Source organism: Equus caballus, chromosome 6 (genome assembly GCF_041296265.1).
Source record: "Equus caballus isolate H_3958 breed thoroughbred chromosome 6, TB-T2T, whole genome shotgun sequence".
NCBI classification, from domain to species: domain Eukaryota; kingdom Metazoa; phylum Chordata; class Mammalia; order Perissodactyla; family Equidae; genus Equus; species Equus caballus.
In genome coordinates, this window is record NC_091689.1 from 39,708,718 (window position 1) to 39,852,896 (window position 144,179).

The window sequence follows — 144,179 nt, forward strand, 5'->3', positions numbered from 1 at the left end:
AGCCTATTGATGTGATGGATAACATTAATTAACTTTGGAGTGTTGAACCAGCCTTGCATACTTGTGATAAATCCTACTTGGTCATGGTGTATAATTCTTTTTATGTGTTGTTGATTTCATTTGCTAATTTCTTTTCTTAGGATTGGCAGCTGAGCTAACATCTGTTGCCAATCTTTTTTTTTTCTTCTCCCCAAAGCCCCCCAGTACATAGTTGTACATTCTAGCTGCCTGCAGGTCCTTCTGGTTGTGGTATATGGGACACAGCCCCAGCATGGCTTGATGAACAGTGCCATGTCTGTGCCCAGGATCTGAACCAGTGAAACCCTGGCCCAGTGAAGCGGCGTGCAGGAACTCAACCACTCGTCCATGGGGCCAGCCCTTAATTTTTTTTTTTATATGAGTACAGCATGTGAGATATTTATTATATAGACATACACAAGAGGGAGTATATTGCAACACTGTTTTATATTGGACTTTTTTTTATTGAGGTTATGATAGTTTGCAACACCGTGAAATTTCAGTTGTACGTTATTCTTTGTCAGTCACCATACATATGCACCCCTTCACCCTTTGTGCCCACCCCCAGCCTCCTTCCCCCAGTAACCGCTAAGCTGTTCTCTTTGTGCATGTATTTGTTCGTCTTCCATATTTGAATGGGATCATACAGTGTTTATCTTTCTCTGCCTGGCTCACTTCACTTAACATAAAACCTTCAAGGTCCATCCATGTTGTTGCAAGTGGGATGATTTTGTCTTTTTTTTATGGCTGAGTAGTACTCATTGTCTCTGTACAACACACCTTCTTTATCCAGTCATCAGTTGATGGGCACTTGAGTTGCTTCCACATCTTGGCTGTTGTGAATAATGCTGCAGTGAACATAGGGGTGCATAAGTTTCTTTGAATTGTTGATTTCATGTTCTTTGGATAAATACCCAGTAGTGGGATACTGTGTTATTTCTATTTTTAATGTTTTGAAAAATATTCATACTGTTTTTCCATAGTTGCTGCACCAGTTTGCATTCCCACCAGCAGTGTATGAAGGTTCCCTTTTCTCCACACCCTCTCCAACATTTGTTGTTTTTTGTCTTGGTGATTATAGCCATTCTGACAGGTGTAAGGTGATACTTAGTGTAGTTTTGATTTGCATTCTCCTGATGATTAGTGATGTTGAACATCTTTTCATGTGCCTGTTGGCCATCTGCTTTGGAGAAATGTCTGTTCATATCCTCTGCCCATTTTTTTTATCGGGTTTTTTTTTGTTTTTGAATTATGTGAGTTCGTTATATATTTTGGAGATTAATCACTTGTTGGATATATGGTCAGCCAATATTTTCTCCCAGTTGGTGGGTTGTCTTTTCGTTTTCTTCCTGGCTTCCTTTGCATGCAGAAGCTCTTTAGTCTGATGAAACCCCATATGTTTGTTGTTGTTCTTTCTCTCTAACAACAGTGAATTTGGTAGACCAATTTCCTTAGTATTTCTAGATTGAGATATATGCTTTCGTAGATTATCCTTCGCTAATGTTATCACCCATTAGTTTAGTCAAAACAGCCAAGATAGATGAGTCGATGAATGGCTGTTTTCAATGGTTATCTAGCTTCTGTCCCAGTCAGTAAACACTGTGAGTAATTTCTTTTTGCTACTAAATAGTTGATTTGAAACAGTTACCCAGACATGATAAGTTCTATGAGACTGGGCAATAGTACATTTTCAAACATGGAGTAGAAACATTGGACAGGATGTAAAGAGATCTGGCTTTTAAACAGGTTTTAGTCCTTACTCTTTCTGTCTAGCTTTGTGATCATAGGGCAGTCGCCTGAACCTCTCTGTACCCATTTATTTATTCTAATGTGAGTGCATTGTACTAAATCACCTCAGTGTCCCTTCCAGCACTACTGTTCTATGATGCAAAATATTAAAGATGGATTTACATTTTGAATAGAGATCATTTGTGATATTCAGGTTTGGTGTTAAATTAAATCAGCTGAAATGCAGGATGTTTTGTGGTCAGATTTCTGAAGAAGCTGTGAAATGCTTATGGGGGCCATTATAGCTGCTAATTGTATAATAATATGCATTGAAATATTTTTTAGAGAGGATACACTTGGAACCAATATGTTAATATCAGATGTTGATTTAAATGGGTTCTGCCGAATTATGAACAAGGATGAGATCAACAATGGTAACAGTATACTAATATTATAGAAAGTCAAAGCCCAAGGGACCTTCGATGCCATTTAATCAGCCCCTTCATTTTGACTGCTAAAGAAAACTGGCCCTAAAGAGATGAAGCAATTTACTGAAGGTTATTCCACGGAAATGCCTTCAGGTTTCCCTTTTTGCTGCATATTCCCTATGGATTAGGTTCACTTGGAGATTCAATTACTCCCTGGAGACACGAAAACCCGCAGTTAATCGACCTTGACCACAGTTAATCGGCCTTGGTTGCTTCCTGACATCTGAATTGTTGGGAGAAGGATCCTAATTAGAGACATTTGCCCGGAGGGGCTGATGCAGGTTTTAGCAGTAAGGAGGAGTTCTGATTGACTCCTTTTAATACGTGAAAGTAGAATTTGGGTCGGGAGACAGCAGCAGTAGCCTAGAGATTACTCTTCAGAACTCTTTGTACTTCCTTTCACTCTCAACTTTCCCTGGGCGTAATTAGGGGAAAAAGTACTGATGACTGTCAATCGTAAGATAAATACAAATCAAAATCACAGTGGCATACCACCTCACACCCATTAGGATGTCTACAATCAAAAGAACAAACTGAATGTTGGCAAGGATAGAGAGAAATTGGAACCCTTGTGCACTGCTGTGTAGTGGGAATATAAAATGGTGCAGCTGCTATGGAAAATAGTATGGCAATTCCTCAAAAAATTAAAAGTAGAATTACCATATGATCCAGCAATTCCTCTTCTGGGTACATGTCCAAAAGAATTAGAAGCAGAATCTCAAAGAGATATTTGTACATCTACGTTCATAACAGCATTATTCACAATAGCCAAAAAGTAAAAGTTACAACCCAAGTGTTCATCGGCAGGTGAATGGACAAAGAAACCATGGTATATACATGTAAGGGAATATTACTCCGCTTTAAAATCAAGGAAATTCTGACACAAACTATCACATGGATAAACCTTGAGGACGTTGTGCTGAATGAAATAAGCCAGTCACAAAAGACGACAAATACTGTATGATTGCACTTATAGGAGGCACCTACGGTAGTCAAATTGATAGAGACAGACACAATGGTGGTTGCCAGGGGCTGGGAGAAGCGAGAATTATCTTTTAATGGTTATAGAGTTTCAATTTTGCAAGATGAAAAGAATTCTGGAGGTTGCACAATCATGTGATGAACTTAACACTACTGAACTGTACATTTACAAATGGCAAAGATGGTCAATTTCTGTATATTGTACCAGAGTTCAAAATTAAAACAGATGCTAATGCCTCGGCCCCGACTCCGTGTTGACGTATCCTCGCCGACCCCACTTTGTATTTGGTCATTGTCCTGAAAATGTGAGTATAGCTGGATAGAGTAGGACTCGTGGTGGAAATGTTGAAGCATGATCTTCAGGCTCTTCTGGGTGACAATTTAGGGGCATTCATATAAACCCTGCCTGCAGAATCAGTGATGACTAGTATATTTCTGTTTTTTTTCTTTTCTTTGTGAGGAAGATTCACCCCGAGCTAACATCCCTGGCCAATCCCCCCCTTTTTTTTCTCTGCGTGAGGAAGATTAACCCCGAGCTAGTATCTGTGCTAATCTTCCCCTCCTTTGTACATGGGATGCCTACACAGCATGACTGACGAGTGGAATAGGTCTGCACCTGGGATCCGAACCCGCGAACCCCCCAGGCAGCTGAAGCAGAGCACACAGAACTTTAAGCTACTCAGCCGTGGGGCTGACCCCTGATTAGTATATTCCAGTGAGTGCTTTGTATCCTTTTGTGTGTGTCAGGGAGGGGGAGGGGCAGGCAGCAAAGATTGGCCCTGAGCGAGTCTGTTGCCAATCTTCCTCTGTTTGCTTGAGGAAGATTGGCCCTGAGCTAACATCTGTTGCCAATCTTTCTCTTTTTGCTTGAGGAAGATTGTCACTGAGCTAAAATGTGTGCCAGTCTTCCTCTATTTCACGTGGGATGCTGCCATAGCGTGGCCTGATGAGCGGTGCTAGGTCCACGCCCAGGATCCAAACCTACGAACCCCAGGCTGCCAAAGCAAAGCATGCGAACTTAACCGCTATGCCACCAGGCTGGTCCCCGAGAGTGCTTTGTAAATGATGACTTCCAGCTGGAAAAAAAACTCTCAAGATGTGTTAGCTACCCAATATCCAGACTCAGAAATAATCCATTTGATCTGAGCCTTCCCGTTTATAATGCTTGGCCGTGGCTGTGTGGCCACCAGCTGCAGCTAGACAACTTTGGGTCTGAAGTTCTGTTTATGATCTTCATATAAAATAAGTGAAATGTTTTCTCCCCCTCCAAATACAGCTCAAACATTATAATTTCTGGGAAGCTTTCCTGACCTCCCAGTGTAGGTTATATACCCTTCCTCTCTTCTTTGGTGCATGCTGATCTGTATTATTTTATCGTATGACTGCCCTGTTTCTCTCCTGAACTGCAAGCTCCTTTGGAACAGGGGTATTGTCTTACTCGTCTTTGGCTCACTTTCTAAAATGCCTGCATGTAAGTAAGTACATGCCCAATAAATTTTCACTGATTGAAGAAAGAAAAAAGATGTTTACCCCTGAGTAGCCTGCTGTTTTGTGGTGGAAACAAACATGTAAACAAGTGCAATCCTATGTGCTAGTGGAAAAGTATGTGTTATAGCGTGGGTGCAAAGAAGGGTGTGATCACTTGGGGGGATGGGGGTGGGAGGGAAAGGGGGGGAGAGGCTTCTGTGACAGGAATTGAAATTTTAAAGGATGATGAGTTCACAAGGTAGATTTTTAAAGTCCTGAAACAGCAAAATATTCTTCTCAGTATAGTATTATTACAGTACTTTAAGAAAATCTTGTCAGTCATTTATCTCCTGAGTCACACCCAAAGAGTTACATGGTACTTGAAAATTTCTAAATGAACAAGAACGCACTACTTTAAAAACATTCTTACCACTCTTACCCTCTTCCAGTTTTGAAATTCGTCCAAGGTATGGTTTTAATTACCAATTTCCAAGTTATTAGTAACTCTGAACATGTTTTCTTACTAGTTATCTGCAATTTCATTAGAACCAATTTGGGCCTCCATCTAATTCCAAAGGTCTCCCATGGAATCTTCTTAGAATTAAGGTAGAGAAACCTTAGGGAAACAGAGAGACTAGTAAGGAAGTTTGAGGAGAAAAGGGAAAAAAAGAGGCAGGTTTCCAGGACCAATTCAAGGACCCCTGAAAAGCCAACTACTTCTCTTCTTTTGTTGCTAGGTTTCTCCCTTTTTCCTCCCTTTTTTTCGTGAAGATCAAATTCATTCTCACAAAGCTGACCTCTCCTCACCTCTTTTTATCAAAATTTTCTTCCCTAATCATTCTATTTGGAAAAGCTCAAGCCAGAAGTACAAATACTCTCTAATCCTGATTCCTGGCCCTTTTTCTGGGAACAACATGTGAGGACAGCATGTGGATGTATGTGACCATTTTATCTCACATTCGTATAAAATACCAATGTTTTTCTAATATGCAAAATAAATACTAAAGTACCAGTATTGCCATTTTGCTATGGTAGCATACATATTAAATTGAAGTCCCAAAAGCTTACCAGGAGAAAGGAAGATGAAATTCCCTCATAGTGACTAGCTAGATAGTTCTGTCAAATGTTAATTCAGATTAAGATAGTGTTATGAATAAATGTAATAAAAGATGTGCAAGACATATACTGAAAACTACAGACCGTTGTTGAGAAAAATTAGAGAACACCTAAAATAAAGGATGTATCCTGTTCACAGATTTCAAAATTCAATATTATAAAGCTCTCAATTTTCATATCAATTCCAATAAAAATTCCAGCACATTTTTGTGTTTGAAGATTGAAATGCTTATTTTAAAATTTATATGGCAATGTGAAGGGCCCAAAATAGCCAAGACAAAAAAATGGCAGAGTAAACAGCCCAGAGGGCCCATCCCTCCACAGAAACACTGAAAAAAGTGAGCAAAAACTGTCAGAATCAACTTTGTTGGAACTCTGGAAAATAGTTAAAGGTTTAAAGCAACTAAGTGAATGCTGAATGAAGAAAAAGGCAACTTAAGCGTGGTAGGAGAGCTCTGTGGTGTTTTAGCCTTGCCCCATCCCCCGACTTTGGTGTGGCAGAGTCTTGAAGACAGCAGTCTGTATTCCCAGCATGGGTAACTGGTCACAGAGAGAGCAGAGCAGACCTTGTTCCCAACAAATTGTGTTTGTTTTGACCTGTCTGTAGGTTCCATGAAGGAATGCTGTAAGGAGCTTGTGTTAGTTTCACCTAACTCAGAAATCTCTCAGGGTAGAAAAGCAGCTATGCATGGGGTGTTCCTCAAAAATAAGGAAAGACAAACGAACAAGCTACTGCTGCTTGGGGCACAACATTGCAGTTGTGGCAAACAACGGATATGCCAGAAGTCTGGGAGGAAGAGCTGAGAAGAGATTTACTTTGGGAAGCAAAGTCTTGATATACCCAGAACAGGATGCATGCTCAGAAAAGATATGAGTTCTCTAAGCTTTCACCTCTGGCTGTCATGCTTCCTAGGAGCAGGAAGTGAAGGCTAAGGCAGAGTAGTATACAGACTGGCTAAGTGCTGAAGGAGTGTACCAACACAAAGCAAGCTGCAAAGATCAAGAAAGTATTTTCCTTTTTTGCCTCCAGGTGTTAAAGGAAATCAGTCTCAAATCATTAGATGACCACTAAACTAGTGAAACAGAAACTTCAGTGTTGAGACATGAAAAAGAATACAGTCTTTACAAAGACAGTTTAGAAAATGCACTAAGCAAAAACTACAACCTACAACATGCAGCAAGAACAAACCTTGGGAAAGGAGGAGAATTTGATTTTCAGAGTTAACACATTCTGATGTTGAAAATGTCGTTTTCAACAAAAATTATGAGGGACATAAGGAAATAAGAAAATACGGCCATTCACGGGGGAAAAAAAGAGAAACTATACCTCAGGAAGCCCAGAGATTGGACTTACTAGAAAAAGACTTTACATCAGCTATTTAAAATATGTTCCGAGAGCTAAAGGAAACAATGGCCAAAGAACTAAAGGAAACTAGATGAATAATCTCACCAAACAGAGAATATCAATAAAGAGCTATACCATAACAATAACAACAACAAAATGATAATTATGTGAGGTAAAGAATGTATTAACTAACCTTATTGTGGTAACATTTCACAATATGTGTATATCAAATCATCATGTTGTACACCTTTAACTTACACAATGTTTTATGTCAATTATATCTTAATAAAGCTGGAAAAAATAAAACATTATTCTTGGGGAAAAAACCAAAGAGATAGATATCATAAAAAAGAACTAAATAGAAATTGTTGAGCTGAAAGATACAGTAAGGGAAAAAAAATTACTAAAGGGCTTCCAAAACATATTTGAGCAAGTAGAAGAAAAATAGTGAACATGAAGATAAGTCAATTACAGTTATCCAGTTGGAAAACCTGAAAGAAAAAACAATGAAGAAAACAGAAACTAAGAGAACTGTGGGACACCATCAAGCACACCAATACACACATAATGAGAATCCCAGCAGGAGAGGAGAGAGCGAAAAGGCAGAAAGAATACATCATGAAATAATGGCCGAAAACTTCCCAAATTTAGTGGAAGACATCAATCTAAATGTCTAAGAAGCTTGTCAAACTCCAAGTAAAATAAACACAAAGAGCTCCACATACCAAGACAGACAGAGAATCTTGAAAGGACCGAGAGAGAAGTGATTTGTCATGTACAGAGATCCTCAGTAAGACTAAGAGCCGATTTCTCATTAGAAACCAAGAAGGTCAGAAAGCAGTGGGATGATGTATTTAAAGTGCTGAAAGAAAAAAAATGTCAACCAAGAATTCTAGATCTGGCATAACAGTCCTTCAAAAATGAAGGAAAAGTTAAGACATTCTCAGATAAGCAAAAGCTGAGAGTTTGTTTTCAGTAGATCTTGCCAACAAGAAATGCCAAAGCAAGGCCTTCTTTTACGCTGAAATTAAAGTATACTAGGTGGTATCTCAGAGCCATAAGAAGAAATAAAGAACACTAGTAAATGTAACCACATAGGTAAATATAAAAGCCAGTATTATTGCATTTCCGGTTTGTGACTCCTCTTTATATTCCTATAAGATTTAAAAGAATATGCATGAAATAATTATAATTCTATGTTAATAAGCATACAATGTATAAAGATGTAAGTTTGATGATAATAAGATAAAAGGGAAAGGATGGAGTCATATAGGATCAAAGTTTTTATATCCTATTGAAGTTAAGTTTGCATTAATTCACAGTAGATTGTTATGTTTAAGATGTTTATTGTAGTTCTAGGAAACCCACTATGAAAATAATGTAAAAATACACAGAACAGGAAGTGAGAAGAGAATCAAAATGATACACTCCAAAAAATCAATTAAACACAAAAGTGAGCAGTGATGGAGGAAATGAAGAACAAATTATATATGACATATAGAAAACAAATAGCAAAATAGAAGAAATAAGTCCTTCATAATCACTAATTACTTAAATGTAAATGAGTTAAACTCTCCAATTAGAAGGCAGAGAATGGGGGCTGGCCCCGTGGCCAAGTGGTTAAGTTTGTGCACTCCACTTCAGCAGGCTCGGGTTTCACTGGTTCGAATCCTGGGCATGGACATGGCACTGCTCATCAGGCCATGCTGAGACAACGTCCCACATGCCACAACTAGAAGGACCCACAACTAAAAATACACAACTATGTACCGGGGGGTTTGGGAAGAAAAAGGAAAAATAAAATCTTTAAAGAGACAAAAAAAAAAGACATAGAATGGCAAAATAGATTTAAAAACGTCTGCAATACAACTGAGGGCTGTCTACAAGAGAATCCCTTTAGGTGTGAAGAATCAAATATGTCAAAAATGAAAGAATAGAAAAAGATATTCCATGCAAGTAGCAACCAAAGACAGCTAGGGAAACTGTATTACTATCAGACGAAATAGACTTTAGGTCAAAATTGTTACAAGAGACAAAAAAGGACATTATGTATTGATAAAAGGGTCAATTCATCAAGAGAATATAATAATTATAAACATATATGCACCGAACCATGATGCCCCAACATAGATGAAGCAAATATTCATAGAATTGAAGGTGAAGGGGGAAATAGACAGTTCTATAATAATACCTGAAGAATTCACTACTCTACTTTCAATAATGAATAGAACAGCCAGAAAGAAGATCATGAAGGAAATAGAGGGCCTGAGCAATACCGTAAACCAACTAGAGTCACTTGTATAGAACACTTCACGCAACAAGAGCAAAATTCACATTTTTGTCTTGTGCACATGGAGCATTTGCCAGGTTAGACCATATATAAGGCCGCAAGCAGGAGTCAATAAATTTAAAAAGATTGGAATGTACAAAGTATCTTCTCTGACTACAGTGGAACAAAACCAGAAATCAATAACAGATGGAAATTCGGAAAACTTATAAATATGTATAAATTAAACAGTACACTCTTTTTTTTCCAATTATTTTATTGAGGTCATATTGGTTTATAACATTGAGTAATTTCAGGTGTACATTATTATTTATCAGTTTTTTAATAGACTGCATCGTGCTCACCAACAAGAGTCTATATTTTATCAGTCACCATATGTATGTGCCCCTTTACCCCTTTTGACCACCCTCCCAACCCCTTCCACTCTGGTAACTACTAATCTGTTCTCTTTATCTGTGTGTTTGTTATCTTCCACATATAAGAGAAATAATATAGTGTTTGTCTTTCTCTGTCTCGCTTATTTCACTTAACATAATACCCTCAAGGTCCATCCATGTTGTTGCAAATGGAATGATTTTGTCTTTCTTTAGAGCTGTATTTAGAGTATTCCATTGTATATATAAACCACATCTTCTTTATCCATGCATCAGTTGATGGGCACTTGGGTTGCTTCCACCTCTTGGCTATTGTGAATATTGCTGCAATGAACATAGGGGTGCACAATCTCTTCGAATTGTTGATTTCATGTTCTTTGGACAAAGACCAAGTAGTAGGATAGCTGTATTTTATGATATTTCTATTAATTTTTTTAGAAATCTCTATACTATTTTCCATAGTGGCTGCAACACTTTGCATTCCCACCAGCAGTGTATGAGGGTTCCCTTTTCTCCACATCTTCTCCAACATTTGTTATTTTTTTGTCTTTGTAATTACAGCCATTCTGACAGGTGTGAGGTGATATCTTTGTAGTTTTGATTTGCATTTTCCTGAAAATTAGTGATGCTGAACATCTTTTCATGTGCCTGTTAGCCATCAGTATATCTTCTTTGGAAAAATGTCTGTTCACATCTTCTGCCCACTTTTTGATTAGGTTGTTTGTTTTATTGTTGTTGAGTTGTATGAGTTCTTTATATATTTTGGAAATTAATCCCTTGTCACATATAAAATTAGTAAATATTTTCTCCCAGTTGGTGGGTTGTCTTTTCATTTTGTTCATGGTTCCCTTTGCCTTGCAGAAGCTTTTTAGTCTGATGTAGACCCGTTTGTTTATTTTTTTGTTTCCCTTGCCTGAGGAGACGTGGTATTCAAAAAGATGCTGCTAAGACCGATGTCAAAGAGTGTACTACCTATATTTTCTTGTATAAGTTTTATGGTTTCAGGTCTTTAATTCAAGTCTTTAATCCATTTTGAGTTAATTTTTATGTATGGTGTAAGATAATGGTCTATTTTCATTCTTTTGCATGTGGCTGTCTAGTTTTCCTAACACCATTTATTGAAGAGACTTTCCTTTCTCTATCGTATGTGCTTGGCTCCTTTGTCAAAGATTAGCTGTCCATAGAGTGTGGTTTCCTTTCTGTGCTTTCAGTTCTGTTCCATTGATCCGTGTGTCTGTTTTTGTTCCAGTACCATGCTTTTTGATTACTGTAGCTTTGTAGTATATTTTAAAGTCAGGGATTGTGATGCCTCCAGCTTCGTTCTTTTTTCTCAGGATTCCTTTTGCTATTCGGGGTCTTTTGTTGTTCCATATGAGTTTTAGGATTCTTTATTTTATTTCCATGAAGAATGTCATTGGGATTCTGATTGGGATTGCATTGAATGTGTAGATTGCTTTAGGTAATATGGACCTTTTAACTATGTTTACTGTTCCAATCCATGAGCATGGAATATCTTTCCCTTTCTTTATGTCTTCTTTGACTTCTTTCAATAATGTCTTATACTTTTAAGTGTAGAGGTCTTTCACGTCCTTGGTTAAATTTATTCCTAGATATTTTATTCTTTTTGTTGTGATTGTAAATGGGATCATATTCTTGACCTCACTCTGTTAGTTATTAGAGTATAGAAATGCAACTGATTTTTCTAAGCTGACATTCCATCCTGCAGCTTTTCTGTAGTTGTTGATTATTTCTAATAGTTTTCTGGTAGATTCTTTAGAGTTTTATATATATAGAATCACGTCATCTGCAAACAGTGAGAGTTCTACTTCTTCTCCACTTTGGACCTCTTTTTTCTTTTTCTTGCCTAATTGCACTGGCCAAAACCTCCAGTAGTATAGGAGTGGTGAGAGTGAGCACCCTTGTCTTGTGCCTGTTCTCAGAGGGATGGCTTTCAGTTTTTCACCATTAAGTATGATGTTGGCTGTGGGTTTGTCATATATGGCCTTAATTATCTTGAGATACTTTCCTTCTATACCCATTTTGTTGAGAGTTTTTATCATAAATCGATGTTGGATCTTGTCAAATGCGTTCTCTGCATCTATTGAGATGATCATGTGGGTTTTATTCCTCATTTTGTTAATGTGGTGTATCACATTGATCGACTTGCAGATGTTGTACAGTCCACACATCCCTGGTATAAATCCCACTTGACCGAGGTGTATGATCCTTTTAATGTATTGCTATATTCCGTTTGCCAATATTTTGTTGAGCATGTTTTCGTCTATGTTCATCTGCAACACTGGCCTGTAATTTTCTTTGTTTGTGTTGTCCTTGTCTGGTTTTGGTATTGGGGTGATCTTGGCCTCATAGAATGAGTTCTGAAGCATTTCGTCTTCTTCAATTTTTTGGATAGTTTGAGAAGGATAGGTATTAAATCTTCTTTGAATGTTTGGTAGAATTCTCCAGAGAAGCCATCTGGTCCTGGAGTTTTATTTTTTGGGAGGTTTTTGATTACTGTTTCAATCTCTTTACTTTGGTCTTTTCAGATGCTATATTTCTTCTTGATTCAGTTTTGGGAGGTTGTATGGTTCTAAGAACTTATCCATTTCTTCTAGGTTGTCCAAGTTGTTGTCATATATTTTTTCATAGTATTCTCTTATAATCTTTTGTATTTCTGTGTATCTGTTTTAATTTCTCCTCTTTCACTTTTAATTTTATTTACTTGAACCTTCTCTCTTTTTTCCTTAGTAAGTCTGGCTAAGAGTTTGTCAATTTTGTTTATCTTCTCAAAGAGCCAGCTCTTAGTTCAATTGATTCTTGCTATTGCTTTTTTAGTCTCTATTTTATTTATTTCTGCTGTAATTTTTATTATTTCCCTCCTTGTGATTATTTCAGCTTGGTTTGCTCTTCTTTTTCTAATTCTGTTAGGTGTAGTTTAAGATTACTTATTTGAGACTTTTGGTCTTTGTTGAGGTAGGCCTCTATTGCTGTAAATTTCCCTCTTAGCCCCACTTTTGCTTCATCCCATAAGAGCTGGTATGTTGTGTTTTCATTTTCATTTGTCTCCAGGTATTTTTTGATTTCTCCATTGACCCACTGGTTGTTCAGTAGCATGTTGTTTAGTCTCAACATATTTGTGACTTTCCCATCCTTTTTCTTGTATCTGATTTCTAGTTTCATAGCATTGTGGTCAGGAAAGATCCTTGATATTATTTCAATCTTCTTCAATTTCTTGAGGCTTGCCTTGTTTCCCAACATATGGTCTATCCTTGAGAATGTTCCATGTGCACTTGAGAAGAATGTGTATTCTGCTGTTTTTTGCATAGAATGTTCTCTGTTAAGTCTATCTTGAACAGTATTGCATTTAAGGCTACTGTTTCCTTGTTGACTTTCTGTCTGGATGATCTATCCGTTGATCTAAATGGAGTGTTGAAGTCCACTGCTATTATTGTGTTGCTGTTGATTTCTCCCTTTAGGTCTGTTAATAGTTGCTTTTTCTACTTTGGTGCTCCTGTGTTAGGTACGTATATATTCATAAGCATTATGTCCTCTTGGTGGAATGTCCCTTTTATTATTGTATGCTGCCTGCCCCTCCATGTCTCTCATTGTCTTTTTTATCTTGAAATCTGCTTTGTCTGATACAAGTACGGCAACACCTTCTTTCTCTTGCTTTCCATTTGCTTGGACTATCGTCTTCCATACCTTCACTCTGTCCATGTATTTGTCTTTACAGTTGGGATGTGTTTCCTGGAGGCAGCATATTGTTGGGTTTTGTTTTTTAATCTGTCTAGCTACTCTCTGTCTTTTGATTGGAGAATTCCATATATTTACATTTAGAGTGATTATTGATATATGAGGGCTTAATATTGCCATTCTGTCTCTTGTTTTCTGGTTGCTCTATATTTCTATCATTTCTTTTCCTTTGTATTTCTGACTGCTATTTCAGACTGGTGGTTTTCTGTGACGGTTTTCTCAATTTTCTGCCAGAGTCCCGCCCCGGCCGAGTCCAGGTTCCTGAGGGATGGACGGCGTCGGCGCAATGAGGGGAAAATAAAGGGGATGTGAGACTTGGGTTGGTGTTAGCAAGTCCAACTTTACTGTGCACAAGTGTCGTATTTATATTTTTCAGGATTAGTACAGAAATAGCTCTACAAATATTCTCGGAGAGATAAGGAAGTAAAAAAGGAGCACAAGAATATTTATTAGCATTCTATTCTATAGAGCCTAAGGTTAATGGTAGTCTTCTCCACAATTAACTAGTGTTTATTGTCTCTAAGCTAAAAGAGATAGGTACCTAGACATCTGTTGTAATTCATGGTAAGGTTAAATCAAAGACAGAAGGTCCAGGCCTCCGGACAGGACAGCAGTCCGTCTGGTTACATCCTGGTGGAGCCATCCCTGCCTCCCTCAATCATTTGCGCCATTAGTGTAGATGGTTAATGGGAACAAAAGGTGACTCCAGGGTATCTTATCCCCAGGGCTAATTGCATTCTCAGTGGGCAGTTAAACATCTTTACATTTTCGCGCCCTTTAGGGGGTGAAAGCATTCCTTTGTCTTTTAGATTGTAGAGCTCACAGTCCCTTAAGCACACTGCCAGAAAAAGTATCATTTTGTTAGTAAAGTAAAGGGCTGAAAAGCTAAGCTAAAGTGTATGTCTTCAAGAATGAAAAACAGAAACAAGTATAGACAACCTTGCTAGAAAGCATGCATGTAATTCAGAAAATATCAGGGGTGTCGGCCGGCCATTCTTCACCGAGGGGCATCCCTGCACCCCTCGGCCCTTCTCCTCATCAATTATTTATTATTTATTGCTTTTAGGAGAAAACCTCTATAACATTTTAACAGAAAGCAGGTCAAGAATAATATATAGAAACTTCTTGATCATCCAATTTACCAGCAAACTTAGAAGGACGATGCATATATATATTTAGACAAAGAACTGGAGGGAGAAGGAAACATTCACCAGATGGAGGCCATAAACCTAACTCGACATCTTATCTGGGCAGGATTCCTTTCTGCTTGTCTCGAAAGGGACTGTGTGCTCCTCCATTAATTAACTGAAAAATATCTTGAAAGTTACCGGCAGGTGGTCACATTCTCTTACTATATCTGATTTTCCCAGGAGGTAGTGCCTCCCAAGCAGCCACCCAAAGGAGTGAAAACTGGAGGTTAAGAAAGGAAAAGGAATAAAGGGCAATTAGAAGCAGCACAGGTTTCAGAACTATGTGAGGGGCCGGCCGGTTATTCTTCACCAAGGGGTGACCCTGTACCGCTCAGTGTTAATTGGCTGGACCCTGTCAAACAGCCGATCAAATGATGTAGCCACGGCTCCTGGCAATTTTCTCTTTATTTATGATTTGTGGCTCTGCTCTGGTTTTTTTTTTTTTTTCTTGAGGAAGATTAGCCCTGAGCTAACATCTACTGCCAAGCCTCCTCTTTTTTTTTGCTGAGGAAGACTGGCCCTGAGCTAACATCCGTGCCTATCTTCCTCTGTTTTATATGTGGGATGCCTACCACAGCATGGCTTGACAAGCAGTGAGTAGGTCTGCACCTGGGATCCAAACTGGTGAAACCCGGGCCGATGGAGCAGAACATGTGAACTTAACCACTGCATCACTGGGCCAGCCCAACTCCTCTGGCTTTTTTTTTTAGTGGTTACCATGAGGTTTGTATAAAAGATCTCATAGATGAGATAGTCCATTTTCTGATAGCCTCTTATCTCCATTATTCTAAGCAGGTTCCATCCCTTTCCTTTTCCTCTTCTGAGTTATTGTTCTCACAAATTGTTTTCTGTGTTGTGAGTTTGTGACTAAATTGAAGTGTTTATACTTACTTGTATGCTTTCCTTCCCATTGTCTTTTATGTTATAATTAAGTGTTTACTGACCTATTGTAATATAGAGCTGCAATTTTGTGATTCTATTTACCTCCTTGATCAAGGTTTTGTAAACCTTTGCCTTTTGGTACATGAAATAGGGCTCCCTTCATCATTTCTTGTCAGAGAGGTCTTGTTGAGCTCCCTTGGGTTTTGTGTATCTGGGAAAGGTTTTTATTTCCTCATTATATCTGAAGGATAATTTCACTGGATAGAGTATTCTTGGCTGAAAGTTTTTGTCTTTCAGTATTTTGAATCTATCATTCCATTTTCTCTTAACTTGTAAGTTTTCTGCTGAGAAATCCCCTGAAATCTGATAGGGGTTCCCGTGTAGGTTATTTTCTTCTGTCTTGCTGCCCTTAGTATTTTTTCTTGGTTGTTGACTTTTGCCAGTTTTACTAGTATATTCCTTGGAGGAGGTCTTTTTGCATTGATTTAATTAGGAGATCTATTGGTTTCGTATACTTGTAAATCCAGTTTATTCCCTAGGTTTGGGAAGTTCTCAGGTATTATTTCTTTGAACAAGCCCTCTGCTCCTTTCTCCATCTAGAATATTTGTAATCTTTATGTTGCATTTCCTAATTGTCAGATATTTCTCACAGAATTTCTTCATTTTTTAAAGATCTTAGTTCTCTCTCCTCCTATACCTGAAGCATTTCTATATTTCTAGTCTCTAAATCACTAATTCTGTAATCTATAATGTCAGCTCTATTTTTTATGGTTTCCAGATTATTTTTTATCTCGTTAATTGTGTTCTTCATACCCATAATTTCTGTTTGTTTTGTTTTTAGAGTTTCAATCTTTGTTGAAGCACTTGTTCTGCTCACTGATTTTATTCGTGTGCACGTTTAACTGTCTTTCTGAGTTTTCTTGTAACTCATTGAGCTTCTTTATGATAACTATTTTGAATTGTCTGTTGTTTGAATTGTAAGTTTCTGTGAGTCCAGGATTGGTTTCTGGAGACTTGTCATTTTCCTTCTGCTCTGAAGTGTTACTGTAGTTATTCATGGTGTTTGATGAACTGATCCTTTACTAGCACATTTGTGGTAGTATTGAATGCAGGGAATGCATTGCCTAGAGGGAAAATTATATCTGTAAATGTCTACATTAAAAGAAGAAAGATCTTAAATCAATAACCTAACTTTACAACTTAAGTAATTAGAAAAGAAGAAACTATAGATATAGAAGAAACTAGTTATAGGAGGCATATAGAAGAAGAAATTATACCCAAAGCTAGCAGAAGGAAGGAAATACTAAGGATTAGGTTAGAATGGAGATACACAAAATAAAGAATAGTAAAACGATAGAGAAAATCAACAAAACCAAACATTGGTTTTTGGAAAAGATCAACAAAACTGACAAATGTTTAGTTACACTAGGAAAAAAAAGAGTAGACTCAAATTGCCAAAATCAGAAATGAAAGTGAGGCTATTACTAACATCACAGAAATAAAAAGGTTTATAATGGTATACTGTGAATAATTGTATGCTAAATAATTAGATAACCTAAATGAAATGGACACACACCCTACCATAGCAACCTCAAAAAGAAACAGAAAATCTGAACACACCTAGAAAAAATAAAAAGATTGAGTCAATCAAAACCTTCCAATAAAGAAAAACCCAAGTAGGTAAATTCTACCAAACATTTAATGAAAAATTATCACCAATCCCTCTCAAACGCTTCCAAAAAATAGAAGAGGAGGAAACACTTCCTAACTCATTCCACGAGGCCAGTATTACCCTGATAACAGTCAAAGACATCACATACACAGACAAAACTATAGGCCAATACTCTTTACAAACATAGATGCAAAAATCCTTAACGAGATACCAGCAAAGCAAATGCGGCAGCATATTAAAGGATTATACACCATGACCAAGTGGGATTTATCCCGGGAATGCCTGTGATACAAAAATAAATTAACATAATACATATTAATAAAATGAAGGAAAAAAACCACAGATCGTCTCAATTGGCGAAGAAAAAGCATTTGACAAAATTCAATATTGTTTGGTGATAATGACAGCTCAGAAAACTAGGAATAGACAGGAACTTCCTCAATCGGTAAAGAGAATTTATGAAGAAGATACTACTAAGACTTTAAGGTAGAAAGCTCAGAAAGCTTAATCATCATATTTGAATTTTGGTAGAGTACTTTTTAAAATAATATTGAGCTAAGGTTTATGTTGGCATAATTGATGCTTGGATTCATACTTGCCAGCAGAAAATGGATGGTCCTATTGTTGCTTACCACAATTAGAGTCATTTAACTTTCCCTACCAGCTTTATAATATATGCTCATTGTAGGAAATTTGGAGAAAATGGACAAGTAGAAAGCCAGAAAAACAATCACCCAGACATATCACTTGAAGAAAACTAATCTATATTTTTGGAGGTATCATCCAAACCTTTTTGCTCTAAAGCATTTCTTTAAAATGGACTTTAAAAAATTGCTCAGTATAAAGGCTAAATTTCTGTAACTCCGGGTAATCCTTTAATGACTTGTAGCATTCACATTGTGAGTAATCGCCGACTTTGTTTTCTTCTTCAGAACATCACACATGACAACCTTGATTTTGGTAATTTGAAAAATAAGGCATTACTACAATAACAGCATGTGTTAGTGACATTTACCATTAAAGAATACAATTTTCTTGATATTCCCCAAACTAGACTATTCAGGCTATTTTGGCATAGCTATCTTAAAATTCACTATCTCTTGCTGTTTTTTTTTCTTTCAGTAAGTTCATTGAGGTTCTTACTTCACTTTATTTATAATTAAGATTTCTATTTGGTTCATTTTCAAATACACCTGATTCTTTTTCTTCTACTTTTTAGTAACTCTTTTTGAAAAATCAGAAGATTTGGAGAGTGATGTTAAAAACCTTAATTACTAACTTGCTTAAGTTTAGACTCTTTGAAAAGTATTGCATAATTTATTGAACTCCCACTAGTTTCTAAGAAGGATACATTATTTGCTTTGGAGCTATAAGATTAAGCTTGTTTGGTTTAATTTTTTTATTGCAGTATAATTGACATACACCTTGTTACTTTCAGGAGTACAACATAATGATTTGGTATTTCTGTATCTTGCAAAATGATCACCACAATGTCTAGTTAACATCCATCATCATACATAGTTAGAAATTTTTTTTCTCATGATGGGAACTTTTAAAATTTACTCTCTTAGCAACTTTCAAATGTGCAATACAGTATTATTAACTATAGTTGCCATGCTGTACATTACATCCCCATGACTTATTTATTTTATAACTGGAAGTTTGTACCTGGTTTACTTTTAAAGGTTCTGTTCTCCCTCATAATTTTCGTAATGTGAGTGGAGAGGTGGTTTTAATTTCTTCTGTGTTAAAAAAACTAGACAGACCTAGGAGAAAAGAAATGAATTGTTACTTTATGCTTTTTAATTACATTCATTTTTAATAGGCTTTTTCTTGAGCAGTTTTAGGTTTACAGAGAAGCTGAGTAGAGAGTACAGAGTGTTTTCACACACCCCCTTACCTACCTCAACCCCAAGTTTCCCCTATTATTAATTACTTGCATTAGTGTGGTATATTTGTGGCAATTGATGAACCCATATTGACACGTCGTTATCACCCAGAGTCCATAGTTTACATTAGAGTTCACTCTTGGTGTTGTACATTCTGTGGGTTTGGACAAATGTATAATGACATGTATCCACCATTATAGTATCATACAGAGTAGTTTCACTGCTCTAAAAATCCTCTGTGCTTTGTCTGTTCGACCTCTGGCAACCACTGATCTTTTACAGTCTCTATAGTTTAGTCTCTTCCAGAATATCATTTAGTTGGAATCATATACTATGTATGCTTTTCAGATTGGCTTCTTTCACTTATTAATATGCATTTAAATTTCATCCATGTTTTTTCATGACATGATACCTAATTTCTTTTAGGGCTGAACAATATTCCATTGTCTGGTTCTACCACCATTTATTGATCCATTCACCTACTGAAGGACATCTTGGTTGCTCCCAGTTTTGGCAATTATGAGTAAAGTTGGTATAAACATCTGTGTGCAGGTTTTTATGTAGATGTAAGTTTTCAATTCATTCATTCATTCGTGTTTGCAATTGCAGGATTATATAATAAAGGTATGTTTAGCTTTGTAAGAAACCTTCCAAAATGGTTGTATCATTTTGCATTCCCACCAGCAATGAATGAGAGTTTCTGTTGCCCCACATCCTCATCAGCATTTGGTGTTGTCAGTGTTTTGGATTTTAGCCGTTCTAATAGGTGTGTAGTGGTATCTCATTGTTTGTTTGTTTGTTTGTTTATTTATTGGTGAAGAAGATTGGTCCTGAGCTATCATCTGTTGCCAATCTTCCTCTCTTTGCTTGAGGAAGATTGTCCCTGAACTAAAATTCGTGCTAATCTTCCTCTGTCTTGTATGTGGGATTGCCACTAGAGCATGGCTTGATGAGACATGTGTAGGCTGTGCCTGGAATCTGAACCATGAACCCCAGGCTGCCAAAGCAGAGTACGCAAACTTAACCACTATGCCACCAGACCAGCCCCTCATTGTTCTTTTAATGTGCAATTTCCTGATGACATATGATGATGAGCATTTTTTATAAGTTTATTTGCCATCACTATATCTTCTTTGATGAGGTGTCTGTTCAGTTCTTTTGCCCATTTTTAAGTTGAGTCTTTGTTTTCTTATTGTTGAGTTGTAAGAGTTCTTTGCATATCTTGGATACCAGTCCTTTATTAGATATATTTTGTAAAGATTTTCTCCCAGTCTCTGGCTTACCTTTTCATTCTCTTAACAGTGTCTTTTGCAGAGCAGAAGTTTTTAATTAATAATAAAATCCAAATTATCAATTTTTTCTTTAATAGATCATGCTTTTTGTGTTGCATCTGAGAAGTCATTGCCAAACTCACAATCCCCTAAATTTTCTCCATTTTGCTTATAGGAGTTTATAGTTTTGTATTTTAAATTTAGATCTGTATCCATTTTGAGTTAATTTTTATGAAAAGTGCAAGGTCTGTGTCTAGCTTTGCTTTCTTTGCATGTAAATGTCCAGTTCTTCTAGCAGCATTTGTTGAAAAGACTGTCCTCTCCCCATTGAACTGCCTTTGGTCCTTTGTCAGAGATCAGTTGACTCTGTTTGTGCGGGTTATTTCTGGGCCCTCTATTCTGTTCCACTGATCTATCTGTGCATTCTTCCACTAATACTACACTGCCTTAATATTGAAATTACATCCATTGTTTGAATAGGAAATCCACTCAGATGGTACAAAATATAAGCGGGACGAAGAGTATAGTGAAGTATAGTGAAGCCGCCTCCTGCCCTGTTCCCCCAGCTACCAGATTACTTTCCCAAGGCTGCCACCATTATCAAGCGTAATTTTCATTCTTTCCGAGTTATTTCACTTTTTATCTTATCTTATCCTCTCTCTCCTCTCCCCACTCACCCCTAACACAAATATTAAAATACTATGCACAGTGTTATGTGACTTGCTTTTTTTTTCATTTAACAGTATAACTAGGAAAACATCTCACATATCTGTACATCTAGCCCTGCCTTCTTTAAAAAAGTTTTTATCATGGCACAAAAGCCCGCAAAACATTCCATTTACCACTTGAACCATTTTCAGTGTGCAGTTCGGTAGTGTTAAGTATCTCCACATTGTTGTGCAACAGATCTTTCAAACTGCATAATCTCGCCAAACTGAAACTCTATACCCATTAAACTCTAATGCCCCCTCCCTAACCCTTGTCAACCACTTTTCTACTTTCTGTTTCTATGATTTTGACTATTTTAGATATTTCATAGGAATGGAATCATAAAGCATTTGTCGTTTTGTGACTGGTTTATTTCCCTTAGCATGATATCCTCGAGGTTCGTTCATGTCGTAGCACATGAAAGGATTGCCTTCTTTTTTAAGGCTGCATAATATTCCATTGTGTGTGCATGTATTTATGTATGTATGTATGTATGTATGTATGTATATATGTATGTATGCATATCACATTTTCTTTCTTATATATATGTTCTTTATTTTATTGAGGTCATAATACTTTATAACATTGTGAAATTTCAGTTGTATGTTATTATTTGTGAGTTATCATATATATATGTGCCCTTTACTTCTTTTGTCCACTTCCCAACCCCCTCCTGCTCTGGTAAGCACTAATCTGTTCTCTTTGTCCATATATTTGTTTATCTTCCACATATGAGTGAAATCATTTGGTGTTTTTCTTTCTCTGCCTGGTCTTTAGCTTAACATAATAGCCTCAAACTCCATCCATGTTGTTGCAAATGGGACAGTTTTGTCTTTTTCTATGGCTGAGTAGTATTCCATTGTGTGTGTGTATATATATATATACCACATCTTCTTTATCCATTCGTCAGTCGATGGGCACTTGGGTTGACTTCTGTATCTTGGCTATAGTGAATAAATGCTGCAATGAACATAGGAGTGCATAAGTCTCTTTGAATTGTTGATTTCAAATTATTTGGATAAATACCCAGTAGTGGGACAGCCAGGTCATATGGTATTTCTTTTTTTCTTTTTTTTCTTTTTTTTTAAGATTGGCACCTGGGCTAACAACTGTTGCCAGTCTTTTTTTTTTTTTTTCTGCTTTATCTCCCCAAACCCCCCTGTACACAGTTGTATATCTTAGTTGCAGGTCCCTCTGTTTGTGGGATGTGGGACACCACCTCAACATGGCCTGACGAGCGGCGCCATGTCCACGCCCAGGATCTGAACCCTGGGCCGCCGCAGCGGAGCGCACGAACTTAACCACTCGGCCATGGAGCCGCCCCCCCCCCCTTTTTTTCTTTTTTTAAAGATTGGCGTGTGAGCTAAAATCTGTTGTCAATCTTCCTTTTTTTTTTTAAAGAAAAGATTTTATTTTTCCTTTTTCTCCCAAAGCCCCTCCCCTCGTACATAGTTGTGTATTTTTGGATGTGGGTCCTTCTAGTTGTGACATGTGGGATGCCGCCTCAGCATGGCTTGACAAGCGGTGCCATGTCTGCACCCAGGATTTGAACTGGTGAAACCCCGGGCCACCGAAGCGGAGCACGGGAGCTTAACCACTCGGCCATGGGACTGGCCCCAACCAATCTTCTTCTTTTTTTTTTTCCTTCTTCGTCTCTCTAAAGCCCCCCAGTATATTCTAGTTGTGATCACCTCTGGTTGTGCTATGTGGGATGCCATTTCAGCATGGCCTGATGAGCGGTGGCATGTCCGCACCCAGGATCCAAACCTATGAAACCCTGGGCCACCGAAGCAGAGCACGTGAACCCAACCACTCGGCCACGGGGCCAGCCCCCATATGGTATTTCTATTTTTTACTTTTTTGATAAATCTCCATGCTGCTTTCTATATTAGCTGCACCAGTTTGCATTCCCACCAGCAGTGTAGGAGGGTTCCCTTGTCTCCACATCCTCTCCAACATTTACTGTTTTTTGTCTTGGTAATTATAGCCATTCTAACAGGTGTAAGGTGGTATCTCATTGTAGTTTGGATTTTCATTTCCCTAATAACTAGTTATGTTGAACATCTTTTCATGTGCTTATTGTATATCTTCTTTGGGAAAATGTCTGTTCGTATCCTCTGCCCACTTTTTGATCAGGTTGTTTCTTTTTTGTTCGAGTTGTATGAGTTCTTTATGTATTTTGGAGATTAACCTCTTGTCAGATATATGATTTGCAAATATTATCTCCCAGTTGGTGGGTTGTCTTTCATTTACTTCATGGCTTCCTTTGCCTTGCAGAAGCTTTTTAGTCTGATGTAGGCCCATTTGTTTATTTTTTCTTTTGTTTCCCTTGCCTGAAGAGACATAGTATTTGAAAAGGTCCTTGTAAGACTGATGTCAAAGAGTGCACTACCTATGTTTTCTTCTAGGAGTTTTATGGTTTCACATCTTACATTCAAGACTTCACTCCATTTTGGGTGATTTTTGTGTATGATGAAAGATAATGGTCTGCTTTCATTCTTTTGCATGTGGCTGTCCAGTTTTCCCAACACCATTTATTGAAGAGACTTTCCTTTCTCCATTGTATATTCTTGGCGCCTTTGTCAAAGATTAGCTGTCCATAGATGTGTGGTTTTCATTCTGGGCTTTCAATTCTATTGCATTGATCTGTGTGCCTGTTTTTGTACTAGTACCATGCTGTTTTGATCACTGTAGCTTTGTAGTATATTTTGAAGTCAGGGATTGTGATGCCTCCAGCTTCGTTCATCTTTCTCAGCATTGCTTTAGAAATTTGGGGTCTTTTGTTACCCCATATGAATTTTAGGATTCTTTGTTTTATTTCTGTGAAGAATGTCATTAGGATTCTAACTGGGATTGCATTGAATGTGTAGATTGCTTTAGGTATTATGGGCATTTTAACTATGTTTACTCTTCAGATCCATGAGCATGGAATATCTTTCCCTTTCTTTATGTCATCATCGATTTCTTTCAATGATGTCTTGTAGTTTTCAGTGTATAGATCTTTTACCTCCTTGGTTAAATTTATTCCTAGATATTTTATTCTTTTTGTTGCAATTGTAAATGGGATTGTATTCTTGAGTTCTCTTTCTGTTAGTTCGTTATTAGAGTATAGAAATGCAACTGATTTTTGTAAGTTGATTTTGTACCCTGCAGCTTTGCTGTAGTTCTTGATTAGTTCTAATAGTTTTCCAATGGATTCTTCAGAGTTTTCTGCATATAAAATCATGTCATCTGCAAACAGGGAGAGTTTCTCTTCTTTCTTTCTAATTTGGACAACTTTTTTTTTCTTGCCCAATTGCTCTGGCCAAAACCTCCACTACTATGTTGAATAAGAGTGGCGAGAGTGGGCACCCTTGTCTTGTTCCTGTTCTCAGAGGGATGGCTCTTAGTTTTTCCTTGTTGAGTATGATGTTGGCTGTGGGTTTGTCATATATGGCCTTTATTATGTTGAGGTACTTTCCTTCTATAGCCATTTTATTGTAAAAGGGTGTTGGATCTTGTCAAATGTTTTCTCTGCATCTATTGAGATGATCATATGATTTTTATTCCTCATTTTCTTAATGTGGTGTATCACATTGATTGATTGATTGGTGGATGTTGAACCATCTGTGCATCCCTGGTGTAAATCTCACTTGATCATGGTGTATAATCTTTCTGATGTATTGCTGTATTCGGGTTGCCAATATTTTGTTGAGGTATATCACATTTTCTTTATTCACTCATCTGTAAAAGGACATTTGGATTGTTTCCCCCTTTGGCTATTGTGAATAATGCTACCATTAAACATCAGTATCAAATATCTCTCTGAGACCCTGCTTTCTTTTGTTTTAGGTATGCATCCAGAAGTGGAAATGTTAGACCATATGGTAATCCTATTTTTAACTTTTTGAGGAACCTCCATACTGTTTTCCACAGCAGCCACACCATTTTACATCCCCACCAACAGTGCATAAGTGTTCCCTTTCACCACATCCTCACCAGCATTTATTCCTGTCTTTTTATCATAGCCATTCCAACAGGCATGAGGTAATATCTCATTGTTGTTTTGATTTGAATTTCTCTTATGATTTGTGATGCTGAGCATCTTTTCATAGGTTTGTTGGTCATTTGTATATCTTCTTTGGGGAATTGTCTATTCAAGTCCTTTACCAATTTTTTTAATGGAGTTATTTGTTTTTTGGTGTTAAATTGTACAAGTGCCTTATATATTCTGGATATTAACCCCTTATCAATATATGATTTGCAAGTATTTTCTCCTATTCCGTAGGTTGTCTTTTTTTTTTTTTAAAGATTGGCAACTGAGCTAACAACTGTTGCCAATTTTCTTTTTTTTTCTTCCCAAAGACCCCCACTACATAGTTGCATATTCTAGTTGTGAGTGCCTCTCGTGCTGTGCGGGATGCTACCTCAGCATGGCCTGATGAGCGGTGCCATGTCTGTGCCCAGGATCCGAACTGGCGGAACCCTGGGCTATGGAAGTAGAGCGCACAAACTTAACCACTCAGCCAGGGGGCCGGCCCCAATAGGTTGTCTTTTCATTCTGTTGATAGTTTCCTTTGATGTGCAGAAGTTTTTAAGCTTGATATACAGTCATGCATTGCTTAAAGATGGGGAAGTCTGAGAACTGCATCATGTGGTGGTTTCTGAGTTGTGCAAAGATCATAGAGTGTACTTACACAAACCTAGATGGTATAGCCTACTACACACCTAGGCTGTATGGTATTAATCTTATGGGACCACTGTTGTACATGTGGTCCGTTGTTAACTGAAACGTTATGTGGCACACGACTGTAGTCTCATTTGTCTATTTTACTTTTGTTGCCTGTGCTTTTGGTGTCATATCCAAGAAACCATTGTCAAATCTAATGTCCTGAATCTTTCCCCTATGTGTTCTTCTAGGAATTTTATAGGTTTAGGTCTTTAATCCATTTTGAGGTAATTTTTGTATATGGTGTAAGTTGAGGGTCCAACTTCACTATTTGCAAGTGGATATCCAATTTTCCTCACACCATTTGTTGAACAGACTGTCTTTTCCCCATTGTGTAGTCTTGGCATCCTTGTTGAAAATTATTTGGCCATATATGCAAAGGTTTATTTCTGGGCTTTCTTTTCTGTTCCATTGGTTTATATATCTGTCTTCATGCCAATGCCACATCATCTTGATTACTGTTGCTTTGTAGTATTTTTTGAAACCAAGAAATGTGTAGTCTTCACCTTTGCTCTTCCTTTGTAAGATTGTATTGGCTATTCAGGGTCCCTTGAGCTTCCATGTGAACTTTAGAATTTTTTTTCTATTTCTGCAAATAATGATGTTGGGCCTTTGATAGGGATTTCATTGAATCTGTAGGTCCCTTTGGCTGGTGTGGCCATCTAACAACACTAAGTCTTCCAGTCCGTGAGCACGGCGCGTCTTTCCATTCATTTGTATTTTCTTTTAGGAATAGTTTCTAGATTTCAGTGTACAAATCTTTTGCCTCCTTGGTTCAGTTTATTCCTTAGTATTTTATCCTTGCTGTTGCTATAGTAAATGAGATTTGTTTAAAAATTTTTTTTTGGATTGATCATTGTTAGTGCATGGAAATGCAAATGATTTTTGAAAAATTTTTATATTAAGGTGCTATGTGGTATTCCGTTGTATGCATAGCACACTTCACTTAACCGGTCTCCTATTGAGGAATATCTATGTTATTTACAAAGCTTTGATGTTACAAACAATGCTGCAGTGAATAGTCTTGTGAACATCTCATTTTTCACATATATCTGTTGGATAAATTCCTAGAAGTTAAATTTCTGGATTAAAGGACATACACATTTAAAAATTTCATAGATATTGCTAAAGCGTTATGATTTTGACATAAAATAGTCACAATTTGTGATGGTATTTATTACAAATTATGAGAGCATCTATTTTCTCCTCCGATTTGCTCTTTTAATGGTAATTTACTTTGTCTTTCTTCCAAAGCAGATTCACAAATTACACATTTATGGTCAAGAGTCCAAGAAAGGTTTTATGTTGATTTCTGTGGCCATTTGATGAAAAATATGAAAGAGATATGGGCCAGTGAACTTTTTCTAAAATATAGCTGAAGGAAACTCATTGAGAATCATCTACTAAAAGTGATGTATGTACAATAATCTATCAGTAAAACTTTGTTAGTCATCCTTTATTGGACTTGTCTTTCTTATGATTCACAAATCTTAAAAATTCTGTGATTATCATTTTGTTATTAAGATAGTTCTCTATTTGTGGAATTTGTCATTTAATGCTGTTTAGTGTTAAGGAGTCTTGTCAGCAAGAACTAGTTTAAAAGCCATGTGCTGTCATGTAATGGAGTGGCTCTCCTGTCAAATTTATTGCATTTCCCAAGGAGGAAAATATAACTTCTGCAAATTGTATGTTTAAGTGACAGTTAATGTATGGAAGACAAGAATAAAATCAGTATACCAGATACAGAAGGCTAGTTTGTATATTTGGCAATGGTACTTGAATACTTGACAGAGGACTTGAAATGTGTAAAAGCTTCTCTTGGTTAAAAAGTTGCCTGAGTCTATCAGATTATCAAAGTGTTCCATTCAAGAAAGGCTCATCACTTGCTATTCCAGTAGAAAGCAGCAACCCTGTCACCTAAACACAACAGGAGGTCTTGCAAATTTCAAGAAAAGTAAATGGAATGGACTAAAACATGTATGGCGGAATAAAATTGGAAATAAAATTTGAAGCCATTCGATTTAGAGAACTGATTTGTGACTTGCAGAGATTACCAATCGACAGTTAAATTATAGAACATGAAAGTTGGAGAGGCTTTTAGAGCTCATCCAGCCAAACCTCTGTAATGAGGAGAAAATAGACCTAGATTGGTTGGTCTGTGAGCTAAAGATCACATCAGACTGGGGAAAAGGTCGATGTGTATGTGTATTCCAAGTGGCAGTTTTGGATTTATTCAATATTGAAAGAATTATATGCAGATCTCAAGTTGGTCTTATGTTACACACACACACACACACGCACAGAGGCATACATTGGGGATATTGTGGGTTTGGTTCCAGACCACCACAATAAAGCAAATAGCACAATAAAGCGAGTCACAGGAACTTTTTGGTTTCCCAGGACATATAAAAGTTATGTTGACACTATGCTATAGTCTATTAAGTCTATTAATATGAAGTGGCATTATGTCTGAAAATATATACATGCCTTAATTAAAAATACTTTATCGCTAAAAAATGCTAACCATCATCTGAGCCTTCTGTAAGTCATAATCTTTTTGCTGGTGGAGGGTCTTGCCTCAATGCTGATGGCTGCTGACTGATCAGGGTGGTTATTGCTGAAGGTTGGGGTGGCTGTGGCAACTTCTTAAAATAAGACAACAGTGAAGTTTGCCACATTGATTCTTTCTTTCATGAATGATTTCTCTGCAGCATGTGATGCTGTTTGATAGCATTTTACCCACAGAACTTCTTTCGAAATTGGAATCAATCCTCTCAAACCCTGCTACTGCTTTATCGACTAAGTTTATGTAATATCCTAAATTCTTTGTTGTCATTTCAATAATCTTCACAGCATCTTCTCCAGGAGTAGATTCCATCTCAAAAAACCGCCTTCTTTGCTCATCCATAAGAAGCAACTCCTCATCTGTGAAAGTTTTATCATGAGATTGGAGCAATATAGTCACATCCTCACGTTCCACCTCCAATTCTAGTTCTCTTGCTGTTTCCACCACATCTGCCGTTACTTCCTCCGCTGAAGTCTTTGAACCCCTCAAAGTCATCCATGAGGTTTGGAATCAACTTCTTCTAAACTCCTGTTAATGTTGCTATTTTGACCTGTTCCCATGAATCACAAATATTCTTAGTGGCATCTGGAATGGTGAATCCTTTCCAGAAGGTTTGCAATTTACTTTGCCCTGGTCCATCAGTGGAGTCACTAACTATGGCAGCTATAGCATTACAAAATGTGTTTCTTCAATAATAAGACTTGAAAGTTGAAGTTACTCCTTGGTCCATGGGCTGCAGAATGGATGTTGTGTGAGGAGGCACGAACACAATATTAATCTCGTTGCAATCTCCATCAGAGCTCTTGGGTGACCAGGTGCATTGTCAATAAGCAGTAATATTTTGAAATGAATCTTTTTTTCTGAGCAGTAGGTCTCAATGGTGGGCTTAAAATATTGACTCAACCATGTTGTAAATAGATGTGCTGTCATCCAGGCTTTGTTGTTTGATTTATAGAGCTTAGACAGAGTACCTTTAGCATAATTCTTAAGGGTCCTAGGATTTTCAGAATGGTACATGAGCATTGGCTTTAACTTGAAGTTACCAGGTACATTAGCCCCTAATGAGAGAGTCAGCCTGTCCTTTGAAGCTTTGAAGCAAGGCATTGACTTTTCCTCGCCAGTTATGAAAGTCCTAGATGGCATCTTCTTCTAATATAAGGCTGTTTTGTCTACATTGAATATCTGTTGTTTAGTGTGGCCACCATCATCTTTATCCTGGTTAGATCTTCTGGAGAACTTGCTGCAGCTTCCACGTCAGCACTTGCTGCTTCACCTTGCACTTTCATGTTATGGAGATGGTTTCTTTCCTTGCAACTCATGGACCAACCTCTGCTAGCTTCAAACTTTTCTTCTGCAGCTTGCTCACTTCTCTCAGCCTTCGGAGGATTGAAGAGTTAGGACCTTGCTCCGCATTAGGCTTTGGGTATAGGGGATGTTGTGGCTGGTTTGATCTTCTATCCAGACTACTAAAACTTTCTCCATCTCAGCAATAAGGCTCTTTTGCTTTTTTATTTGCATGTTCGCTGAAGTAGCACTTTTAATTTCCTTCAAGAACTTTTCGTTTGCATTCACAGCTTGGCTAATTGTTTGGCATAAGAGGCCTAGCTTTCAGCCTGTCTTGGCTTTTGATATGTCTTCCTCACTAAGCTTAATCATTTCTAGGTTTTGATTTAAAGTGAGAGACATGCGACTCTTCCTTTCACTTGGAACACCCATAGGCCATTGTAGGGTTATTAATTGGCCTAATTTTAATATTGTGTCTCAGGGAATAGGGAGGCCTGAGGAGCGGGAGAGAGAAGGGAAATTGCTGTCCGAACACACATCTATTCAGTTTGCTGTCTTATGTAGGTGAGGTTCGTGGTGCCCTAAAACAATATAGTAGTAATCTCAAAGACCACTGATCACAGATCATGATAACAAATATAGTAATAATGAAAACATTTGAAATTTTGCGAGAATTTCCAAAATGTGGTGCACAGACATGAAGTAAGCAAATGCTGTTGGAAAAATGGCACCAACAGACTTGCTCAAGGCCACAAACCTTCAATTTGTAAAAAGTGCAATGTGTGAGAAGAGCAATAAAGTGAAGCGCGATAACACGAGGTATGTCTGTGTATGTTTATGTTTTTTTTTTAAAGATTTTCTTTTTCCTTTTTCTCCCCAAAGACTCTGGTACATATTTGTATTATATTCTTCGTTGTGGGTCCTTCCAGTTGTGGCATGTGGGACACCGCCTCAGCGTGGTTTGATGAACATGCCATGTCCGTGCCCAGGACTCCAACCGACGAAACACTGGGCCACCTGCCCCGGAGCGCGGGAACTTAACCACTCGGCCGCGGGTTTATGTTTTTAAGCATTGTGGCATGCTGACTATTATATATAAAACATCTAGGAAAGCAAAGAACTCGATAACCTGGAATATAAGAAAAAATATACAATATGGCTATATAGAGTAGTGATTAAGAGTGCAGTGTCTGGTCTGAATTTCAGTTCCATGACTGTGGGACTTTGTGTCTTGGTTTCCTCATCTGGAAAATGTAGCTAAGAAGCGTTTATCTGCCTCAAAGAGCATAAGGATTACATGAGATAACCCAGATAAAGGCTTAGTATAGTAATATACTAATATTATAGTATTCATATATAGTATTATTCTATAGTAGAATATTATTGTTTTGTCAATAAGTGCAAGAAAAGAAGACGGGTCAAAAAGCACTTTCCGAATAAAGTCAGAATACGTCATTAGCACTTGCAGGTCAATGGGACTGAACTGGACCCCCCACGACACGGTAGAGGGGATCAAACGACGTAGACCGCCTTAGCAGCAGGCCCCCAACGAAGGTGCGTCTCCGCGGCCAATAAGCGCCTGCGCCGCGGCGGAGGGAGCCCGTGGACGACGGGACGCGGCAGAGGGAGGCCGCGCCGCTTCTCCTGCCTGAGCCTCGGCCCCACAGAACGGCGGCGGCGGCGGCGGCGCTTTGTTTCCGCGGCTGCTGCGGCGGTGGCAGCGGCAGCGGCCTTCGAGCTGTGGGGAGGATCCAGCAGCAGCTGCGGGGACGACGACGAGGCCGGTGCATTTCTGTCGTAACCGGGCGCCGGGAGCGCAGAGCGGCGCCCTCCGCTCGCTGAAGCCGACAAGGCATTGAAGAGAAACCGTGACTGCTGAACCCCTGAGGTAACACAAGCCCGTCTCCCGGGTCCCGGCGGGCCGGGCCTCTGCGCCCTCTGCGTCGGGAAGCGCTGGCGTGAGGGCTGAGGCTCGCGCGTTGCTTGGCGGAGAGAGGCATCCTTTTCCCTTTCGGGGAGAAGGCTTTGGCGCTCGACTCAGGCCGGGGTGGGGGTGGCGTGGGGGGCGCTCCCTCAGCCTCCTCGGCCGCCGCGGCTCAGCCGCCCTCCTCTGTTGATTCTCCGGAGCTGGTGGGATTGAGACTCCCAAGCCGGAGGCGGGTTTTGGTATCCCGGTCATTCCTCCTAATCTTGGGGCCTGGAAACTGCGTGGGGCAGCAGTGGGGGTGGGGGGTGGGGAGCGGGGGAGGGGCGGGCGAGCGGGCGGGAGGATGCGAGATCCTGGGACGGCTTCGTGATACCCCGTCCTTGCGGAATGTTTTCTTCGGCAGCCCGTGGGGTCAGTCCGTGTTTTGGGGGTGAGTGGGAGGGCTTGCCTGGAATTTCCATTCTTTCTGTGCGCGGATCCTGAAGGATATCCTTGGGTCTACCTCGAGGCTGGGGATACTAACGCAGGGTTTTCCTCCTGGATGACTGGTGTGCGTTGCTTTTTGTGAAGTCCGGCTTTAGTGGGTGGGAAGGCAGACCTCAAATGTTTCTCCACTTTCTGGGCAAATTTCGAGCAAAAGTAATTCGAGCCTATTTATTTCTTCCACGAGGGATGGGGAGCTGGTTAACGTGGGTTGATGGGAAGTAAGATTTATTGCAAGGGAGGCTGTGCCTGGCAGGCCACCTCTTAGCAATCAAGTGCGTTTGGAGGCTGTTTTTCTCTTGTGCTGCTTATTTTTTCTTTTAAAGATTGTATTTTTCCTTTTTCTCCCAAAGCCCCCCAGTACACAGTTGTGTATTTTCAGTTGTGGGTCCTTCTAGGTGTGACATGTGGGACGCCGTCTCAGCGTGGATCTATGAGCGGTGCCGTGTCCCCGCACCCAGGATTAGGAACCGGCGAAACCCGGGGCCGCGGCAGCAGAGCGTGTGAACTTAACCATTCAGACACAGGGCCAACCCCAAGTACTTCATTCCTTTTTATGACTAATTAATACTCCATTGTATGGATATCCTACATTTGTGTATCCATTCACCAGTCGATGGGCATTTGTTTTTTTTCTCCCTTTTTGCTATTGTGAATAGTGCTACTATGAACATTTATGTACATTTTCTTGTTTGGACATATGTGTTCATATCTCTTGGATATAAACCCAAGAGTGGAATTGCTGAGTCGTAATCATAATTTATGGTAATTCTGTGTTTCACTTACTGAGGAAATGCCGAACTGTTTTCTACAGTGGCACATCTTAACATTCCCATCAGCTGTCTTTGAAAGTTTCAGTTTCTGCAACTCCTTGCCAACGCTTTTCTGGTGTTTTTAAAAAAAATATGGCCATTCTAGTGGGTGTGAAGTGATATCTCATTGTGGTCTATTTTTTTTTTTTTATTTAAGCAAGTTTATTTAGAACCTGTTTAAAAAGACCAAGCAATACTCAGTATAAAAAAACAATTTCAACCAAGATATTTTTAGTATGAGATTATAAACGCTGTAAAATGTGATTAGGGACTGGAGACGAGTAGTGAGAAATAATTCGTACTAATTTTGAATAAAATTTACTATGTACTGTTTATTAAAATAAAAGTTTTGGAGATTCTTTTACATATTTGCGAATGTCTGTGTATTATGGGGAACCCAGCTTTTCTCTCATAGCATAAGGGGAAGTATAGCTTAATGGTAATAAAGACATGGGTTAAAATCTTAATTCAGTTCCATGCTTGCCTTGGAAACTCATTCAATCTCTGAATCTTGATGATTACTTCTACTGAAAATGGGTATTAAAAGTAAAGAAGTAATTGGAAGTGAATATTAAATAAGATAATGTCATGTACATTTTAAGAGTTCAATATTATTATTGATCAGAGTAGATGTTCTAAGGTGGGATGTTGCAATTTCATAAGGTGCTGTCTTAGTAGGAGAGAAGGCCATACAGGAAACAGGGGCTCCCATCTTGTAGGACCTGCAAGAAAACCTTAAGGCTTTGGCTTTGGCTTTGTTTATTTAATTGTAATAAAATTTACAAAACATAAAATGTACCATTTTAACTATTTTTAAACGTACAATTCAGTGGCGTTAAATAATTCACATTGTTTATGGATGCAGCCGTCACCTCCATCCATCTCCAGAACTTTTTCATTATCCCAAACTGAAACTCTGTACCCATTAAACAATGGCTCCCCAATCCCCTCTCCCCCCAAACCTCTGGTAACTACCATTCTATTTTCTGTCTCTGTGAATTTGACTTTTCTAGATACCTCTATATAAGTGGAATCGTGCAATATTTGTCCTTTTGTGTTTGGCTTATTTAACTTAGCATAATGTCCTCAAAGTTCATCCATTTTGTAGCATGTATCAGAACTTAATTCCTTTGTAAGGCTGAATAATATTCCATTAATTGTATGTATATACCATGTTTATCCATCCATCTGTTGATGGACATTTGGTTCGTTTCTATCTTTTGAGTATAGTGTGTAGTGCTGTTGTAAACAGTGGTGTACAGATGTCTGTTCGAGTCCCTGCTTTCAGTTCTTTTGGGTGTACACCTAGAAGTGGAATTCTATCTTTAATGTCTTGAGGAACCAACAAACCGTTCTTTACAGCAGCTGTACTATTTTACATTCCCTGCAATGTATAAGCATTCCAGTTTCTTCACATTCTTGCCAACAATGCTTTTTATTTTATTTTTCTGATAATAGCCAACCTAATGGATGTAAAGTGTTATCTCATTGTGGTTTTGATTTGTATTTCACTAATGATTACTGATGTATAGCATCTTTTCACGTGCTTATTGGCTGTTTATGTGTCTTCTTTAAAGAACTGTCTGTTGAAGTCTTTTGCCCAATTTTAAATTAGGGTGTTTGGTTTTTTTTGTTTAGTTGTAGGAGTCATTTATAAGTTCTGGATATTAATCCCTTATTAGATAGATGATTTGTGAGTATTTTTTCCCTTTCTGTGGGTTGTCTTTTCACTCTCTCGGTTGTGTTCTTTGATGCACAGAAGTCTTCAGTTTTGATGAAGTCCAAGTTATCTATTTTTTCTTTCGTTGTATCTGTATTTGATGCCATCCAAGAAATCTTTGCCAAATCCAAAGTTCTGAAGATTCATCTCTATTTTCTTCTAAGGATTTTATAATTTTAGCTCTCTTATATTTAGGTCTTAATCACACATTTTCAGTTAGTTTTTGTACGTGATGTGAGATAGGAATCCAACTTCAGTCTTCTGCACGTGGATATACAATTCGCCTAGCACCTTTGTTGACGAGACTCTTCTTTGTCCATTCAGTGGTCTTGGCATCCTTGTCCAATATCAGTTGACCCTAGATGTATGGGTTTATTTCTGGGCTGTTCTGTTTTGTTCCATTAGTCTCTATGTCTATCCTTATGCTAGTACCACACTGTTTTAATTACTTTAGTTTTGTAGCAGGTTTTGAAATTGGGAAGTGAGAGTGTTCCAACTCTGTCGTTCTTTTTCAGGATTGGTTTGGCTGTTTGGGATCCCTTGCATTTCCCTATGAATTTTTGAATTGACTTTTCTACTTCTGCAGTAATGGCTGTTGCAATTTTGATAGGGATTACATTGAATCTGTAGGTCACTTGCGGAATATTGCTCTCTTAACAATATTAAATCCTTCAGTCCATGAACACGGGTTGTCATTCTGTTTATTTAGGTCTTGTGTAATTTCTTTAAGCAATGTTTTGTAGTTTTCATTGTTTGAGTTTTGAATCTCTTTGATTAAATTTATTCCTGCATGTTTCATTCTTCTTTTCTGTTTTTTAAAAAAATTTTTTGTTGAGTTAATCATAGGTTACAATCTTGTGAAATTTCAGTTGTATATTATTGTCTGTCAGTCGTGTTGTAAGTGCAACCCTTCACCCTTTGTGCCCACCCCCACCCCCCCCCCCCTTTCCCCTGGTAGCCACTGATCTGTTCTCTTTGTCCACAGGTTTAAATTCCTCATATGAGTGGAGTCATACAGAGATTGTCCTTTTATATCTGGCTTATTTCACTTAACATAATTCCCTCAAGGTCCATCCATGTTGTTGCAAATGGGACGATTTTGTTCTTTTCTACGGCTGAGTAGTATTCCATTGTGTGTGTGTATGTATATATATATATATATATACATACACACACACACACACCACATCTTCTTTATCCAATTATCTGTTGATGGGCACTTAGGTTGCTTCCACATCTTGGCGATTGTAAATAATGCTGCAATAAACATTGGGGTGCATAGGTCTTTTGGAATTGCTGACTTCAAGCTCTCTGGATAGATACCCAGTAGTGGAATAGCTGGATCATATGGTAGTTCTATTTTTAATTTTTTGAGGAATCTCCATACTGTCTTCCATAGTGGCTGCACCAGTTTGCATTCCCACCAGCAGTGTATGAGGGTTCCTTTTTCTCCACAACCTCTCCAACATTTGTTACTATTTGTTTTAGCTATTTTTGCCATTCTAATGGGTGTAAGGTGATATGTTAGTGTAGTTTTGATTTGCATTTCCCTGATGATCAGCGATGATGAACATCTTTTCATGTGCCTATTGGCCATCTGTATATCTTCTTTGGAGAAATGTCTGTTCATGTCTCCTGCCCACTTTTTGATGGGGTTAATTTTTTGTTGTTGAGTTGTGAGAGTTCTTTGTGTATTATGGATATTAAGCCTTTGTCAGATGTATTACTTGCAAATATTTTTTCCCGGTTAGTGGGTTGTTTTTTTGTTTCAATCCTATTTTCCCTTGCCTTGAAGAAGCTCTTTAGTCTGATGAAGTCCCATTTGTTTATTCTTTCTGTTGTTTCCCTTGTCTGAGAAGACATGGTGTCCAAAAAGATCCTTTTAATACTGATGTCAAAGAGTGTACTGCCTACATTTTCTTCTAGAAGTCTTATGGTTTCAGGTCTGAGCTTTAGGTCTTTGATCCATTTTGAGTTTATTTTGGTGAATGGTGAAAAAGAATGGTCAATTTTCTTTCTTTTACATGTGGCTTTCCAGTTTTCCCAGCACCATTTGTTGAAAAAACTTTCTTTTCTCCAATGTAGGCCCTCTGTTCCTTTGTCGAATATTACCTGTCCATAGATGTGTGGTTTTATTTCTGGGCTTTCAATTCTGTTCCATTGATCTGTGTACCTGTTTTTGTACCAGTACCATGCTGTTTGATTGCTGTAGCTTTGTAGTATGTTTTGAAGTCAGGGATTGTGATGCCTCCAGCTGTGTTCTTTTTTTCTCAGGATTGCTTTAGCAATTTGGGGTCTTTTGTTGCCCCATATGAATTTTAGGATTCTTTGTTCTATTTCTGTAAAGAATGTCATTGGGATTCTGATTGGGATGGTGTTGAATCTGTAGATTGCTTTAGGTAGAATGGACATTTTAACTATGTCTATTCTTCCAATCCATGTACGCGGAATGTCTTCCCATCTCTTTATGTCGTCATCCAATTCTTTCAGAAAAGCCTTGTAATTTTCATTGTATAGGTCTTTCACTTCCTTATTTAAATTCACCCCGAGGTATTTTATGCTTTTTGTTGCAATTGTGAATGGTATTGTATTCTTGAGTTCTTTTTCTCTTAGTTCGTTACTACAGTATAGAAATACTACTGATTTATGTAAATTGATTTTATAGTCTGCAACTTTGCTGTAGTTGTTGATTACTTCCAAAAGTTTTCCAATGGATTCTTTGGGGTTTTCTATATATAAGATCATGTCGTCTGCAAACAGCGAGAGTTTCACTTCTTCCCTCCCTATTTGGATTCCTTTTATTCCTTTTTCTTGCCTGATTGCTGTGGCCAGGACCTCCAGTACTATGTTAAATAAAAGTGGTGATAGAGGGCATCCTTGTCTCGTTCCTGCTTTCAGGGGGATGGCGTTCAGTTTTTGCCCATTGAGTATGATGTTGTCTATGGGTTTGTCATATATGGCCTGTATTATGTTGAGGTAGTTTCCTTGTATGCCCATTTTGTTCAGAGTTTTTATCATAAATGGCTGTTGGATCTTGTCAAATGCCTTCTCTGCATCTATTGAGATGATCATGTGGTTTTTATTCCTCAGTTTGTTGATGTGGTGTATCACGTTGATTGATTTGCGGATGTTGAACCATCCCTGTGTCCCTGGTATGAATCCCACCTGATTATGATGTATGATCCTTTTGATGTATTGCTGAATTCGGGTTGCCAAAATTTTGTTGAGAATTTTTGCATCTATGTTCATCAGTGATATTGGCCTGTAGGTCTCTTTTTTCGTGGCGTCCTTGTCAGGTTTTGGTATCAGCGTGATGTTGGCCTCGTAGAATGTGTTAGGAAGTGTTCCATCCTCCCTAATTTTTTAGAATAGCTTGAAAAGGATAGGTATTAAATCCTCTCTGGAAGTTTGGTAGAATTCCCCAGGAAAGCCATCTGGTCCTGGGGTTTTATTCTTTGGGATGTTTTTGATTGCTGTTTCAATCTCTTTCCTTGTGATTGGTCTGTTCAAATTGTCTGCCTCTTCTTGAGTGAGCTTTGGGAGATTGTAGGAGTCCAAGAATTTATCCATTTCCTCTAGGTTATCCATTCTGTTGGCATATAGTTTTTTGTAGTATTCTCTTATAATCCATTGTATTTTTGCGGAGTCTGTTATTTCTCCTCTTTCATTTCTGATTTTGTTTATTTGAGCTTTCTCCCTTTTTTTCTTTGTAAGTCTGGCTAGTGGTTTGTCAATTTTATTTATCTTCTCAAAAAACCAGCTCTTTGTTTCATTGATCCTTTCTACTCCCTTTTTCGTTTGAATAGTATTTATTTCTGCTCTGATTTTTATTATTTCTCTCCTTCTGCTGACTTTGGGCTTCATTTGTTCTTTTTTCTTTAGTTCAGTTAGGTGTGCTTTAAGGTTGCTTATTTGGGATTTTTCTTGTTTGTTAAGATGTGCCTGTATTGCGATGAATTTTCCTCTTAATACAGCTTTTGCTGTATCCCATATGAGTTGGTATGGCATGTTATCATTTTCATTTGCCTCCAGGTATTTTTTTATTTCTTCTTTAATTTTTTCAATGATCCCTTGCTTGTTCAGTAGTGTGTTGTTTAGTCTCCACATCTTTGTGCCTTTCTCAGCTTTTTTCTTGTAATTAATTTCTAGCCTTATAGCGCTATGATCGGAGAAGATGCTTGTTATTATTTCAATTTTTTTAAATTTGTAGAGGCTTGCCTTGTTTCCCAACATATGATCTATCCTTGAGAATGTTCCATGTGCACTTGAGAAGAATGTGTATTCAGTTCTTTCTGGGTGAAGTGATGTATATATGTCTATTAAGTCCAATTGTTTTAGTTTTTCATTTAACTCCAATATTTTCTTGTTGATTTTCTGTCTGGATGATCTGTCCATTGATGTGAGTGGGGTGTTGAGGTCCCCTACTATTATTGTGTTGTTTTTAACATCTTCCTTTAGGTCTGTTAATAGTTGCTTTATGAATCTTGGTGCTCCTGTGTTGGGTGCATAGATATTTATAAGCGTTATTTCTTCTTCATGAAGTGTCCCTTTGATCATTATATATTGTCCCTCTGTGTCTCTCTTTACCTGTCTTATTTTGAAACCCACTTGGTCTGATACAAGAATTGCAACACCTGCCTTTTTTTCCTTGCTATTAGCTTGAAGTATTGTCCTCCACCCCTTCACCCTGAGTCTGTGTTTGTCCTTGGGGCTGAGGTGTGTTTCCTGGAGGCAACAAATTGTTGGATCTTGTTCTTTAATCCATTTTGCCACTCTGTGTCTTTTTATTGGAGAGTTCAATCCGTTTACATTGAGAGTGATTATTGATGCATGTGGACTTAATGCTGTCAATCTGTCGCTCATTATCTTGTTTTCCTGCATTTCTTTTCCTGTGTGCTTTAGACTACCCATTTAATACTGCAGTTTCGCTGGGTTTCTTAGATTTATCCTTGTTTATGATTTGTGACTCTGTTCTGTACTTTTAGTGTCTACCTTGAAGTTTGTATTTAGAATCTCGTGTATAATATAGTCTATTCTCTGGTGGTCTCTTACTTACTTGACCAATACTGATTTAGACCCTTTGCTCTTCCCCTCCTAAATAATTATTTTCATTTTTATTCCAACTCGTCTTATGAATTTGTAGTTAGAGTGATAAGATTGTCCTTGCTTTGGTAGTTTCCTTACCTTTACCTTAATACTATAGTTGAATGTTTGCTATCCTGTTCTGGTTCTATCCATCACTCTCCCTAGTCTGTGGATTGTGTCCCCTTTCTCCCTTTTTTCTTTCTTTCAGGTATGAGAGCCTTCTTGAGGATTTCTTGTAATGGAGGGCTTTTAGTTACAAATTCCCTTAACTTTTGTTTGTCCGGAAAAGATTTAATTTCTCCCTCATATCTGAAGGAAATTCCTGCTGGATAGAGTATTTTTGGCTGAAGATTTTTATCTTTTAAAGCTTTGAACATGTCATTCCATTCTCTCCTAGCTTGTAAGGTTTCTGTAGAGAAATCCACTGACAGTCTGATAGGGGTTCCTTTATAGGTTATTCTCTCTTTTTTTCTTTCTTCCCTGAGTGTTCTTTTCTTATCTTTCCTTTTTGCCAATTTTACTACTATGTGCCTTGCAGTAGGTCTTTTTACATTGACAAATCTAGGAGATCTGAGACTTTCCTCTACACACATTTCTCTGTCAATCCCTAGATTTGGGAAGTTCTCTTGAATAATTTCATTAAGCACACTTTCTGCTCCATTTTCCTTTTCCACATTCTCGGGAATTCCTATGATCCTTATGTTCTTACTCCTCATTGAATCCATTATCTCTTGGAGATTTTCCTCATTTTTTTAAATTCTTAGTTCTCTTTCTTCTTCTGTCTGGAGCCATTCAGTCTGTCTTCAATTATGTTAATTTGCTGTTCTGTGGTGTCGACACTGGCGTTCAGGGAATCCGTTTTATTTGTTTTATCTGGTCCATTGTGTTTTTCATCTCTAGTAATTCTGTTTGATTCTTCTTTATGATTTCAATCTCTTTTGTGAAGTAACTCCAGAACTCGGCTTGTTTCTCTTTCTCTCTACCTCATTGAATTTTTTGATTATAGCTGCTCTGAACTCATTATCAGTTACTTTACCTAATTCCAAGTCCTCAGGACTTAATTCTATGTTTTTATTGTTTTCCTTCTGGTCTGGGGCTTTTATAAATTGCTGGATGGTAGAGGAGTGGTTTTTTCGCATGGTGGTAGAATTCGGTTGCAGTTACAGCCTGTCGTCACTAGATGGGGTCGAGAGCCGCGTGTTATGAGCTCTCCGCCTTGGGGCAAGATGGCTGCGCCCACTGGCTTTGCCGGGAGGGAGGGGCTGTTACTCTCACATGCCGGTCTGGGTTCAGATCAGTTTTGTTCTCTGGTCTCCCAAGGCCCTTGGTTTATGGGGTCCCCACGGACGGAAGCTTTCCCCCCGTCAGCAGGTTTCCACTGAACCAGCAGCAGGAGTCCTGGGTGATCCCGGGTCGTGCGGCCCCTACCCCGCTCCTTCCCTACCCACGCAGCAGCGTTCGCAGACTTTAGGGGAGGGAGCGATGTTCTCTCCTACCGTTCCAGTGCCTCCGAGGCTGTAAGTAGGGTTTATGATCTCCGCCTTCTTGGTTTTGTAGGTCTCTCACGTGCTGGCATTATGTTTATTCTCTGAAATTCAGTTTTTCCAATCCTTTGTTGTATTTTGGAGGGGAGAGAATCCCGGGTCAGCTCACCCCGCCATTTTGCTCCGCCCCTTTTGACATATTCAATTTTCTTAATAGTTATAGGGTTATATTCAGAATATCTGGCGTTTTTTTGAGAAATTGGTCCATTTCAGCTAAGTTGTCAAATTAATGTTTGTAGAATTGTTCATAATATTCCCTTGTTGTCCTTTTGATGTCCACAGGATCTATAGTGGTATTTCCTAATTTTAATTTGTGTCTTCTCTCTTTTTTTTGGTCAGTCTTGCAAGAAGTTTATCAATTTTATTGATTTTTTTCAAAGAGCCAGTTCTTTGTTTCATTGATTTTACTGTTTTTCTATTTCAGTTTAATTGGTTTCTGCTCCTGTCTTTATTTCCTTCTTGGTTTGGGTATATTTTGTACTTCTTTTTCTAGATTCTTGAGGTGGGAGCTTACTGATTGGAAACCTTTTCTCTTTTCTAATGTAAGTGTTTTAGTGCAATAACATTCCCTCTCAGGACTGCTTTAGATGTGTCCCACAAATTTTGATGTCATTATTTATTATTTTTGTGTGTGTGAGGAGGATTGGCCCTGAGCTAACGTCTGTTGCCAATCCTCCTCTTTTTGCTTGAGGAAGACTGTCACTGAGCTAACATCTGTTGCCCGTCCTCCTCTATTTTATGTGGGTTGCTGCCACAGCATGGCTTGATGAATAGTGCTAGGTCTGCACCCAGGATCCAAACCTGTGAACCCTGGGCCACTGAAGCAGAGTACGTGAACTTAACCACTGCACCGCTGGGCCGGCCCCCAATATGTCAGTGTTTTTTTAAATCTCCTTTGAGGTTCCTTCTTTGACCGAAAGATTATTTGGAAGTGTATTGTTTAGTTTCCAAATGTTTGATGATTTTCCTGTTACCTTTCTCTTACTGATATCTAGTTTGGTTTCGTCGTGGTCTGAGAACGTTGATTTTAGTTCTTTGATTCTATTGAGATTTGTTTTATGGCCCAAGGTAGGATCTGTCGTGGTCTATGTTCTGTGGGCACTTAAAAAAAAGTATAACCTGCTGTTGTTTGGTGGACTGTTCTAACAGCTGTCAATTAGATTCTGTTGGTTGATGGTATTGTTGATTGCTCTGGGTCCTTGCTGATTTTCTGTCTAGTTATTCTATGAACTATTGAAAGAGGAATGTTGAAGTCTCCAACTGTAATTGTGGGTTTATTTTTTTTTCCTTCTAGTTCTGTCAGTTTTTCTTCACAGTGCTTTGCAGATCTGTTATTTGGTGCCTATACATTTAGGATTGCTTTGTCTTCTTGATGAATCGAGCATGGTTATTATATAATATTCTTTCTGTCTCTTGTCATTTTCTTTATTTTGAAGTCTACTTTGTTACTAATATAGCAACTCTGCTCTCCTTTAATATTTGCAAGATGTATCTTTACCATTCTTTTACTTTATCATGTCTGTATCATTATGTTTGCAATGAGTTTCTTGTAGACAGTGTATAGTTGGATCATTTTTTTTCATCTACTGTTTCAGTCTCGGTCTTTTAATTGGCATGTTTAGACCATTTACATTTAATATAATTATTGATATATTAGGCTATAATTATTTTTTATTTGCTGTTTGTTCTCTTTGATTTTCATTTCTCTTTCTCCTTGAATTTTTTTTCTTAGGGTTTGATTTTTTTATGATAAATTTTATATTTATCTATAGTGATTTTTTCAGTATAGATTTTTTAGTGATTGCTCAAGGCATTACGTTTTATACATATATATATAGTTTATCACAGCCTACTAGTGGTGTCATTTTACCTGTTCAAGCAAAGGGAGTACCTTTTACGTTCCTTTACCATTCCCCATGTAAGTGTCTTAAATATTTCCTCTACATAATTTAGAATGCACCAGACACTGTTGTAAGTTTTGCTTTAGTCATCAAACATAATTTAGAAAACTCAAGAGAAGGGAAGACTGATGACATGTATTTTTGCTTCCTGTATTCTTGCTTCCTTTATCATGATCCAAGGTTCGTTCTTTTATCATTTTCTTTCTGTTTAGAGAACTTTCTTTAGCCATATTTTTTACGGTAAGTCTGCTAACAGATCCTCTCAGTTTTCCTTTGTCTGAGAATGTCTTGATCTCCCTCTCTTTCCTTAAGGGTATTTTCACTGGGTGTGGAATTCTTGACAGTTCTTTTTCTTTCAGCACCTGAAAAGCATTGTGCCACGTCCCTCTGGCCTCCGTGGTTCCCAATGAGAAATCTGCTTTAATTATATTTGGTTTTCTCTTATCTATAAGCTGTTGTTTTCTCTGGCTACTTTCAAGATTTTATCCTTGTCTTTAGTTTTGATATTTGTTTTTGATATTAATTAAATTTCTGTCTTGGTGTGGATTTCTTTGGAGTTTATCCTTTGGAATTCACTCAGCTTCTTGAATTTATAGGTTGCCACTCTTGACAAATTTGGGGAGTTTTCAGCCATTCTTTCAAGTGCTTTTTCTGCCCTACCCCCATCTCCTTCCAGGACTCTGATGACAGAGTCCCACAAGTTATAGTCTCACAAGTTCCTAAATGCTGTTCTTCTCATATTTATTTATTTTTTTCAGTTTGTTTTCTCTCAGCTGTCTGAGTGGGTAATTTTTTTTTTAAAGATTTTATTTTTTTCCTCTTTCTCCCCAAAGCCCCCCAGTACATAGTTGTATATTCTTCGTTGTGGGTCCTTCTAATTGTGGCATGTGGGACGCTGCCTCAGCGTGGTTTGACGAGCAGTGCCATGTCCGTGCCCGGGATTCGAACCAACGAAACACTGGGCCGCCTGCAGCAGAGCGCGCGAACTTAACCACTTGGCCATGGGGCCAGCCCCTATAATGCAAACATTTTTATTCAATGCAACTACGTTTAAATATAAATTAATTTTAGTTACTAATAATTTTAAGCTCAATTTCTAGTCATTAAGTAGGATTAACATGTAGCTGTTGCTCTGTGGTGGGAGGGAATGTGGAGCAGCTACGTCAGGGGAGAATAGTAATAAAAATTCTTGACCTTCTGTTAGTCTGTAGAGTTTTAGAGTGTCTTCGGTTCGCATGTTTGAGAAAAGAGCCATTAGCCTTTGAAGACCCTGTTAAGAGCTGTGCTAATGTGTGTGGGTGACAGGAAGCTTTCGTCTGTTACACGCATCACTAAATAAGGTTTGGCTGTAAAATCTGACATTCTTGAAGTATTCAGGGTGCTGTTGACAGTTACAGTTTCTGCCACGTTCTTCCCTACACTTCCACGTGTTTCGCTCCAAGACATGGGAAATTAATTTCAGAGTAATGTTCATACGTAAGATGCTATGAGAAAGGTCCTCAATTGTTTTTTTGTTTTTTAAGAACTTATAGGAAGTGGGTGAGAGTCATTGAGGCAGGAGCGGTGGGAAGGGCCAGGGTCCTGGACCAGCCCTAAGGCTCTACCCGGGAGCAGACCCAGCAGGGGTCACCTCCTTCTGCCCTGCAGTCCCCCGGGACCCTGGGAATCAGGAGTGAGCAGAAGCCGGGTGCTCTCTGCGTGTCTCATCCCCACACGCACCTTCTCTTGTTTCCAGCTCAAAAGAGCCTGTGCACCTTCAAGAAGTCCTCGGTTAGGGGTCCTGACCCGGCTCTGGGTGGGTTCTGGCCCCTCCCTGGGCATCTGAACAGAGCAGACGAGGGAGGTGGGGTCTGGGCTTCCCCCCGTCACAGAGGACAATCCCCAGCAGAGACCCGGGTGCTGGGGCAGTCAGGTCCGAGTCAGCAGTGACTCAGATACCACCTCTTTCAGCAAGTGTATCTTTCAAGGATTTTAGAGACCGTTTCCTTTAGATAAAACTGGACACTCCCCTCGCTCTGTCCTCATTTTCTGATATGACTGCCTAAGATTTAAGTTTGTTTTACTGGTTTTTACATCAATTTTATCAGTAATCGAGGCAACATTGTGGGAAGGGCTCAGGTTGGGGCCAGACTAACAGGGGCTTTCAGAACCTTTCAAGAGAGTTTTTTATGTATTTCTTTTTTTTAGAGTTATTTTGTTGGGGTTACAACATTGTGTAACTTCAGGTGTACGTTATTATATTTCAGTTTCTGTATAGATGGCATCGCACTCACCACCAATAGTCTAGCTTTTATCCATCACCATACATATGTGCCCCTTTAGCCTTTTTGCCCACCCCCCACCCCTTCCCCACCCCACCGCCTTCCCCTCTGCTAACCACTCTTCTGTTCTCTTTGTCCACATATGGGTGAAGTCATATGGTGTTTGTCTTCCTCTGTCTGACTTATTTTGCTTAATGTAACACCCCCAAGGTCCATCCGTGTTGTTGAGAATGGGACGATTTTGTCTTTTTTATGGCTGAGTAGTATTCCATTGTACATCTACACCACATCTTCTTTATCCAGTCATGGGTCAATGGGCACTTGGGTTGCTTCCACATCTTGACTATTGTGAATAATGCTGCGATGAACATAGGGGTGCATGGCTCTGTTTGAATTGCTGATTTCAAGTTCTTTGGACAGACACCCTGTAGTGGGATGGCTGGATCATACGGTATTTCTATTTTTAATTTTTTGAGAAATCTCCATACTGTTTTCCATAGTGGCTGCTCCAGTTTGCATTCCCACCAGCAGTGGATGAGGGTTCCCTTTTCTCCACATGCTCTCCAACATTGGTTATTTCTCGTCTTGTTAATTATAGCCATTCTGACGGGTGTAAGGTGATATCTCATTGTAGTTTTGATTTGCATTTCCCTGATGATTAGTGATGATGAGCATCTTTTCATGTGCCTGTTGGCATCTGTATATCTTTGGAGAAATCTCTGTTCAGATCCTCTGCCCATCTTTTGATCAGGTTGGTTTTTTTTTGTAGTTCAGTTTTGGGAGTTCTTTATTTATTTTAGAGATTAACTCCTTGTCAGATATATGATTTGCAAATATTTTCTCCCAGTCAGTGGGTTGTCTTTTCGTTTTGTTCATGGTTTCCTTTGCCTTGCAGAAGCTCTTTAGTCTGATGTAGTCCCATTTGGTTATTGTTTCTTTTGTTTCTCTTGCCTGAAGAGACATGATATTCAAAAGGATGCTGCTAAGAACCGATGTCAGAGAGTGTGCTGCCTCTGTTTTCTTCTAGGAGTTTTGTTGTTTCAGGTCTTACCTTCAAGTCTTTGATCCATTTTGAGTTAATTTATGGCAAAAGATAATGGTCTACTTGCATTCTTTTGCATGTGGCTGTCCAGATTTCCCAGCACCGTTTATTGAAGAGACTCTCCTTTCTCCATGTTCTCAGCTCCTCTGTCAGAGATTATCTGTCCCTAGGTGTGCAGTTTTATTTCTGGGCTGTCAGTTCTATTCCATTGATCTCTTTGTGTGTTTTGTGACAGTACCATGCTGTTTTGATCACGATAGCTTGGTAGTAGGTTTTGAAGTCAGGGATTGTCATGCCTCCAGCTCTCTTCTTTTTTCTCAGGATTGTTTTGACTATTTGGGGCCTTTTGTTCCATGTGAATTTTAAGGTTCTTTGTTCTGTTTCTGTGAAGAATGCCATTGGGATTCTCATTGGGATTGCACTGAATCTGTAGATTGCTTTGGGTAGGATGGACATTTTAACCATGTTTATTCTTCCAATCCATGAGCACGGAATCTCTTTCCATCTCTTTCTGTCACTATCGGTTTCTTTCAACAATGTGTTACGCTATTCAGTGTACAGTCTTTCACCTCCTTGGTTAAATTTATTCGTAGGTATTTTATGCTTTTTGTTGTGATTGTCAATGGGGTTGTATTCTTGAGTTCTCTCTCTGCTAGTTCGTTGTTAGTGTATAGAAGCAGCGCATTCTTGGAAAAGGTCCCAGCAGAGAGAGCTGTAGGGTCTTGTGCTGTGTTGTGAGCATGTGAGGTGCTCGGGGCACGTGATGAGGTCCTCGTGGCCACCCCAGGACCTGGCAGCAGCTCTCCACCTGGGAGAGTGTCAGAATCCCCTGGAGGGCCCTGAGGACAGTTGGATGGATGGATGGAGGGCCATGAGGACAAATGGACAGATGTGAGGGCTTGTTAGGACAGCCCGATGGGAGGGCCCTGAGGATGGCTGGATGGGAAGGCTGTGAAAACAGCTGGCTGAGCCCCTTCCAGAGTTTCAGTTTTGGGGTCTGGGGTGGTGTGTGGGATTTGCACCCCTAACGTGTTCCCGGGGTCTGGTTGGTTCCTCCTGAGGGCAAGTCTGTTCCAGGCCTCCCTTCCAGCTTTCTGTGATTTGTTGATTTTACGGGAATGCAAAGTCAGTGCTCTAAGGGCTGTGAGGTGGTCTGTGTGCCCATGTGTGAGGGCCCTGAGCCCAGCCATGAGCGTGGACCTTCTCCTGGAAGCGGGGGGAGAACTGGGGACGAGGAGCCGCCCTCACGGACTCCAAGCTCCCGTGGTACAAGCCTGGTCGCCGCCCTGTCCTCCCTCTTCGCCTCCCTGGTCTGCTTCCAGCGCTGCGCCTCAGGCTCTGGGAGGAGGGGCCTGAGCCTTTCCTATGACCCGCGTGCTAGTGGTCAGTGCGGCCTCAACGCTCCTGGGAGGAGGAATGAACCCCTGGGTTAGGACAGCTGGGAGGGAGATAGGACGTAGGTGTGCACGATGTGGGGCAGCGGGCAGGAGAGGGAGGGGCGGCCCTGCAAGCTTGGCGGGAGGAAGGTGCGAGGGCGGTGCGGGTGCTTGAGACCTGGGCAGGGGCCACTGGAGCAGCCGCCAGGGAGCACAGGACCGGCCTGGGCCAGCCCGGCTGAGCGGAGTGCAGCTGGGTGCGGGAGGAGGTGGGTGCGGTGGCTCCATCCGGAGGTGGGTGCGGGGCTGCGTCCACAGCTGGGTGAGGGGTCCTCGTGGGGAGGTGGGTGTGGGGGCTGCGTTGGGAGGTGGGTGCGGGGCTGCGTCCACAGATGGGTGCGGAGCGGCGTCCAGAGGTGGGGGCGGGGATGTCGGGGCCTGTTGGGAGTTGGCTGTAGGGGCCCCATCGGGAGGCGATGTTTGAAGGTCCCAGGTCCACCGTGGGGCCATCCTCGTGTCTTGGCATGTGTGCATCATGCATGTTTAAGGCAGTCCTTCCTAACTCTACAGGACATACATGCAGCGTTGAAATTACTGGACACTGTCAATTTACTGTTACAGATAGTTGACTTTGCTTCCCAGAGGCTGTATTTGCATCGGTGTCTCTGCCGTCCCTTAGCCTTCTGCGGGGAGACGCTGGCTGTTGGGGCTCCTCATCAGGTCTGCCGCCACAGGGCTCTGGGGCTTCTCTGAGGCGGATGCCTGGGCCGAGGCACCTGCCTCTCCAGCAGCCACGGACGATGGCTGAACGTTAGCCGCCTGTCCTGCTGTGGAGCACCTGCCTGGTCAGGGAGCTCATCCGGTGCAGGGTGGGCCCCTGTGTCCACGATGTGCAGAGACCCTCAGTGCAGCCCCCGCGGGTTTGGTATTGTCTCCTGGCCGTCGGAAGTTAGGTGGCTGATTTTTGAAGATGGAGTGCTTTCCCGTTTAGGACCCAAAGGACGAGGAAGGCTGCTCTGCTCTCAGGACTCGCCTGCTCCTGTCTGGCGCCCCCCGTTTCCCTGCACAGCCAGTGTCAGCTGTTCCACATCCTTCAGCGACGTCTTCTGCACTGACGAGCGGGTCCGTGCCAGCTGCGTTCCCATCTAAGTGGCAGACTGTGAGGCTCCCCAACTTTCAGGGTTCACTCTGTCTTTCCTTCTTGCCTGGGCGGGTCCATGGGGGGCGCTGCCGCACTTGTCTCCCTGTGAACGGACCTGGGCTTGTTTCCCTTTTCGAGCTGTCTGTTAATCCTGCCGGGGGCCCTCGTGAGTGAGTCTGCGTGAGGACCTGCATTTCCCTTTCTCTCGGGTGGATTCCTGAGGTGGAGGGTCTCTGCATTCCATGCGCTTTTTGGGATCCTCCCGTCCAGCTTTACGTAAAGCCTGCTGAGGTTTCGATAGCCATTGTCTCGACCCGACCCGTTTATCCTTGGAAGCAGCCCTGCTCCTCTAGGCCTCGAGCAGGAGCGACTCGTTTTTGAGTCTGTCGTTTTTCTCAGCAGTGTGTTCTCTTTGCTGGGCAGCCTTCCAGGAGTGTGCTGTTCTGTTCGATGCTACTGTGAATGGAATTGTCGTCTTAGTTCTAGAAGCTCTACTGATTTATCTTTTTAGTCTTGTACCCTGTGAACTTGTTGACCTCGCGTGTTAGTTCTAGTAGTCAGTCAGATATGCACAAGGATTTTCCACATACGGGAATAAAAACTCTCTTACTGCTTCTCTCCCGGTCTGTATGCCTGGAACTTCTTTTTTCTTTTTCTGTTTTTTTGCTGAGGAAGATTGGCCCTGTGCTAACGTCTGTGCCCATCCTCCTCTATTTTCTATCTGGGGTGCATGGCTTGATGAAAAATGCATAGGTCCATACCCAGGATCCAAACCAGTGAAGCCCAGGCTGCTGAAGTGGAACATGCGAACTTAACCACTATGCCACCAGGCCAGCCCCTGTAACTTCTTTTTCTTGCCTGAGCGCTGTGGCTGGGATCGTGGACATGCCGAGAGCAGACAGCCTCCCTGTGTCCCGTCTTGGGTAGAGACCATCTAGTCTTCGTCAAGGATGATATTGGTTATGAGTTTTTCTATAGACGCTCTTCACCAGCTTGAGGAGGTTACCTGATGGTCCTAGGTTGTTGAGAACTCTTAACATGAAAAATCACGTTCCTTCTAATCTTGTGGCCAGTGATGTGGCGTTTTGTGGGTTGGTTTTGGGTGTTAAACCTGCCTCGCTTCCTCGGATAAAACCACTTGATCACAGTTAATAGTCTCTTTCGTGTGCTGCTGGGTTCTGACTGCTGACGTCTTTGTGAGATCTGTGTGTGGTCAGGGGGACATCCGCCTGGTTTCTTGTTTCCATGTCTTTGGCTTTGGGATTGTGGTAGCACTGGCCTCGTGAAATGAGTTGGGAATCATGTCCCCTCCTCTGTTTTCTGCAGGAGTGTGTGCAAGATTGCTATCATTTCCTCCTTAAAGTGCCTTATGAAGTTTAGCCCGGGCGGCAATTCTGGTCTCCATCCCTCCGTTTTGTCTGCAAGCAGAGGTCTCACCTTCATTTTTGGAAGGTATTGTCCTGGGTGTCGCATCCTAGACCACAGAGAACAAGTCTGAACAAATGTCAAAAACTTCCTGTCCTGGTGGCCGGCCCCGTGGCCTACTGGTTAAATTTCCTCATGCTCTACTTAGGTGGCCCGGATTTATGGGCACGGATGGGCTCAGGGCCAATCTTCCTCAAGGGAAAAAAAAGTAAGATTGGCAATGGATGTTAGCCCAGGGCTAATCTTCCTCACGAAAACAAACAAAAAGAGCTTCCTATCTGCAGACAGCATTCTCTCATCACAGTGCAATTCAGAAATCGTTTTTGGAAGATAAACTTGGAAACTCAGGACCAGACTTCATAAAGCGCGTCGGTCCAGCAGAAAGCCGTCACGGGCGCTGTAATGAGTGCTCAGAGCTGTGCAGGAATGAGGACATCCCCTCACTCCTCGCATACTCCAGCTGGCCTTGCAGAGCCTGTGGCCTGGCCGCCTTGTACTTTTCAGGAGCCAGGGAGCCGGGAGATGCGACCAGAGCCGGGGCCGTGGGCCGGCCTGTGGTGCCTCTTCCTCCCCACAGGCAGTTGACTGAACACGGCGCACCCTAGACGGGCCTCTGAGCCGGTTTTTGGGAATAGCTGTTTTATTTTATTTACAGTCAATTACAGGAAATAAATCACCTCTTAGTTTTCTGGGCAACGGTTGGCTCCGAGCTTCGAGAATTACAGGACGAGCGTGGAGTTGGGAGGAGTCTTGTCCATGTTGCCACCCAGGAACTTACCCCTGGGAAGGAGGCCAGGCCTCAGAGGTGCCCAGCCTGGGCCCCGGGCCCCGGGCCCCGAGCCGCAGGCGCTGTGCACGTGGAGGTTTTTCACAAGCGTGTTCCCAGAGAGCCGCTGCCCCCCACCCCTACGGCAGCAGGCTCCCTCTGCTTCTCATGACCGTGTCTTCAGACCGGCCCGTGGCTCAGGCGTCGGGAGCACAGGGGCCTGGGCTGCTCCCACACGGTCAGAAAATCAGGGATGTGTTGTCTGTCCAGGTGCTGAGGGACCACGTTCCTGAGCGAGCGCTCCCACGGGGTGTGGCTGTCAGAGTCGTCACACGGTGGGGCTGAAGTTCTCCAGCTGGGAAGTGGCCTCAGTTCGGCGGCCAGTCCAGGCCCGCGGTTGCCTCCCTCCCCATCCCAAGACTGCTCCGTGCCTACTAGTTTCTCTCTCTGTCTCCCTCTCTCTCTCGTAAATGACCTTTGAGAGTTGGAAGAACTGTTAATCTTTCCCCAAAGTTTATTGAGGAATGGACAAATTAGGAAAAGTTTTCTTTTTCTATTTGTATTAAGATTTCTGGTTTGTAACTTTTTTTTTTGTTTTTTGCTGAGGAAAATTGGCCCTGAGCAAACATCTGTTTCCAATCCTCCTCTTTTTTTGGGTGAGGAAGATTATCCCTGAGCTAACATCCGTGCCCACCTTCCTCTGTTTTGTATGTGCGACGCCTCTACATACACACACTGTCAGCATGGCTGCTGAGTGGTCTAGGTCCACACCCAGGCTGAACCTGCAAACCCCAGGCCGCTGAAGGGGAGCATGCAAAACCCTAACCACTGTGCCACGGGGCCGGCCCCTAGCCGTGTTTTAGTTGAAGAAGTTAGGTCAGTTTTTATCCAGCCGTCACTACTGGACTTGGTGCGTATGTTCTGGCACCAGCTGCAGAGTTTCCAACAGAAACTGGGGAAGCGGAATTGCAGTGGTTGTTTCACCTGACCTGGCGACTCCACAGTGGGGACCTGACCGGTTTGCTGGGTTTCTGCTGGTTCCCCATCCACCTCCTCTGCTGTGGGCTCTCACTGTTGGGTGCTGCACCGGGCAGCTTGAGCTGTGCCGCATAACCAGCCACCCGGATTCAGAGCTGAGCGTGTCCTCCGAGCTCGTGAACCTGTGCTGGGCGGTTCTGTCACTGCTCAGCACCACTGCTTGTTTGCCGCCCCTGGGCTCTCACCCCGGCCCGCTGGCCCCATGTGTCACGGCAGGGGCGCTCCAGGAGCCATGAGGGGGCACCGATGCGCCAGCACCCTTCAGTCAGTGCTGGCATGGGGACGCACGGCCACCCCCTCAGCCCAGCCCAGCTCTCGGGTGGCACGTCCACACTGCCGCCTCGTGGGACCAGCTGTAAGGCCACCTTGCGGGGGCTGTGGGCCTGCAGGGGAGCACCCACCGCTTTCTCAGGCTGCACTGAGGGCATCTCTTCCCAAAGGTTCACAGGGAAGGAGGGAGGCAGAGTGAATGAGCAGGTGCGGCCCGTCGTGCCTGGAAGCCCGATGCCCAGCGAGCGCCAGGACTATGCTGGCCGGGGAGGCGTGGGGAGCGGCTGCTGCTCGGGGACAGCCCCATCGAGGCCCATGCCCTCAGCATAGAAGTCTGCTCCACCCTGGGAGCTCAAGTGGTGCTGGGCTGCCGTCCTGCGTGTGGCTCTGGGTCTGAACAGCTTGCAGGACTCCTGCCCCAGGGCCCACGCCCGCCGTGGGTCACGCGGCCCCTGATCTTACTGTTGCCTCTCGCTGTCGCACGTGGCCTGGTCTGTCTGTTTGGAGGACTTGGAGGCTGACCCAGGTCCTGGCGGACGTTAGGGTAGTGGGGGAGGAGGATGCAATAGGGCCGAGGGACGGGTAAGGCAGAGGAGGAACGGGAGAGGGGCGCCTTGCAGGACTCCGAGACACGAGTGAGGCTGTGAGGACGATGGACGGGAGACAAAGGCTCCATCCTGTGTGACCCCACAGGGGACCCTCTGGAAGGGATGAGCTAGGGGACAGTGACGGGACCAGTGTCCCAGGGGGATGGATAGGGACAGATGGACAGACGGAGCATGGGGGCTTCAGGGCAGTGAAACTCCTCTGCACGACCCATAACGGTGGACACACATCATTACGTATCTGTCCAAACCCACAGACCGTCTGACACCAAGCCTGGTGACGACCAGGGTCGTTTCCTGGGCATCTTTGTCCCCAGGGGCCGGGACGGACAGGCCACATCCACCTGTCGGGTGGCCAGGAGAGCTGCGGGCTGGGGAGGCATCGTTGGGGTCCTGGGACATCTGGGGGGACGCAGCTCGACCCGGGCGGGCGGCCTTGTGGGGCCTGGTCCAGGACGGGGTGTGTTCTGAAGCCCAGGGCCTCCCGCCGCGTGGGGCTGCTCGGGGCTGCCAGGGCTTATTCTCGGGACTCCTGTGTTTGTGGGTTTGCTTTTTTCTGCAGCACAAACTCCCCACTGTGTGTGGGGCTGAGCTCTCCATGCGCACAGGGCTGGTCCGCTGTCCACGTGTGTGGCCGCCGTGCCGGCCTTGTAGTGGACACTCATAAACTTCGGTGGGAGGAGGGGGGGAGGATGCCCGAAGGAGGAGGGAGAAGCAGTGACAGATGAAACCCCCTTCTTCCTCTCGGGGTCGGGGTTAGAAGGTGGAAGCAGAGCGGGGAGCCAGTGAGCGCACTGATCTGCAGGGAAGACCGTGCCCTGTGGGCCAGGATGCAGCCCAGGTGGCCGGGGGCCAAGGGCCGAGGGTCAGGGTGAGCGGGCCCCAGGGGGCGTCTGGAATGCATGAGGCGCTACCCCCTCCATGCAGTGGGGCCACCTGGGCCAGCTTCTCTCTGGCCGGGAGGGAGGAAGGCCTGGGAGGGGTGTCTGGAGGCTGGCCAGTGCCAGAGGCTTGTGTCACAGAAGATGGGGGTGTGTGGCCCACACACGCCGGTCCTGTGTCCTGCCACCCGCAGCAGAGCCACACGCTCTCTGCGCCCGTCTGCTCCAAAGGCCTCCCAGGGGCGGGAGGGGGACCCTCAGGGACGCCGTGTTCCCACCCGCCTCACATCCTCCGGCATTTTGGTTCCTATGGGTGTGGGTGTGGGCCGGGCTGGACCCTGCGGTCCTGCCCTGCTGCTCCAGGTGCATCCACGGCGGGTTCCTCCTGAGAGATTCTCCCAGAAGCCGTCTGGGCTTCAGGAGGCAGCGCCTCCCCCAGGCTCCGTGCCCGCAGCACCCGGCGTGGGCCCAGGCGACTCAGCCCCCAACGCAGCCTTGGTCCTTCCTGCAGGAGCGGGCGGAGGTGCCGGGTGTCCGTGTGTCCGCTGGCCGCATCCTCAGTGCACCTGCTATCTGCTGCCCTGTTGGCGTTTATGTGACCGGCTCCTACCTTATGGTGTGCGTTAACGCTACATCCTGCATTGTGGTTATGTTCTGCCCTGTAGGTACTTTGTGCACTGTCGTTATTTTGGACGTTCTGGTTACTTGGTACTTTGTCGTGACGTTCCACACTGTCGTTCCATATTGTTACCTTGTATGTTGTGGTACTTTCTGCCCTGTCCTGACATTCTGCGTGTGGAACCGGCACCAAGACTACAGAAGCCAGAATACTCACCCGATTTTTGAAGAGAAAACTTTCGGGTGTCCTTTGCAGCTTCAGTATGTTTTCTCAGCCTCTAACGAGCAGGGGAAGCTGGGGCGGGCAGACCCCTTTGTTCCCAGTGCGTTTTCAGGGGGGGAACAGCTGCTTGGCTGCATCTGGGTCCTGGGCTGGGGTCTCAGCGCAGAACCTGCTCCTCCGCGAGGAGCCTGTGGCAGGTCCCCTTTAGTCGCGGGCGGGCGGGCAGGCTTTGCTTCTGGGGAGAGCCCACCTCCCCGCTGTGCGAGCGCTGGCAGACGGCCCCAGATCTGCCCCAGATCGGCTGTCCTTGCTGACCTGTTTGTGCCCTGTGCGTCCGCACTGAGCCACAGCCGGGGTCCCTGCAGACACCGCCCCCTGCAAGGCCTCCCGCACCCTCAGCAGCCGCGCAGAGAGAGCTGCTCGGTCAGGGCGCGCCAGCTGTCCCCTTCTGCCTGCACAGCCGCCGGCCTGCCCGCCCGCGGGAGGGGTGGCCTGCCACCCCTCCTCCAGCCATGTGCCCTCCTCAGCCTGTGGAACGCGCGCTGCCTGGGCTAGCCCCCACAGCGCCTGCCCAGCGACACACGGAGTGCGCTGAGCCCAGCCACCCCAACCGTCCTGCTGGGCGCAGCTGCCGCCCCAAGCCCAGCGGCCCCAGCCAGGCCCAGCCCCGAGAGCAAGAGCCAGAGCGAGGTGCCTGGCTTGGGCCCTGGCGGCCCACGCGAGCTGACATGCGGCTCCACGAGCTGTCGCTGTGCCAGGACCCCAGCCTGAGGCAGGAGCTGGCCTCACTGGCCCGCGGCTGCGACTTCGTGCTGCCCTCCCGCTTCAAGAAGAGGCTCAAGGCCCTCCAGCAGGTCCAGGTCTGCCGCATGTCACCCCCCCGGCCCATCCGGGTCCCTCCCGAGTCCCTCCACTGGTGGGGGGGGGGCGGGGGCTGCTCGCACCCACCCGTGCAGGGAGTGTGGGTCCCGCGTGAAGTCGCTGGGAGAGCTCCTAAGAGCTCGCCCGTTGCTGGAGTTTTGGCAGTGGTGCCGCGGTGTGGCCAGGATGCAAGCCCCCGGCGCGTGGACAGGTTCTGGCTCGGGTGGGGGCCTGACCCTGTGGTCCCGGTGGGAAGCCTGGCCCATGGTCACGGCCATCTCCGTGATGACACGGCCCTGTGGGACGCCTGGCCTTCTCGGCCACATGGTGTTTACTGGGCTGTGGGGATCTGCACACATGGGCCGGGCAAGTGGATGGCTTGGTGCTGATAGTGAGTAGTTGCCGTGTAGATACCCTCTCCATGGTTGTGTGTGCTCGGAGGAGTAAGACCTGCTGTGTCTACACCTTGGACGTGTTACGAGTTAGTTTGAGGGACCCAGTCGTTTGGAAGCATCAGACAGCCCGTGATCCCCAGAGTCTGTCTGTGACTCGAGGGGTCTCCGTGGCAGATCTTGTCCTCGCCTCAGCTCTGGGCCGGTGCTGGGGGCAGGGCCACAGGGCTTGGGGCCGGGGCTCCTGCTCCTGAACGCCTCACCTCTTGCAGTTAGACACCTGCACGTTTTATCCAGGCCAGGACTTAACGTCCTGTTGTGGCCAAAAAAAATGACATCCAATCAGACTGGGCCATCTGGGGGAAAAAAAGACCTGCTTTCTGCTGATATTTTAATGGGAGTTTTTCTGGGATCATATCTCAGCTTTTACACAGCTTGGGAATTTTTCCTGTCTTGTGTCTTCCAACTTCTGAAGTTTTGTCTGCAGCTGGGGAAGGTGTGAGTCTGTCCCTAGATTTTAAGGAAAGTGCCTGCATTTGGAGACCCAGGAGTGGAATCTGCCCCATGCGGGTCCTGCTTTGACGATAGGAAGACAGATGTGGGGCAGTTAGGGTTTCTCCTGATGGTCCACTGGGCTGTGTGGGAGACCCAGAAATCCCTCCAGCCTCGCCCAGGATGGTCGTGCCTGGGGGCCCGGCTCCCCGCAGAGCCCATGCAGGAAAGTCTGCATTGCTTTAGGGCTGCTGCTTATCAAATGAAAATCACTTTTTGGGAATCAAACTTTATAAATTCATTTCATGGGAAGTTGTTTCTTGTCACAGAAAACATGTCTCAACCTTGTTTCTCAGCCGTGACGATGTGCATTGCGTAACGTGAGTGCTCCCTGGGCTGCAGGCGGTGGACCAGTGGGTCTTTCTCATGGGGGTTGTGGGAGGAGCAGAAGGAGAGTTCTCCTGGCTCCTTTCACCCCAAGATGTTGGAGGGCGGATTTGGGACACAGCCTTGGGGGTTCAGCAAACATCTTTGGGAGAGGCTGGGGGTGGAGGGAGAGGCTGGGGGTGGAGGGAGGGAGGTGGTGCTTCAGCCTGACGGCCACACTACCCGCTCAGTGGGCCCCCCTGGCCCGGAGCAGAGGACCCTGGGGTACAGCTGTGCCGTCCACAGTGGAGCCATCCCTGCTCCCACCTCCCATGTCCACCCGCCCACCCTGCCCAGGGATTCTCGGGCCTTCTGGGCGCCGAGCAGCGCCAACTCCCGGTGGTCACTGCAGGCTCCCTCAGGCCCAGGACATGCTCGGCTCGCCCCACTGGAAGGGGTCCTGAGCGTCCTGTACCCCGGGGGTCCCATCGCCCACTCTCCACAAACAGGCTCAGGCACAGTTGACGGGCGCCTCTGCTCCTCCACTCTGTCACCTTGCTGTGGGCCCGGACACGCCGTCCAGCCTCCCTGCAGGGTCCTTCAGGTGGGCACACAGACCCCGCTGAGCGTCATTCCAGACCCCAGTGTGGCCACCCCCTGGGGACAGTCCTGGACTCTGAGCTGACCTCCCCTCCCTGGGGTGACAGCGTGGCCTCCCAGCTCTGCCCGTCCCAGATGGCAAGTGGGCCACAGTCTGGGGTCCCAGTCTGGGTGGGGTCACAGTACCCTGCAGGAAGGGTCATGAATACCCCCTTTGATCCACATTCCCAGGACCCTGGCAGCTGGAAGCGCCCCCTCTGTCCACTCGGCTGTGGATGCAGGTTCCCCTCACAGGCCACTCCAGAGCCGCACGCACGCCCCCATGGGAGCCCGTCCTGTGGGGCAGGTGCCGAGCCAGGCTGACAGTCAGTGTCCAGGCCGGGGACCCCGCTCAGCCGGGCTCCCCCGTTTGTGTCAGTGTTGGGGACACAGCTCTGCTCCCTCCTGTGAACGCGGCTGGCCCAGCAGCCTCCACAGTGAGCCCGGCCCCTCCTGTGCTGGAGGGAGATCCTTCGCACGAAGCCGTGTGCAGGGCCTGGCTCCCCCGTTGTTGTCTTTGGCTCCCCTGTGTTAAACTTTGACCTCTGGCTCCCATCTGTCGGCATGGAGTGTTGTTCGCGCGTTTAGTTGGCGCACCTCCTGCCAGCTGGTGTGGAGGGTCCATGGGAGCCGAGGAGAAAGCTCGCGGCCCACAGGGGCCTCCTGTTGGGTGGCAGCATCTTTGGGGCCTGGGCTCACCTGGAATCCACAGGCTGCCCCCCTGAGCTCCCTGGCCCCGTCCAGGGCCCCGTCCCGGCCTTGCTGCTACATCCGGTCTCAGACGGAGCCGCCCAGGACGCTGCTGGGCTTGGCCGCTCCGGCCCAGCGTCCCTGCCTGGCCTGCTCTCATTCTGCCACCTGTGCCCTGTCCTGGCCCGTTGGAGTCGGAGGGACCCATCTGATGTCCCAGCACGTGCCGTCTGACCCCTCTGGGATCTGACCGTCCGAGGCTGGTGTTGGGAGGTGTGACCCCAGAGACACAGCTGGACGGATTTCTGCTGGGCTCCCCCACACCCTTCTGCGGGAAAAGAGATGCCTTTGCTTTATCCCAGGGCTTGGATTTTGGTCGTGGGGGCACCGCTCAGCCCCACTGTGTGTTCTGGGAGGCCCGTGGGCGAGTCTGAGGTCCCAGGAGTGGGGTCGAGTCAGGGAGCAGGCGGCCGGGGCCCTCTACAGAAGTAGCTCTCCGTGAGGCAGTGCCCCTTGATCGGGGCTGCAGGGGGCCTGCGTGGGGCGGGGCGGGTGGGAGCCCAGGCGAGAGGCTTGGGGACCCGAATGCCCCCTGGTCGGCTGGTTGTCATTTTTTAAGAGGCCTAAGCCGTACTTTAGGACTCTCCTTTCACACACACATGTGTGTGTTTTGCCACTTTTGTTCATCCCAGTCATCTGGCCGCGTCCCCTGGAGGTCGGGGAATGCACCCCACGGTCCCTGCAGGACCTGCTGAGACCTGTTTTGCGGCCCAGGAGGTGGCCAGCCCCCAACGGCGCCCTGTGTGTTGGAAAAGAATGTGAGAGCTGCAGCTGTGCTGGGGCCGCATCTATTTCTGTCTCGGAGATTAAACTTGTAAATCTCCCGTGTCTGCAGCAGGCTGTTTGTTTCTGGTTGTCCGGTCAGCTCCGTCATCGCTCCGGGGAGCTGGGCCCGGCCTCCCTGGGGGCTGGACCTCTGCTTTTCCCTGCAGCGTCTGCCGTGTCCGTGTGGGGCTCCTGGGGCCGGCATCGGCCAGCTCTGAGGCGTGTCGCTTCCCCTGGTCGCCTGCCCTGACGCGGTCCCTGTCTCTCTCTAGTACTGTCCACACCTCCACCTCCTGTGTGCACGTCAGTCCAGCCACCCCACGGCCCCTCGACCCTTTTCCATCTTTTGAGAAGATGTTCACCCTCTGCACCCTTACGTCTTATGTGTGTCTCTTGTGAATAGACACGATTCTCTTTTTCCTTCTGATCTTCATCTTTTACCTGTGCTGTTTGTCTGTTTCCACGTGTTATGACTGTTCGTCCATCTTGGTTTATTTTCGTCCTGTCCTTTCTTGCCTCCTCTTTCTCTTTTCCTCTCCTACTTTGGAGTATTCCCTTGCTCCTAGCTGACTGCTCATCCTAGAAATGGCCACTACTGGATTTTTCCAGGTGAAAAATTAATACCTTTGCCTTCCAGCTCAAAACACTCAGATGGGGGCTGGCCCAGTGGCGCAGCAGTTAAGTGCGCACGTTCTGCTTCGGCGGCCCGGGGTTCACCAGTTCGGATCCCAGGTGCAGACATGGCACCACTTGGCAAGCCATGCTGTGGTAGGTATCCCACATATAAAGTAGAGGAAGATGGGCACGGATGTTAGCTCAGGCCCAGTCTTCCTCAGCAAAAAGAGGAGGATCGGCAGATGCTCAGGGCTAATCTTCTTCAACAAAAAAAGCAAAACTCTCAGACACTTCCATTCCATGACCCCATTCATTTTACACTGCTGTTGTTGCCTTCGGAGGGTTTTTAAAAAGAAATAAAATTGCCTTCTTATGATGATTCACACAGTCAGTGTGTTGAGATTTGCCCCCCATACTCCCCTTTCCTGCATCTCCGACCTGCGTCAGGAGCACTTGGCTTCTGCCTGACGCGTGGTCCCCCGCACATCCTGGACCAGCGTCTGCTGACAGTGGCCGGCTCGCTTTTGCTTTTCTTCCGTTTTGGTCTCAAACTGTCTCCATGTTGGTTTTGTGTGGCAGACACCTCCCGGGAGGTGGCGTTTGGGCGAAAGGGCAGCCACTCTCCTCCAGCTCTGGCCCCTGCATTTCTGTCGAGAAGCTGGCTGCAGGGCTCCTGGGTCGCTCCTTTGGAGACGGTCCCCTTTTCTGTTCCGTTCCGTCTCCTTGTGGCAGGTTCTGAGGATCTGCCACTGTCTTGGGTGTTGTCCAGTCTCGTCATCCGGTGTGCAGTGTGGGTCGCTCCAAGGACTCCTGCTTGGGGTTCCTTGGGCCTCGGGTCTCAGGATGTGTCTCCAGCTCTGTAGCTGCAGGCTCAGCACCTGCGTCTCCTCCCTCCCGGGGCACGAGTCCCTCCCAGCTGTGCTGCTCTGCTCTCCAACCCAGAAAGCAAGTGTGTTTCCTTTCTTCTGGACGTTTTATTTGGAGCTGTCTTAAGTCTCCTCACTCTTGCATCTTCAAGCCTCTCCCTGTCTTGATATATGAAGCGTGTCGGCTCTCATTCTCAACAACGTCAGAGTCCGGAGTATTCGCCAGCCCAGCTGCTCCCTGCTTGCCGGCTCTCCCCCATGGTGCCTTCCTTCCATGTGTGTTTGTGCGTTTTGATCATGAACGCCTCACTTTCCTTGGAACTTGGGGCGTTTTCTGAGTCCCGAGTTGAGGATGGTTCGCCTCAGCACATCTTGCTGCTTCCGGGCACTGCTGATCTGCGGCAGCCTGACGTCGTCGCCTGGAGGGTTTGGGGACCAGGCACAGGATGTACATTTGGTTTGCACACTTGACTGGGAGTCTGCTGTGAGCTCTCGGGAGCTTCGCCACCACCCCCTGCCCGCAGCCCCTTGATGCAGCACCAGCTTCCAGGCCTATGATTGTCCTTTCCTTCCTGGGGTCAGAGGTTGGTGGGGATTTATTTCCACTTCATTCTTCTTGCTGCAGGGGCAGCCCCCAGGATCCCGCTCAGGGGGCAGCCTCCGTCGAGGATGCTGGATGTTGCTTCCTGTCCCCGAGCTCTGCAACACTGTGAGGTGACGGTCACTTCACCCCCTTGAGTGCACTCCCTGAAGGCAGCGCCTGTCCAGCCTCTCCTGGCCTCGCTGGGTGCCCCTTCCCAGCGTCCGTGCCCTGAGAGTCCTTCCTCTCTTGCCAGTCCGTGAGGCACTCAGGAAGATGTTTGTCAAGTGCTCTCCCCAGCATTTCCAGCTGCCTTCCTCAGAAGGGCTGGTCCGAGCACCTGGGTCTTGACAGGGCCACAGAAAGAGCACACATGTTAGCATTTACTTCTCCCTGAGTCGATCCTGCAAGTCCAGCACCAGAACTGGGTCATCCAGTGTTGCACTGTGCCTCAGGGAGTGAGTTGGTGGGAGACGCTTGCTTCCCCATGAGTGTGAGAGACATGGAAGGTTCCAGGCTGGGAGAGACTCACTGTGGACAGAGGGAAACAGAGTCACGTGGCCAAGTTCTCTGAGGTAGCAGCTTTCCGAACACAGCGAAAGGTGTTTTCCTTTCAGGGGAGCTCTTTGGGATGTGCGTGCCATCACTGCATATTGCTGGGGGCCTGCTCTGTGCCAGGCACTGGAAGGTAGCTGCACCTTCTAGTTGGGATGACAGAAAAGCCTACAGAGCCTGACTGGGGTGACAGTACCTGTGAAGGGGCGGCAGGTGGGGTGGGATGTGTGGTGTGTAGGATGACCTTGTGACCTGGGGTGATGGCTCCTCTGAAGGGGCGGCAGGTAGGGTGGGATGTTTGTCCTGTCAGGGATGACCTTGTGACCTGGGGTAACGGTTACTATGAGGGGGCGGCAGGTGGGGTGGGATGTGTGGTGTGTCAGGGATGACCTTGTGACCTGGGGTGATGGTTGGTGTGAGGGGACGGCAGGTGGGAGTGGGCTCAGGCGGTGGGTGTTGTGTTGTCTGTTGATGACATGCTAGTGGCAGGTGGGATCTGATCATGGTCTTAGATGAGGTAAGGCAGTGTTTGTGGGGCGCCTGGGAACAGTAGGCACAAAGGCCCTGAGGTGGGCAGTGACAGGGGCAGTCGTTAGCGCCTCCACACACCCGCTGTCCCCCAGGGAGCTGTGGTGCAGTGGTTCTCAAACTCCTGACCCAGGGGACCGTCCTCCTGTACCAGTGTGTTGGTGGAAGGGACGTGTGGTGCCCTCAAGGGAAGCCCTCCTGCTGGCAGCAGCCAGTGTGGCCATGCGGGGTGTCTGCAGGGCGCTGTCAAGAGCACCAAAGACCTGTGGTTGTGTCTTTGCCCCTAAGTTTGTAGCTGTCTCCCTTCCTCCCTCCCTCCATCTGCCAAATTCCCCCCAAATTTCCCCTGTCCACATGGCTCTGACCACAGGGGCCGTCTCTCACTGCGCAGCCCATGTGGGCGTCCTCCCTCCACCATGGTCAAGCTCCCCAGGCAGTAAGCTTGCTCGTGTCCCACTCTGCCCGTCCTGTGCCGCTGTCCAGAAGGTCATGTCTCATGGAGCCATGCGTGTGTCCTCGGGGCCAGGCCTCAGGGCTCGGAGCAGAGGAAGACAGGAGCTCTGCTGTGTTTCAGGGTCAGAAGGACCCGGGCTGCCGCACGAGGCGAGGGGTTCCTGGAGATCGGCGAGCTGTGTGTCCACCCCCAGGAACAGACACACGAGCTGAGGCAGAGACAGGCCCTCGCGCGGCAGCCCTGGGCGTAGGGGCCTCACGCGTGTGTGTGTCTCCATCGCGACCAGCAGGCCCTTCCCCGCCAGTCCTGACTGGGAGGCCCATTTGGCTGTTGGGCCCCATCCCCTTCCTGTTCCTGCCCCTGGAGACAAGTGGACCAGCAGACGGTGGGGGATGGAGAAGGAGGAACAGATGACTGAGCCGGTGCCATCGCTGTCGTGGGAATCTCTGCGCTATGTGCTCAGGAAGCGGGTAGAAACTGTCACATGTGGTTCATCCCGTGCAGTGTGAATACTGCCTCCTAGAGTGCTCAGTCTTTGCAGCTTCAGAAGATACGTTGGCACGTCTCCACCCACAGAAGTTTGGTGAACTTGCTCCTGACGCGTGGTTTCTGCCCCTTGCGAGGCCCACACAGGACCTGGGGCTCCCCGTGCCCTTGGCCCAGGCTGGCCCCTCTGCCCGGGTGGACCATCAGCTTCCCCCTCCTGGACTGCGGCCGAGCCTGCGTCATGGGGGCCCGGTGTCCATCCTCCTTGGAACTGGCCCCCCATGTCCTTGTCTATACCTCTGGCCTCTCCTGTTCTCTGAGGCCTCCCCGCCCAGCAGGGCCATGGGAGGGTCGATTGGCCACTGTACAGACCTCAGACGTTGTCCCCATGGTGCCCGTCATTCTGAGTTCGCGAGCACAGGGCACGTGCTCAGATGTCATAAAGTAGCTCCCAGTGCTGCCTTGGACCATCTGTTAGACCAACGAGAGAATGAAGCCGACTACAAACATGATCTAAAAACTCCCACGTGGTGACAGACGTCACAAAGTAAATAAAAAGACGTGGGGCCTGGGGACGGAGGACAAAACTCACAAAGCCGAAGACACGTGCCGCCCTGGGAATGGTCAGAGGAGGAACAGAAATGACGGCACAGCGTGGAGCAGAGAAGGGGCAGGGAAGATGGTGTCCTTGCCTTTTAGACAAATGAGGAGATGCTCCACCCGGTTCAGAGTATGGTGGGGGTGGAGCATGATGCCCGTGTGGTGTCTTAGTTCCCCCAGACGGCGGAACCTCAGTTTGACAGCGCTCTCTGCTGATGGGGCAGGAGGGAATGCGGTGTCGGACATGGTGGTGGCCCCCGGAGCTCCTCCCGCAGGAGCACGTGGACGAGCCACACTCTTGCGGTGCTGAGGCCGTGCCGGCTGCCTCCCTGTGCTCCCGTTCAGATTGGGGCCTTTGTAAGCTTCTTGCACTCGCTCACCTTTAAACAACGCAGGACAGGCGCCCAGCCCGTGGTGGGGACCGCCCACCTTTAGGACTGTGGTGTGTGCAGACACCAGCACCAGGGACACCAGGCCCCCGAAGCCCCCTCAGGAGGTGCTTGCATGTATCCTCACGCCCAGGACAGGAGCCACGAGCACTCGCTACTGTTGCTGCTGCTCCACAAAGGGGCATGCTGGCCTCCCGCCCTCCCCTCACGCGTGCTGGCGGCCGGGTCACCGTGAGGTCACCAGGGCACAAAGGCCACGTTACTTCCCCAGGCAGAGCCGCCAGGACCCCAGGGCAAAGCCTTCCTCGTGGATCCCAGCCTGGATTCGCATCTGCGTAGACTGCGGATTCATGAGGAGGTCTGGTCGCCACGCGTGACTTGTGCAGATGAAGACAGACTTCCTCGTGAGTGTCCAGCGAGGTTCCAGAGCTGTCGCTTGGCAGCCCTTGGGCAGGAAATGTCCCTATATCTCCACAGGAGGGGGGGACAGCTAGTGGGCGTGAGCAACACAGGGCCTGACACCACATGTCCAGGACGCCCCAGTGAGCCCACCCCGCTGCTTTCAGGGCTTTGTGTGGTGGAGTCAGGATCACGCCGTCGCCAGCTGGAGTGTGCCTGTGGCCATCCAGGTGGAGGAGGGCACCCATGGGGACGCTCGGGCCAGCCAGGGGGGCGAGGGTGAGCCTCGTGGTGGATTGCTGTGCACTGACAGCCGCAGGAAGATTTGATTTAAGTTCTTTGTCACGTTCTGTCCATTTTGTCAAAGTCCATTTCTCAGGACCGGCCTGAGTATTAACTGTGTAACGGGTCTGGCAGAAGCCGGCTGACACGGTGACAGCAATCTCGTTTTCAGGAATCACACCTGGTCGTAGGCGAGAGGCCGAGCAGTGGGTCTGCATGGAGGCGTAGCAGCGCTGTCATCCCTCTTCCTTGTCCTTTCCCAGGTGACCAGGTGCGCGGCCTCCTAGCGCTGACCAGCAGGGAGCGACGTCCCTGTGACTTAGCAGCCCAGGGGTCTGTGTCAGCCCAGCCGTGTACTGGGGAGAAGGCACATGGTTGACAACTGCTCCAGAACCAGCCCAGGGGCAGCCACCCCACAGTGTAGGTGCCCTGCCCTCTGCCTGGAGCGCCAGACTCCTTGTGCCTCAGTTTTCCCACCGTGAATACAGGATGCTGGTGGCACGTCAGTCACAGATTGTCCTGAACGCGGCAGTTGAGTGAGATGGCTCATGGGAAGATGTGGTCGGTGCTCAGGAAACACCAACACCGTCTTGCACAAAGGTACAAGGGCAGCGACTGTGGCCGATAGCTCAGGGCATTGGGCTCGCAATTCATTCCGCCTCGCTGGAGAGAAGAAAAGAGAAAGACGGGAAAACGGAACCACCGCCACAAGGCAAGGAAACAGGCACTCAGGGGCCTGCCCCGGGGGCACAGCAGTTAAGTTTACAGGCTCCGCTTCGGTGGCCTGGGGTTCGCGGGTTCGGATCCCAGGCGCAGACCTAGCACCGCTCGTCAAGTCACGCTGAGGCGGCCTCCTTGATATGAAGTAGAAGACGATTGGGACAGATGTTAGCTCAGTAACAGTCTTCCTCACAAAAAATTAAAAAAATGAAAAACGGCCCTCAGTCTTTGTTCCAGAAATCGAGGGGAAAAGTTATCTTCCTCAAAGTGAATCGTGGGCACCCCCAGCAGGTCTGTTGAACCGAACCCTCTCCTTCCAAGGAGGCAGCTCTGGGTGTGGCTTCCCCTCCCGCCTGTCCCTGGGCCACGGTGGGTGTGGTTTTGGCTCAGTGCTGCTGTGCAGGGCTGTCACATCAGGACTCAGTGATTCTGACACTGTAACCCAATCCCCGTGGAACAGGACATCCCGGGCTGGGAGGAGGGGGATCAGCCTGTGTCCCTGGGTGCTGACTCTGGCCGAGTCTCGTGAAGGGTGGGCCCGAGGTCATCATCCAGCCTTTGCTCTGCTCTGAGGCTTAGTCCACAGTGTGGTCCTCGTGCTTCCCACCGTCCATGGCAGACCCGCCTCGCTCAGCACAGCCGGCCTGCAATAGGTGCCGGAACCTCAGGGCCGCCCTTTGCAGCCTCTCCTTTCTGATCACCGTGCCGTCCACATCTGCCTCTCGGCTCTCAGCACTGAGGTGACCCTGCGTCAAACCCCTGTTTTATTTGCCCTGTTGTGATCACAGGGCTCATTGTCGTGCGTCTGCAGGCTCTCCCCATAGCCCCCCTGTACAGCAGACTCAGGACAGCAACACCTCTGGACGTGTTGCTGCCATCTGTGGGTCACGTCAGTGGGGCAGGACAGAAAGCGTTTACAAGTGACTCCTTCTCCTAGTGCTGGAGGGAAAACAGACAGGTGACACAGGGCGTCCCGGGACATGACTGAGAGGATGCAAGGCCGTCCCAAGACGTGACTGAGGGGACGCGGGGCCGTCCTGAGATGTGACTGAAGGGGACATGGGGCCATGCTGAGACGTGACTGAGGGGATGCGGGGCCACCCTGAGACATGACTGAGGGGGACGTGGGCCCCTCCCGAGATGTGAGTGAGGGGGACGAGGGACCGTCCCGGGACGTGAGTGAGGAGATGCAGGGCCGTCCTGAGACGTGACTGAGGGGACGCGGGGCCATCCCGAGACGTGACTGAGGGGGACGTGGGGCCATCCTGAGACGTGACTGGGGGGACATGGGGGGCCATCCCTAGACATGAGTGAGGGGGACGTGGGGCCATCCCGAGATGTGACTGAGAGAACATGGGCCATCCCTGAGATGGACTGATGGACTGAGGAGGACACTAGCCGGTCCCAGAGGCTGCAGCTGGGTGGGGAAGAGGCCCCCATTGCAGGACGAGATGTGTAGGACACCCACAGGTTTCACTGTGGAGCCGTGTTGACTGTGTGTCCTGGTGGCAAATTGGTAGTGCTGTTGGTATCTGGTGTTCCAGCCCCTGGTCCCTGTGGCATGAGGTGGTGGCTGCATGAGCTGTGCTCTGTCACTCGGCCTTGGGGAGGGTGGCTGACATGTGAGTGCCCCGTGGCGCATGGAGGGGACCCCCCACCTGGGCGTTAGGGCCTGCTGGCAGTGCCGTTCCTCTGGGTAAGAACCCAGCTCTTTCTGCTTGGGGGCATTTTAAACAACCGTGTTTTATATACAGAGTTCCCCCTTCCGCCTGTAACGACAGCCCCACAGCAGGTCAGCTCCCTGAATCCCCGAGGGCACGTCCCGACACCACTGTGTCTTGGAAAGCATGTCAGGAGGTCAAACTTCTCCGAGGTAGTTGCTGCTGAAGGTGCTGGCTTCACTTGGGGTGGCTCAGCTGCCGTTCTGCCTTCTGGCGAGAAAGAGGCCGCAGGGCCAGATCCTTTCCCGGAGGGCCATCCCAGGTCAGGTGACAGACGTACGTCCCATTCTCCGGGAGGCACACGTGGGAACCAGCGACTGCAGGTGTGGGCCCCAAAGAGAGGCCACACCTGTCCTGGCTGTGAGTGAGCGCCGTTGACGGCCCGCCTGGAGGACCCTGACCCCAGGAGGACTGCGGGGCAGGCTCCCCACAAGGACCTGTGCCGGCCTCCCTGGCAGCCTGGGCCGTCAGCTGTCACTGTTGCGGGGTCACACTGAGGCAGGGCTGGGGGAGGCTCAGCAGTGTGGATCAGTGGTATGTGACGCTCCCTTGTGGTGTGTGACCTTTCGGGTGTGGGTGGCCTCGTGGCTGGAGTTGGCCCCCAGGATTGTCTGGCGTTCTGTGCACATTGGGGTTCCGTGGCCCCGTGCGCTCACTTTGAGAATGGTGCCGCCGCTGTCTGTTACGGGTTCATGTGAGGACGGTGTTTCCTGTTCCCAAGTCCTCACCACCTGTCTCATTCCTCAGGTCCAGACAAAGAAGGAGGAGCCCCTGCCACCAGCCAGCAGCCAGAGCATCCCCACCTTCTACTTCCCCCAAGGCCGTCCGCAGGGGACAGTGAACGTCGATGCCGTCATCGCCAAGATTGAGCGGACCTTCGCCCAGTTTCCGCACGAGAGAGCCACCATGGAGGACATGGGCAAGGTGGCCAAGGTGGGTGCCCTGCGTGCTGCCTCTGGGCAGCACCACGTTCACGGGTTGGTGCTTGTGTTCTGTTTTCAGGATCTGAAACACAGTGGAGACTCTGTATTAACGGTTGTGCCAAATATTGAAGACAGACATGCCTGTGCGTTGTTGCCCTCCCAGATGGAGCAGCGTTCACCTTTGCATTTTTTAAGCAACTGATCCCCTGAGGTCCAGCCTGGGCCTTCCTCTGCGCCCTCCTGCCCCGTGTCTCTCCCTGTCTAGGGTGGGTGCCAGTGGACCCACAGTCCATGTGCAGCAACATGTCGATTTTGAACTTAGCCTAACACACGATCCCCCGTGCATCGTCTCACCATTTGGTTTTGAAATTCGGTGGCATGTCTCCAGGCCATCCGTGTTGACATGTGTAGACACGTGTAGACGAGCACAATCGTGGTTTCCCACATCTCCTCAGCTGCGTAGAAAGGCTCCCGTGTAGCCAGCGGCTGGCACGGCCCCTCCTGGGTGCTGGCGTTGACGCGTCCCGCTCCCCCATGGATCAGGCTGCCTTGGGCTGTGCTCCTGAGCTCCGCCTTCAGGCCGCATTGGGGTGCTTGTGCTTCCCCTTTGCCCCTGTGCTTCCGGGGTGCTTTCTCTCTCTGTCTTCATCTCCACCCTCCTCTCTGGAATGTCTCTTCCTATTCTGGATGCTGACCCTCCGTCCATGTGTGTTGTGAGCAGGTTCTGTTCCACCTGCTGAATGGTTCACGTGCTTCCTTTTGCTTGCAGTTTTTAGGGCTTGTCCTCTTTTCTTGTTGGAACTGCTTTATTGAGATATAACTCTCGGACCACAGTTCACCCATTTAAAATGTACAACTCAGCACAATGCAGTGTATGCCCGGAGTTGTGCAGCCATCATCGTAGTCAACTGGAGGACATTTTTGTCACCCCCTAAAAGAAACCCTGTACCCTTTAGCTGTCATCCCCCCTCCCCCACCCCCAACTAATCCACTTCCTGTCTCTGTAAGGTTCGAGTATCCTGGATGTCTTATGTAAACAGATCCATACCGTGTGTGGCTTTTTGTGTCTGCCTTCTTTCCCTCAGCACACAGCCAGACCCCGGCGACACTGCGGGCTCGGCTCCAGGCCCCCACAACAAAGTGAATGTCGCCATAAAGCGAGTCACACGAATTGTTTGGTTTCCGAGTGCAGATAAAAGTTAGGTTTATGCTATGCTGTAGTCTAAGTGGGTGATAGCATTATGGCTAAAGAAAAGTGCATACCCTAATTAAAAAATACCATATTGCTAAAAAATGCTAACCAGCACCTGAGCCTTCAGCAAGTCGTCTTCTCTTTGCTGGTGGAGCGTCTGGTGAAAAACGCAATAAAGCAAAGCACGGTAAAGCGAGGAGCAATAAAGGAAGTGCTTTATTGCAAAATAAAGCAAAAATACAAGTGAGCCTGTGTTTTCAAGGTTCGTCCGTATTGGGGCGTGTGTCAGTGGCATGTCCTTTCAGCGTCCCGTTGTGCATTTATCCATTCATCAATGATGGACGTCTGGGTTGGCCCTCCTTTGGGCTGTGGTGCACAGGGCTGCTGGAACATGCGTGTGCGAGTCTTGGTGTGCAGGTGTAGGGTTCTCTCAGATATACACACCTAGGAGTGGAATTGCTGGGACACATGGCGACATCATGTTTAACGCTTTGAGGAGCCACAAGACCATTTCCCAAAGCAGCTGCCCCATTTTGCGTTCCCACTGGCAGCGTAGGAGGGTTCCGATCTCTCACACCCTCGCCAGCACTTGTGTCTTGCTGATTGTAGACAGCGTGTCCTAGGGGGCACGAAGTGTCTCCTGGTCGTTTTGACTCGCATTTCCCTGAAGACTGTCATGTTGAGCAGCTTTTCATCTGCTTATTGGCTATTTGTGCATCTTCTTTGTAGAAATGTTTGTTTAGATCCTGTGCCCGTTCTTTAACTGGATTGTCACTTTATTGTCCAATTGTAAGAGTTCTTTATATATTCTAGATTCAAGTCCCTTATCCAATACTTGGTGTGCATTTTTTCCCATTCTCTGAGTTGTTTTTTCTTTTTTTTAATTATATGTACTCAGCACCTGAAAAACTGAGAATTGACCTGAGTCTTTTTTAACCTTTTTTTTTTTTTTGCTGAGGAAGACTGGACCTGAGCTAACATCTGTGCCAGTCTTCCTCTATTTTGGATGTGGGCTGCTGCAACAGCATGGCTTGTTGAGTGGTGTGTAAGTCTGTGCCCAGGATCTGAACCCACCAACACTGGGCCACTGAAGCAGAGTGTGCAAACTTAACTACTGTACCACCAGGCTGACCCCTTTTTTCAGTTTTTGATAGTCTTCCATGATGCCAAAAAGTTTTTGTTTGTTTGATAAAGTTCATTTTATCTGTTTTTTCATTTGTTGCCCGTACTTTTGTTGTCATATCCAAGAAATCATTGCCAGATGCAAGGTCATGAAGATTTGCTTTTGTTTTTTCCTGAGAGTTTCTAGTTTCGGCCTTTACGTCTAGGTCTTTGATCCATTTTGAGTTAATTTTTGAATATAGTGATGCAGCGGTCAAACTCCATTTTTTATGTCTGGAAATCCAGTTGTCTCAGCACCAAGGCTGAAGAGACCATTCTTTCCCCGTCCAGCGGCCCTGGCCCCCTTGTTGAAAATCAGTTCCCCATAAATATGAGGGTTTAGTACTGGATTCTGATTCTAGCCCTTGACCTGTCCTTGTGTCTTTATGCCAGTTCCACCCTGTCTTGATTACTGCTGCTTTGTAGTTGGTTTTGAAATGGGACGTGTGAGTCCCCCAGCTTTGTTCCTTCTCAAGCTTGTTTTGGCTCTCCGTGGACCCTTGCAACTCCTTATGGATTTTAGGGTCAGCTTGTCAGTTTCTGCAGAGAGGCCAGCTGGGGTTCTGCTGGGCTCGCGTTGACTCTAGATCGGTGTGGGGAGTATGGCCGTCATACTACTGTCTTCTCATCCGTGTACATAGGACGTCTTCTACTCATTTAGGTCTTAGTTTCTTTCGAAAATGTTTCGTAGTTTTCAAGTATAAGTTTTGCACATCTTCTGTTAAATTTGTTCTGAAGCATTTTATTCTTTTTGGTGCTATTATAACTGGAATGCTTCTCTGAATTTTATTTTCAGCTTGTTCATTGCAAGTGTATAAAAATGCAGTTAATTCCTGTGTACTGATCTTGTATCCTGCAGTCCTCTGAACTCATTTATTCGTTCTAATAGTGTTTTAGCATATTCGTTAGGATTTTGTGTGTACATGATCATGTTACCTGCGGCTAGAAATAGTTTCGCTTCTTCCTTCCCGGTGTGGATCTGTTATTTCCTCATCCCGCCCGACTGCTCTGGGAAGAACCTGCAGCGTGGTGTGGTGTTGATGTCCGAGAGTGGAGATTCTTGATCCTGGCCTTGGGAAAAGCATCCAGTCCTTCACCGCTAAGCATGCTGTGAGCGTGGGCTTTCACAGATACCGTTTATCGGGTTGGGGACATTCCTTTCCATTCCTGGTTTGTTCAGCGTTTTTATCAAGAAAAGATGTTAGCTTGGTCGGATGCTTTTCCTGTGTCTGTTGAGAGGCCTGTGTGGTTTGGTTCTTTATTCTATGGATGAGGTGCATTATGTGAGTTGGTTTTTCCAATGTTAAACCAACCTTGCGTTCTGGAGCAAATCCCACTTGGCTATCGTGTGTGGTCCTTTTTCTGCGTGGCTGTATTTCACTGGCTGGTATTCTGTGGATGGTTTTTGTGTCCGTATCCAGAAGAGATACTGGCTGGCAGTTTTCCTGTGATTCCTGTGTCTGGTTTTGGTATTAGGGTAACACTGGTCCAAGAGGAAGATCGGAAGTGTCCCCTTCTCTTCTGTTAGAGATCGCCTTTTTAAAGTATGTTTTTAAATTTTGTTTTATAATTATGTAAAAACGTACATGGTTCCAAGGTCAAAACTCACAAACCAGATATATTCCCATAAGTCCAGAGTCTACCCCTGTCTGTTCAACTCTGCTCTCTTCCTCCCCCATAAGTAACAGTTTTCATAACGTTGGCTTATCCTTTATTTTTTAATATGAGCAAATACCTACAAATATACGTCTGTGTATGTACACACATATTTAATTTCTTCCCTTTCTTGGATGAGAAGTAGTACCCTGTTCTATGCTTGGGTGTGTTCTCTCTGAACATTATGGGTGGCGATCACTCCCCATTGGCGAGGTGGTCCTCGCTTTGCATGTTCGTGTGGGAGCATGAAAGTGACCCCACGAGCTGAAACCTGTGTAGCTTTTCTACTTCTTTGGCGGCTTTCTCCGGGCACGGTTGCTGGGCGAGAAGCAGTGGGTGTCTGCTGTGGACAGTTTGGTGAGCTCCAGTGGGCCTGTCAAGCCGTCAGCACACTCAGCATGATGAGCGTCTCCACTGGCCCCTAAACTCTGCTTCATTCTCATCCCTCCCGCCCCCAGCCCCAGGCTCCCTGTGGTCACTATTGATTAGAGATTTCTAGAATTGTACATAAACTAAATCATACTGCAGATACTTTCATTCTTTTTATGGTGGTAAAATTCACATAAAGTTCCACCAGCATTTTAACCATTTTAAGATGTACAATTCAGGGGCCTTTATTTCATAGACAGTGTTGCACAACCATTACCACTGTCTGGTTCCAGAACATTCACATCCCCCTACAAGGGAATCCCGGGCTCTGTAGCAGTCACTCCCCATTCCCCACCCCCAGCCCCTGGCAACCATGAGTCCCCTTTCTGTCTGTGGATTGGCCTGTTGTGTTTCAAAAAGATCTGGGCAAAAGTTTTGATACAAATGAAAATAAAACCAAACCCACCTTCCCTAAGCGTCATTTTTTAAGAACAGCCAGAGAAGTGTGATGGTTTGGTGCCTAAGCTTCCTTTCCTGCTGAAATTCTCATCCAGCCTGGCACCAACTTGAAGGAAATCACCTCACTCCTCATGCTCATCGCCCTTCCCTCTTGGGACCTGGGACCTTCCTCCCAGGACCGTGGGGTTAGGGGCTAATAATGGAAGTGAAGTCACTTAGAAAACACAGAAAAGCAACTTTAGGAGATATGTCACTTCAGGTAATCTAATCCCATCCGTCAAACAAAATCTGCAAGTGTTTGGTGGTGAGGATGTGGTCTATTTTCCAGAAATCACAGACAGCTTATATTGCTTCCTGTGAAAACTTTTTCACCTCCTGTACAAGCTCCCATCCAACCCAAGTACATTTCTTAAGTAGTCTCAATAGAAAAACTAACCTGAGAATGATTTAACGGGACTTTCGATTCTAAAAGATCCAGCGTCAAACGCTTTATGATCAACTTCCTTTGGCACCGCAGAGCCCACGGCCTCAGCACGCTCTCCCGGCTGCATCCTCTCTCTCATTGCCTTCTTCACAGCAGCGAGGCGACCCCCATCTGCGATCCCAGCATCGTCATGTTTTGGTTCACTCGCTATACCCGAGACAACTTTTTCCTACAAAGAGAAATTATGACATTTACTAAAGCAACTCATTACCATCTTATAAGAAAAATGAATAAAGCATGCCTAAAATATTTCACACATCCATCTTATGCTTATCAAGTTCCTAGTATGTGCTAAACATGCTGGGGGTCAAAGGTAAAGGACAAAGTTCCTGCCCTCAAGGAGTTAGTTGTGATTGTCGTTTAATGTAAACAAAGATAGGACCCTTCAACATGTCTAAAAACTGATGGAAAAGAGAGAACAAGGCTAACTGATGGGATGAGAGGTCAATGAATAAGAGATCTGGGGGAATGGTTCCAAAGTACAGATAAAAGATTAGTTTGATTTTAACTGTTCAGTAGTCTTAACGGTGGCCTATAAAATAATGTAGGAGAGAAACACTGGTGGTAAGGGGCAGAATTACAAGGCTCCGACATAATGCTATCTTGACACAGCCGTTATCTGTGTCACTGATGGTGTTATGTCCCCAGGACTAAGCACCCGATAAGAAATGCGCAAGGCAGGTCCAAATGTCCCAGCATCCTTCCTGTTTAACAGACTTGAAATTCATTCAATCAATCTCGTCACTGTCCTCAGGGCCTTTGTCATTAGTAAGACATTACTAACATCTTAGTAAGACATTACTTCATTAGTAAAATAAGGAGACTTCATTAGTAAAACAATCCTACAATAATCCTTTAATACTCTAACATCTTAAACTCCTAAGACAGAATTCAAAACAGAGTTTTTATTTGGTTTACACAGCATAATAAAGTACCAGTTTAGAAACCTGATTTTACAACCAGAGGCATTTTTCTAAAATCTAAAAGAAAAAGTGGCAGGGCTCCAAGCTGGCTTGAGAAGTAGCAATTCTGAACCAAAAGCTTGGAGTTAAAATATTTTAGGAAAAAAAATTACTACAAATAGATAAGAATGGAATCTATCATGTCAACAAAGCCAATTTTACAGAGAAAATAGGAAATTTTACATGATAAAATTTGGGAAGAAGAGAGAGAGTCTAAGAGTCATTGTTCCTCTTTTCTACTTAAAAAGTTCTTTCATTTTGAAATACATCATGCACAAGAGTATAGAAAGCAGAGATGGCATAACCTGTGAGTTAAGAACATGGGTTCTGGAATGAGAAACCCAGCTCCAGCCTGGGCACGTGCTCGAGTCTTCCTGGCCTCAGATTCCCCACCCGGGGATAACGGCACCCACCTCACAGGACTGTTGTGAGGATTAACTGAGTCAATGTGTGTGAGGGCCTGGGAAGCATAGTTGGCACATTATATAAATTATGTACTACTGCTATTATTACTACAAAACAATGTATAGGTACAGTTTAAAGAATAAAACACACTGGTACATACCGTTACTTAGCAACTCAGAAGCTCTCAGGGGGACCAAATCCAATCTCAGCCCCACCTCCCCCGCCAGAAATAACCATCCTGAATTTTGTGTTGACCTTTCCTCACTCTTTCAAGACAATCAGGACATTGTAATAGATGACACGTTTTGTGAAATGATGAAAAACCTGAAGCTAAATGTTTCTAAAGCTTAAATTCATTAAAGTAAAAGTCTATATTAGAAATCCACAAATTTACCTGAAACACATCTTTGCTCGTATTGCTGGCTTTCTCCCATCCACACTCCTCAAGTATGGTCAGATTGTTGAATTTCTGGCGTAGATCCTGTATCTGTTAATAAATAAAGCACAAGTTTATCAGATTAATGCTAACCATATTAAATTTACAAATTAATGCACAAAAGCTTCAAACAAATTGACAACGACTTGGACTGGTGACATAAAATTAGACTGTCATTGTCAATTTTGTATTCAAATGAATTCTTATGGTAAAATTGTTCATTGTTATTTTATGTTAACAGTGTGAACACAATCTCTCCTTTTTTTTTTTTTTTTTTTTACAGTTTATTTATCCCTTCTCCTACTGAGGAGCATATCCATTGCTTCCAAGTCTTGGCAATTATGAACAATGCTGCTATAAACATCTGTGCACATGTTTGTGTGGACACAGGTTTTCAGCTCATTTGGGCAAACACCAAGGAGCGTGACTGCAGCATCGTATGGTAAGACTCTGTTTAGTTTTGTAAGAAACTGCCAAACTGTCTTCCAAAGTGGCTGCACCATTTTGCACCCCCACCAGCGATGAATGAGCGCTCCTGTTGCTCCACATCCTCACCAGCATCCGGTGCTGTCAGCGGTTTGGATCTTTGCCATTCTAATAAGTGTGTACTGGTGTCTCATTGTACTTTTAACTGGCAATTCTCTAAGGGCATATGATGTTGAGCATCTTATCTTTTCATACACTTACTTGCCATCCATCTGTCTTCTTTGATCAAGTGTCTGTTCAGTTCTTTTGCCCATTTTTAAATCAGGTTGCTTGTTTTATCATTGTTGAGTTTTAAGAGTTCTTTGTATATTTTAGAAAACAGTCCTTTATCAGATAGGTCTTTTGCAAAAGTTTCCCCTAGTCTGTAGCTTGCCTTCTCTTTCTCTTGACATAATCTCATTTTATTTTCATTTTTATTTTTTTGGTGAGGAAGATCGGCCCTAACATCTGTTACCAATCCTCTTCTTTTTTTGCTTGAGTAAGACTGGCCCTGAGCTAACATCTGTGCCAGTCTTCCTCTATTTTGTACGTGGGTCACCACCACAACATGGCTTGATGAGTGGTGTAGGTCCATGCCTGGGATCAGAACCCGCAAACCCTGGGGCAATGAAGTGGAGTGTGCCAAATTTAACCACTATACCACTGGGCTGACCCTGGCACAATCTCATTTTAAAGGATTCAAATAATATACATACTAGCAGGATGGGAATATATGATCCCCATCCTTCTGGTATTTCCAGTCTCCTCAAAGTGGTAACCACTGTCAACAGTTGGATAAATATGCTTTGAGTCTCCGTACTATGCATTTATACAAATAGGTACTCTCAATCTCCCTTTCTCAAAAAAATTTAAATGTCAAAAAGACTCAGGATTACACTTATGACCAATTGATTTTCAACAAAAGTGCCAATGCAATTCAATGAGGAAAAGATAGTTTTTTCCAACAAACAGGACTGGGAAAAGTGGATATCTGCAAGAAAAAATATGAATTTGGGCTCTTTCCTACACCATACACAAAAATGAACTCCAGAGCCAGCCCTGATAACCTAGTGGTCAAAGTTCAGTATGCTCTGCTTCGGCAGCCCAAGTTCAGTTCCCGGGTGTGGAACCACACGACTTGTCTAGCAGTAGCCATGCTGTGGTGGCAGCTCACACAGAAGAACTAGTAGGACTTACAACTAGAATACACAATTATGTACCAGGGCTTTGGGGAGGAAAAAAAAGAGAGGAAGACTGGCAACAGATTTGCTCAGGGCAAATCTTTCCTAGCAAAAAATAATTAATCACAACTTAATTTTTTTAAAAAATGAACTCCAAATGTTCACAGACCTAAGTGAAAGAGATAAAGCTTTTAGAAGTAAACATAAGATAAAATCTTTGTGACCTATGGTTAGGCAAAAAGAGTTCTTGGAAATAATGCCAAAATCACAACATTAAAAAAATTGATAAACTGAACTTCATCAAAATTAAAAACAGCTGCATTTCAAAAGATACCATTAAGAAAATTAACAAGCCACAAACTGGGAGGAAATATTTGCAAATATTTCTGATAAAGGACTTGTATCCAGAATATACAAAGAACACTTACAACTCAAAAAGACAAACCCAATTAAAAATGGGCAAAAAGATTTGAATAGATAGTTCACCGAAGACGACATACAAATGTCTAATAATAAGCACATGAAAAGATGCTGATCATCATTACTCATTAGGGAAATGCAAATCAAATCTACAATATGACAGTTCACACCCCACAGGATGGCCGATTCTAAGAGAGACAGGAGCAAGCACTGGTGAGGACGCGGAGCAACAGGAGCTCTCACACACTGCTGGCGGGCACGTGAAAGGGTGTTATCAATTTGGAAAGCAGTTTGGCAGTTTCTTAAATAGTTAAACAGAAATTTAACACATGATCCAGCCATATCTACCCAAGCGAAAGAAAACATGCCCAAATGAAGATTTGTAAGTGAATATTCATAGATTATTCATAATCGTCAAATAGTGGAAACAACCTATATGTCCATCAACTGGACAATACAGACTGATGTCTCCATGAACTGCTACTCAGCCATGAAAGGAACAAAGTACAGGCATGTGCTGCAACACGGAGGAACCCCAGAGACACCACGCCGAGGGAAAGAAGCCACATACAAAAGACCACATATTGGGTGATTCTTAGAATGAAACGTTCAGAAAAAGCAAATCTACAGAGACAGTAAGGAGACTCGTGGTTGCTTGGGACTTGGAGTGGCAATGGGAACTGACTGAAAACAGGCAAGAGGCATCTTTCTATGGTGATGAAAACGTTCTAAGTTTGGATTGCAGCGACGGTTGCACAACTCTGTAAATTTACTAAACATCATTGACTTTTACACTTAGAATGGGCAAATTTTATCATATGTAGATTGTTTATCCTCAGTATAGCTCTTTAAAATAAATAAAAGCCCCAGGAGCCAACTTGAAGAGGCTCCCACTGGCCAAAACTGGGAAATGAGCATCACTAAAGATAATGACTGTAAACGATGCCAACACAAATACTTTTAAATCCATAAAATAATTATGATACTAAGAAAGACAAAATTAATTGGTCACCATTGAAGGATGCTAGTGAACCAACTCATTATTATGTCAACTGGTCATAAAGTAATGCTGACATTATTCTGACTCCATAAACACTATTCACTTCTGCGCCATATAATTACCAGAATATTGTGTTTCTTCACATTTTTCTCTAGACTTCATCATTGCTTTGCTTTTTGTTTGCTTAGTTTTTTAATGTATCTATCATCAATTTGCCTCTAAAGTCTGCACAGTATGTATAAATTCCCTCTTAATACAACTAGAAAAGCAAACCAATTGGGTATTCTGTTCCGTTCAGCCTCAGAGACAGTATCTTGCCGAGCCCCAGCCTCCTGCTCCAGTCTGAACAGCTGCTTCCTAAGCCTGCTGCTCACCCTCTTTACTCACCTCAGCCACAATTCCCTTAGACTTTTTGGGGATCTGTCCCACCTCCTTCCCCTTTCTTGGCTTACTCCCTCATTTTTGTGAGCGCCATTCTCAGTTTCCTGAGAAAGGGTGCATGGGAGGTCAAATTTCAGACTGCGTGTGTCTGAAACATGCCTTTCCACCCTCAAGCGTGATTGGCTGGGTATACAATGCCAGGCTGAGTGTTATTTTCCCCGAGAAGTTTGAGGGCCTTGTTCTCCCAGCTTTCGATGTCGCTGTTGAGAAATCTAGGGCTATTCTGATTTTTGACCCTTTGTATGAAACTTGTTTTTGCTCTCTGGAAGTTTCTAGATGTTTCTCCTCATCCCAAGAGTTGTACAATTATATTTCATTGTGCATTGGTGTGCGTCTACACTGACATACAGTGCTAGGCACTCAATGGGCTCCTTCAATCTGGAATTCAGGTCCTCCAGTTCCAGGAAAATGTCAAACTATTTCATTGATCGTTTCCTCTCCACTATTTTTTCTGTTCTCTTTTTCTGGAATCCCTGTTATTTGGATATTATACTTCCTAGACTGGTCCCCTTAATATTCTTATCTAGTCTCTCCTCTTTTATCTCTCTCTTTTTGCTCTAATTTATGGGAGATCTCAGCTTCATATTCCATCTTTCTAGTGAATCTTACATTTCTGCTCTTATAGTTTTTAACTTCAAAGAGCTCTTGTTGTCGTTCTCTGAATGTTCTTTTTTGCATAACTGTTCTTATTTGGCAGAAAAAATGCCTGGTCTCTTTGAGCATATTAACACTTGCTTTTAAAGTTCTTTCTCCTGGAGCAGCCCACGGCCTCATCCAGACACCTTCCTTCCTGTGCTGCTGTGGCCCCTTCTTCCAGGTTTCGGGCTGTCTGCAAATGTCTCATGGTTCTTGGCCACTGGTTCTTGAATTAGTTTTTTATATGCTTATTTCTAAAATAAGCTCAAAAAGCTAGAAATTGTCATCTCCCTACCTTCACTGATCTTCCTAGTAACGGCCTCTATCAGCACTTTCTACACCAGATTGGAATGAGGGCTATGTCTGACTCTGATAAAACTATAAACTCCTCTGGGGTAGAGAATGTGCCTATTTGTCAGCTCCTCATACAACGCCTGACACACAGCAGGGACAATAACTGCTGGATGGACCCAGCTACTGAAGACTCGTCCTCATTTTCGCACACATGGAATCATCACAGACTAGGCAACAGCTGAATAGAATCTCAATTTCCAACCCATGTAGAAATTACCCTGACAGTATGCAGGAGGAGGGGACAGCAGCCATAAAATTTAGACAGTGCTTTACAGTTTGTAAAGGGGCTAATATCTCATTTAATATTACAGATACCTAAGCAGCCTCTACTACTCCCATTTTACTACTGTTACCTCACTTCCAAAAACATGTGACTCGAAAGTTAAGCCATTCCAAATCTTGGTCACATACCTGAAGGCTGGCCATGTCCCAGAACCCATCCAGGTCTGCACAGGTGGTATCCTTTTTGCCTCATTTGTATTCCAAATTGTCCACCAGTTCTTCAAACCGTTTGAATATTTCTGCCTTAAGGAGCCTTTTTTGACCAACTCCGAGGGGAATGAGATCTTCTGCTAAGGGAAAGATGAGATTTTCAAAAGCGAGAGAACAAAACAGGACCTTGGTTGCAAGTCAGCCAGCTGATAAGACGACCTCACCCCAAATATCCTGGGGCTTCCAGAATCAAACTCTTACCTTAAAGCAAAACAAAAAAACATCGACTACAAAACTTTGTCATACAAATACTGAGCATTAACTGTCTGCTTCTGTTCCCACTAAAACGTAGCCATATTCATTCTCATATATGTTGCTACACAGTAAACAGCATTCTGCTCACCTTGTACTTTATAAGAATTCAACCTCAAACAACTCACTGTACATCAGCATCTAAGGACTTCACACAGCACACAAATGATTTTTTCTAAAAAGCTTCTCCAAATAAGATTAAGGAAATATCAGAAAATTTGTTCCATATTTATTTAGGTCATTTTCATTCAGAAAATATTTTGCATAATTAAACAATACTAGATATAGATGTCATTCAAAAAGTCATAAAAAATCTAATAAAATAGGCAAACGTTTAACTCCCAGGAATGATGGCTAACATTCTAATTACTTACACCTTATAAGTCATCTACCATTTTAGCACAGAGATACTAGTGAACGTATGTTGAGAAATGAAAAGTCTTGCTATTTTGATTAACAAAACTATAAAGTTCGGCAACACTAGATTTTTGTTTCAGATAAATGTAGACATATTAAAATAAACAATGCAGAGCCAGCCTGGTGGCCAAGTGGTTGGGTCCATGCACTCACCTTCAGTGGCCCAGGGTTCACTGGTTCAGATCCTGGGCCCGGACCTACACACCGCTCATCAGGCCATGCTGTGCTGGCATCCCACGCAGAAGAACTAGAATGACCTACAACTAGGATATACAGCTATATGTCAGGGCTTTGGGGAGAGGGAAAAAAAAGAGGAAGATTGACAACAGATGTTAGCTCAGGGCCGATCTTCCTAAAAAGAATAAATACATAAACAAAATAAAATAAACAAAGCTAAGACAAAAAACATAAATGTTCCCTCCCCTTTGTTTGGAATCTTCAAGCTTCCTTTCCCACTCAAGGCAGTCGGTCAATATAAATTCCTCTCTTTCGTATCGGAGAATCTTTCTAAAATTATGACATGTTTCAGTTTTACAAATGTTTCTCATACTAATATCTAAGTATTAGCAATATGATACTTATACAATAGCAATTTTCCAGAGCTGATGCTTATTTTATGAACTGTGATATATTAAAATCCATAAATACAAGTTGATATCCTATACATGTCCATCTTTCTACACCTAAAACTTACGTGGATGGTTAATGCCAAGAGCCACTTTCCAAGCTAATATTTCTAGTTCTTTCCGTTCTCATTTATCAGAGATGAAACAGAAAGAACCAGACATGCCTGAGTTCTGTCTTTAGTTCTGGTATTGCCCATGGAACTGAGACCAACCCAACTGCCCAGAGTAAGTTGAAGCTAAACCCTGTAAGACTGAAATTACAGTGTCAGGGCCTCACAGATTCTAATGAGTAGGCTTTGCTTGTCCAAGGGCGGTAGTTCTCAACACCGGTCAATTTTGCCCCCCAGGGGACATCTGGCAGTGTCTAGAGCACCTTTGTCACAAACCAGAGGAGTGCTACTGGTCTGGGACGTTACACAACATCCTGCGATGTAGAGGACAGCCCCACAACAAGAATTATCCAATCTGAAATGTCAGTAGTGCGAGTTGAGAAACCCCGGCCCGAGATAAATTGAATCTGTCTCTTTATAAAAAGCATCTTAGTAGGAGAAACTGAGGATAGTTTTTTTTCTTAGAAGAAAAAATTAGCTTTTTATATCTAATGAGAACTTAATTAATGAGAAAGGAGACTTGTCTTAGATCCGACATTATTTAGTTGGGTAAATTGCTTATTATCTCAATGTCTCAGTCCAACAACACAGTGGACTAGCTCATCTCTAAAATTCCTTACAATCATAAAACTTACGTTCTACAAACAACTGAAGTGGCTCTGAAATATGCTCATTCATAATAGAACAAATGAGTATTAAAAGTATAGGAAGATAATATTTCTCCTCTATTTGATTGTCAAAGCCCAAAAAAGTGGTTAGTACTGTATTGGAAAAGATGTGAGAATCTCCTTGCTACATTCACTCAAGAACATAGTATGTCATCATTTCCTGTGTGATGTGGAGCGTTGGGGCCTTTCTCCAGATGCAGTCCTCTGATCTGTGTCCAAGGCATTTAGGTGACATGGCATTTAGGTTCCCAAACAGGAACTCTAATTTTCAGTCTTCATAGTTGGAGAAACATAATCCTATCTTATGATTTAGTGGGCCAAGGAGCCTACCATCATCTCCCTCTATCCTTCTTTTGTAAAATAAACATTAACTTAGTTTCTTTGTTTGAAAAAAAAGGTATGATAAAATAGGAACTCCCATATTTTGCTGAGGGAATGTAAATTGAGGTCTTTATATATTTGCACAGGAGAGGATTGAAAAGCATCCAAGCTTGTTTTTTGCAGGCTTGACAGTAATACTACCAGATTGAACTCAATGGAAACAACCAGCAACAGGGACCTACTAAGTAAATCGTGGTGTAGCCATACAATTGGATACCATGCAGCCATTAAAACACACACAAAAACAGCATGAGAAAGTTCTTAAAGGACTAAAATGGAATATCTCCTACATTTAACATTAAATGAAAACAGAATAGTATGCTACTGTTTACATTAAAAAAAAAGTTTATCTACATGTGCATTATGTATCTCTGGAAGAATTCACAAGAAATGAATAACACTTGCCTCTGTGGAAGGTTCGAACTGTAGGGTTGGGAGCAGAGTTGGAAAAAAGGCTTCTCACTTGTACCTCTTTCTATCTTTTAAGTTAGCAACCACATGAATATACTAGCCATTGGAAAAGATTTTTAATTTAAAAGATAAATAAAAATCACTCAATGTCAGTTTCCTCCTAATTCATCTACGTATTATATTAAGGTTAAAATAGTTTAATTTTGGTTTTAAATGTCTAGACGTTAATACAAAATGCTTACACTGGGAACAAACGCACAGACCTGAAATGCAGCACATGTCGCTGCTGAGATGTCTGATCCTCCTTTATTTCAAGTGATGGGACTTCTTTTATTGGAAAGCCATGTAAATTTTCAGTAGTAGTTTCATTTTTATTTGACACGATCTATAGATTAAAGAAAACATTACATATACATTTCAAAGCAGCAACTCCTATAATGACATCCCCCACAAGACAAATTTCTTAAATCCTTCAATTTTTTCAACATTAAAATTTAAAATTGTAAATAAATTTAAAATTTAAATAAAATTTTATTTCTGCCTCAAAGATTTCATTCATCAGATCTCCTTTTACAGTGTCTCTCAATGTTCTTCATCTCTTCAAATTTACATTTCGGTCCCCCTCTCAGTCTGCAGTCCTCATTCCAGCTCTGTCTCCAGATAGCCCTCCCCATGCTTTTCCGTCTCTTCTGACCCTGAGATCACACCCTGAGCTACATGGTGAGACACATGGTGGAAAAGACTCTAAACGATCTCTGATAAACCATAACCCAGAGAAACAAGTAAAAAATTCATGAAAATACCATACCTGTGCTCCCGTCAGAGAACTCAAAGGACGGCGTAATTCATCGGAATCTTGATGTACTGAAGTTTCACTTTTGTGTGCCAACATTTCTTTTGTTACTTCTGGAGCCTCATCACTAAGCAAGAGCAAAAATACGCTTCATGAAACATGAACCCATACATCTCATTGAAGGATTTCAGAATTATGTTGTTTTTTAAAAACATGGGATAAAATAGAAATATGTTTCTGTTTTTTAAAACATGTCTAATCTAGAGGGAAAAACCGTAAACACCTCCAGCGGGAAGGCCCGTCTCTGCCCCCTGTGATGAGATCCACAGATGCAAAGACCTCTCAACCGGACATACACACTTAGGAGTCTCAGATGCCGCAGAGCAGTTCTCAGTCAATCTGCCGCCAGCCAGCCTTTGGAAAGCAACCTTGCCATTTCTTTTAAAGATTCAAACTGATTTTTTCTCCCCACTTTACAAGTTAATCATTTTGTCCTTTGAGATAGCTTTTATAAAGTAATACTCAGTAAAAAAAACACAAAAAAATCCAAACCATGTCTGAGCTGCAGTATAGCAATTTCTTCTTTCTAAAAATTTATTTCTAAGTGTTGCAATTAAGTCACTTCTTAAAAGCAAAAAAAGCAAATTGAATCGTGAAAATAATAATGCACAGAAAATATCAAATCTGTCAAATACATTATTGTATCCTTCTGAAAAATTTTTTGGAAAGGTCAAATTTTCATGATTTATAATGAACGTAGTTTACTAGCTAAATAACTTAAAAAGCACAGGCCAAATCTAAGAAAGGCATTCGTTCTCCATGTCAGCAAGGAATTCATTAATAACATCTCATTCTGTAACTGGCTGTCAAAGTAGCGGTGCTTGTTGGAGTCTAGGTGTTACGTCATAGCTCTTCAGACCATCTGGTGGCTGAAACAGAAAATCTACTGGTGCAAAGGATGGCCTCCCTTTCACTTCTGCAGGATTTGTCTCAGGTAACTTTTCCACTTTGGATATGACTCCATCTGGATCCCTTCCGTTTGTCACACTGGTTTGTGATTCCAAAGTATTTACTTCGCTATCAACTTTAAAAGACATGACCTGGATGTGAATAAACAGAATAGAGTGAGAGTCTCTCTTCTTGGGATATATTCCACCAATTTTTTAGGCCCGAAAATGTGAAAGTTAAGAGATATGTCCCATGTACATAATTTAAGAAACAAAAACAAATACAATTAAATGTTTACATGGAGTCAGAAGACCAGCTACATAAACCATTGCTATGGTCAGAAAGAGGGAGAACCAATCCATATTAAAAAAACTATATAATAGGTTTTAGGTATTACCAAAAATTAAAATATATGAAAACTAAGGTGGAAAAATTCACTCACCTAACAAATACGTATCTTTTTACTTAAATTATGTTGATAATTACAAAGGTTTGAGAATCAGAAATCCAGTGTTTATTGGATTACCAGTATTGTCAAGGACAAAATCTTTTTTAATAACTTTGGATTATTATAAATAACTTTATCATATGAGCAAAACTATTTTTCAATGTGACACAGTAAGATTAACCATATAAAATGTGAAGCGTATTTTCTTTTTCAAGTCAATTTGTTATTTGGTATTTTTTTTACTGTAATATAATTGGCATACAATATTACATTAGTTTCAGGTATACAACATAATGATTCAATATTTGTATATTGTGCAATGATCACCCCAGTTAGTCTAGTTAACATCCATCACCATGCACAGTTACAAATTTTGTTTTCTTGTGATGAGAACTTTTAAGATCTACTCTTAGCAACTTTCAAATATACAATATTATTAACTGTAGTCACCATGCAGTACATTACATTCTCTACTTACTTATTTTATAACTGGAAGTTTGTACCTTTCGACCACCTTTGCCAATTTAATCCACTCATTTCAACATAATTTTTAGAGGTTTCTACGTTTCTGAGTTTTAATGAGATACGAATTGAAAGCAGAGTATTTCTACCCGGACGAGAGTTTAAGGGTAACACTGTGCTTGAGGCCTGTGTGGCTGCAAAGGTAGACACTAGCGATAATCCTTAAGGAGAAAACCAACCTCGAGGGAGGAGCTGTGAGGTCCAGCTGCTCGCCTGTGATCACCCTGTACTGCCTTCCTTGGAGGATCGATGTCTGATTTTTGGTAAGAACCTAGCCAGGTTTCTTACACTTTGGCATAACTTTGTTTTTTTTTTTTTTTTAAGGCTAAGGAATTATAGCATGGATTATAAATTAAGGGATTGGGTCCTCGAAATGGTGGCTCTTTTTGAAGACTCTACCAGGCACTATGCTAGATGCTGTCAGAAACGTCAGGTGATTTCATTCTTGAAACTACTCTGTGTAGATATTACATGTTACAGCTGGGAGAACAAACTCATAGCTTCCCCAAGATTATATAGCCAATTGGAAGCGAGACAATAGGCAAACTCAGGCCTAGCTGAATCCAGAGTCAACGCATTTCACCCACTGCACCCATCTCCTAGCCGATGCTCACATGAAGGTTTCCGTCAGCTGTGTTTTTATTTTCTCTCTTGTTAACCAAACTACACGTTCTCTACCTATAAGGTTTTAAAGATGAGACACCTCACAAACCATAACAGTAAACCCTCTTGACGCTTCCTTGTGCTTCAAGAGGTTTTCACACACGTGGAGGTTAACCTCTTGAAGCAGTTCTGTAAGCTTAATTTCAGCTTCATGAAAATAAAAATGAGATTTTCCAAATGTCTAGAAATAAACAGATACTTATACTCTACCTTGCCTGGTTCTTCTTCGATCTTTTCGGCAGGCCTTCCTTGATCTGGTGCTTTTCTTTCTGTTATATTATCTAAAATAAAAATGACATAACAGATCCATTTTGACTAGATAGAAAATTCTGCATTAAAAATGCTAGGTAAGGAGCCGGTCCAGTGGCATAGCAGCTGAGTTCATACACTCCACTTTGGTGGCCCGGGGTTTGCTGGTTCAGATCCTGGGCATGGACCTATGCACTGCTTATCAAGCCATGCTGTGGCAGCTGTCCCACGTATAAACTAGAGGAAGATGGGCACAGATGTTAGCTCAAGGCCAATCTTCCTCGAAAAAAATTAAAAAGTACTAGGTAATTTGGGAAAGAAAAAAAGGCAACAATATGAATCTATGCCTTAATGGATTTTATGATTAAAAGTCATTTTAAAATATCCTATTTAAAATACCCTATTTAAATACGATAAATACAGATAAAACTTCCTGCCAAGTATAGGATATCTGTTTACAAAACCAAAGGTGCTAAAGTATTTTACCTTTTGCCTCTGACTATCAAATGCATATTTCTTATAGAAAATCAGGAAAAGCAAAGCACAAAAACAATGCAAAAAACATCACCCCAGAGGGGTTGGCCCCGCTGCGCAGCAGGTAAGTTCACGCTTCTGCTTTGGCAGCCCAGGCGCTCAGATCCCGGGTGCGGACCCACCCACTGCCTGTCGAAACCATGCTGTGGCGGGTGTCCCACATATAAAGCAGAGGAAGATGGGCACTGATGTTAGCTCCGAGCCACTCTTCCTCAGCAAGAAAGAGGAGGATTAGCGGCAGATGTTAGCTCAGGGCTAATCTTCCTCAAAAAATAAAAATCACTCAAGATGACCTTATTCAGAAATCATCACTGCTGACAATTCAGGGTATGCTTTTCCAGTTTTTTTCCTATGTTCACATATTCACATACATATTTTAGAATTGTGATCACACTGTTCAGAATTTGACCTGTATTCTTTGCCCACTTAATATATCCTGAAGCATGTCATGAAGTGTCTTTCACAGGATCGTTCTTAACCGCTACACTGTATTCCACCAAACAAATGGGCTGTAATTTACTGGGGCCATTAATCTTCACTTTGTGGCCCTGCCCACCGAGGCACATGCTTCACCACTTGAGCGCCCACTGTGTGCTAACTGGATGGTGGGGCACTGAACCTGTCTTCTGGACCTGGAATCTCCCGTTTCCTCCTCGCCTACTCAAAGAAGTACACGATGACTTTAAAAACTGAACACGAAAAACCTCAGGGACCAGAGCATTCTACTTCAGCCACTGATGAAGGAACAGTTCTCACCATGCACCGCTCGCGTGGCTGGCACAGCCAAGGCTGCTCCTGCGGAGGCAGCACTGGTGGTGCCTGCCCCCGAGGTCTGCTGCGCTCTTTGAGTCATCAACCGAGTGGTTCTCACGCACGTGGGCATTGCAGGCTGCCCTGCTGTGGGAACCATGAAATTAAATGCTTTCGGTAATTACTAAAGCATTGTTGCGGCAACGTCAGAGCTTATAATAATTGCTAACACCCCTACCTGTTTTCTCGTTGGACACTTTCTTTTCAGAAGTTTGTCTTTGACCAGATCATGTTGCTCGAACATCACTCCTATTAATGATCTATTGAAAAGATTAGGTGGTATGTGATTTAATTGCTTGATGAATCAAATTACCACATTTTCAATCGGTATTTTGACCCCTCATCTGAAATCTATTGTAAATGACCCAGCAAAAAATCCACCACCCCAAATAAGATGAGATGAAAAAAGTTTTCCATTATATAGATTTCCTTACAAACTTTTTGTAGAATCCTAGAATTTTGAAAATGCTAATAGCCTAAGCTATTCAAAATAGCTGACTATAATCTTCTGAGAGTCCTTAAACATACCAGCATGTTTTCGCTTCAAAACTTTTGAATTTTGTCTGGAAAAATCTTCTCCTGGATAGAAAACTCTTCCCACAGTGCACTCTCCAACTTCCTTGGAGACTTCATTCAAAGTGCCACCGTCTCAGTGAGGCCCCATCGGAAGCTCACCCTGTACAGCTTCAATACTCCCCATCTGCCTTCTTTTTTTTTTTTTTTATTTCCCACATAATACTTATGACCCTCACATACTATATATTTTTCTTTTCATTGCCTATCTCACATGTAAGCTCCATGAAAACAGGGAATGTTGCTTTATTCATTACTATATCCTAGAGCCTAGAGGAACATGGCAGTGACTCAATTTATTGAATACATGAAATGGAGCCTTCTCACCTGATAAAGAGACATACTATTTACCTCCTTGCCCACTTCATTTTATTTTAGTAATCTTCCTCTTAACTTTGTCCATAGTGGTGTTCTGAAGACCCGTAAGTTTATCCCCCCCCCACGTGCTTTATATCCCTATCTGCATTTTATAGTGACATGAATGCATAATAGAGCCCAGTAAACAAACAGAGTGACACACAGAGTTGGTATAGATCTCATAAGGGATGTTTGGCAATGAATATTTCAAGTGAGTACTTCCTTAGCATCTAGCCAAAACTGCTCTATGTCACCATGCCAATAACAGGGAGTTTGCTACTGTTAACTCTAGTAAAATAATCACTCTGATTGAAGCTGATAATAGATTTAAAATGAATTTACTTACTCTGCGAAAAGGAGCACGATTCATCATTTTAGTAACAATTATCTACTATCAACTACACCCTAGTCAGCTCCATTTGGGCTTTGGCCTTTGACCTGGCAATCCATACAAGATGGAACAGCATTAAAACAATCAAAAGAAGACAAAGTCAAAAAAAAATGAACTGCCATAATTTACTTCCATGTCTCATTACAAAATAAAGTCTCCATTTTAAAGTTAAATTTTACCCTTAGTCATCCAACCCTTAATCATTTATGGCAAAAAGATACTTGCCAAAAAGATACTTGCTAACTTAAATTACTCTCTTTTCTGGTTCTGGTTTGATTTAAATTATGCTTAAAAGCCTCAAAACTTACTCATATTTCTCAGTGAGCACAAAGGAGAAATTTCATACTATATTTTCCAGGTATTAGAATCCTTGTTAATATGATTAACTGGAAATATTTGGAAGGGGTCAATGAAGAAACTAGAGTATTAAGATCTCTTCTCTCCTGTTTATGAAAAGATACTGTACAGCTTACTTTCTTAGCTTTGACAGTTTGCCTTCAAATCCAATGATTGTGCACTTGTCCTCTGTCCATAAGAAAATGGAGACCTGATCACAAAGCAAGAGAAGGACTGATTAAAAGTGATAAGTTATTTATCAACTCTAAATTTCCTGAAGAAGCACAATCAGACTTCTTCTGTAGATTAGGAGCCACTTGCTTCTGCAAATCTCAGGGAAGATCTAGTGCTGAAGAAACGAGGCACAAAGTAAACAATATTCAGCGATGGCTATCGTCTAAGTAGAATGAAAAACTACTGGTGAAGCGTATTATTTAACACAACAATGTGTGTCTTTTTCCCCCTACATATAACGCTTTGTAAATAGCTGTTTACAGTTTAGACCAATGACTGGTGCCTTACATACTCTTGAGAAGCCAGATTAAATTCAGCCCCTTCCAAGAGGTCTTCTCTGATGTTCCTCCAAACAGAAATAATCTCACCCTCCTCGAACACATACACACTATATTTTTCTGTATCTTTCCACCTTGAGCTACATTCTACTAATTTTGGTCACTTCCACCTTATCCTAAGGTCACATGCAGAGTAATCAAAGGTCTCTCAAATAAATCAATGACATTCCTGAAGCAAACAAAAACAGGCGATATCTTGAGCTTTTATGTTATTCAATTCTTATTTAAATCAGGAATGAATACACAGCCAACAAGAGACTACCTTGAAAAGAGCAAATCACCAGTGACTACCTAATTTACAAATCCAGCTGCCTGTGTTCAAACTTCATCCCTCTTAACTCATGGATCATTCTCTTCTTTAGATCACCCCTCCTCCAGCTTCTGTCCTGTTTTAGCTCTCCTGCCAATCTGACCTATCACTGGTACCTGACTTCTGCCCACTTGAAGGTGCTCTCTAGACCTCACTCTTTCACAATGTGTATATCTTTACTGGAGTGGTCTCATTTAGCCCTAGAGCTTAAGCCCCCATCCATACTCCCAATATCATATCCTAAATCCACCACTCAGCATGGATCTCCGTCCTGATTTTCAAATTTTTATTCCCAACTGCCTGTTATCCAGATGGCCCAAATGAGCTGCAGAAAAAGCAGGAAAAGCATTATCAATATGCACCCACTTAGGCATGTTCCTTTTCCTGCCTTCCACCCCTCTTTTAGCAGCAGCACAAGTTATATGGTTGCTCAAACTAATTTATCTTCAGAATCATCTTATCTCCGACTCTTCAATTTCCTTCACCCCTCACCATCTGCTTGGTCCCCGTCAATTTATCTCCTGAGATGTCTCACACCTGTTTCTTCCTTTAAGCCCACTGCCCCAGTCCCCTTATCCTGTCTCATCTACTCTAGCACGACAGTCTCACTACAGTCTTCCTACCTATAAGTTCTTCCCCTTCCAGACTACGATCTTCCAGCCTAGGGTAATCTTCCTGAATTATTAATCTGATCATGGTACAAGCTCATGTATAGGCCTCTCTTGACTCTCCGCATCCGACAGGGTGGACGCCAGATCCTTCACCCGGCCTTGCCCGTCCAGCCCGGCTCTAACTGCTTTGCTAATTTTATCCCGTGTCAACCTACCTATGGCTGCACCGAGAGACCTCATCTCCATCTTCTGAACTATTAGGATGTCACTCCCGGCTCCTGCCAACTAGCTAAGTGAATAAAGGGACTACAGGGAAAGGGTTGTTTTAGTCATTTAAACACTCAAATAATCGCTTCTTGGCCTCTTGGCTAAGATCAAGTATAATCTCTTAAAGAAAAGTCTGGTTAAGAACTATTCCTGAATATCAAGTTATGATACTAAATTTACCTTTTTTGGTTGGTGTGCTGGTATTCATGAAAGAAAAATAGGCTTATCATGTCTATAAACACCCACTATAAATGGTCATCGCTGAGGTTTCTCAATTTTTTCAGTCGCTTTTCCTCTAGGTATTTCTGGAACATTTGTCTTCGTTGATCACTTAGAAGAGACTTTGCTGATCCTAAGCAGGGGGGAAAATAGCATATAAAACATTCAAATAAAGTTATCCAAATGTCTAAAATACCATTATCTAACTTCAACAGCTGCTAAGCAATACTTTCAGTAACTTCATATTGATTCCTTAGCACGCTAACCGCACAAGACATTTCAACCCCTGTTCTTTTAAAATTTCTCTCCCTTTTGCCTTCTCTTGTTCACAAATTAACTGCTTGCCATCCACTAGGCATGCATTACTTCACTTTTAAGTTAATTAACTTCTATGATCACCCACCTCCAAGCTGACCTCCAACAATTCTCACCTCCTGGTAGTCACACCCTTGTGTTGTCCCCTCCACACAGAATAGGGCTGAGCTGTATCACCAAGAAAAGTGTGGAAATGATGGAGTGTGGCTTCCAAGACTGTATCATTAAAGACAGTGCAGCTTGGCCCTGCTCTCTCTCAGATCACTTGCGCTGGGGAAGTCAGTGGCCATGTGGAGCCTTAAGGAGACTCAAGCAGCCCTATGGAGACACCACATGACGAAGAACTAAGGCCTCCTGCCAAAAGCCAGTATCGACTTGCCAGTCATGTGAGTGAGTCATCTTGGAAACAGCTCCTCCAGCCTCAGTCAAGCTTCAGAGGCATCCCTGGATGACACCTTGACTGCAACCTGTCAGATTCCTTACCTCCCACCTATGATTCTCAACTCAGGTTTCTACTATGTATTCTCATGTTTATTTAAACTTGTTTGAAAAATGTGAGTGGCTACTATGTACCAGACATTTTTAGAAAGTAAGAATAAGAGAATTTCTGCCCCTGAAGGGCTCACAGTATCGTGGGGGAGATGAGCACAGTTTCAATTTGGTTTAGCATGGAATGAAGACTACGAGAATGCACAATCGAGAATCAGTATAAACCTGTCTGGGGAGGTCAGGAAAGGCTTGTCAGAAGAGAGAATACCCGAGAAGGTTTCTGAAGAATGAGAGTGCGTTTGCCCACTGGGTGAGGGTTTAAAATAATCCAGGGAGATGACTGCACAACTCAGTAAATTTACTAAACAAAAGGCATTTACTTAAATGGGTGAATTTTATGGTATGCAAATTCTACCTCAATAAAGTTGTTTAAAAGAAATAATCCAGGCAGAGAACAGAAGATGTGAAAGCTCAGTTGATGAAGTGGTTAATCATCGATGAAACCCCTATATCCTCAACTTCCCTGAAGTTCCTGTTCCCTTCATCTCTTGATCTAACCGTAACCTGGCTCTCCCCTGAAGACAACGCTCCCCTAGTTGTCCTCTCAAGTGGTTGACTGTTTTCTTCTCCCACAAAGGTCATATCACTGGGCCTGAAGTGGGCCAGGGTGTGGGGTGGTCCCTCATTGCTGTTTCTCAATTATTTCTTCCTCTTCACTAAAACAGCCCAGCTTTATATTTCACATCATCAGACCATACTAGACAGTACCCTGACTTGCCATCTACAGATGGCAAGTTCTTCTCTCAGTATTTTACAACTTAGTAAATGGCCACTCCATTTTTTCAGTTGCTCAGGCCAAAACCCTTAGAACCATCCTGACTTTTCTTTATCAACCTACATCCACTCTATTAGGAAATCCTATTGGTTCAAACTTCAAAATATAACCAGAATGAAACCACCCAGGGTTGCCGTTCCCACTGTGGTCAACCATGAGCTAAATTATTGCAGTTGTCTCCCAGCTGGTCTCCTGGAGGCCATGCTGGTCACCCTACCATCCATAAGTGATGCTTTAAAACATAAAGCAGATTATAAACACACTAATCCAATAATGGCTTCTCATGTCACTCAGAGTAAAGCTCGTCTCCCTGTAAAGAAGGCCCTTGGGCTGCATATTTCACTGGTCCTGGAAAATGACAAAATTGAAGCAGTGAACATTTAAACAACTTGAGACCTGATTTAGCTACAAAACTTCTATTTTAATGTCCCTTATCAATTAATCTTGTCAACACTTATCTTATTCAAACTCCAGAAGTCAGAACTTTATTATCCATATTGTCCTACAGGAATCCTAAAGCATTACAACACTCCACAAGTGAATGGAACTTTCACAGCCTTTACCTTAAATAGGAAGTATTTAGTCATAGAAAATATCAAGTTATTTAGAATGGTATTTCAAAACTCCATTCTTCTGGTAAGTTTTTTTTTTTTTTTTTTTTTTTGATATGGAAGATTGTCCCTGAGGTAACATCTGTTGCCAAAGCTTCCTCTATTTTGTTTGCTGGATGCTGCCACAGGCTTGATGAGCAGTATGTAGGTCCATGCCCAGGATCCGAACCCACAAACCTCGGGCCGCAGAAGCAGAGTATGTGAACCTAACCACCACACCACCCAGCTGGCCCCTGGTCAAGGATTTTTTAACCTCAGGTATTAAACCAACTTTTTTCCCCTCTTCAAAGCAGTTAAAATTACAATAGCTCTTTACTTACTTTGCCTCACACTCATCTCTTCTGGAATAGGCTCTTGAGATGTCTCCTCTAATTCAAGATTTCTACCTTCCAAGGTTGGAAGGTTGACATCCGTCAAACCAGAGTGTCTTTTTCGTTCGTATTTATCATATCTGTCTCCTTTCTGAGAGAGAAATCTCTCCTCAGCAATTTTAGTTCTAATCATCTCAATACTTAAATCCTTTCTCAGTTGACTGGCAAAATGTGATGCAGCCATCCTGCCAGGGAAAAGAAAGGTAGACAACTTATATAGATTTTCATATTATTTAAAAAATTAAGATTCCAGTTCACCTCCTGCCCCACCTCAGAGCATTCTGAAATAAAAAATTTTCAGTACAAAATGGAATAAATATGTGACACTGCAAAGTGGGAAGAAAGTTAGCAAAAGATAGTACAGTCTATTTTGGGGTTCTACATAGGGCCTTGCTTGACAGATGAAGTGAAGCCCAGGAAGTGATGGGCCATAACACAAACAAGAGGCTCTAGGCTCACCGCACAGCATTACAAAGTGACAAGAGTGAAGGAAAGGAGAGAATAGGGAGAGTAAGTTAAGGACAGTATATAGAATCGTTTCCTAACCTTTCCCTGTGATGAAGGCAGGCAGCCTGGCACTTTTTCTCAAGCCACAAAACAAAACAAAACAAACACACGAGATGCCTATTAGACAGACAGGGATGATAAGCAGGCAGTTGGATATACAAGATTGAGCAAAAGATGGGTTTTTAGAAGAATTAGCATGGTGATACAGAAGGATAACCATAGTTTGCCATTTGAGGGCATAATGAAATTATTTTCGGCCGTGTGAGAAATCATATTGTTTACCTGGCCCATACTCTTTTCTTAGAAAGATTCTTGAGAACGTGTTCAAGCCAAACAAGGGAGAAGGACAAGAAACAGGATGCCATGTGTTCCAGCAAATCCTTCATTCAAATGAGGAAAAGAATAAAGGAAACTGGAAAGTCTAAGGGAGTCACCTATGCAGCTGGTATAGAAAACAACCAAGCCCAACGGGAGAAAGATGACTGATTCTCCACAAGTGTTGCTGGCTTAAAAGAAAAAAAAAAGAAAGAAAAAGGGGAAGGTCTGCAATAGGAAGATAGAAAAGTTCCAAGCACACTGTACTCTCCAACAACAAGAATAACTGAGACAGTCCACTAGAAAACTCCAGATAAAAGAACAATCTGCACAAGAAATGCAACCCATTAAAATGTTACATGATTTTAAGCAATCAACAGAGTATATAAAAAATGAGAATTCTTCTGACCTGGATGCTAATAACATTCTCCTGTAAGAGCCCAGGGGAAGTGACAAAGGACTCCACTTTTCAGTAAGCATGCTCCTCTACTATTTGACTTGCCACCTCCTGCAAGTATTAATGTGCTAAATGTTAAACAATAAACCATTAGTTATTTTAAAATACTGCATAGTACTATGCTCCACAAAGAGAGACAGGGTGTGTGCAAAAGCTCGAGTTAATAGTAAAGGCGTGTTTAATTGTCACCTAAACCAGCACAGGTGGTTAGTATCATCGCTGTTACACAGGTGAGGGAGAGAACTGCCCGCGCTAGCACAGCCAACAGGCGCTGGAGCTGGGATCTCAAGCCCTGCAGCCTGGCTCTTCACATACAGGACATCTAAGTTCCCCTCTTGGCTGAGTGGAGTTTCTTCCAGCTTGAAAGTCTAGAATGCCTTCGTCTTGCTTGCCTAGAGGTTCCCAACCAGGGCGGGTTTAGTTGTCGCTGGCTCTGGGAGCAGCTACTGGAATTGAGGGTCGGGACCAAGGATGCTAAGCATCGTCCCGCCCCAGAGGCCAATCACGGCCCAGTGGTGAAACGCTGACTGCTGCATAGATTATGGCAACAAATATTTACTCTTCTGGAGGACGGAGCCGTCGGCTGCGGGAAGGACAGGTAAGTGGTCCTAGAGGAGCCTCCCCCAAGCGGCGTCCAGCTCGCCACTGCCCACCTCAGACCCTTCCAGACCTTCTAGGAGGAGGCGAGCCAGCGCCCTTCCTCCAGCTCCCAGCACCCACCTTCCTCAGGCAGCCTGTCGCGTGAAACCTCAGTCAAACCAAAAGGAAAGGAACGCTCCCTGTCTGGAGAGCCGCTGCCACCGCCGCCTCGGAGCAGTGCCGCCTACACCTGAGCCGCCCAGAATCCGAACTTCCCACATCCAGCCTCTGATTGGAGGGCCTTTGAGCAACCCCTCCGGGAAAGGGGCCTGCCCCTTCTCTCCCACGAGGCTTGCGATTGTTTCTCTCCCTGTGCTATTCGAATTGATTGAAAGGCGAACGCACGGTTCAAAGGATGGGTGGGTCCGACGCGATTATGCCTGAGGGGCGGGGCCGGGGCGCAGGTGAGGCGGTGGGGTCCCTAATCCGCCCGGAGCTCCAGGGCCCCAGCATCGGAGGAAGAATGAAAGCGCTCCTCGGAGCAGAAGGGATGCACTGTTTGCAGGGCTTTTTAACGTCCTTATTTAGTCACACAAATCCAGCACAGCTCATTGGAACGTTTTCTTCACTTAATATTTTTTAAAAAGGGTTTACTACCGCAGATTTCTCCTTACATCGCTTAGCGTTACTTTCCAACATCGCCAGGCTTTTTTTTTCCCATCCGGTTTTTATTGAGGTAAAATTTAAATACCGTGGAAAGGATTGATCTTTTAGTGTGTGATTTGATGAGTTTTGCTAAACGTAAACAGCTGTGTAAGCACCACCCAATCGGGATACAGAGTATTTCCATCACTGAGAGTTCCCTCATCCCCTTTCCAGGCGCCCACTGTTAGGCAGCCAACCTCTGCTCTGATTTCCATCACCACACACATAAAGGGGGTAGGTCCTCCCCTAGGTGGGCCTTCTTTCTCTAACCATGCTTTCCAGATCCATCCCTACTGTTGCGTGATCAGGAGTTGGATTTTATTGCTGAAAAGTATTCCATCGAATACTTTGTCTACCCATTCACCCATTGCTGGACATCTGGATTGTTTCCGTTTTTAGCGATTATGAATAAAGTTGTGTGGGAATTAATAAATAGAAACTTCATTAAATTGGAGTCTTGGGGCCCAAAGGCGGAGCTCTCACACCGTACCTCCTAGCAGAGCCCAACAGGAAGAAGACAGACTTCTTCTTGACCAAGAAGCTCAGGCAATGAGAGACTATCACAACTCAGCTAGTGAAACGCTGCTATACCTCTGGACTCCAAGTTTACAATGGCCGTCCCAACTTCCTCTTCCGCCCAGAATAGAGTTTCTCCTCCATGCTGCTAGCGACTTGCACCTGGCTCGAGATGGTTTCAGACTTTGAATTGCAATTCTTTCTTGGTCCCCCATAAACCCATTTTTGCTGGAGAAATAACTGGCTGTCTGTTTAAGGTCAACAGTTGCTATAAACATTCTTGTACAAGTCTTTTTTGTGGGCATGTTTTATTTCTCTTGGGGAAATATAGATGTGGTATTTCTGGGTCATTCTGGGTACGCTTAACTTTATAAGAAATTGCCAAGCAGTTTTCCAAAAGGAAGCTGGCACATTGTTAGGAACAGAGAGGGTCATGGTGCAATGATAAAACATTCTATTCACCAAGCTAGAGCAATTTTAAACATGTATGGAGCTAATAAAATAGGCTCACTATTGATGAAGCAAAAATCTACAGAACTACAGAGAAAAACTGATGAATCCGCTGTTATCGTGAGTGATTCAGCACACCTCTCTCAGCACTGATTGACCAAATAGACACAATTCAGCAATGATATAAAGAAGATCTCAACAAAAGAATTAACCAACTTGACCGAATGGACATTCAATAATCAGAGAACACATATTTTCCTTGAGCACATATGGAGGAGTTACAAATGATCACACATTAGGCCATGAAGAAAACTTCAACAAACTGCATAGACTCAAGAAAGTTAGAAATTAAAAGCAAAAAATAAATTTAAAATCCCTGTTTAGTAACTTCTGGGTTTAAGATGAAACTTATGATGGAAAATGTAAATATCTAAAACCAAAAGATAATGAAGAAGCAAATCAAGACTAGTGGGATATAGCAAAATAGGTGCTTTGAAAGGAATTTTCAAAGAAATTTTAAATGCTTATATTAGAAAAGAAAATCTTAAAATTAATATGTGTCCCTCTTAAGAAATGAGAAAAATAATAACTGAGTAAAGTCAAAGAAAATAGAAAGATGGTAAAAGAAAGTACACAAACCAGTGAAATAGAAAGTAAAGATACAATAAGAAAATCGACAAAGTTAAAACTTCATTCTTTGAAAAAATTAAAATAGATAAAACTCTAGCAAGATTGATCAAAAAAAGAAGACACAAACAGTATCATGAATGAGAATACACAAAGGGGACTATATGCGTTACTTATTCCTTTGTAGCAGATTACCCCAAAATGTGCAGCATAAAGCAACCACCATTTTATCTGCTCTTGATTCAGTGGGTCAGGAATTTGGGCAGATCTCAGTGGAACAAGTCATCTGTGTTTCATGTCTGTGTTCTCAGCTGGGTTGGCTCAAAGGGCCAGGCACTGGCTGGGATGGGTATTGATCCCCTTTCTAATTCTCTCTTCTCATTCTCCCACTAGAGTGAGAGAATCCACGGCCGTCTCGCTCATCTTTGTGGACCCAGTTGCTGACTATCAAGTGGGGCCATTCTCTCCCTTTGGTTAGGCTTTCCTTCCCCAGCAGATTCTCCATTTGGTCTCTCTTGGACTTCTTTGCCTGGTAGCTGGGTTCCTTCTTGGCATATGTGGAAAGCCTCATAAGACCTCTATTTGGAAGTTCCATATTGGCAGAGGAGAAAAACAAGAGCTGGAGGTAAAGGAACTTGCCCACCTTCTGAAGGAAATAGACTGTGAAGAGGGCACTGAGTCTGTGTGCTTGCCTGTGCCATCTTGCACTCTCTCTTATTCAGGATGATGTGTAGTTTTACATGAAGTTTAGATCTCAGGAATAAATATATAGTGTAGTGTGCACTGATAGAGATTACATACAGGAACTGTGATGGAATGGAGCAGGGTGCTGGAATATATCTTTAAAGTGGTTTTACTGTACCAGAGGACATGATTTTTTTTCCGACTCTGATAAAGAAATATTTTGAATGATTTCTTCTTTTGAAAGACGGCGTGCTCATTACCATTGCCTTGTCACTCTTGCTAATTTTTGTTAGTGTTTCCTTCTAGTCGTTTCTCAAGTATTTCTTTTTGGCTAAATTATTTGTTTATCTATATAAAGCTAAGGGGGTTTGTTTTTCGGTGTGGATTTTTTAGCAGCTCTTCCTAATATGGGAAGGAATTTAATGGTGAATTTTTAAAGTAAAGGCCTAGTGCCCATAGGCACATTTTAATGTGTGAATTCTTTATTAAATATGTCTTATAAATGTTGATGAGGCAGTGTGTTAAAATAGTCATTTATTTTTAACTAACCTAATTTTTGTTAGAAAAGGATTGCATCATTAAAAAAATTAAAATAAAAAAGCTTAAAATGAAAATAACAAAGTCTCCCTCCTCTTCCCAGTTTTCTCCTCTTCTCCCTAGGCCCTAACTCATTTCCCAGAAATCACCTCTGTTAATAGTTTTTAGTTTAGTTTTATATCATATTTCTTCAAGTTTTATCAAGTTTATACAGAATCTATTGATATTCCACTCTGAGGGACTAAGAATTTATCATGATTTAACTCCCCTTCCACCTCTGGATTATATTGTTTATATTTTTATTTTCTAGTCATTGCCTTATTTACTCTAAATAGCATATGTAAATGTTTAATTCTTGATTTATCAAATTTACTATGGATTCAGTATCCACAATGAAAGGCAAGAACACTACCCTTCTACTCCTCTTCTCTCTAGTTACCTCCCTATTGTTCTTAGTTATGTTAATATTGTCTGAAAAATACTGTGTGATCTTAATTCATGTTTCCCCTTTTCCATTTTTCCATTCAAGCAATAACATGCTGTGAATTTTATTGCCTCAGGAGAGGCACAGGGCAGGGAGGAGGGCAGAGTTAGCCAGTCAAATGTTTGCCTGTTTTACTTGTCCGCACACCTGAGCTCAGCGAGGAGCACACGACATTCAGGAGGACGCAGGGGCCCTGGAGGAGCAGGGGCAGGAGAGGCTCCCCCGTCGGAGGTCCGCGAGGGCCGGAGCGGTGCTGAGAAGCTACCTGGGAAACAAACACCGCTCCATGGTGGAGCCCTAGGAGGGGCAAACCTCAGAAAAGGTAGTGGTGTCAGCTATTTGGGGAAAGCAGGACCCTAGCACAGGGTTCCAACCTCAGCTGAGACTCCCATGCTGCGCGTGGAGCCCCGATGGAGCAGAGATCTGCTGCGCTGGAAAGAGTCATTCATGGAGGCTCCCGGGTCCCCGGGTGTGCAGATCACTGAAGCCTGGGGGGCCCCTTCTCTCTGATGATTTGGCAACTGCATACCTTGGTGGGACCCCGGGAGGGCAGAGAAAGCCCAGGAATGTCTGTGGTTACATTTCCCATCAAGCAGGTCTTATGAGAGAGGTAGAGGGAGAAAGAGAATATTTCCCAGAGGTGGAAATTAAACTGAAATGTAGAAAATAAAGTGATATTTCTTATACATTTGAATTTGTTGGCTGAGATACCCTGCCACGTAATCTTTAAATTGCCAAGATTTATGAGATTTACTTGCTGTTCTGTAATATAATTATTAAATCTTCTGTGCTTTTGACATTGTTTGACACCCAAAAGTGAAAACCAATAGACGGCATGTACAATATTAAGATTACATAAGTATTATTCACCGCAAACCAAACATTGCGATTGAACTAATTTAGAAGGAAACTGAAGGCTACGACATTAAAAGTTTGCTGCTTAAATTTTTCTTTTATTTTTTCTGGTTGTACTTAGTTGCCACCATTATGTACAATCTGATGTCTTGGTTTCCCATTTTTGGCCTGAAGAACTTCAAGTAATTGTTTTCTCGTGGGGAGACTGAATGGTAACTTTTTAATTTCCAGATGTCTTCATTTTATCCTGATGCTTAATTAACAATAAGGCTAAATTCAAAAAGTCTTTCCCTAGACCTTTGAAGACATTACTGCACTTTCTTCTATTTTCTTACTTTTGTCTACTTGCTCTAAAATAGATTGAGAGAGGTGAACTGAAGGCTCCATCTCTAGTGGGTTTCTATTTCTCCTTGCATCTCCTACAGTTGTTGCTTTATCGATATTGATGCTATGTTATTTGGTGCAGAGATTTTATACCTTCATTGCAAATTCCCCCTTTAATATTATAAAGTATCTTGTTTTAATGCTTTTTTGGGTCTAAATTCTGACATTACTACAAGTCTGGCTTTGGTTTTTCTCTCAGGCCCAAATACTCTCACGAGGAAGCATCTTGAGGGAACTCCACTGATGGTTGCTCCACAGCCAGCTCCTCCCTTTGAATCCGCTGATGCTGAGCCTAGAGCTTATCTGAGGATTCCTAGAAAGAACCTGGCTTGGCTTTGGTGTCCTGAGATGCAATTTCTTCTCTTTTGATTTTTACAGGAAATTTCAACCCATTTGCTTTCTATTTTCCGGGTAGTCCTCAAAATTTCTGGCACACTGACGAGACTGTAATCGTTTTCTACAGATATAGTTCTGTGATTTTGAAAAGTATCTGTGTTGGAATTTCAGTGGGAGATGAGAGAGTGGGGATTAATCATGTGTCACAGCGTACATCTTGACCTGGAATCTTTCCTGCAAGAGATTCTCAATTGTAAGCTCCACATTTATAGAAATAAAACATTGTTTAGTGCCCATCCATTTTCTTCTTCCCTCTCTTACTCTTCAACATGTATTGCATGTGCACACAAAATCATTTCATTTAACATGTGAATACTTTTCCTTAATATTCACTAAAACTCTCAGTGCTTGAGTTCTCTTTTCTTCCCATGCTGAAAATGTAAAATACTGGAGAGATCTATCTGAACAACGTATCTCTAGTGAGCATTCAGAAATTTCACATGGTTTCCTTTGCTGTGCAGAAGCTTTTTAGTTTGATGTAGTCCCACTTGTTCATTTTTTCTTTAGTTTCCCTTGCCCGGACAGACGTGTGACTTGAAAATATGCTGCTAAGACCGACGTCAAAGATCGTACTGCCTATGTTTTCTTCCAGGAGTTTCATGGTTTCAGGTCTTACATTCAAGCCTTTAATCCATTTTGAGTTGATTTTTGTGCATGGTGTAAGGGAATGATCTACTTTCATTCTTTTGCATGTGGCTGTCCAGTTTTCCCAACACCATTTATTGAAGAGACTCTCTTTTCTCCATGGTATGCTCTTGGCTCCCTTGTCGAATATTAGCTGTCCATAAATGTGTGGGCTTATTTCTGGGCTCTCGATTCTGTTCCCTTGATGTGTGTGTCTGTTTTTGTGCCAGTACCATGCTGTTTTGGTTACTGTAGCTTTGTAGTATATTTTGAAATCAGGAAGTGTGATACCTCCAGCTTTGTTCTTTTTTCTCAGGTGTTCTTTGGCTATTCAGGGTCTTTTGTTGTTCCATATAAATTTTAGGATTCTTTGTTCTATTTCTTTGAAAAATTTTGTTGGAACTTTGATAGGGATTGCATTGAATCTACAGATTGCTTTAAGGAGTATGGACATTTTAATGATGTTGATTCTTCAAATCCAAGAGCATGGAATATCTTTCCATTTCTACGTGTCTTCTTTGAGTTCTTTCATCAATGTTTTATAGTTTTCGGTGTACAGATCTTTCACCTCTTTGGTTAAGTTTATTCCTAGGTATTTTATTCTTTTGATTGCAATTGTAAGTGGGATTGCATTCTTAATTTCTCTTTCTTCTGCTTCATTGTTAGTATGTACAAACGCAACTAATTTTTGTAGATTGATTTTGTTTCCTGCGACTTGACTGTATTTCTTTATTGAGAAGATATTTGCAAACCATATATCAGATAAGGGGTTAGTATCCAAATTATACAAAGAACTCATACAGCTCAACAAGAAAACCAACAATCCAATTAAAAAATGGGCAAAAGATCTGAACAGAGATTTCTCTAAAGAAGATACACAGATGGCAAACAGGCATATGAAAATGTTCTCAACATCATTAGTTATCAGGGACATGCAAATCAAAATTACAATGAGGTATCACCTCCCTCTGGTCAGAATGGCTATAATTAACAAGACAGGAAACAACAAATATTGGAGAGTATGTGGAGAGAAGGGAACCCTTGTACACTGCTGGTGGGAGTGCAAACTGGTGCAGCCACTATGGAAAGCAGTATGGAGTATCCTCAGAAAATTAAGAATAGATCTACCATATGATCCAGCTATTCTGCTGCAGGGTATTCATCCAAAGAACTTGAAAATACAAAAGCATAAAGATGCATGCACCCCTATGTTCATTGCAGCATTATACACAATAGCCAAGACTTGGGAGCAACCTAGGTGCCCATCAAGGGATGAATGGATAAACAAGATGTGGTATTTATACACAGTGGAATACTACTCAGCCATAAGAAATGATGAAACATGGCCATTTCTGACAACATGGATGGTCCTTGAGGGTATTCTGCTGAGTGAAATTAGTCAGAGCGAGAAAGTCAAATACCGTATGACCTCACTCATAAGTAGAAGATAAAAGCAATGACAAACAAACACATAGCAATGGAGATTGGATTGGTGGTTGCCATAGGGAAAGGAGGGGAGGGCAAAAGGGGTGATTAGGCTGACATGTGAGGGGATGGACTATAATTAATTTTGCGGTGGTGAACAGGATGTAATCTACACAGAATTCGAAATATATTATGATGTACATCCCAAAGCTATATAATGTTATAATCCAATGTTACTGCAATTAAAATATAAATAATAAATAAATAAGTGCATATATATATATATATATATATATATATATTTTTTTTTTTTTTTTTTAGGCAGATTAGCCCTGAGCCAATCCCCCTCTTTTTGCTGAGGAAGACTGGCCCTAAGCTAACATTCATGCCCATCTTCCTCTACTTTATATGTGGGATGCCTGCCACAGCATGGCTTGCCAAGTGGTGCCTGTCTGCACCCGGGATCCCAACAGGTGAACCCTGGGCCGCTGAAGTGGAGGGTGCAAACTTAACCACTGTGCCACTGGGTATATTTTAAGAGACATTGCTGTTATGTAGCCATTAGAGAGTGGCATAATTCTGAGGGGAATCACAGCAATTTGTGGTCAGAATACAGAGTAGTATACAGAATACAGTATAGTAATAAAAAATATATCAATAAGTTCAAAGTTTTGAATAAATTGCTTGCATGTAACTTTATTCTTATACTTTCTACACATCACCAGGTTCAAGGCATTTTACAGCTAGTGGGTGATAATATTTGCAATAAGTCAGTTTTTTCTTTATATGATAAATACACAAGCAGAGAGTTATATGTTCAATTTAACTATAAAGACATGTGATGTTACTATCCGCCTGATCTTAAATCCTCCTTTTGGAAGATAAATATTTTTTTATTTAATAGAAACATTAGTTCATCTACTTTGTTAGCCCCATCAGCATCTGTATTATCACTTTTCCTTTTGGAAATCGAATGGCTTGAGCCCTTCTCTAAAGGAACCACTTAGCATTGTGCAGACTCACCATGTGGTGCACCTGAAAGCCCAAAACCCATCATCATACAGACTTGTATTGGGCATGTCCAAAAATTTAGACAGACAGCTATCTTGTAGGTAGCAACAGGAAATAAAAGAGCTGCAAGACAGTCATAGTAAAAGGATGCTGGAAACGTTCTAGATCTTGATCTGGGTGATGGTTACACAGGTATATACATATGTAAAAATTCATCAAGATATATATTTAAGATTTGTGCATTTTACTATATGTCTCTTATACAACAATAAAAAACAACTTGTGAATATAAATGAGAACCATTTTATATAAGCCTCTAAACTTTGCCCAATTATTGAATATAGCAACAGAAATTTTCAGAGGAGTACTAAGTATTAGAAATTTCCCTAAACGGTATGAAACTATTTTATGGTAGTTATTTTAGTTTCCTGCAATAAATTTAAAACATTCTAAAATTTTCAACTTAAGTTAAAACTGTCCCATCAACCGCACAACAGTACAATGGATGGATAATCATGGGTATGATCACATTTTGGAACACTGTGCAGCAATGTCAAGTAAGGAAGCACAGCGGCACTCATAAACATGGATAAACCTCACAAGTGCAAGGTTGGGTGAAAGAAACAAGTCACAAAGAAACTATCAAAGGTAGTCAAAAGGAGCTATATCGTTATGCATGCTTACACAGGTGGCAAACCTAAAGAGATGCCAGAGAATGATGAAAAAAGCCAGTCGTTACCCCTCAAGGGAGGGAGGAGGATGCTGATATAGGAAAGAACCACAGATGGCGCTAAGGTACTGGCATCGTTCTGCTATGTTTCTTCACCTGGGGGGTGGTTACACACGGGTTTACTTTAGGATTGCTCTTTAAGTATAAAAGAGCCATACTAACAAGTAAAAATCCAATAATCAGCTATTTCATGGTCCAGAAAGCCCAGGGGTTTACCCTTTGGGAAACTGAAAGTAGTTGCAGGTAGCCGGCATTATGTGTAGAGTTGCCAGATTTAGCAAATAAAAATAAGAAATTACAGCAAATAAAAACACTGGATGCTCAGTTACATGTGAACTCTGATAAACAATGAATAATCTTTTAGATAAGCATACCCCATGTAATATCTGGTCCCATGCAATATCTGGGACATACACGTACTGAAAAATAATGCGCTGTTTATCTGAAATTCACACATTACTGAGCATCCTGTATTTTATCTGGCAACCGTAAATATGTGGCAAGCTGCACAGGCAGAAGCAGTTCTCGGTGGCCCGGTGAGGGGAGTACCCAAAGGAGGGCCAAGGAAAGGGAAGAGAAAGAAGAAGAAAAGTCTTAAATTAGCCTGACCCTAAGCTATTTGAACAATAGAGTAAGTGAATTAGCTGAGTTCAACCATTATTGCAATAGTTCAGGAGTAATGAATTCACACAATGTATCAAATAATTTCTATCAACAAAAAGCAGTATCAGCAAATGTTTAAAAGAGCCATCAGTGTTTCTCCTAAAAATTGTGTCTCTCTCACTACATCAGCCTCTCTTCTGATCACTTGGGATGAAAATATTGTGAAAGATAGCCTTGAGGATGCTCATTCTGTGACTAAGTTTTCTTAATCTGTAGACAGTGATTAGGAGTCAGGTTGCAATGTAGGTTGTTTCATTTTGTTTTTATTCTACAAATATTATCTGACCACCTATCATGTTCCAGGAACCTGTCTTAGACCCAAAGGACAGATAATGAGTGACACAAACATAGTCCCTTCCTGTGGAGCTCAGAGTCTAGGCCCTAGTGAACTGTAAAATAGATAGATAGATAGATAGATAGATAGATAGATAGAAAGATAGATAGATAGATAGATAAGACAGACAGATAATTACATGCCCTTGGGAAAACATTATCTAGCAATAGTGGATATCTGCTCTTTGCTGCCCAGCATCCCTCTTTCTTTTGGGAAACCATCCAGACTCCATTTTATATTAATTTGTTTGCCTGGAATTGATCCACAAGCCCATTGCCACGATTGATGATGTTTGATTCAAAGATTGGTATACAATCCAATTAGAACTGATGAACCCTTGAGAGCCAGTAAGTAGAGGCTTCTGGAAAAGGGAAGCATCCCCCCTTGCCTTTGGTAATGGATAGGGGAGCTATCCAGATGATCAGGGCCATCAGGTACACACCCCTAGAGGGCACCATTCACATACGCAAAAGATGAAGTCATGACCCAGGAAAAGCATCCTGGTGACATTGCAGAGCCGTGATTCAAGATGAACTGAAACTCCCCACAGATTTTTCAGTTACATTAAGCCAGCAAATCCACCCACTTCTTAGAGCAGGTTGAGTTTCCATTTTCCGTCATTTGCAGCATAGAGTCCTAACTGATGCAATAAAAGTCTAAGAGGAAAGAAAAGGTTTCTTGCCTGTTCCCAACCTCCAGTTTCATGCCCCGGAGGCAATCACTGTGATGCTGCGTTCAGACATTTGGGTGCACACGTGTGTATAACGCATGCCTTTCATGCAAATCGAATTGTATTGTATACATGGTTCCACCACTTGCTCATTCTAAACTTATGTTGTATTGTGGAGATCTTCATTTGTTGATACAGACTATTCTGCAATTGGATGTATCATCATCAATTTGATCTGTCTTCCACTGGTGAAAATTTATTTTCTCTTCAATTTTTTACTATGATAAACAATACCTTTATACATATATCTGTGTGCATTCATGCAATTATATCCAAAGGAAAAAAACCCTAGAAATGGAATTGGTCTTTCAAAGGGAATGTAAAAAATGTTGCCTTCCAGAATGATTATACCAATACAGTCTTCTCAAAAACACATGAGAATGTTTCTTCTCCACCATTAGTAACACTGTGTTTTGCCAAATATAAGAAATTTTGCCAATATGATGGTGAAAAGCAGTATTGTTTTCTCAATTTGCATTTGTTTGATGAGTGTATACACACACATAGACACACATGGAGAGAGATTCATATATATTTAGGCTATATATTTTATAAATTCATTAGCTATTTTTCTATAAATTCCCCATTCATATCCTCCACAGATTTTTCTCTTGGGTCATTTATCTTGTCCTTATTGATTTGTCTTTACATATCAGGAAAATAGACCCTTTTCTCATACATGTTCTTTTTTTTTTAAGTATGCTTTTCCTTTTCTTTTGGTGAGCAAGAGTGGCCCTAAGCTAACACCTGTTACCAATCTTCCTGTATTTTTTTTCTCCCCAAAGCCCCAGTACGTAATTGTATATCCTAGTTCCAAGTCATTCTAGTTCTTCTATGTGGGATGCTACCGCAGCATGGCCTGGTGAGCAGTGTGTAGGTCCACACCCAGGATCCGAACCAGCAAACCCCAGGCTGCCAAAGATGAGCACATGAACTTAACCTCTCGGCCACAGGGCCCGCACCCATACATGTTCTGAATATATTTTTCCAAGTTTGTTGTTCACCCTTCAGCATTGCTTTGTTTCTTTATCATTTTTTTAAGTATAACATTTCAAGTGTACAGAAAGCAGGAGAGAATTATATAATAGCACCTGTATGTCCACCATCCAGTTTTAAAATGTTACCGTAATTTTGCAATATTTGCTTCAGCTTTGTCTTTTAAAGAATAAAATGTTACAGGTACAGTTGAAGCTTCTTTCCACTCTCACTGATGCCGTTCTTCTCCATGTCTCCCCACAGGTGACCACCACCTCAAAGGTGACATGCATCGTTTGTGGAGACCCTTTGTTCACCTGAAAACCCCCTCACATGCACCAAAGGTTTAAATATTTTCCTGTGTCTTTCAGAAGAAAAAAAGACAGCAATAATGAATTGTCTGTGGACAGTTGTTCTCAAGTAAGCCTTCCCGGGATCTGCAAGCATCTTTCCAAGAGAGACCAGGTTCACATCGTTGCAACAGTGAGGCTCGCAAAGCTCCCATGAGAAGCTGTTCACAAACTGTGCCACCTTCTGACTGATGTTGCTGATAAAGAACAGAGAAGAATCTGCCCATTAAACTTGCCTCAAAGGAGGTCGTTGAGTTGTGATTGGATATATTATATATTATACAATAATTTATTTTGACCCTAGGAGAGGTTCATTTGAAAAAGGCCATAATACCTCTTTCTGCCCACTTTGGAGCAGACTTTAGCTGGGGTCAAAGCCCTAACGTCAGCCTCTATGAAAGGTTGCAAGCAGGTGGGCTGGGGCATTCCTATCTGCTCAGGCACATGACAAATGAAGACATTTCCTGAGGAGGGTGATGGAACCAATGTGCTCATGTCTGAACGTTTTTGCAGAAAGAATTAAAGGACAGTAAAAAAAAACTTCTGAATACTCTGTAGTCTTTTGATATTCTGAAACTTCTACCTCATTGCTTATTTTTAAAAGAACCCAAATTGGGCTTGGCCTAAACAAGGGAGTCACCTGTGATTTTGACAACACCTTAAACAGTACACTCCCATGGTTTTATACTTTTTCATAGATCTGTTTCTTTAAAAATGTATATATATAATTTTTTAAAATTATAAAGTTTCTATAAATTGCACCAGACTGTGCATATCATTCTGCAATTCAGCATGGTTATTCACTATGACTTCAAAATTTATCCATGTGGATGCATATAGATTGAGAGTATTCCTTTTAACCCACGAATAGCAGTCCCTTTTGTGAATATATTTTTCTATTTTAAAATTAATAAACATTTAGATTATTCCTTTTTCCTTTAGTAAAAACAATGCTGCATTGACATATCTCCTTGTGCACGTGTCCTAGGATTTCCCTAGTGTGTCTGTCTACAAGGGAGGCTGTTGGTTTGTGAGTCCTGCACCCTCCTTACTGGCTATTGTGAAGTGTTCTTCAGCGTGGTTGTCTCATAGAGTTCATACTTTTCCCTAGTAGTAAGTGAGGATTCCTCTTACCCACATCCTTTCTGTCTCTTGTGTGTATCCTTTGTGTTTGGGAGTTGTATGATTTTGATAGTAGTATAATTTATCAAACTATTGCCTTATGGCTCCTAGCCCATGTGTGTGTGTGTGTGTTTTGTCATGTTTAGAGGTTTTTGGTCACGTTTAGTTTTGGCAGTAAATGGTTACTGTAGCTTAACTTGCAAATATAGTTTTGAGGTTGTTCATTTTGTTTCACAACGATGACATTAAAGGAGAATAGTACTAATAGTCCAGAAATCTGGTAATCCTGCAGCAGGATTCTATCCAGACTGTGCAACACTTTCTCTGCCAGATATTAAGGGAGGCTAACAGTGAGGTTAAATTAAATTCAGAAACCTGCGATTGGGAAACCATGCTAAACAGTGTGTGTAGCAGCCAGACGTCTTCGTTGAAAGGCTTCTGCTCACTGCCCAGAGCCGGGTTGTCTAATGCAGCATTAATAACCGTATCAGGTCGAGGGTGAAGATTGATCTGGAGGCTTTAGTACTGATGCTCCTTTCTCCCTATCTTCCTTGTCCTACTTCTTTTGAATAATGTTCACTTTCTCCTCATTATCAGGTCAAAGTTTCAGGAAAGTCCTAGATGTAACAAAGTTCAGGCTAAAAATTTTTGAAATGTTAAGTTTATGCAAGACATTAAACTTTGTCATACCATCCCAGCCAAAAGTAAACTAAAACTCCAAACCTGTTGCATAACCAGACGTGACATCTGCAGAGCCGTCCTGTAGAAATAAGCAATAAACTACACAGTGAACAAGGAACATAGCAGGTGTGGTCAATCAGGAAGAGCTTTTTGATACAAATTGATGATATTTTTACTTCTGGAACAATCAGAGGTATGTTCTTATTTTAGGTGTTCAATCTTTTTTGTAAAACATATTATTTAATAACAGTATAAGATCTAATAATGGTTTATTGCACTATCTGTGGGGGTGAGGGTAGGGCTTACTTTCACCATCTAAATGTCCCTAAAAGAAGAATCTTTACCTCAACACGTGCATTCCTCCAAATTATGTGTGAAATTTCCTTTGAAGAGAACTCAAATACTTTAGAAAAGTTTGGAGCCTACATAAGGAAAGTCATTTTGATTTTCAATTTTCACGATCTTTAGAAGGTGCTAAAGTCTTTAAACCCTTTTGGCCAGAGGTGGATTTTTTAATAAGAACGTGAAGAAAACAAGTCTCGACTCAAAGCACGTGGAAAGACATCTGTAGTTTACAAAGCCTTCTTAGGGTAAAGTCTTCGTAATCCTATTCTCTCCTCAGCAAACTCCAAGGCACTCATGGTTACAATTTGTGTGGCAGCACCTCTCATTTCTGTATGACATTTTGGTTACTTAATTATTGGAACTCACCATTCCATAAATCTGCGCTTGCCATTTGCCTTCTGACTCCAATTCCTGCCTCGTGCCTTCCTGCAACTCCAGCTCTCAGGTGAGATGGGTCAGCTCAGACCTGAGGAGGGAATGACGGCTGCTTGAGATGATGGAGATGGATTCAGAGCAGCTGCTTGGGAAGCAGGCAGTTGTTCTGAGCAAGAAGGTTCAGTGCTTCAAGGCCGTTACTCTCAGCCCAGGAATAAAATTCTATGGGACACAGTTTAATTGCTTCAAGATTCAATTCATAACCCTTTTTCCTGCATCCCGTCATTATTAGGCCATTAATATTTTGTCCCTTTTATTACATTCCAACAGATCTAGGCAAATATTTGCCAATAATTTTAGAGATGAAGCTACATGTGACTCTTCACTCGAGTGCTGAGTGACTACTATCATAGGCTACAACCAGTAAGCAGTGAAGCCTAGACAAAGATCCGGATACGAAGGGTAATAATCAGTATATTCATCTCTCTTGTTTGTAGTTCCCACAGATACTAAGTGGTTAATTTATTAGCTTAAGAAAGATACTTCACTGTATCATAATTGTCAAGGAGTGAAAATATTGCCTAAAAGCATTGGCCAAGCTGTGCCTCTGCTGTGAAATCTTTTATGTAGGAAACGTTAACGTGTCATCATATGCCGATAGGCACCAAGGCCTTTGAGGAAGGCATAAGAAATTAAAGACCAAAATCATTTAATTTGAGAATAGATGCATTAACAAGATCAAATACGAGTTACTTGTCTTTTGTTTCAGATACTACCCTGAAAAAATTTTCCTCAGCACATATTGACTATATTTTGAAGGAAAAGGAGCATAATATAACCTTTGAGTCCTGAGAAGAGCAATTGCAGTCAATGGACTTAATGTCTTAAATGGCTTTTAGTATCATCATTGGTGGTATATAGAAAAAGGTTACAAAGCCTCTTTCACAGCTGGAACTTACAAATTAATCCTGTTCAGCAGCATTCTCTCTCTGTGCTCACTAATCAGCTCATGCAGCTGGTGGCTGACGTTCATCTCTTCCTAATTAGAGGAGCACGTGCTGCAAAGCCATCATTCTGAATGAGAGCAATGGTGTTTACTCTGTTTCCCTCACCCTTCCTGCTTCATTCACCGTTAAGCAACCCATGACAATGACACAGCTTGTCACACAGAGTATGAGGAGATGGAATCACAACATTTGGAGGTAGATTGCTTGGATTTGAGTCTAGGCCTTCAACTAGCTGTGTGACCTCGGGCACGTTACCTAATCTCTCTGAGCCTCGGATTCTCCATCTGTAAACAGTTGTTCCAGTCACTTCCTAAATTCTGATGATTAAATGAGATAATACATGGAAAAGCACTACGCAAATATCTTTTACAATTTTTAATTGTTGAAAATTTCAAACCTATTCTAAGGTTGAGAGAAGACAGTTGTACCCTCATGTGCCCATCACCCAGCTTCAACAATCATCCATTCACGGTCAGTGATATTCATCTATACTCCAACCAGTACTCTCTCTTGCCCCCAAAGGAATCTTATACAGCAAATTCCAGATGTCATATCATCCCCATGCTTACATATTTTAGTGTGTATCTCTAAAAGGTAAAGTCTCTTTTTTAAAAGCATAACCATAAAGCCATTATCCTACTTAAAAATTTTAACACATACCTAGTCAGTGGCCATTTCCCAGTTGTCTCATAAAATCTTTTTAGAATTATTTTGTTTGACTCAGGATTTAAATAAGGTCTACACATAGCATTTGACTGACCTGTCTCTTTAGTCTAATCTATAACTACACTGTTCAACATGGTAGCCACTAGCCACATGTATCCATTTAAATTTAAACACAAATTAATTCAAATTAAATAAAATTAAAAATTCAGTTCCTCCGTTGCAACAGCCACATTTCAAGTGCCAAATAGTCGCATGGATAGTGCAGATATGGAACATTTCCACGACTGCACAAAGTGTTATAGCACAGTGCTGATCTACAAGTCTCTCTTCCCTCTCTGTTTCATTCATTTTGATTGTCAAAAAAACCCCAAGTCATTTATGTCATGGAATTTCCCACATTCTGGAGTTTTCTGATTGAATCCCCATGGTGCCATTTAACATGTTCCTTGGCCCTCTGTATATAATTGATGGTTACAGCTAGAGGCTGAAAAGCTGTTTGTCTGTTTCGTGAGCTCAAGTCCTACCATGTGACCTTGAGCACGTAACTTGACCTATCTAAACGTCCGTTCCCTCACATATGAAACAGGAATAGTAACAGTACCTACACCATTGGATTGTTATGAATGTGAAAGGAGATAATTAATCTGAAGTGCTTGGCCTGGTGCATGGCTTATGGCATGGATTAAGTATCCATTAGTTATTATTTGCATTATTATACTGGTTATTAGGCACTGACTCTCAAATCTTAGTCCATGCACTGGCTGTGTGAAAATCCTCCACAGACATAAACAAAAGCTTTCTAGAGATTCTAATTAAGCAGGCTGTAATGCGGTCTCATTATATTTGTTAAAATAAGTCTATCAAATCTTTGTCTAGGATTTACTTTTATTAATTGATTTGCATTCAAGTGATTAGGTTGATTACAATAATTATCCAGTGGACTCTCAAAATTTTACTAACATTCCTCTCTTTGGGCATGCTTGGAAAATCTGTCCCTAAATCAATATTACAAAGTATATACAAAATATTCACCACAGCACTTTTACAATCAAATATTCATTCCATTTTTATTATTACAGCTTAGCCTAGAGAATTAAGTAAACATGTATTACTTCACTCCTACACACCGTTTAAACGCAGCTAATAGACAGTGAATAAACCGGCCCATCCCCGGCGGGATCAGGAGTTGCTTGCCCCGTATGCTGTCCCCAGGCTGCAGCCGCCTGAGGGGACTCGCCCGGGGCCCCGCCCTCAGAGCTCACACCCGCCGTGCGCTCTCGCCCCGGGGCCGCCCCGCCGACCCTCCCGCGCGGCTCTGCGCGCACAGGCCGGACGCTCGGAGCCGGCGCCGGGCCGCCCTGCTCTGCCTCCCCGACGCAGCGGCGCCTCTGGACCGAGCACGCGCACCAGCGGCCTCCGCGCAGGCTCCGTGCCCGCGCACGCGCCCTCGCGTCGCGCTCCTGGCGGAGAGACCTGCGCTCGGGCCGGGCTCCGGGCGGTTCTTGCGGTGCCGTTCCACCGGGACTTCCGCGCTTCGGCGGCCTTTCTGACGAGCCGCCGCGCCCAGAGATGTTCAGGTTGGAGCGACACTTCCCAGAGGGCAGCGGTCACTCCAGATCTTCGGCTTCCATTCCGTTTTCGCGCGGTTCTCCCTCTTTGCAGGGTGAGTTGAGCTCATCTGTGGATGTATTAGCACAGGATGCGGGAATCCTGTGAAGCGAGTCAATTCGGAGCCCGACGTGAACCAGGAGGGGTGGCGGCGGAAGCGCTCACAGCGTGGAGGCCCGTAGTAGGGACGCCAGTCCTCACGGGACTCTCGGGCCTGAACGGCAGAGGACGGTGTGTGTGGGGACAGATGGGCAGCGTGTGGCGGGGTGTGTGTGTGAGAGACGCGAGTGAGCGGTGGGATGCGCCTCCGTGCCGTGGGTGTGGCTGCGAGGCTGTGACAGGTGCGTGGCTGTGCTGGGGTGACGGGGATTTGGTTGCATGTCCTTCACCTGTGCGGGTGTGATGGCTGTGGCTCTGTGGCGTCACTGTCTGGTGGCTCTGGGCTCCCTGGTGTTCCTCCTCTTCTCTCTTCACAGCTGCTTGGCTGCAAGAGGGAAGTAGGATATTGAGCCCTAAAGGAAGATTTCCAGCCAGGGGGCACCGAGGTTAGTTTGGGAAAGCCTAGAAAGTTCTCTACTTGGGAGCTCTGAGGGGCAGCTACTGTCTCAGAGCCTCGGGGTTCCCAGAGCTCGGACCCCAGGAACGTGCTGTAAACCTATACCCGTAGTCCAGGCTCTGTCCTCCTTTCCATCTGTTTATGTGTATGAGCAGGGCGGGTGTGGACCTGGAGAGTGTCCTACATGTAAGGAAGTCATTCTGTGCCCCAAGAACAGCCAGGTGCCTCCTGACTTCCTCCTCAGTCCTGCCATCCCCCAAAGAAGAATCTTGGGGAGGGGAAAGAATTGTTTTCATGCAAAAATCAACATTGAGGATAGTTGTTTCTTTCTTTCATAAATTCACTGATTTTAAATTATTGATATAAGAAAAATTTAACAAAACTTTGCAATGATATCTGATTTTTAGTTGTCTTCCCAAAAAGATTTCCAAATACTGATTGAAATACAAGAAAATAAGGAATCGTTTTATTTACCAACATGTCTTTTGTTGCTGCTTCAGGGCACTGAGAGTCTTACTGATGTTCTCACTTTGAGACCCTTGATCACATCAGCTTCTTTGCGCAGGTTGTGATTCACAAATGTCTCTTTGTTTCTGCTGCATTTCGGCAGGAGGGAAATTTCCTCCTCTTTTCTAGAAACTCTTGATGTATGAATTAAAAATGCATTCTCAAGCAAAAGATCTAATTTTGCCCATTATTTTTGTGAGCATTATCAGAGCAGGGCTGATAAGCACAATTTTACTCTAGGAAGGAGAATCGTTTCTTTTATAATACCCAATTAGGGGACATGCAATGTTCTTCAATAAAAATAGCTAACATATTTATATGGGATTACAACATATTACTAAGTTTCAATGTAGATTATATTTCTCCAACATATTCATGCTTAGTAAGTGATCTTCGTACTCTTGCCTTTACTGATGAAAAACCCAAGACACTAAAATGTCATGAACTCTAAGAGCAGTTACGTTTAGAAAATCTGAGAACAGAATCTATGTCTTAAGTTTCAACTGGATACCGTTCCCCAGTTATGAGTGCATATTTTACACTTGGACCAGTATCATCCTGATTAATAATCCTGTACATGCCATCACATAGCAGAACCAAATTAATTAACCTGTTCCCTCTTAGATTTTTGTGTTTCTAGTTTTTGGCTGTCAAAAACTCTGTATTGAAGATACTCGTACATGCATTTCTTTATCTCAATATTTTCTTAAGAAATGTCTAGAACTAGAATTTGGGGCAAAATAATCAGATTTTTAGTAAATGCTTATCATATGCCAGACCATGCCATCTTAGTATTTGGGGTGATAGAAAGACTCAAATGACACTGTTGATACTCTTATGTTCCTTCTGGTAGGTAAAGTAAACCCTGAATAGGAATAGATGCATCGAAGGCCACTGGGGAGATTCAGATAATGTGACTTGGTGTTTGATAAGGCAGTGATGTCATTCTGACTGCAGCCACCACTGTCGGGTTGTGATCAAACTCTGATGACCTATGAGAGCACCGTGATGGTAAGGAATTTATGTTGTAAATTTTTACCTTACTTTTTCAGTTGAGATATATACATGATCATAAAATTCCTCCCTTTTTTTTTTTCGGTGAGGTAGTTTGGCCCTGTGCTAACACCTGTGGCCAATCTTCCTCTTTTTGCTTGAGGAAGAGTGGCCCCGAGCTAACATCTGTGCCCATCTTCCTCTATTGTGTATGTGGGGTGCCACCACAACATGGCTTGATGAGTGGTGTAGGTCCATGCCTGGGACCCAAACCTGTGAACCCGGGCCACCAAAGCAAAATGTGCTGAACTTGACCACTACGCCACTGGGCCAGCCCCAAATTCACCTTGTAAAAATCTACTCAAAAGAAAACTTTTTACTATATTCACAAGGTTGTACAAATCAGTACCACTATCTAATTCCAAAATATTTGATCACCTTAGTAAGAAACCCTGGCCTTGTTAGCTGTCACTTCCTATTCCATCGTCCTCCCATACTCTGGAGACCACTAACCCAGCTTCTGTCTCCATGGATTTGCTGACTCTTGAAATTCAGTCTACATGGAATCATGCAGTATGTGTCCTTTTATGTCTAGCTCCTTTCACTTAGCATGAGGTTTTCAAAGTTCGTCCATGTGGTAGATAAGCACATCATTCTTTTACTTTATTTTGTAAAGTATACATGGCATTACATTTGCCATTTTAACCACTTTTCAGTGTACAGTTCTGTGACAGTAAGTGCATTCACATTGTTGTGCGACCATCAGCACCATCCACTTCCAGGACTTTTTCATCTTCGACTGAAACTCTGTCCCATTAAACACTAACTCCCCATTCCCCTCTCCGCCCAGCCCTGGCAGCCACCGTTCTCCTTTCTGTCTCTATGAATTTGACTTCTCTAGGACCCTCATAGTAGAGCAATCGTGCAAAATTTATACTTTCATGACAGGCTCATTTTACTTAGCACAGTGTCCTCAAGGTCATCCACGAGGAGTAGGTATCAAAATAGCCTTATTTTTCTGACTGCGTAATATTCCCTTATATCCATAAATGGCATTTTCTTCATCCATCTGTTGATGGACATTTGGGTTGCTTCCACTTTTTGGCTGTGACAAATGTGAACATTTGTGTACTAGTTTTTGTGTGAATGCATATTTCCATTCTCTTCGGTATATAGCTGAGGACAGAAGTGCTGGGTCACACGGTAACTCCTACTTTACATTTTTTATTCTGATGATGATGGTTGCTGAGTGAGACTGATAGGATAAGAAAATTGAGCAGCTTTCTGGAGGACGTGGCTAACAGGATGGGAAAGGGTTCCATACAGAGAACTTGCAAAAGGATGTAGCCCTGAGACCAGCAACAATACATATTAGCTATACTCAGGGACTTCAGCCATCTGTCTAGACAGTCATCCAACAATGAGCATGCCTAAAAACCTGAGAGGAGATTGTGTCACTGGTAACTGAAGGAATCAAAAACCATTTAATAAAACAACCCAAATTTAGTACATTTCCCTAAGACCAACTAAACTCTGTTTAGAAGAATGAACTTTCCACATTTTGGAAAACAGCTTCCACTTAACACACAACAAATCTTCACATGCATAGATATTTTAAGAAATGGACAATCAGCAAGTTAAATACTTAAACAAACAAAATCCCCCATCGGGGGCAAAAGATAAGCACTGTCAACATGTAAATGTAAAACTTTCTAGATTTTTTCTGTCTATTGAAGTCTGATGATTTTTCAGTCATTTGATATTGAGATACACATGTGTTCTTCAAATGGTATCATATTGTACCTATAGTTTTATAACCTGATTTTTCTACTGACAGTGTTTCTGGAATGCTTTCCATGTTCACGATATTTTTCCTGACTTCACGTTTATTACGTGGATATGTTGTAATGTGTTTAACCATTCATTTTTCTGGAATTGGAATACTGAATATTTCCTGACCAGTTCTATGTCTTTTCTAACCTCTTCAACCTCACCTGACCCCAAGGCCATGAGGTAAGGTGTGGCTGGATGGCGTGGCTCCTTTTCAGTCCTGGAAGGTGTGAATGGAGGGAGGAGGACCTGTTCAGGGCTGGGCTGAGCAGCCTAGTCTCAGGTGCAGAGCAGCTTCCCCAAAGTGGAGGTCTGGCCAGAAAACTGTCTGTTGAAGTGTTTGGGTTTCCTGGGCATTAGGGGAAGAGTTTGGGTTTGTCTACAGTCCTTCTAATTTTTTCATATTGTTATGTTTGTACAGTTAGAGGTGTTATGCAAAATGGAATGGAGGAGCCAAATGTTACTTCCTCTCATGGTAACCCTAAATTATGCTTGCTCTCATGGTCTCTTTTTCCTTTCCCAGCTCTGGATTCTCTTTGTTCTTTCCCAGTAGAGGAATCCCAAGGAGGAGTGATCTGTTTTGGCAGGTGCAAAACCATGGTATGTGTAAGTTAGTGTTTCCTTCTCGTTGAAATAGTGAGACGTAAATGTTTTCATTAATTGTTCTGAAGCTTCCTACCCAAAAGAACCCCATGTTATTATGTGCTTCCCAGTTCCTCCCATTCCAGTGAACTGAACAATGGTTCCAAATAACCTAATCCTCCTTATGTGGCCCAGTCTCTTCTAGCCAGTGTTTATATATTCACTGACCAGATTATTCTCTCCTATGTGTTCAACTTAGTAATATTAAGAGCTATAATGGAGGAATGAAGAAATTAAGTCCTGTCGAAAAATGATTTGAGCTTCCTGTGTCAGGACTGTAGTTGCATGAGAGATGGAGATCCCATTTGGCCAAGCAGGGAAAGACTCTGACATTCTCACAGATGTGAGTTCTCTAGATACACGTGATAAAGCCCAGCAATGAACGGTCTCTGAAGGCTGAGATCCAATGCTCTGTGAGGTTTTTGGAATTGAATAGCAATATGATTTAAGACTTGAAAATATATGGATCATGGTTCTTGGTAAGGGATTCCTGAATGATAAATATGACTATTTTATTGCTGACTAGGATGCAATGAATTTTAATGACTTTGATATAATTCTGGATCATCCTACATTAGTATCCTCTAACTCATGAACCACAGAAGTACTAAGTCAGGGATTGCTAGTGGCCATAAGAGAGAGTAAAATCATGTCTTAAATTAACAGAGAGCAAGAGCGGAAAAGACCTTAGATATGTTGTCCAACTTAATGTATAAAATCATAATCATCTAAACATGATTAATTCTATTATACCATAAGTTAGAGTGCTATGCAGCCATTCAAAATATTTGTCAAAATAATGAAACTACGTATGATAGAATTTAACAAAGAATTTGAGTATTTAAGATATTCTTTTGTTTCTTTTTAAATGCTGTTTTTCTATCTGTTATGACAAACTCTAAGTTTCAATTGGATAATTTTATCCTTTTACATTTAATGTAATTATTGACAGTTAGATTTAGGTCATCCATTTTACTACTTGTTTTCTTTTTTTCCATTTGGCTTTTGTTCCCCTTTCTCTTTTTTTCTTCTTTGGGGTTAATAATATTTATTTAAAATTCCATTTTAACTTGCTTTTTCTATATGTGCCTATTTTTAGTGGTTACTGTCTGTATTTAAATATATATATATGTATATATATATGTATTTTTATATATATATAATTATTTTATTGGGTCATATTGGCTTTCAACCTTGTATGCATTTCAAGTGTCTATCATTATATTTCAGTTTCTCTTTAGACTGCATTGTGTTCATCACCAATAATTCAGTTTTTATCTGTCACCATACATATGTGGCTTTACCATTTCATCCTCCCTCATCCCTTTTTCCTCTGGTAACCACTAATCTAGTCTCATCTATGTGTTTGCTTATATTCCACATAGGAGTGAAATCATACAGTGTTTCTTTCTCCATCTGACTTGTTTTGCTCAAGATCCATCCATGTTGTCTCACATGGGATGAGTTTGTCTGTTTTTACGGGTGAGTAGTATTCCATTGTATACATATACAACACCTTCTTATCCATTTGTCTCTTGATGGGCACCTAGGTTGCTTCCACATCTTGCCTATTGTGAATAATGCTGTGGTGAGCATACGGGTGCATATATCTTTTTGAATTAGTGATTTCATGTTCTTTTGATAAATACCCAGTAGCAGAATGGCTGGATCATACAGTATTTCCGTTTTTAAGTTTTTGAGAAATTTGCATACTGTTTTCCATAGTGGTCGCACCGGTTTGCATTCCCACCACCAGTTTATGAGCATTCCCTTTACTCCACATCCTCTCCAACATTTGTTATTTTTTGTCTTGGTAATTATAGCCATTTGACTGGTCTGAGGTGATATCTCATTGTCGTTTTGATTTGCATTTCCCTGATGATTAGTGATGTCGAACATCTTTTTGTGTGCCTGTTGGCCATCTGGATATCGTCTTTGAAAAATGTCTGTTCGTATCCTCTGTCCATTTTTTTTATTGGATTATTCTTTTTTCTTGTTAATGAGTTGTATGAGCTCTTTATGTATTTTGGAAAGTAACGCCTTGTCAGATGTATGATTTGCAAATGTTTTCTTCCCATTGGTAGGTTGTCTTTTCGTTTTGCTGATGGTTTTCTTTGCCTTGCAGCTCTTTAGTCTGATGTAGTCCCATTTCTTTATTTTGTCTTTTGATTCCCTTGCCTGTGGAGACATGGTATTCAGAAAGATACTACTAAGACCTACATCAAATCTGTACTGCCTATATGTTCTTCTAAGAGTTTTATGGTTTCAGGTCTTACATTCAAGTCTTTAATCAATTTAGAGTTAATTTTTGTGTATCATGTGAGACAATGGTCTACATTCATTCTTTTGCATGTGGCTGTCCAATTTTCCCAACACTATTAATTGAAGAGACTTTCCTTTCTTCATTGTGTGTTCTTGGCTTCTTTGTTGAAGATTAGCTGTCCCTTGATGTGTGGTTTTACTTCTGGGCTTTCAATTCTGTTCCATTGATCTGTATATCCGGGTTTTTTATGCCAGTCCCATGCTGTTTTGACTACTACAGCTTTGTAGCATATTTTGAGTTCAGGGAGCATGATACATCCAAGTATTGTTTTTTCCCCCCTCAGAATTGCTTTGGCTATTCAGTGTCATTTGTTTTTCCATATAAATTTTAAGATTCTTTTTTCTCTTTTCATGAAGAATGTCATTGGTATTCCATTCGGGTTTGCATTAAGTCTGTAGGTTGATCTGTAGATCAATCTGTAGATTGATTTAGGTAATATGGACATTTTAACTGTGTTTATTCTTCCAATACATGGGAATGGAATATCTTTCCATTTCTTTGTCTTCTTTATTTCATTAATGTCATAGTTTTTGGAGTATATGGCATTCACCTCCTTGGTTAAATTTATTCCAAGTATTTTATTCTTTTTTGTTGCAGTTGTAAATGGGATTATAGTCTTGACTCCTCTTTCTGCTGGTATATTACTAGTGTATAGGAATGCAACTGATTTTGTGTGTGTGAGGAAGACTGGCCTTGAGATAACATATTTTGCCAATCTTCCTCTTTTATTTTCTCCCCAAAGCCCCAGTACATAGTTGTATATCCTAGTTGTAAATCGTTCTAGTTCATCTATTTGGGATGCCACCACAGCATGGCCTGATGAGTGGTGTGTAGGTCCATGCCCAGGATCCCAACTGGCAAACTGCAGGCCCCCGTTATGGAGTGAAATGCAAATGATTTTTGAATGTTGATTTTGTACTCTGCAGCTTTACTGTATTCGTTGATTATTTCTAATAGTTTTTTGTTGGATTCTTTACAGTTTTCTGAATATAGAATCATGTCAACCACAAATAGTGACAGTTTCAATTCTTCCTTTCCGTTTTGGATACCTATTATTTCTTTTTCTTGCCTTACTTGTTTGGCTAAAATTCCCAGTACTATGTTGAAGAAGAGTGGCAAGAGTGGGCACCCTTGTCTTGTTCCTGTTCTCAGAGGAATGGCTTTCACTTTTTGACCATTGTGTGTGATGTTGGTGGTGGGTTGGTCATATATGGCCTTTGTAATGTTGAGGTACTTTCCCTCTATACCCATTTTATTGAGAGTTTTTATCATAAATGGATATTGGAAATTGTCAGATGTTTTCTCTCCATCTATTGAGATGATCATGTGATTTTCATTCTTCATTTTGTTAATGTGGTACATCACATTGATGGATATGCTAATGTTGAACCATTTCAGCACCCCTACAGTAAATCCCACCTGATCGTGGTCTATGATCCAATTAATGTATTGTTGTATTCAATTTCCTAATATTTTGTTGAGTACTTTTGTGTCTATGTTCATCACTGATATTGGCCTGTAATTTTCCTTTTTTGTGTCATCCTTGTCTGGTTTTCATATCAGGATAATGTTTGCCTCAGAAAATGAATTCAGAAGTGTCCCATCCTCCCAATTTTTCAGAATAGTTTGAGAAGCATAGGAATTAAATCTTCTTTGAATGTTTGGTAGAATTCACCAGAGAAGCATATGGTCCTGGACTTTTTCTTTGGGAGGCTTTTGATAACAGTTTCAATCTCTGCTTGTGATTGGTGTATTCAGATTCTTTATTTCTTTGTGATTCAGTTTTCGGAGGTCATATGGTTCTAAGAATTTATCCATTTCTTCCAGGCTATTCAGTCTGTTGACATATAGTGTTTCATAGTATTCTTCTGTAATCCAATGTGTTTCTGCAGTGTCCATTGTAGTTACTGCTCTGTAATTTCTGATTGTATTTATTCGAGTCGTCTCTCTTTTTTCTGAATCTGGCTGAGATATTGTCAATTTTGTTTATCTTCTCAAAGAACCACTTCTTAGTTTCATTGATCCTTTCTATTGTTTTTCCACTTCCTGTTTCATTTATTTCTGCTCTGATTCCATTATTTCCTTCCTTCTCCTGACATTGGGCTTTGTTTGTTCTTTTTCTAGGTCTTCCAGGTATAGTGAGGCTGGTCTATCTGAGACCCCACTGGCTTTCTGTTGGCTCCCATAGGCGTGGGTGCTGCTGCCCCATGCATGACCGGTGATGCTTGTCCTGGGTTGTCCGAAGGTGCTGGTTGCACTGCTGCCAGGGGTCCTGGGTTCACAGGTGTCACTATCCCTGCCAGGGACCTGGAGAACTATATGTATCTCCTGCTGCTGCTGAGCTGGTGTTGGGGGGTGCCACCAGTGGGGGCTAGGTCACCAGATCTGCTGTGTTTCCTGAAGCCTCTGGTCACAGGTTCCACCTGCCAGTGCTGGGGCAAAGGGGCTATTTCTTCTGCCCCCACCCCGTTTGCTCACAGTTGTGTGGGCCAGGCCACCTCCACTGTGCCAGCAGTCACACAGGCCAGGCTGCCACCATCCATGCTCCACTGGCAGTCAGGTGAGCTGGGCTGTCCTCACCACTTGTGCAAGCCACTGTGTGAGGATCCACAACCTGGATTGCTGCCACTCAGGGAGGGTGGTGGGGGCTTCTCCCCTAGTTCCACTGCTTACTGGGGGTTGAGTCCACCCACCTTCAGATGTATAGACGCATGGATCTCTTAGGCATCCTCTACTGCTGTATAGGAAATCCTATGTTGGTCAGTGCATGTCCATTTGGCTGTAACTTAGAGGGGCGTGACAAGGGGGAAAATTCCACCATGAGGCTGATGTCACTCATGTTGTCTCACCTTTTTTGAACTTTCCAAGAAACCAGTTTAAAAAAAACTATTGTGGTCTAACTAGTTTATAACATTTTGAAATTTCAGTTGTACATCAGTATTTATCAAACACCATATCAATGTGCCACCGCACCCCTTGTACCCACTCTCCTGCTGCCACAGTAACCACTAAATTGTTCTCTTCATCCATAAGTTTGTTTATATTCCACATATGAGTGAAATCATATGTTCTTTTCTCTCTCTGTGTGGCTTATTTCTCTCAACATGATGCCCTCAAGTTCCACCAATGTGGTTGTGAACGGGACGATTATGTGGAGTAGTATTCCATTGTATATATATATACCACATCATCTTTATCCAATCATCAGTCGTTGGGCACTTGGGTTGCTTCCACATCTTGGCTATTGTGAATAATGCTGCAATGAACACAGAGGTGCATACGTCTCTTATTGTTGATTTCAAGATCTTTGGATAAATACCCAGTAGTGGGATAGCCTGGTCATATGGTAATTCTATTTTTAAATTTTTGAGAAATCTCCATACTGTTTTCCAAAGTGGCTGCACAAGTTTGCGTTCCCACCAGCAGTAGATGAGGGTTCCCTTTTCTCCACAACCTTTCCAACATTTGTTATTTTTTTGTCTTGGTGATTGTAACTGTTCTAACAGGCATAAGATGATATCTAACTGTAGCATTGATTTGTATCTCCCTGATGATTAATGATGTTTAACACCTTGTCATCTGCCTATTGACCATCTGTATATCTTCTTTGGAAAAATGCCTGTTCATATCCTCTGCCCACTTATTGATTGGGTCATTTATTCTTTCATAGTTCAGTTGTGTGAGCTCTTTATATATTGCAGAGATTAATCCCTTATCGTATATATGATTTGCAAATATTTATGATTTGCAAATATTTTCTCTCAGTTCCTGGGTTGTCTTTTCATTTTGGTTTCTTTTGCTTTCCAGAAGCTCTTTAGTCTGATGAAGTCCTGCTTGTTTATTGTTTATTTTGTTTCCCTTGTCTGAGTGGACACTATGTTTGTAAAGATCCTTTTAAGGCTGATGACAAAGAGTGTACTGCCTATATTTTCTTCCAGAAGTTTTATAGTTTCTGGTCTTACATTCAAGTCTTTGATCCATTTTGGGTCTATTTTTGTCTATGGAGAAAGATAATGGTCTACTTTCATATTTTAGATGTGGCTCTTTAGTTTTCTCAGCACCACTTATTGAAGAGGCTTTCCTTACTCCATTCTATGTTCTTGGTTCCTTTATTTTTTATTTATTTATTTGTTTTTGAGGAAAATTAGCCCTGCGCTAACGTCTGCTGCCAATTCTCCTCTTTTTGCTGAGGAAGGCTGGCCCTGAGCTAACGTCTGTGCCCATCCTCCTCTACTTTATATGTGGGATGTCTACCACAGCATGGCTTGCCAAGTGGTGCCATGTGCACACCCAGGATCCAAACTGGCCAACCCTGCACCACCAAAGAGGAATGTGCAAACTTAACCACAGCACCACCAGGCCAGCCCCTCTTGCTTCCTTTATTGAGGATTAGCTGTCCATGTATGTGTGGTTTTATTTCAGGGCTTTCAGTTCTGCTTCACTGACCCTTGTGCCTGTTTTTGTACTGGTACCATGCTGTTCTGATTACTACAGTTTTGTAATATGTTTTGAAATCAGGGATTTCGATGCCATCAGTTTTCTTGTTTCTCAGGACTGCTTTGGCTATTCTGGGTTTTTTGTTGCCCCATACGAATTTTAAGATTCTTTGTTCTATTTCTGTGAAGATTGTCATTGGGATTCTGATTGTGATTGCATTGAATCTGTGGATTGCTTTAGGTAGTATGGCCATTTTAACTATGTTTATTTTTCCAATCCATGTACATGGACTATCTTTCCATTTCTTTATGTCATTATCGATTTCTTTCAGTAATGTCCTATAGTTTTCCTTGTATAGGTTTTACACATCTTTGGTTAAATTTATTCCTAGATATTTTAATCTTTTTGTTGAAATTGTAAATTGGGTTGTATTCTTGAGTTCTTGCTCTATTAGTTCGTTATTAGAGTATAGAAATGCCACTGATTTTTGTACGTTGACTGTGTATGCTACAACTTTGCTGTAGTTGTTGATTTTTTCTAAGAGTTTTCCGATGGATTCTTTAGAGTTTTCTATACATTTTATATATAGAAATCATGTCATCTGCAAAGAGTGAAAGTTTCACTTCTTCAGTGCCTATTTGGATTCTTTTTATTTCTTTTTCCTGCCTAATTGCTCTGGCCAAAACCTCTGGTACTATGTTGAATAAGAGTGGAGAGAGTGGGCATCCTTGTCTTGTTCCTGTTATCAGTGGGATGGCTTTCAGTTTCCCCCACTGAGTATGATGTTGGCTGTGGGTTTGTCATATATGACCTTTATTTTGTGGGGATATTTTCCTTCTATACCCATTTGATTGAGAATTTTTGTCATGAACGGATGCTGGATCTTGTCAAATGCTTTCTCTGCTTCTATAGAGATGATCATGTGGTTTTTCTTCCTCCTTTTGTGTTTATATGGTATATCACATTTACTGATTTGTGGATGTTGAAACATCCCTGTGTCCCTGGTATGAATACTACTTAATCATGGTGTATGATCTTTTTAATGTATTACTGTATTCAGTTTGCCAATATTTTGTTGAGGATTTTTGCATCTATGTTCATCAGCGATATTGACCTGTAATTTGCCTTCTTTGTATTGTTCTTGTCTGGTGGTGGGATCAGGGTGATGTTGGCCTCATAGAATGTGTTAGGGGAATTTCCATCTTTCTCAACTTTTTGGAATAGTTTGAGAAGAATAGGTAATAAATTGTCTTTGAATGTTTGGCAGGATTCTCCTGAGAATCCATCTGGTCCTGGACTTTTATTTTTGGAGAGGTTTTTGATTACTGTTTCAATCTCTTTACTTGTGATTGGTCTATTCAGATTCTCTGTTTATTCTTGATTCAGTTTTGGGAGGTTGTAAGAGTCTAAGAATTTATCCATTTCTTCTAGGTTGTCCAGTGTGTTAGCATATAGTTTTTCATTAGTATTCTCATAATCTTTTGTATTTCTGTGCTATCCATTGAAATTTCTGCTCTTTCATTTCTAATTTTATTTATTTGAGCCTTCTTTCTTTTTTTCTTAGTCTCACTAAGGGTTTGTCAATTTTGTTCATCCTCTCAAAGAACCAGCTCCTTGTTTCATTGATCCTTTCACAGTCTTTTTTGTTTCTATTTCATTTATTTCTGCACTTAATTTTTATTATTTCCCTGCTTCTCCTGAGCTTGGGCTTTGTTTCTTCTTCTTTTTCTAATTCTGTTAGGTGTAGATTAAGATAGTTTATTTGAGCTTTTTCTTGTTTGTTAATGTGGTGCTGTATTGCTATAAATTTCCCTCTTAGGACTGCTTTTACTGCATCTCATAAGAGTCAACATGGTGTTCCCATTTTTGTTTGCCTCCGAATATCTTTTGATCTCTTCCTTTATTTTTTTGATGACCCTTTGGTTGTTCAGTAGCATGTTGTCTAGTCTCCACGTTTTTGGTTCCTCTCCCAGCTTTTTTCTTGTAGTTGATTTCTAGTTTCACGGCATTATGGTCAGAAACAATAGTAGATATCATTTCAATCTACCTAAATTTATTAAGGTTTGCCTTGTTTCCCAATATTTGCTCTATCCCTGAGAATGTTCTATGTGTTCTTGAGAAGAATGTGTATTCTGCTGTTTTGGGATGGAGGACTCTATATGTCTACTACGTTCATCTCATCTAGTTTTTCATTTAGTCCAGTATCTGTTGGCTTTTTGTCTGGATGATCCATCCAGTGATGTAAGTGGAGTATTGTGGTCCCCTACTATTATTGCGTTGTTGGTAATATCTCCTTTTAGCTTTGTTAATAGTCGCTTTATGTACTTTGGTGCTCCTGTGTTGGGTGCAGACATGTTTATAAGTGTTACGTCTTCTTGGTGGTGAGTCCCTTTTATTATTATACACTGCCCCTTTGTGTCTCTCTTTATCAGTTTTATCTTGAAGTCTACTTTGTCTGAGATAAGTATGGCATCACCTGCTTTCTTTGGTTTGCCATCAACTTGAAGTATTGTCTTCTATCTCTTCACTCTGAGCCTATGTTTGTCTCTAGAGCTGAGATATGTTTCCTGGAGGCAGCATATTGTTGGCATTTGTTCTTTAATCCATCTTGCCACTCTGTTTCTTTTGATTGGAGAATTCAATCCATTTACATTTAGAGAGATTATTGACATATAGGGCTTAACACTCCCATCTTCTCACACATTTCCTGATTCTTCTGCTTTCCTTTGTTTCCTTCCTGTGTAGTTTGGACTACCAATTTGATTAGGTAGTTTTCTCTGTTGTTTTTCTTCTTTTCCTCCTCGTTTATTGTAAAGATGTCTGTTCTGATTATTTGTTATTGGTTACCCTTAAGTTCATATAAACAATCTCATAGTTGAGATAGTCCATTTTCTGACAGCCTCCTACTTCCTTAGACTATACTGATTCCATCCCTTTACTATTTTCCTTCTAAGTTATTTTGTCATATCTTTTTCCAACCTGTGTTGTGCGTCTATGGATAAAAAGATGAGGTCATTTTTGTTTTCGTATTTTCTGTTTATATTATCCTTGACATTGGAATTGTTTACTAACCTGATCTGATAGAGATCTGCCACTTCTTGATTATTGCCTGCCTATTCATCTCCTTTCTCAGGGCTTTGTAGCCCCTTTCCTATTTCTTTTTTCAGATATGAGGGCCTTCTTGAGGATTTCTTGTAGGGGGGCACTTGTGGCAATGAACTCCCTTAGCTTTTGTTTATCTGGGAAAGTTTTTATTTCTCTGTCATATCTGAAGGAGATATTCATTGGATAGAGTATTCTTGGCTGAAAGTTTTGTCATTCAGGATTTTGAATAGATCATTCCACTCTCTCCTAGACTGTCAGGTTTCTGCTGAGAAATCCACTGAAAGCCTGATGGGGTTCCTTTGCAAGTTATTTTCTTCTGCCTTGCTGCCTTAGTATATTTTCTTTTCTTCTTTTTTTTTTTTTTTGAGGAAGACTAGCCCTGAGCTAACTACTGCCAATCCTCCTCTTTTTGCTGAGGAAGACTTGCCCTGAGCTAACATCGGTGCCCATCTTCCTCTACTTTATATGTGGGATGCCTGCCACAGCATGGCTTGCCACGTGGTGCCAGATCCACACCTTGAATCCGAACCAGCGAAACCTGGGCCGCCAAAGTGGAACGTGCGAACTTAACCACTGCACCACTGGGCCAGCTCTGGTTGTCTTTTCATTTTGATCCTTGTTCCCTTTTCCTTGCAGAAGCTCTTTAGTCTGATGAAGTCCCAGTTATTTCTTTTTTTCCCTTGCCTGAAGAGACATGGTATTCAAAAAGATCTTTGTAAGACCCATGTCAAAGAGTCTACTGCCTATATTTTCTTCTAACAGTTTTATAGTTTCATGTCTTACCTTCAAGTAGTTGATCCATTTTGAGTTAATTTTTGTTTATGGTGAAAGATAATGGTCTACTTTCATTCTTTTGCATATGGTTGTCCAGTTTTCCCAATGTCATTTATTGAAGAGTCTTTCCTTTCTACATTGTATGTTCTTAGCCCCCTTGTCAAAGATTAGCTGTCTGTAGATGTGTGGTTTTATTTCTGGGCTTTCTCTTCTGTTCCACTGATTTGTGTGCCTGTTTTCTTACCAGTACCATGCTGTTTTGATTACTATATCTTTGTAGTATATTGTGAAGTCAGGGATTGTGATGCCTCCAGCTTTGTTTTTTTTTCTCAGAATTGCTTTAGCTATTTGGGTTCTTTTGTTCCCCCATATGAATTTTAGGATTCTTTGTTCTATTTCCATGAAGAATGTTGTTGGCATTCTGATTGGGATTGCATTGAATCTGTAGCTCACTTTAGGTAGTATGGACATTTTAACTATGTTTATCCTTCCAATCCAAGTTCATGGAATATCTTTCCATTTCTTTATGTCATCATCAATTTCTTCCAGTAATGTCTTATAGTTTTCATTGTATAGGTCTTTTACCTCCTTGATTAAATTTACTGCTAGATATTTTATTCTTTTTGTTGCAATTGTAAATGGGATTGTATTCTTGAATTCTCTTAGTTCATTATTAGAGTATAGAAATGCAACTGATCTGTGTAAGTTTGTTTTGTACCCTGTATCTTTGCTGTAATTTTTGATTATTTCTAATAGACTTCCATCTCTGCTCTATTCTTGATCATTTCCTTCCTTCTGCTTGCTTTTGGTTTTGTTTGCTCCTCTTTTCTACCTTCTTAAGGTGAACAATTAGGTATTTATTTAAAATAATTTTTTCTAATATAGGTGTTAAGGCTATAAATTTTCCTCTGCATCCTCGTTTACTTCTTATCAGTTGTGAGATGTTGTTTTTGTTTCATTCATTCAAATTATTTTTAGTTTCCATTGTGATTTCTTCTTTGACATATGGGCGGTTTAGAAGCATGTAGTTTAATTTCCAAACTTTGAGATTTTCCCACATTTCTTTCTGTTGCTTTTTAATTCAATTATGTTGTGATAGGAGAACTTTACATTATTTCAGTTCTTTTAAATATATTGAGTCATTTTATAGCCTAGCATATGGTCTCTGCCTCTATTCTACACATGTGATGTCATTCAAATTGGCAGATAAGATTGTTCATATTCATTTTTTAATCTAGTTTTTCTCTCCATTATTGGGAATGCTGTGTGACAATTAAAAAATTATTGACTCAGCTATAGTTTCATTCATTCTGGCTGCTCTGTAAATACATCTGTGCTCTTTAATCACGCACCGATCCTTGGGTTATTTTATGGCAGAGTATCCCCTTGGCTCCTGTGTCACTCAGAGCTTCTCCAGTGCCTGGTGCCAGCAGCTCACAGTAATCAGCAGTTTCCATGTGTGTCCTCCATTGCACAGTTTCGCACTTAAGTATCTCTGGTGGGATGCCCCATAGACAGCTTTACGCAGCACACTAGGGGGTGGGCTTCTTGAAGATCCATTACCATGGCTTATTCGCAGAGTCCTGTCAGTAAGTAAAGGCCTTGCCCTCTCCCACAAGGTCTGGATCTCAGTCCTGTCAAGTGGATCTCCCATGGGCTCTCAATCTCAGCCCTGTTTAGTGTTCCTTATATCTGTAGTCTTATACTCTGTAGCGTACTGTTTACTTACTTGCTAATCTGTCATTATTCTAATCCCCTTATGTAAGTATTAATTAATAGTTAGTCATTTATATTAACAGTTTCCTGTTCAAATTACTGTGAGGTTTCTCTTCCTTCATTGGACCCAGACTGAGAATAGCATATTAAAGACCCCAGCTATTGTTGACAATTTGTTTATATCTTCTTTAATTCTGCCAGACTTGCTTCATATATTTTGTTGCTCAGCTGTCAAATGTTTATGTTTATAATTGTTAAATATTTATGTAAGTTTCCCTTTTCCTCCTTATAAAATATTCCTTTTTGTCTCTAGTGACATTTTTTGCATCAAACAGTATTTTGCCTAATATTGATATAGCCACTCCAGCTATTTTGTTACTATTTGCATGGTGTACTTTCCTATGATTTTACCTTGAACCTATTTGTCTATTTGAATTTAAAGTTTGTCTCTTGTAAACAGCATACAGTTGTATATTGTTTTGTTTTGAGACTGACAATCTTTGCTTTCCCCCCCCCACCCCCAGGACGATTGGCCCTGAGCTAACGTCTGTTGCCAATCTTCCTCTTTTTGCTTGAAGAAGATTGTTGCAGAGCTAACATCTGTGCCAATCTTGCTCTGCTTTAGTGGGATGCTGCTGCAGTGTGGCCTGACGAGAGCTGATAGGTCCCACCTGAGATCAGAACCTGCAAACCTTGGGTGACTGAAGCAGAGCACATGAACTTAACCACTGTGCCACAGAGCTGGCCCCAACCACCTCAGCTTTCAATTGGAGTACTTCATACATTTCAAATTTAATTTAATTATCGATATTGTTAACTTTTTATCTCCCATTTTGCTGTTTCCTATGTCTTATGTGTTTTTGTGCCTTTTTTACTGCTTTTTCACATCAAATATATTTTTTTCTAGAGAAACATTTTACTGGTTCTCTTAATAGCCTGAATTATTTTCTTAGTAGTTACTCAAGGGAAGACAATATACATCTTAACATAATACTCTTCAGATTAATATTTACTTCCAGTAAGGTTTAGAAACTGTTTCGATATAGCTCCATTCCTCCCTGTCTTTGTGCACTTTTCATATATTTCATATTTATATAGGTCCAACATTACAGTTTTTTCATCATTTTGTGCAATCGTCTTTACAATCAGTTGAAAGAAAGAGAAAAATGCATTTTCAGTGTCATCTGGCCTGCATTGTTTCTGAAGTCAGCTGTCAGTTGCTTGTGGTTCCCTTGTACATAATGAGTCCTCTTTCTCTTGCTTCTTGCAAGATTTTCTACTTGTCTTTGGCATTCAGTAGCTTGACTATGATGTGTTTATATGTGAATTTCCTTTTGTTTATCCTACTTGAAGTTTGTTGACCTTCTTGGATTTGTAGATTGGTTTTTCCTCATTTGCGGAAATGTGGGGCCATTATTTCTTCAAAGAACTCTTCTGTCCTTTTCTCTACTCTCCTTCAAAGTAACTGTTACACTCCTGGAACTTCTGTCATGTGTATGCTTGCTATGCTTGATTGTTTTCCCAGCAGTTTGTGACATTCTGTTAATTTTTATTCCTTTTATCTTTGTTTCTTCAGACTGGATAATCTCCATTGACCTATCAGCAGGTTCACAAAATCTTCCTTCTGACAACTCAATTTGCTGTTGAGCTTGTCTTTGGAACTTTTCATTTCAGATATTCAACACTTTATGTCTTGAATTTCTATTATGTTCTTTTTAAAAAGTAATCTCTCTTTATTGATTCTCTATTTGATGAGCCATTGTATACATTATTTTAGTTCATCAAATATGGTTTCATTTAGATCTTTGAATATATTTATAATAGCTCCTTTTAAGTATTTTTTCCTGAGTCCACTATCTTCACCTCCCCCAGAAACAGTTTCTGTTGACTTTTCCCCATGTACGGTTTACACTTTCCCCTTTCTTTGCAGTTCCCATTTTTCATTGTTGACAACTGGACATGTTAGATAATACATTGCACCAACTCTGGATTTAGATCTACTACTCCCCCAGGAACTGATATTGTTGCTTTTGTGTACTGACTTGACTAATTCTGGAATCTGTCTCCTTTGCAACGTGGAGATGCTGATGTCTCCAACCAGTTTATTGTTATTTTTTAAATTCTCTTTTTCCTTTAAGCCTGGCTTCACAGAGTCACTTCTGGGTCAGCATAGCTCAGTGGTCAGCCAATGAATGCTCAGATGTTGTCCATAAGCCCCTTGATTAGGTGAGCCTTCTGCCCCTTGGCAATGGCTCTGAGTGTTGGTTGGGAAACACATTAAAATCCCTGGCTTTTACCAGACAGAAAAAGACAAACACCATATGATTTCACTCATAAGTGGAAGATAAACTAACACACAAAGAGAACAGTTTAGTGTTACCAGAGGTGAAGGGTGTTGGGGGGTAGGGACAAGGGGTGAAGGGGCACATTTATATAGTGACTGACAAACAATAATGTACAACTGACATTTCACAATGATATAAATTATTATGACCTCAATAAAATAAAACAAACAAATCCTTGGCTTTTTACTTTCTGCAGGGCCTTCTCCTGTCACCTCTTTGCATACTCAGCCAGAGATGAACAGATGGCTAGGGTTCTCACAACTTTATGCATAAACCAACCTTCTGGACCACCACAAATATGTCAAATCTTATTAAGAACTTCTCTGGCTTTCTCATTTCCAGAATTGTCTTGATTAACCTCTGGTTAGTCTCATGATATTGCACCCTCAGACCGTCTGTGTTGGCTATCCATCCCCAGTTGTTTGCACTGAGGTTCACATTCCTTTTGCACAACACCTACAGGCATGGGGTTTTTCCATACTCCGTTCCAACTCATGTCAGTCTCCCAGAGCTCAAAGCTGCTGGTTTTCAGAGCTTGTTCAGCTCTGGTAAAACAAAGCCAGAGGGAGATGGGAGCATCCCTAGGCTAAAACTCTGGACACTCCCATTGTCCCTTCCTGGAGTTCAGTAGTTTTGCTTGAATAAATGCTTCTTGATTCATTTATGTGTTTGATCAATTTCCACAGAGTGAAAGTGATTGTTTTAATAACGTTGTGCAGTTTCATCGTTGCTTTGTGGGGAAAATTGCCAAGCTCCTCATTACACCATTCTGAGGGTCCCACTCAGTTATCTTTTTACTAATTTAAAAAATAAGAAAGAAATATACTTACATACATTTTTATCATGTCTTGTGTAGATCTAAGTTTTCATCTGATTTTATTTTCTATCTGTCTGGGGGACTTTAACATTTTTATAGTGCAGGTATGCTGTTAAATCAATTCTTTCATTTCTTATGTTTGTGAGAAAATTGGACATACACTAATTTTTACTTTTTTATGAAAATATTTTACTTTGCATAGAATTCAAGGAAATATTTTTCTTTTCAGCACTGCAGGAGTTTACTCAATTGCCTTCTACCTTCTTGTTTCCAAATAGAAATCTGATTTTATTCTTGTTTTTGTTCTTTATATAATGAGTCTCCTTTCTCTGCTGACTTCCTCTTCATCACTGTTTCAAAATCATGGGTTATGATCAGCCTTGGTTTATATTTCTACATTCCTATGATTACAGTTCACTGAGTTTTAATTTTAGGTCTATAATTTTCATCAATTTTGGAAAATTGTTTACCATATTCTTCAAATAATTTTTCAGTCCCCTCCTCTTTCTTCATTCTTTGGGAGCTTTAATGACAATATTAGTTCACTTAAAGTTGTCTCACAGCTCACTGATAAGTTTACAGTCTTTTCATTCTGTTTCTTTTTGATTAGTATACCTTCAACCTCAATAATCTTTCCTCTGCAGTACCTAATCAGTTGTTAATTTCCCCAATGTAGTTTACATTTCAGGCATTGTAGTTTTCATTTCCATATGTTTAATTTGGGTTTTTAAAAATCTCCCATGACTCTCTTAACATGCTCATATTTTGCTCTACCTTTGTCACCATATGAAACATAGGAATAACTATTTTAATAACCCGTCTACTAATTCTATATCTGAGTCAGTTTTGAATATTGATTTTTCTCCTGATTGTGTATCACATTTTCCTGCTTCTTTGCAGGTGGTATAACTTGGAAAGTGTTTGATCCTTTCAAGGTGCATTTTTAAGCTTTGTTAGGCAAGACCAGAATAGCTTTTAAAAAGTTAAGGGCTTTTTTATGTCATAGGTCTAATTTTTCCTCTCTATTAAGCCAGTCTCCTTTTGTGTACTTTACCCAATATTCCATATATTATGGAGTTTTTCCACTGTGGCTATTGGTTCATTACATTTGGAGAAATAATAGGGTTCACCTTGACTGTTTATGCAGTCAGGGATCTTAGTCTTGAGCAGTTGACTCATGTCTGAACACTGTCATTTCACACATATTTTTTATATTTTTAAGTTGTTTGAGGTGAAAGAGTGCCTGCGATCCTTGTTACTCCATCATAGGGGAGGAAGGGTCTGAAACTATAACTTAACCCATCTCAATCACGTGTTTGTAAGAAGGAAATAAAGGAAAGATATTTAGGGGCCTCCATCGCAAGGTCACCAAGAACTAGGCCCTGACTGAGAAATATTTGGTTGATAAGCTAGATCCAAAACATTCACTTTTTGTGATTACACTTTGTGTGTTTGTGTCAGGCAAAAACATGGAAACTGCAGGAATCATCTAAAATCGTCCAGTTATCATAATCACAGGGGAAATACGGTAAGAAATGAGAATATGAGTAAGTATAAACATAAAAATGGTAATAACAAAATGTAAGTCAACTTTTTTCCAACTTACTATTTTTAAACAATATTTTTGCATATTGTTTCTACTAGACAAGAATTAAGATGCTTTCAAATATCTGACAAAGATTTATGATTTTAACCATATGCTTTATAGTACTCAATTAATTTTGCAAATGATTAAATGTGTGGCAGTATTTAATTAGTTAAATCCATAAAATTCTCTTTATTTATGTCAAATGTAGGTATTCAGAATATTCCTATCTGATAGAAAGTTTTATGATGATAGAAAACTTCTTTATCTGTAAAGTCCGATACACATGGCTAGTGAACACTTGGTTATGGCTAGTACCTGTGAAGGATTCAATTTTTAATTTTATTTAATTTTAATCAATTAAATTTAAATAGCCACAAGTAGCTAGTGGCTATTGTATCTGACAGTGCAAATCTAGAGAGATGTTGATAGTTTAATGAAATGACAATTATTTGACAAATTATAACTTTAGGCATGGTACATTAAACAAATAAAACCATTAGTGGATATTTCTCACTCTGCTTTAAAACCTTCACACATTAAAGAATCTGCACTGTTGTTAAGTTTGCTGGTAAGTATCGAAACACGGCTAAGCAGCCACATGGCATTTTATACTCTTGTAGAATGGCCCTGAGCTCCAGCATACTATTGGCCAAGAACACATGATACCTGATTTTCACTGAGGTGCTCATTTAGAGATGCTCCTTTTATGTGGGACCCAGCGGTACTACCAGGATGAGAAGTGCTCAAAGGAATTGGGCTGGGGCAGGTACCCAGGTAATCTGTTGGCTTCAAACAAAGTAGAAATGGAAACACTAGTCTGTCAGATGAATTTGGGAAAGTGGTTAACACTCTAATATTAAAATAGCAAGAAAGGAAATGAAATGAAAAAACAGAGCCATATGGGTTTGCAATCAAGTTGAATGTAGATTTTTTTTTATTTTTTGGTGAGGAAGATTGGCCCTGAGCTATCATCTGTTGCTAATCTTCCTCTTTCTGCTTGAGGAAGTTTGTCGCTGAGCGAATACCTGTGCCAATCTTCCTCTATTTTGTATGTGGGATGCTCACCACAGCATGTTGTGATGAGCAGTGTATAGGTCCATACCCAGGATCTGAACCTGCGAATTCTGGGCCACAAAAGTGGAGCATGCGAGCTTAACCACCAGGCCTGCACCTCTAACTTTTGATGAACATGTAATGACGATAACAAAAATTTAAGACTATTAAATTCTTAATTTTGAGTATTAATGTATGAAATCAATATTAATACCAATTTTGAATATTTGTACAAAACTTATGAATAAAATATTCACAAGAAAAACTGAGCAGTTTTTCAAGAGAATAATATGCCATGGTCAAGCATGTTATATTCTGCCTCAAGTGTTATATGTGGTTTTATTCATTGTTCTATGTGGTTTTATTGCACTGTCCTCCTCAGCTGTCTGGCTATTCGGTGTCTGGTTATTAAGGAATTCTTAATCCCCTAAATATGCCAGCTACCTTGTCACTAACGTATATTTAGGAAGACCAAACGCTGCTCTCTACTTTGTGTCCACTTGGTGAGTGAAAGCCAAGGAGGAGGGAAGCAGCCCAGGGCAGAGCGCCTCGAGCACCACCACAGTGCATCCCCCTGAGTGACATTCATTCCGGTAGTTCCTCTAGAGCTGTTAACTGAGGATCAGCAGTTCTTTTCATAAAGGGCCAGATGATAAATATTTTTGTAGTTACTCAGCTCTGCTGTTGTAGCTGGAAAGCAGCCATTGACAATATATAAATGAATGGGTGTGGCTGTATTCCAATCAAATTCTCTTACCCCTTGGTTTAAATTAATAGATAAAAAGAAGCTCTGAGAGATCTCCTTAGTTTGTGTCTGCCAGGTGTAAGAATTTTGGAGGGGAAGTGGTGGAAGAATGAATTTTTAAAATTTCTTTAAAAAAGGACTCAATGCATAAAGCAAAAATAATAATGATGCATTGTATGCTGTACATTATAGGCAGAAGTGAGCTTATGATGAAAATAATCCAAAGGATAGGCAGGCAAAGGTAAATATACTGTTTAACATTCTTACCTTATATGCTAGGCAGTATGACAGTATTTGAGGATGGACTGGGGTAAATACTGGAAACCACAGAATAATCTCAAAAAAATAAAATAAAGGGGTATATCTGATAAGTCAAAGTGGAAATACAAAAGAAAAAATTCAATTTAAGACAAGGCAAGAAAGTGGGAAAAGGAAACAAGCAGCAGATAGGCAGACAGGAAAAAAGGCACCAGTGGTACATAGAGACATAAATGCATAGATATGTGGTTATTGGACCAGCATTAGAACGAGCGATGAACTTGATAGCACTGCAGATTCATGGGCTCCACCGAACATACTGGTGATGGGTCCAGAAAAGTATGGCTTAACAAGCTCTCCAGGTGACTCTTATACATGTTAAAGTTTTAGAACTGCTGATATAGATAATTACATCAATTGTAAATTGTCTAATGATTACATTTAGAGATTGTCAGGCTGGGTTTAAGAAAGAAAGGACAATACTACACATTTTAATATATGTACACATTTACACAATATATACATTTTAAAGAAAAATAGGTCAAAAGTAAAAGGATAGACAGAGAATATCATGGAAACACTAATCCAAAGAAAGCTGTAGTGGCTGTGATAATACCAGACAAAGGAGAGTTCAGAACAAGGAATATTACCAGAGTCAGAAAGCCATTTCATAATGAAAAAGTATCCAATTCCTCAAGCCCACATTCACAAGTGTGAATGTACATAATAATAGCTTCAAAACATAGGAAACAAACAGAAGTGAAAAGTAATAGGAAAAAAATAAAATGGTAAAGATGCTTCAACACACTTCTCTCAGTAAATAGATAGCAAATCAGTAATAGCAAACAAGAAAACACTACCAAACAAATAGACTTAATTATCAATTATAGAAAACTCCACCCAACAACAACAGAACACCTGTTCTCTTAAGCGCATGAGGAATAGTCACCAGGTTAGACCATATGTTGGGAAACAAAACTCTAGTCTCATAAATTAGAATATCCAATCACACAGAGTGTATTCTTAGACCAAAATGGAATTATTAGAATCAGTAACAGAAATATCTGGGAAATGTTTGGAAATTAGGCAATACATATTTATATAACCCATGAGTCAAAGAAGAAATTTCAAATGGAACTTAAAATATGTTGACCTGAATAATAATGAAGATAGAACATGTCAAAATTTGTGACATTCAGGTTAAAAATGAGTTTAGAGGGAATGGCTAAAATTCAAAAGTCTGATAGTAAGAAGGATGATAAAGATGTGGAGTCAATGGAGCAGTCATAAATTAATAGTGGGAATATAAAACAGTTTTAAAAATTGTAAAACAGCTTGTCAATTCATCCTAAAGTCAAACATACAACTACCTTACTTCCTAACAATTTTACACCTAGGTATTTACCTAAGAGAAATAAAAACTTAGACCCATTCAGATACTCTCACAGAAATGTTTATAGCAGCTTTATTCATAATAGCCCCAAACTGGAGCAACTCAAATGTCTGTTGACAGGAGAAAGGATAAATGAATTATAATATATCCATATAATGGAATACTACTCAGCTATATATTGGATTGAACTGATACATGAAACAACATGGATGAATCTCAAAGTAATTATGCTGAGTGGAAGAAACAAGACCAAAAAGAAAACATACTGTTTGATTACATTTATATACATTTCTAGAAATTGCAAACTAATTTATGGTCACAGAAAGCAGATCAGTGGTTGTCTGGAGGCAGAGGGGGAGGAGGCTGGGAGGTGGGAGGGATTACAAAGGCTTTGGGAGTGATGGATTTGTTCATTATCTTGACTGTAGTCATGGTTTCATGGATGTATACACATTTCAAAATGAATCCATTTGTAACTATATGTGGCGATGGATATTTATTAGTGTGATCAGTTCTCAATATATACAAATATTGAATCATTATGTTGTACACCTGAAACTAATATAATGTGATGTTGCTGACGAAATGAAGAAAGTTGGGGCCCAAAAAAAGAGACGGACACCGGTGTCAACAGTGGCAGAAAAAAAGCCCCGTCTGGCACGGGCTGTTTATTTTTATATCCCCCTAGACAAAGCCGGCAACTAGCCCAAGGCGGTGACTCATCATACATGCTTCTACGCAAGCGCGCTCACGTGCTTACAATGCTGTGTTTGTTGCCCACCCCTAGGCTGAATTCCAGGATCTGAGAACACTCCTGTTTGCAGGCAATGTTCTCCGCAGAAGGGCCATAAGAGGACTGGGCAGAACATCCTGTTGGCAAGCAAGCTCAGCCGCAAGTCAGCTCCATGAAATGTCCTGTATGCAAGCACATTCATGTTCTTAGGCCAGCTCTCCTTCAATGTTATATGTCTATTATATCAAAATTTTAAATAAATGAATCCAAGTGTATACTTTAAATATGTGCTGTGTTCTATATCAATACAGATGTTATTAAAAACATGGTATTATAGTTTTATATAAAGATAGATGTAATATATATGACAGCTGCAATATAGAAGATGGGGCTATAAATTGCAAGGTTCTTACACTTGACGAGTAAGAGCAGAGTTCAATATTAACTCTAAGTACATTCTGAATAGTTAAGAATATATAATACAGACCGTGACCACTAAAAATGATCACAAAGTATAGCAAAGAAGCAAATTAGCATAGAATTTTAAATAAATACTTAATTAACCCAAGAAGACAAAATAGAGAAATATGGGAACAAAAGCCAGATGGAAAAGACAGAAAATAATAAACTGGATGACCTTAATCTAACTGTATCAATAATTACATTAAATGTAAATGGGCTAAACACTCCAAATGAAATAAAGACATTGTCACAAGGGATAGAAAAAGGAGAGGGTTTGATAAACTAAGGGATGTCTTCAATCCTCAAGTTCTTTATGTTAAATCCTATGCCACATAGTTTTATTTTAACAAATATTTTGAATGGCTGCATAGCACTCAAACTTACAGTTATAATGGATGTAATCATCTCCAGATGACTAGGTTTCTATACACTAGGTTGGACAACATATCTAAGGTCTTTTCTGTTCTTCATCTCTGATAACTTAAACAGCTTATGTTTTTATTCTCTTTTATGGCCATTAACAATCCCTCACTGAACACTTTTGCGGTTCCTGATTTAGAGAATACTCGATGTATGATGATGCAGAATTATACCAAGGTCATTCAATTTCAGCACATCCTAGTCAGCAATAAAATATTCATTGTACTCATCATTCAGAAATTCCTTACCAAGAACCATGATCCATATATTACAATCACTAATTCATATTGCTATTCAATTCCAAAAACCTCACAGAGCATTGGATCTCAGCCTCCAGAGACCATTCATTGCTGGGCTTTATCACATGTATCTAGAAAACTCATGTCTGTGAGAATGTCAGTCTTTCCCTGCTTGGCCAAATGGGATCTCCATCTCTCATGCAACTACAGTCCTGACACAGGAAGCTCAAATCATTTCTTTATAGGACTTAATTTCTTCCTTCCTCCATTATAGCTCTTAATATTACTAAGTTGAGCACACAGGAGAGAATAATCTGGTCAGTGAGTACGTAAACACTGGCTAGAAGAGACTGGGCTAGAAGAGATACGAGTATCTTCAATACGCAGTTTTTGACAGCCAAAACCAGAAACACAAAAATCTAAGAGGGAACAGGTTAATTAATTTGGTCCTGCTATGTGATGGCATGTACAGGACTATTAATCATGATGATACTGGTCCCAGTGTAAAGTACACACTCATAACTGGGGAATGGTATCCAGCTGAAACTTAAGACATAGATTCTGTTCTCAGATTTTCTAAATGTAACTGCTCTTAGAGTTCATGACATTTTAGTGTCTTGGGTTTTTCATCAGTAGAGGCAAGAGTATGAAGATCACTTCTTAAGCATGAATATCTTAGAGAAATATAATCTACATAAAAACTTAATAATATGTTGTAATCCCATATAAATATGTTAGCTATTTTTATTGAAGAACATTGCATGTCCCCTAACTGGGTATTATAAAAGAAACAATTTGCCTTTTTAGGATAAAATTGTGCTTATCAGCCCTGCTCTGATAATGCTCACAAAAAAAAGGGGAGGAAAATCAGGACTTTTACTTGAGAATGCATTTTTAATTTATAAATCAAGAGTTTCTAGAAGAGAGGAAATTTCCCTCCCACTGAAATGGAGCAGAAACAAAGAGACATTTGTGAATCATAACCTGCCCAAAAAATCCGATGTGATCAAGCATCTCATAAAGTGAGAACATTAGTAAGACTGACAGTGCCCTGAAGCAGCAACACAAGGCATGTGGGTAAATAAAATGATTCCTTATTTTCTTCTATTTCAATTAGTATTTGGACATGTTTTTGGGAAGACAACTAAAAATCAGATATTATTGCAAAGTTTTGTTAAATTTTTCATATGTCAATAATTTAAAATCAATGATTTTATGAAAGAAAATCAACCATCCTCAATGTTGACTTTTGTGTGTAAAACAATTCTTTCCTCTCATCAAGGTTCTTCTTTTGGGGATGGCAGGACTGAGGAGGAAGTCAGGAGGCACCAGGCTGTTCTTGGGGCACAGAATGACTTCCTTACACGACACTCTCCAGGTCCACACCCGCCCTGCTCATACACATAAACAGATGGAAAAGAGGACAGAGCCTGGACTACGGGAACAGGTTTACAGCACGTTTCTGGGGTCCGAGCTCTGGGAACCCCGAGGCTCTGAGACAGTAGCTGCCCCTCAGAGCTCCCAAGTAGAGAACTTTCTAGGCTTTCCCAAACTAACCTCGGTGTCCCCTGGCTGGAAATCTCCCTTTAGGGCTCAATATCCTACTTCCCTCTTGCAGCCAAGCAGCTGTGAGGAGAGAAGAGGAGGAAGCGCCAGGGAGCCCAGAGCCACCAGACAGTGACGCCACAGAGCCACAGCCATCACACCCGCACAGGTGAAGGACATGCGACCAAATCCCCGTCACCCCAGCACAGCCACGCACCTGTCACAGCCTCGCAGCCACACCCACGGCACGGAGGCGCATCCCACCGCTCACTCGCGTCTCTCACACACACACCCCGCCACACGCTGCCCGTCTGTCCCCACAGACACACACCGTCCTCTGCCGTTCAGGCCCGAGAGTCCCGTGAGGACTGGTGTCCCTACTACCGGCCTCCACGCTATGAGCGCTTCCACCGCCACCCCTCCTGGTTCACGTCGGGCTCGAATTGACTCGCTTCACAGGATTCCCGCATCCTGTGCTAACACATCCACAAATGAGCTCAATTCACCCTGCAAAGAGGGAGAACCGCGCGAAAACGGAATGGAAGCCGAAGATCTGGAGTGACACCTGCTCTCTGGGAAGTGTCGCTCCAACCTGAATATCTCTGGGCGCGGCGGCTCGTCAGAAAGGCCGCCGAAGCGCGGAAGTCCCGGTGGAACGGCACCGCAAGAACCGCCCGGAGCCCGGCCCGAGCGCAGGTCTCTCCGCCAGGAGCGCGACGCGAGGGCGCGTGCGCGGGCACGGAGCCTGCGCGGAGGCCGCTGGTGCGCGTGCTCGGTCCAGAGGCGCCGCTGCGTCGGGGAGGCAGAGCAGGGCGGCCCGGCGCCGGCTCCGAGCGTCCGGCCTGTGCGCGCAGAGCCGCGCGGGAGGGTCGGCGGGGCGGCCCCGGGGCGAGAGCGCACGGCGGGTGTGAGCTCTGAGGGCGGGGCCCCGGGCGAGTCCCCTCAGGCGGCTGCAGCCTGGGGACAGCATACGGGGCAAGCAACTCCTGATCCCGCCGGGGATGGGCCGGTTTATTCACTGTCTATTAGCTGCGTTTAAACGGTGTGTAGGAGTGAAGTAATACATGTTTACTTAATTCTCTAGGCTAAGCTATAATAGTCAAAATGGAATGAATAATTAAATGTA

At 42.3% G+C, this 144,179-nt stretch overlaps 1 protein-coding gene and 1 long non-coding RNA gene across 2 annotated transcripts; one reads left to right on the forward strand and one right to left on the reverse strand.

Annotated features, from left to right (window-relative positions):
• The first annotated feature begins 55,163 nt into the window (after positions 1-55,163).
• On the forward strand, positions 55,164-109,013 carry LOC102148351 (serine/threonine-protein phosphatase 2A regulatory subunit B'' subunit beta). The gene is made up of 3 exons (XM_070269723.1): positions 55,164-55,705; positions 68,053-68,238; positions 108,683-109,013. Exons 1-3 carry the CDS (start codon positions 55,358-55,360, stop codon positions 108,737-108,739), a joined length of 591 nt encoding a protein of 196 aa, XP_070125824.1. The 5' UTR covers positions 55,164-55,357; the 3' UTR covers positions 108,740-109,013.
• Positions 75,955-94,610, reverse strand: LOC138924632 (uncharacterized). The gene is made up of 5 exons (XR_011439636.1): positions 94,380-94,610; positions 91,771-91,942; positions 89,968-90,041; positions 88,352-88,433; positions 75,955-86,861 (listed from the first exon to the last, which is right to left on the reverse strand). It is a non-coding gene; the product is annotated as an uncharacterized lncRNA (long non-coding RNA).
• Positions 109,014-144,179: the final 35,166 nt, after the last annotated feature.

What these genes read in the sequence shown, in the direction of transcription:
- LOC102148351 (XM_070269723.1), top strand. Translation starts at nt 55,358, where the DNA reads ATGTGCCCTCCTCAGCCTGTGGAACGCGCGCTGCCTGGGCTAGCCCCC. An exon ending in AGGCCCTCCAGCAGGTCCAG is followed by an intron (nt 55,706 to 68,052) that starts GTCTGCCGCATG and finishes CTCATTCCTCAG; the next exon opens with GTCCAGACAAAGAAGGAGGA. An exon ending in ACATGGGCAAGGTGGCCAAG is followed by an intron (nt 68,239 to 108,682) that starts GTGGGTGCCCTG and finishes GTCTCCCCACAG; the next exon opens with GTGACCACCACCTCAAAGGT.